The 114,080-nt window shown below is 53.4% G+C and overlaps 3 protein-coding genes across 17 annotated transcripts; 2 read left to right on the forward strand and 1 right to left on the reverse strand.

Moving 5' to 3' along the window:
* Positions 1-27,273: 27,273 nt before the first annotated feature.
* LOC133353781 (uncharacterized) lies at positions 27,274-57,210 on the reverse strand. 13 transcript variants are annotated; one of them, XM_061570169.1, is made up of 4 exons: positions 57,130-57,156; positions 47,470-47,654; positions 33,173-33,226; positions 27,274-32,501 (listed from the first exon to the last, which is right to left on the reverse strand). In XM_061570169.1, exon 4 carries the CDS (start codon positions 32,489-32,491, stop codon positions 28,790-28,792), a length of 3,702 nt encoding a protein of 1,233 aa, XP_061426153.1. In that variant the 5' UTR covers positions 32,492-32,501; positions 33,173-33,226; positions 47,470-47,654; positions 57,130-57,156; the 3' UTR covers positions 27,274-28,789. The 13 variants fall into 13 exon arrangements, with proteins under 13 accessions (XP_061426153.1, XP_061426149.1, XP_061426152.1 ...); XM_061570165.1 differs by having other exon boundaries at positions 27,274-33,226; positions 57,141-57,210; XM_061570168.1 differs by lacking the exon at positions 33,173-33,226.
* Positions 57,211-62,619: 5,409 nt separating this feature from the next.
* GAS6 (growth arrest specific 6) lies at positions 62,620-85,108 on the forward strand. The gene is made up of 15 exons (XM_061570218.1): positions 62,620-62,841; positions 68,503-68,660; positions 69,821-69,845; positions 70,536-70,628; positions 71,102-71,224; positions 71,803-71,925; positions 76,622-76,747; positions 77,564-77,688; positions 78,817-78,933; positions 79,354-79,554; positions 80,020-80,178; positions 81,428-81,596; positions 82,251-82,417; positions 82,971-83,205; positions 83,719-85,108. Exons 1-15 carry the CDS (start codon positions 62,748-62,750, stop codon positions 83,886-83,888), a joined length of 2,085 nt encoding a protein of 694 aa, XP_061426202.1. The 5' UTR covers positions 62,620-62,747; the 3' UTR covers positions 83,889-85,108.
* Positions 85,109-88,781: 3,673 nt separating this feature from the next.
* Positions 88,782-107,497, forward strand: LOC133353891 (uncharacterized). Of its 3 annotated transcripts, none has more exons than XR_009756488.1 (11): positions 88,782-88,927; positions 95,604-95,828; positions 95,918-96,064; positions 96,446-96,594; positions 101,201-101,341; positions 102,106-102,254; positions 103,280-103,408; positions 104,314-104,351; positions 104,456-104,686; positions 105,261-105,367; positions 106,195-106,307. XR_009756488.1 is itself a non-coding variant. In XM_061570385.1 (11 exons), exons 2-11 carry the CDS (start codon positions 95,625-95,627, stop codon positions 106,871-106,873), a joined length of 1,293 nt encoding a protein of 430 aa, XP_061426369.1. In that variant the 5' UTR covers positions 88,782-88,927; positions 95,604-95,624; the 3' UTR covers positions 106,874-107,497. The 3 variants fall into 3 exon arrangements, 2 of the variants coding, with proteins under 2 accessions (XP_061426369.1, XP_061426368.1); XM_061570385.1 differs by lacking the exon at positions 104,456-104,686 and adding an exon at positions 106,862-107,497 and having other exon boundaries at positions 104,314-104,455; XM_061570384.1 differs by lacking the exons at positions 104,456-104,686; positions 106,195-106,307 and having other exon boundaries at positions 104,314-104,455; positions 105,261-106,158.
* Positions 107,498-114,080: the final 6,583 nt, after the last annotated feature.

Below are 114,080 nucleotides of genomic sequence, written 5' to 3' on the forward strand. Positions count from 1 at the left end.
GAGGTAACCGCAGGGCGATGGTGAGATGACTTTTGTGGTAGCCGCGATGTAACCGCGGAGTAACCGCGGGGTAACCGCGGGGTAACCGCGGGGTAACCGCGGGGTAACCACGGGGTAACCACGGTGTAATTGCGGGGTAATTGCGGGGTCACCGCGGGGTAATTGCGGGGTCACTGACATCGGCGGTAAAGGCGAGTAAACAAACATGCCGGCGAGCGGCATATGGCGGGGAGATTACTTATGCAGATGCGGGCCCGCTTAATGTCTTCGCAGTGATAATTATGCACGGGAAGCGGCGCGATTTCTGATTAAAGCCTCTCAGAGATGACGATGCAGACACGCGGGGCGGGGGGGGGGCAAGGAGAGCGACAGAGGGGGGGAGAGCGCGGGGATAGAGAGCGGGGGAAAGAGCGGGAGTGGGAGAGCGCGGGAGAGAGAGAGAGTGAGGGAGAGAGCGAGAGGAGGTAGAGAGAGAAGGGGGGCAGATAGGGGGGGGGGGGGTTACATAAAGCAAAGATACAAAAATGAAATGATGAACGAAGCAAAGTGCCGACTACACCGAGCATCGTCTTGTTTCCTCTGATCGTAAAAAAGAGCGAGAGAGAGGCAGAGAAGGAGAGGGGAGAGAGGTCGGGGTGCGGGGTAGAGATGGAGAGAGATGTAGAGGGAGCGAGGCGAGGGAGAGAGTGCGGGAGAGAGCGAGGGCCCCCCACCACCCCCACCACAGTTGACGTGGTGGGAGTGGGGGGGGGGGTCTCGCCTCAGCTCTGGAGGGGGGGCGGGGTGTGGAGAGGGGGGCAGGTGGAGGAAGCTCCGTCAGTGATTGACGGGCCCTGCTCCTCCGTGTAATTGGGCGCTCGCGAGGCATTCGCATTTTGCCAGCGATGCGCGTTTTGTGCGGAGTGGGGGAGGTGGGGGGCGGTGAATTTACAGCGCGCCCCCCCCCACCTGCACCCCCCCCCCCCCCCACTGCACCCCCCCCCCCCACTGCACCCCCCCCCCCCCACCCTGATGGGGCTCTCCATGGCAACCCGATGGGAATCCTCCTGGTGGCGACGCGCCTCGCTCCATCATCCTCACCTCGGGGCGCCCGCGTCAACCACGGGGAGGAGGCGAGGGGGGGGGGTGACGCGGCCCTGGGGGGCCCCGCGGGACCCCCCGGGGAGCGGTAGCCGCGTTGAGGCCGCTGGTCTCGTGGAGCGGCAGGCACCTCCCGAGTCGCGAGACTCGGCGAGGACTTCCCCGGGCTACCACCACGCGCCCTGGTGACCATTACAAAGCGGCAAGCGGCCAGGCGGCGAGCCGGTCCGAGCTCTGCCGTCCCCTGCATATTAAGATGTGTTCAGGCAGCTCATGGGTGTGTTGTACGTGAGGGTGTAACCAGAGGGAAGCCAAGTGCGTGCGAGGGAGCTGCATAGAACACTCCACGCCGTGCAGATGGAACAGACTGAGATCAGTACACATTTTGACCATTTATACCATGGGCTCGCCAGGATGTGGATATCACGCGCGGTGTCGCATCCAAGATGAGAGAGTCACTCGGCCGTGGCGGACGAGATGCGTTCGATGTTTGGGGGGGGGGTGGGAGGGAATCACCCCGCCATCTACCGGGGCTCTCAGTAAGTCCACCGCCTGCCGCAGGTCCTTCCCGTGCGTCACTGCCGAGTGCGCCTTCGTGCTGATGCCGCTGATGTCAGCCGTGGCCACGAAGCGAACTCAGAGGCGCTCAGCTTCACGGCGCAGGTGCGGCTCCGAACCGCCGCGCTGCCTCGCCGCCCCGTGCTTATTGCCATCGGCTCTGCGTGGGTGACAGCGCTCCGCGTCTCCGGCTCGTGTCCCCCCCCCCCCTCTGCTCAGCGGCGTGATGGGTCATGGAGCCAGCAGGCCCCGTGCGTGCGCGTGCGGGGACGTCTTCATTGGGCACCCACGTGGGCGTCTCTCAGTAGCCACCACGCGGTTCAGCCTCGTTGCTCTAGAACTGCTCGTTGTTGTGTTTAGTTTGCCGTCCTTCCCCCGCGCCTCCGATTAGCACGGTTGGCTACGTACGGTGCGAAAGAGGTTCAACATACCAATAGCCGCCATTCGCCACTAAGTGACGGTGAGGTCACCACGGCGCCTGTGCCAGGCCAGGCGCACTTTGAGGCCACGTGAAGTGTCGAAGACTCGCTGACAGGAGGAGGTCACGGGACAGACCCAGCAGGTGCCATGGGTTGGCTGACTGGGATGGCCGGTAGATGCACACCAGCTGTGTACCCCCTACTGTGCCAGGCTAGGTGCAGGAGGAGGTCACGGGACAGACCCAGCAGGTGCCATGGTTTGGCTGACTAGATGGCCGGTAGATGCACACCAGCTGTGTGCCCCCTACTGTGCCAGGCTAGGTGCAGGAGGAGGTCACGGGACAGACCCAGGTAGTGCCATGGGTTTGCTGACTGAGATGACTGGTAGATGCACCACCAGCTGTACCCCCCGACTGTGCAAACTTGCTGCACTTTATCCGCTCCGCTCGTTTGTCGTGAGCGTCGCTCCTCTGCCCTCAGTCGTTGTTGGAGAGCGACTGCCTCCGGTCGCCCTCCAACAGGAACATAGTCGACAAATTCTTTGGTTCTTTCGTTAAAGTCAAGTAGATAGAAAAATAATAATAATAAAGTGAATAAAAAAATAAAATACAAATATTTTTTAATTCACTTTATTATTATTTTTCTATCTACGTGACTTTACCGAAATAACCAAAGAATATGAATCCCTGCAGTCAGTCGCGAACGTTTTAAGTCAAAATGTAGATTCGACAAACATACACGCATACAGCCAGCCGCCCTGGGCCAGACGCGAACTCAGGCTCGGCAGAGACGAACGCGGCAGGGGAGACGCCGCGGCGGCTGACAGCGAGCACCGAGTCCGATTTAGACTCATTACCGCTCTCGACAGGAGCCCGCCGGTGAGACGCGGGGGCCGAGACGCCGGCCGCGTGGCTGAGTGGCGTCTGCGTGGATTTACGGCGACGCTTGCGCCGAGGAGATTGATTCGTGAATCCTTTCGAGCAAGGCCGATGCTCTCTGCTCGCCTCTCGCTCGCACGGCCACCATTAGCGCCGCGCAGCGCAGGTGAAATGGCTTTGGGCACCACCACTTGAAATTCCAAGATGCAGGAGCAAGCAAGCAGCAGCAGGAGGAGGAGGAGGGTGGGGAGGGGGGGTGATGAGTCTAATCGTCTCGGTGGTGCCACGCTGCAGTCATGCCTGAGATCGCCCTCGTGTGTCACGTGTTCATGATTACAACAACAATGCGAATGAATTACCCGGAAAAAAAGAAAAAAAACGAATCTCAAGACTCGTCTTCAAAAGCTTCCTGCATTGCTTTGTTTGTACAATTCGGTTACCTAACGAGACATTGACTTCGTGTGTCGTGGGGGGAGGGTGAAGGAAACTGGAGAACCCTAAGAATCACATCTCGCAGCCTACAGCACCTGGCAAGCCATGCTCATCGCCCATTCGAGGCTCGACCCTGCCCCAGCTTCTGATGATGATGTCGCTCGCGCCACAGCGAGTTTTACCGTCGGCCAAATCGCGCCCCCGAACAGAGCGACGCGTCAATCCGACGCCAGTTTAATCAAGCGGCAGATAGAGACTGCGCAGAGTTACGGAGCCCTGGGAGGCGGGGGGAGGTCACGGAGACCTGGGAACGTCAAGCTGCCCACGGAACAGGAACTCGCTTCTTGGCGCTCACGACTCAGCCTTGAAGAGTCCACGCAATTCGTGCGCTATCCGCGCGTGCATCCCTGGTTCGGCTCGCACAATAGGGCGCTCCATTCTCAGAATCTCACAATTGTACCCTTCGTATTCTTCTTCTCGCACGCCTCGTAATCGTCAACGCGATTGCCCGACAGCATTAAATAATGAGCGTGAAGACAATTAGTGCTTTAGCCCGTGTGAGCACTCAGAGCGGGGGGCAGGTGTGTGGGGGGGGGGCACGGGAATCGAGGGCGTGAGAGGGCTGCGGTGTCCAGTAATTCAGGTCGTAGCGCAAGGCAAAGCCTTAATCCTTTGTTTCACATTTCAAATTATACCTTTTTAATTGCTTTTTTTTTTCCGTGAGACACACGGAGCGGGCGGCTCAATAAATCTATAGCCGCCTCCTGCTCGGCCGCGCGGGCTACGGGCCGCGCTCTCTCGCGCACACAGCCGGGCGCGGCGAGACCCAGGAGCCCACTCCAAACACTTTCATTTCAAGCCTCAGCATTTCGCGAGGAGGAGGCGGAGAAGGGAGGGAGGGAGGGGGACGGTTTTGTGTTGAGCAGAAGCAGAGGCGAGCGCAGATGACACGCGCGGTAGCACGCACAGGAAGCGGGCAGGCGGGGCACGTGGGCCCCGTCGACACTGGGGCCCCCTCGACAGCAACGGGGGAGTCGTGGTTGCGTGGGGCGTGGAGAAAACGCGAGTTGTTGTTTGTTGTTGAAATTCCAGCGCCGGTCAGGGTTTATCTGCCGACTTGAAGCCACGTGGTTGCATCGCTGAGAAGCCCCTCTCGACGCGCCGTCTGCTCGAAACATCCATTCCGCCGTTCCCATTTTGCAAAGTGGGCCACGCTGCCTTTACGAAATGACGCCGCTGCCGCTGCCGCTCCTGCCTTATTAAACAATAAGCTGTGGGAGAAACCGCGCTCTCGCCGAGTTTTATAATGAGCTCAGAGCAGCAGCATCGGCAGCAGCACGGCGGCTGTGTGCGTGGGCGGACAGCTCAACTCTGAAGCCACGCGTCACCGGCCTCTCATCTTCAACCCCGCGTGGCGCGGTATTCCGCGCTCTCCCTTCAGAGATAGGCGCGATCGGGGGGGGCGGGGGATCGGTGCCCGCCCGGCGATGAAAAGACGCGAGCCACAGCAAGAAGCCGAGATTCGCAGCGGGCGACTACCGCTCGCCCACATCGCGCGGGCTGACGGGCGCACGGAGCGACTGGCTGATGTGCCGAGTGGCTAACGGACGCGCGGAATGACTGGCAGGCATATGGAGTGACTGACAGAGGCACGGAGTGACTGACACACAGAGTGACTGACACACGGAGTGACTGACAGACACACGGAGTGACTGCCAGAGGCACGGAGTGACAGACACACAGAGTGACTGACACACTGAGTGACTGACAGAGGCACGGAGTGACTGACACACAGAGTGACTGACACACGGAGTGACTGACAGACACACGGAGTGACTGACAGAGGCACGGAGTGACAGACACACAGAGTGACTGACACACGGAGTGACTGACAGGCACGGAGTGACAGACACGCAAAGTGACTGACACACGGAGTGACTGACAGAGGCACGGAGTGACTGACACACAGAGTGACTGACACACGGAGTGACTGACAGACACACGGAGTGACTGCCAGAGGCACGGAGTGACAGACACACAGAGTGACTGACACACTGAGTGACTGACAGAGGCACGGAGTGACTGACACACAGAGTGACTGACACACGGAGTGACTGACAGACACACGGAGTGAGTGACTGACACACGGAGTGACTGACAGAGGCACGGAGTGACTGACACGCAGAGTGACAGACACGCAGAGTGACTGATAGACACACGGAGTGACTGACAGAGGCACGGAGTGACAGACACGCGCGCTGACAGATAGATGCTATGGCTGATAGCGGCGAATGCGTGCAATTATGACCCCAGCGGCTTTAGAAATGCCTTTGGCGCTGCATTCCTCTTCCTGCCACCTGTAAATGCACACGCGCACACACGCACACACCACGCACACACCACGCACACACGTACACACCACGCACACACGCACACACACGCTGACCACACACACACCACACACACACGCACGCGTTACAAACACACCCCAACCGCCCTGGCGGTTTGCAGCATTTTGCGGCTGTCGATTCTCTCGCCACAAATGCGTGAACGACGAGAGGCAGACAATCCCCGACCCTCTTTCACTCCCCTTGCACCCAGCACGCCCCGGGGGGGGGGGGGCGCGCGCGACCCTCCAACTTCTCCCCCCTCCCTCCCGCGCCTCGCGTGGAGGAGGCGCCCTCGACCCCCCCGCCCCCCCCCCCGCGAGGTGGACGGTGTCTGTGTAAAAGAGCTTCGTGGCTCATCGGATTTCCCGCCCCCCCCCCCCCTTCGTGTGTGGCCCTGCGCCCCCCCCCCGCCCCCAGCACTCCTGTGAGGGATCCCTGGCCACGTTTCGCGGAGTTCACAGACGGCGGCGGCCTGAACGTGCCCCGCTGCGGACGCACTCGCAGGCGTTCTTCACTCAAGGGCGAGGGGATATTTTCGACTCGCAGATGGCAGTAAAGCGGTGGCCGCTGAGAAGTTATCTGCATTTAGCGGTGTCTAATCCGCTCTCCACATGAGATCACGCTTCCTGGAAAAAAACATCAATAGCTTCCGTTTTGTCAAAGAGAATGTTGTTGATGTTGTTGTGACAATTGCCGGTAGATGTTCCTGCACATGTGGAGGTGAACAGGGACACGTCTCCGCCCGAATGGATGAACGAATAAAGACATCGATCGGTGAGCAGCGGAGAGAATCAGCCGCGCGGGGCTCCCAGCCCGAACTCTTCACCGAGGTGGCCTCGAGGCCACGGAAATGCCACGTGGGAGTCACGGGGGGATGGGGGTGGAGGCGGTGGGGGTGACGACCCCACAGATCGTCGAAGGATCCCCGCGTGTCAGGCGAGGCCACTGCGCAGGCGCGAGAGGACGAGCGAGCGAGCAGCCGAAGCGATTCACGATCCTGGGGCTCCCCCTGCCAAGCGCTTCATGCATAATGCACCCGGGGGGGGGGGGGGCGTCTGAACGATTGTCAGCGGGCGAGGAGAGAGAGAGAGAGGAGAGAGATGGGTGCCTTGTCCACGTTGACCGCAGCCGCCACGCAAAGGCGGAATCCCCCGGTCCAGACGCGCGGAGCCACGCGTGGGACACGCGTTCCGATTACTCAACGAGCAGGGCACGGGATGCAAAGTGTCACCCTGTAGCAGCAGCAGCAGCAGCAAAAATACGCGTGACAACCACGAAGTCAATCTCGATTCTTGGTGCTTTCGGTGAAGTCACGTAGAAGGGAAATAATAAAGTAATAAAAATAAAACAATACAATTATCACGACGTTTCGACTGCAACACAAGCAATCATCATCGGGCGTGAAAACCACAACAACATTTTTTTTGAAAATAGTGGCGTTTTTATTTATTATTTCCCTTCTACACGACTTTACCGAAAGAACCGAGAATATGAATCCCTGCAGTCACGAAAGCTTTAAATCGAAGTCAATCTCGATGTGAAGTCTAGAAGTCGCCTCTCTCACGGCGTGGGTTGTGAGTGTGCGCGTCACGCTGGCATGGAGCGAGACGGCTCGCCCAAGCAGGCGGAGGCAAGGGTTACTTTACACTAAAAACTATTCATTCTACGAGGTCAGGCCCACTGAGCTGTGTAGCTCCTTTTTTTCAACGGTTTTATTATTTCACTTCACTCGTGTTTGTCGTGGTCAAATCTTGTAATAAAAATGTAGTCGACTTCCCGTTGTCCAATCAATTCCACATTTTGCACACGTGCTCAGATCTGGTGACAATGCGTGCCTGTATCAAAATCGGCATCGATTCATCAATCAATTGGCTCCTTTCAATCAATTACATTTAGTATGTACGCCTTATTATTTATATATATATATTTGTGTGTAGGTCAAAAACGCCGCGGTCCCTAAACTCGCGAACCGCCTCGCCCAAGAAGCAGGCGCCACGTGACGTCTCGGGCGCCACGTGACGTCTCGGGCGCGCCTGTTCGAGTTACGGGCACCCTCACGCCACACAAACAAAAGTAGTACATTGAAGATTCACTTATAAAGTTATTAATTAATTCAAGTAAACGTTGATGTGGAAGCAGGCGCCGCATCATTGACGTACTTCTCGGGGGTGAGTTAAACGAAGTTGTGAATAAAACGGTTGTTTAAAAAAAAAACTTTTTTGAAGTTTATTTTCAGAAGCGACCTGGCGAGAAATAATAGCTCAACGAAGTGGCTTAGGACGTGAAAATTTACAGCAACTAAAATATTCTAAATGTGGATGGGAAAAACCGGACACGGAGAAAAATCCACGCGACCACGGAGAGAGAGAGAGACACGCAAACTCCAAATATACAGCAGCAAGCGTCAGTGTTGGGATCGAACCCACGCACCTACCGCATACCAGGCGAGGTAGTTAACATCTCGCCACCATCGGCACCGCCTACTTACAGGAGACCCAATCATTGTCACTCTCCCTCCTCGTGGCGTTCACGTTCCTCCCTCCTCCTCCTCGAAGACACCGGTGGTCCCATCAACCGCATCGGACCATCGACAGCAGCAGGCCGATGCTGCACCGCGGTTGTGGCCATGCAGCCAAAACTATTGGCACGATTTAGCTAAGTAGGGGGCGAAAGAAGTTCAACATACATAGTAAATCCATAGCTACACATAGAGGCCCATATAGACACATATATACATAGAGATGCATATAGACACGCAGAGATACATAGAGATACATAGAGACACATAGAGATACATGCAGTGAGGGAAAAAAGTATTTGATTCCCTGCTGATTTTGTACGTTTGCCCACTGACAAAGAAATGATCAGTCTATAATTTTAATTGTAGGTTTATTTGAACAGTGAGAGACAGAATAACAACAACAAAATCCAGAAAAACGCATGACAAAAATGTTAGAAATTTATTTGTATTTTAATGAGGGAAATAAGTATTTGACCCCTCTGCAAAACATGACTTAGTACTTGGTGGCAAAACCCTTGTTGGCAATCACAGAGGTCAGACGTTTCTTGTAGTTGGCCACCAGGTTTGCACATATCTCAGGAGGGATTTTGTCCCACTCCTCTTTGCAGATCTTCTCCAAGTCATTAAGGTTTCGAGGCTGACGTTTGGCAACTCGAACGTTCAGCTCCCTCCACAGATTTTCTCTGGGATTAAGGTCTGGAGACTGGCTAGGCCACTCCAGGACCTTAATGTGCTTCTTCTTGAGCCACTCCTTTGTTGCCTTGGCCGTGTGTTTTGGGTCATTGTCATGCTGGAATACCCATCCACGACCCATTTTCAATGCCCTGGCTGAGGGAAGGAGGTTCTCACCCAAGATTTGACGGTACATGGCCACGTCCATCGTCCCTTTGATGCGGTAAAGTTGTCCTGTCCCCTTAGCAGAAAAGCACCCCCAAAGCATAATGTTTCCACCTCCATGTTTGACGATGGTGTTCTTGGGGTCATAGGCAGCATTCCTCCTCCTCCAAACACGGAGAGTTGAGTTGATGCCAAAGAGCTCCATTTTGGTCTCATCTGACCACAACACTTTCACCCAGTTGTCCTCTGAATCATTCAGATGTTCATTGGCAAACTTCAGACGGGCATGTATATGTGCTTTCTTGAGCAGGGGGACCTTGCGGGTGCTGCAGGATTTCATTCCTTCACGGCGTAGTGTGTTACCAACTGTTTTCTTGGTGACTATGGTCCCAGCTGCCTTGAGATAATTGACAAGATCCTCCCGTGTAGTTCTGGGCTGATTCCTCACCGTTCTCATGATCATTGCAACTCCACGAGGTGAGATCTTGCATGGAGCCCCAGGCCGAGGGAGATTGACAGTTCTTTTGTGTTTCTTCCATTTGCGAATAATCGCACCAACTGTTGTCACTTTCTCACCAAGCTGCTTTGCGATGGTCTTGTAGCCCATTCCAGCCTTGTGTAGATCTAAAATATTGTCCCTGACATCCTTGGAAAGCTCTTTGTTCTTGGCTATGGTGGAGAGTTTGGAATCTGATTGATTGATTGTTTCTGTGAACAGGTGTCTTTTATACAGGTAACAAGCTGAGATTAGGAGCACTCCCTTTAAGAGTGTGCTCCTAATCTCAGCTCGTTACCTGTATAAAAGACACCTGGGAGCCAGAAATCTTTCTGATTGAGAGGGGGTCAAATACGTATTTCCCTCATTAAAATGCAAATCAATTTATAACATTTTTGACATGCGTTTTTCTGGATTTTTTTTGTTGTTATTCTGTCTCTCACTGTTAAAATAAACCTACCATTAAAATTAGAGACTGATCATTTCTTTGTCAGTGGGCAAACGTTCAAAATCAGCAGGGGATCAAATACTTTTTTCCCTCACTGTAGAGACACATAGAGATACATAGAGACACATAGAGATACATAGAGATACATAGCTACACATATACATATAGACACATAGAGACACAGCCACCCATAAAGGTCCATATAGACACATAGAGACACAGAGATATATAGAGATACATAGAGACCCATAGAGACGACACAGATACACATAGAGATACATAGAGATACATAGAGACCCATAGAGACATAGAGACCCATAGAGACACATAGAGACACATAGAGACACATAGCTACACATAGAGATACATTACATCAGCAGTGCGAGTGTGGCCATACGACCCAAACCATGGAGAGGATCGGGAGTCACTGTCGTCTGCGCTCTTGCATCAACGGAGGAGGAATTTCAAGCAGGCCTCGACATTGGCATTTAGCGACTAAATATATTGCAATGATACGCCAGAAGATCATTATTTGGAGAGAGAAAAAAATGGAAATGTACTCAATTATCCCGGAGTCCTACGACTCTTTTTCAGGAGGGTCCTGCCTTTGGGCTTTTTAAGATGTTTCCAGTCAAATCCTGATGGATGTGGTTGCCGTGCACGTGGAAGGAAACGGGAGCACGCTGAGGGACAACACTCGCATCCCCGTACGGATGGAAACAGACGGCGATTAATCCACTCGCCGCCACTGCCTTCTCCTGGCGAGCCACGCTCATGGCTCCTCGTCGGCGGCCACGGCTCAGCGGAGGAGTTTGACAAGACGGCGTTGTGTGCCCAACAGCGGCTTCATCATTCCGTCGTCTCGGCTCACGGTGCAACGAACGCGGGAGACAGAGTTGCACGCGACGCGCAACGGGGCGCGCTCATAATCTGTGGACGGTTTGTTAAAATTAATAACGGGATCTGTTCACCGCGAGACAAACACACGTCCGGGGGCCATCCATTTGGGGACGGCGTCTCGCGGCTACGCGCCGGGAGATTTATTCTGCCCGGGAGATGAATCGCGATGAGCGACCGCCACGGGGCATTTTATTTTATTCCAGGAGGCGACGGCCACGGAATGATGGAGCCCACGCCGTCGCCGGAGCGTGGCGACCATCACCCCCAGCGCCACTCAACCCCACTCTGTGTAAGTCTATGGGTCTCTGTGTAACTCTATGGATCTCTGTGTAAGTCTATGGATCCCTGTGTAACTCTATGGGTCTCTGTGTAGCTCTGTGGATCTCTGTGTAACTCTACGGGTCTCTGTGTAACTCTATGGATCTCTATGCAACTCTATGGATCTCCGTGTAACTCTATGGATCTCTGTGTAACTCTATGGATCTCTGTGTCACTATGGATCTCTGTGTAACTCTATGGATCTCTGTGTAACTCTATGGATCTCTGTGTAACTCTATGGATCTCTGTGTAACTCTATGGATCTCCGTGTTACTCTATGGATCTCTGTGTAACTCTATGGATCTCTATGTAACTCTATGGATCTCTGTGTAACTCTATGGATCTCTGTGTAAGTCTATGGATCTCTGTGTAACTCTATGGATCTCTGTGTAAGTCTATGGATCTCTGTGTAACTCTATGGATCTCTGTGTAACTCTATGGATCTCTGTGTAACTCTATGGATCTCTGTGTAACTCTATGGATCTCTGTGTAACTCTATGGATCTCTGTGTAACTCTATGGATCTCTGTCTAACTATGGATCTCTGTGCAACTCTATGGATCTCTGTGTAACTCTATGGATCTCTGTGTAACTATGGATATCTGTGTAACTCTATGGATCTCTGTGTAACTCTATGGATCTCTGTGTAACTCTATGGATCTCTAACTCTGCGGATCTCTGTGTAACTCTATGGATCTCTGTGTAACTCTATGGATCTCTGTGTAACTCTATGGATCTCTGTGTAACTCTGCGGATCTCTGTGTAACTCTATGGATATCTGTGTAACTCTATGGGTCTCTGTGTAACTCTATGGATCTCTGTGTAACTCTATGGATCTCTGTGTAACTCTATGTAACTCTAGGGATCTCTGTGTGACTCTACGGCGCTCTGTGTAACTCTATGGATCTCTGTGTAACTCTATGGATCTCTGTGTAACTCTATGGATCTCTGTGTAACTCTATGGATCTCTGTGTAACTCTATGGATCTCTGTGTAACTCTATGGGTCTCTATGTAACTCTATGGATCTCTGTGTAACTCTATGGGTCTCTGTGTAACTCTATGGGTCTCTGTGTAACTCTGTGGATCTCTGTGTAACTCTATGGCTCTCTGTGTAGCTCTATGGATCTCGATGTAACTCTATGGATCTCTGTGTTACTCTATGGATCTCTGTGTAATTCTATGGATCTCTGTGTAACTCTATAGATCTAACAATCAATCTGTTAAAGGCTTCATTAATCCGTATATGTGTCAGTGTGTCGTGTGTATATACAGTATGTTAAACTTCTTTCGCGCCGTACATAGCCAACCGTGCTAATCGGATGTGCGGGGGAAGGACAACAAACTAAACACAAAAATAAGTTCTAAAGAAATTAGTTATCAATCGAAATTATTTAAAAGTGCAAAGCTCCGGTGGCTTTCTAATATCGGAAGAGCGTTCCAGACGGCCGCAGTATCAGTGCGTGTAGCAGTGCGTGTGTGTATGAGTACCTGGTGCGATGTATAAACACTAGGGAGACAAAGGCGGCCGGGCGTGTGGCGTGCCGGCCTTTATAGGTGCTCGCTAACAGCACTTGCCCCGACAGTCTGTTAAGGCTACAAGGGGTATCTTTGCCTTTGGCAGTGTGTGCGTCAGCGTGTGCGTCAGCGTGTGCGTGTGTGGTCACCGCTTATTAGCGCGGGTAGGGCAGCGGCCACCGTCTCTCAGAGCCGCGGCGCCTCGCAGCCTCCCAATTACACGGCGCCTGCGGTGATGCCGCGAACACAAACACGCGTCGCCTTATCTCCCACACGCCAGCCGCCAGCATCTCCTTGGCTGGAACCCCCCTTATCATCATCATCATCATCCTGCCCCCCGCCCCGCTCCCTAATATGCATGTAATTACCTCTCGCGTGTGGACACTTCAATCCAGCTGGCTGGAGGTGGCCGCTGGGTGAGCCGAGGCCAAAAAACCATCAAACAGTTCCCGCGGCGGCTGCTTGCGTTGTGGCCGAAACGTCGTGAGAATTATTTTATTGTGTTTTATTTTTATTATTTTATTACTTCCCTTCTACGTGACTTTACCGAAAGAACCAAGAAGATGAATCCCTGCAGTCACGAAAGCTTTAAAATTATTTTATTATGTTTTATTTTTATTATTTTATTACTTCCCTTCTACGTGATGACTTTACCGAAAGAACCAAGAAGATGAATCCCTGCAGTCACGAAAGCTTTAACTCGAAAGTTCCCGCGCCGTTGTGCTCGTGGTGCCCTTTGGTTCCATCCACTGCTGGATGAAGGGGGCCTCTCCCCACGCCTCGCAACGGAGGCGATGCCAGGGGCAATGCCAGGGGCAATGCAGGGGCAATGCTATAATTGTTGTCATCGTTGCTGCTGTTACAATCATCGCAGCGCTTCGATTGCTCGGGAAAGCCTCGCCGAGCCTCGTGACGCATATTCCGTTGGGTGCTGCCGAGTTGTCGTGGGGGGCGGCCGCTGTGTGCGTGACGCCAGCCGAGTGATTGGCGGCGTCACATTTCGCGTTCGGCAATTCGTGGTCGTTTGCAGTGACGCCGGAGCACAGAGCGACCTCCGCTTGCGAGTGACGCCACGGGTGTCTTGATCTTCCCGACTGCGAGTGAAGCAGATGGCGCAGCAGGAGGAGGGGTGGTCGCGCGCTTGGGTTGAACAAACGCGGCCGCAGTGTTCATCCGCGCCTACAATTAAATCCGCAATCTTCGTTTATAATCGAGGGTTTTTTTGGGAGGTTAGATCGCGTAAATATATAAAAATGTGGCGTTAAAACCCGCCACCACGCGACACAGCCAACTAGTAAGAACGTGCCAATTCGTCACTAGTACAGCACTAGTGTATAGTGTAGTGTATAGTATAATGTTTACTAGTGCAGCACATTAGTACTGCACACCGGTGTGTTGGAGCCACCACATCTGAGTACGACGTTTCGCCAGTAATTACAACCAGCTTCATCAGGCGACAGCCAGATTTGTGGAGAAGTCCACCTGTTTCGTTCCTTATATCGTCGCGTAGACGTGGTGACCACGCTTCTGCGCTCTCACGCAAAGTTGGGGGCGGGGGGGGGGGGATTAATGAGTCAATAATGGATGATATTGGTCGCGAAAGCCTCCATGTTGAACTGACGAACCTTAATCTACACTGGAGGAATCCGACAGCCTTTGACGCTCTTGCATCCCTCCGCTTGGCACGGTCGGGCTTCGTGCGGTGCAAGAAAAGAAAAAGGTTCATCAACACGCGTAGAATCAGGGCGGCCGCCGGACAAATCGAACCGCGAACCTCCCGCAGCAGCAACGTCGGCACGCCGCGCCGAAGCGACGCCACGCGGCCCATCTCGAGGACACACGGCGGAGGGAGAGACGGCGGAGGGAGAGACGGAGGGGGGGGGGAGAAACGAGGGGGGGGAGAGACGGCGGAGGGAGAAACGGCAGAGGAAGAGACGGGGGGGGGAGAGACGGGGGGGGGGACGCAATCGGCGCAAACGGCGATGCGCCGACGGCTTCAGCCGGCCCCGTGAACTCCACCCCCCACCCACCTCCCCCGGTACCGGCCACCGCCACTCCGCCGCGGGAGATCTGCATAAATTCAGGTCGCGGGAACCCGACTGTATAATTAATTTCATTTTCCAATATTTCACCCGTGTCTCCGAGGCGTCCCATTAGCCGGCTGATCCTCGACGCGCGCGCGCCCCGTCAAGGTCACGTACCAAGGTAATTGCGCCACGGAGGCAAACAGAGAGCGCGCCGAGCGATGCTCCCGGCGATCTGATAACGGCGCAAATCCCGCGTGTAATTCCTTCATTCCGCGAAGGACCCCGGCGCACATTAAAGGGTAAATAGGTGCCGTAAATTCAAAATTGTCCGTGACCTATTCACCCGTAATGCGCCCGTCGGATCTCGAAAGTGAAGCTGCGTTCCTGGGTTCGGGTCCTGGCAACTGGCTGCGATTAGGACGGGCTCACTCGAGCGCGGCGAGTTGATGGTGGCCTGAGCCTGTTGGGAAATCAACAGCGGTGGCCCCGTGAAGAGACTCAGCCCCCGCCATTGTCTCTACGCTGTCAAGGACTGCATAGACACAACAACAACAGCAGCAGCAGCAACACATCCCCCGTCACATTCGATTTGGTGCTGCACTGAAGTTGGCTGAATTCCAGCGACGAGAATGAAAATACCGGGTCGACTTTGGTGCCACCAACATTACTCTCGCGTGGCGAGGGCGCCTGTGAAGGCGCTACCTTCTACCGTGGGGCCATTTGTGGCAGTGTCTAGATGATGAATAAAGAAAAGGTTGCGCCCTTTCTAGGAATAACGCAGGAGGTGTTAAGATATCCGTACACCAAATAGACACCCTTTTACAACGCACCGAGTCTGCACTCACCACACATACTTGCGGTAGAACGTATAAATAAATATGCTTCGATAATGTATGTGCATTGTTATTGGAAGTGATTGGCAGGCACCAGAGATAGCCTCTTCCGTGGCCTCTCTCACCAATGCGAGACCAAAGAACACCTCGAGGCGAGCGCTGGGAGGACGGTGCAAAATCCAAATAATGAAAATAAGAAAAAATAATGGCTCGGGTTACGCAGTGTCGGATTATCCTCGCAGCAAAGGTAGCTACACATGATGCTACGGGCGCCGCACTTTCAAGGGCCCCGCGCTAAACGCTTTCAAGCTGTCAATTCCGGTTGAGTGATTCTGCACTTGCTCTATTACTATAGTACTACACCGCCTTCAACTTTTATGAACGACCGGGTGTTTAAGGTTAGCGATTTGTCGTATTATCTGGCTGTATAGCAACATTTTTCAAATACAATTACTTTACTGTGCAAGTAAAAAATGTGTGTTTTAATATTTGTGTTTTTTTTATGTAGGACCCCTTAATAACATATGCTACAGGCCCCGCACTAGCTTAATCCGGCAATGGGGTTACGCAGTTATACCTATGGGGCCCTTTTCGTCAGTGTCAAGATGATGAAAAAATTTTAAGGTTTTACCCTTTCTGGTGAAGAGATTTTAAAACACCAAATTGGCACGTAATATAATCTATGCATCGTTGGCATGTTTTACCACAAGCGTGTGTGGTTAATGCATACTGCATGCCTTTTTAACATGTCTATTTTGTGTGTGAACATTTTTACTCCTCCTGCATTATTGCCAGCAAGGGTTAAACCTATACTCTTTGGTTCTTTCGGTAAAGTCACGTAGGTGAAAAAGAATAAAAATAAAAATAGAAAGAAAGAAGTAATAAAGCCTATATATTTTTTCTTTTTTCGACTTATAATTTTCACCTACGTGACTTTACCCAAAGAACCAAAGAGTATGGATCTTTGCAGTCACGGAAACTTCAAATCTCGAAGGTTAAAACCTATGACTTTGCTCCGTCACCTTCTACTGTGTTGACAAGAGGTCACTCGGAGGAACGTCCGAGGCTGCTCTGTGATGTCCACTTCCGCAGGGGGACGTTCTCCCACACGAAGTGCTCCGCCAATGGAGTGTTCGTCCCGTGACGCACGCGACGCCGATAGCCGAAAGACAAAACCAAAGACAAAGGTGCAAAGTAGCAATGTGTCAGTGGCCGGCGGCGGTGGGGGGAGGGGGAAAGTCCCATTACACTGAAGAAAGGGGAGTGGGGCTGGCGGGGCTGCTACTGTGCACGCAGCTCATCTCGCTCTCGCTGTGCTGCTGCTGCTGATGCCGAGTGTGACTGCGAGCTTCTCTGGGTGATCGTGGGCGCCACGGGGGGGGAGGGTGGAGGCGGAGTAATTGGTGTGAAAATCAAATTGCGTTCTGGGCACTCGCGATTTTCTCCAAAGCAGCTGATGGGACTCGAGACGCGATTCGCGCGCGTGGGAGGCGATGGCGTGCGGGAGAGAGCGAGAGGGCCCGTGACCGACATGGACGCGATCACAGCCGGCTTTGTTTTAATGACCGTTGGGTCTTGTTTGTTGTCTGGCAGGAGATGGGATATGGGTCCAGTGAGAAAACGTGGAACATTCATCTCCTCGGTTTCTTTTTTCTATCGGTGACCCCGGGGTTCGCTCCGAGAACAATTAAAATAACGCAACGGGCGCTTGTGTCATTCGGCACTGTGCTGTAGTTAAATGTAACTAACGTAGAAAAAGGTTTAACATCGCATCGATACAGCGCACTGTGAATACGGCTCAATGGCGATTGCACTCAACAATTAGAAATGTATAAAACACGAAAAATGCATTTTTTTGCCAAAGTGCCTTGATCACTCCGAGTCGAGGTACCTACGTGACTTTACCGAAAAAAACCTAAAAATATGAATCCTTGCAGTCACGAAAGCTTCAAATCTAGAAGTAGTGCTGCCAGTCACCGCCGCATCCACCGCGGGTCACTTCAGGGCCCGTCCAGAGGCAATCCGTCGACTTTCGCGACCAATGATGTCGATGTCATTGCCAGCAACAACGCCAACGATCAAGGTTTGTCACCTAAACAAAACAGGTCAACTCGTAGTAGTATTTCTCCACAACTCTGGCTGTCGCCTGGATGATGCTGGTTGTAATTACTGACGAAACGTCGCATTCTAATTGTGAATGTTGTGGGTTTACTCTCCAACACACCGGTGGGCTTGAAGGAGATGTCGCAAACCGTACGGGCTGTTTAAATTTCGATTTAAAGTTTTCGTGACTGCAGGGATTTATCTTCTTGGTTTTTTCGGTAAAGTCACGTAGAATGGAAATAATAAAATAATAAAAATAAAACAATAAAATAATTCTCAGGACGTTTCGGCCACAACGCAAGCAGCCGTCATCAGGTGAAGAACAGGTCTGTCAGAAAGACAGCGTCTGACAGACATGTTCTTCACCTGAGGACGGATGCTTGCGTTGTGGCCGAAACGTCGTGAGAATTATTTTATTGTGTTTTATTTTTATTATTTTATTATTTCCATTCTACGTGACTTTACCGATGGAACCAAGAAGACTTACGAGTTGCGTCGGGCGTTGGAGGGTTACGACACATCGACACTTACGCGATCGAACCCAGACCCCTTTATTGAGGTTCCTTGGAACCGTACAGCTCTGCTCGGGATTGAATTTAGACGGAACTGGGGGAGACCAGTTCCCTATCTCTTAACATGGAGCAATGTTAACAGATAGGGAACCGGTTCCCTATCTCTTAACATGGAGCAATGTTAACAGATAGGGAACCGGTTCCCTATCTCTTAACATGGAGCAATGTTAACAGATAGGGAACCGGTTCCTTATCTCTTAACATGGAGCAATGTTAACGGATAAAAACCGGTTCCCTATCGCTTAACATAGAGCAATGTTAACAGATAGGGAACCGGTTCCTTATCTCTTAACATGGAGCAATGTTAACAGATAGGGAACCGGTTCCCAATCTCTTAACATGGAGCAATGTTAACAGATAGGGAACCGGTTCCCTATCTCTTAACATGGAGCAATGTTAACAGATAGGGAACCGGTTCCCTATCTCTTAACATGGAGCAATGTTAACAGATAGGGAACCGGTTCCCTATCTCTTAACATGGAGCAATGTTAACAGATAGGGAACCGGTTCCCTATCTCTTAACATGGAGCAATGTTAACAGATAGGGAACCGGTTCCTTATCTCTTAACATGGAGCAATGTTAACAGATAGGGAACCGGTTCCCAATCTCTTAACATGGAGCAATGTTAACAGATAGGGAACCGGTTCCCTATCTCTTAACATGGAGCAATGTTAACAGATAGGGAACCGGTTCCCTATCTCTTAACATGGAGCAATGTTAACAGATAGGGAACCGGTTCCCTATCTCTTAACATGGAGCAATGTTAACAGATAGGGAACCGGTTCCCTATCTCTTAACATGGAGCAATGTTAACAGATAGGGAACCGGTTCCTTATCTCTTAACATGGAGCAATGTTAACGGATAAAAACCGGTTCCCTATCGCTTAACATAGAGCAATGTTAACAGATAGGGAACCGGTTCCCTATCTCTTAACATGGAGCAATGTTAACAGATAGGGAACCGGTTCCTTATCTCTTAACATGGAGCAATGTTAACAGATAGGGAACCGGTTCCCAATCTCTTAACATGGAGCAATGTTAACAGATAGGGAACCGGTTCCCTATCTCTTAACATGGAGCAATGTTAACAGATAGGGAACCGGTTCCCAATCTCTTAACATGGAGCAATGTTAACAGATAGGGAACCGGTTCCCTATCTCCTAACATGGAGCAATGTTAACAGATAAAGAACCGGTTCCCTATCTCTTAACATGGAGCAATGTTAACAGATAAAGAACCGGTTCCCTATCTCTTAACATGGAGCAATGTTAACAGATAGGGAAACGGTTCCCTATCTCTTAACATGGAGCAATGTTAACAGATAGGGAACCGGTTCCCTATCTCTTAACATGGAGCAATGTTAACAGATAGGGAACCGGTTCCCTATCTCTTAACATGGAGCAATGTTAACAGATAGGGAACCGGTTCCCATAGAAAGTCGATGGACGCATGTTTAGCCGCTTTGTAAATGCATTGGAGACAGATGTGGCGCGTGCAGTGCCGTTCCCTCCTGACGGCGGCACGGGCGTGGGGAGCGGCTAAACCCAGAGGCCGGGTCATCGTGGGGAAGGCCGAGAGGCCGGCGGTGGCCCTAAGACCCCAGGAGCGAGGCTGGATTGTGAGCCGGGCGAGTGGGGCCAGTGCCCCGGGGTCTCGGACTGCCAGGGGGCCTCCAAGCCTCGTGCCGCACACGGTGCGTGGAAGTTGAACGCCAGGAATCTCAGTGGGCACAGCGCAAGCTGACCACGAGGCCCCTGGGTGCTTAAAGCGTGAGCTCACCACTAGGGCCCCCCAAACCCCTCAGCGCTTACAATGTGAGGTCCCCCCAGACTCCTCGGTGTTTAAAGAGTGAGTTGACCAGGGGCGGTTTCTTCATTAGGGCGATTGGGTGACGCACCACCAATGTCATTCAACCACAGAGTCACGCTAGCCGTCACTGTGCCTCTGGATATAGTCCAATCAGCGTCATGTCACGTTCTGTGGAGTACCGCCTCTTTTTGGGCGATTTCACTCCGGCTGAGAATCGCTCCGAGTGGCCCCATAGACTTACATTCAAAGATGGTTTTTTTCGACCGGGGGGCGCTGCAATGCATTCTCTACGGCTTCCGGGAGGGCTCGCCCTAACGTGCTTACGACATCATACGTGCTTACGACATCATACGTAAGCACGTTTCATCCAACAATATAATTTGTCGCCACCTAGTGGAATCTTTAATAAAAGAAACTTGAGTGGATTGTATTAATAGTGAGTATAGAAACAAACAAGATGTATTGTAAGAGTCACTTTATTTTTCATTAATATTAAAGAAGTGAAGTTGCCTTTACATGCTTAAGCTGTTAATTTATCCATTGCATGGGTGGACCTTATCCTTATCAATCATCCAGACATTTGCCCCCCCCCTGAGAGATTTTGCAGGAGCCGCCACTGGAGTTGACCACTAGGGCCCCCGGGCCCCTGGGTGCACACATCGAGTGTAACACCTGGGGGCCCCTTGGTACATACAGAGTGCAGTGCTGCTGTACAACTGAGACACTGATCGGCACGCTACGACACGCTGTGACATGACACAATATTCACCAACAAGTCAGTTCATTCTGCATAACAGGAGAGTTTGAAGGGCGTCATATTATGGAAAGCCGTTCGTTATTTGACTTACCGTCAACCCGCCATCACTTTATTTTATCTAGCTGCCCATTTTCCCAAGCTAGCTGCCCATATGATTCAGCTTGTTAACACAAATTAGTTCGCTAGCTGCCATTTTTGCCAGCCATCTGCCCTTACAACTAAGATTAGCGGCACTAAAAAGCCAGCAAGCGAGACTGAGGGCTCGTCGTTTGTTGAGAGCTTAGTCGTTGACAAATCAATTATTAAAGATTCACCGCGGTTTTGTGAAACATTAAAAAAATATGCCAAAAGCTATATTTTTTCATACACTAAGAGACCCAATCCATACTTAAAGATTAACCATCTACTTTTTAGATCCACGGAAGTCGATCATGCTAACGTTGACATGCAAATTGTCGACAGCTCTTACGAAGTATTTTTTTCCCCGCTCCCCATCAATGGGGTGTGGTCTATGTGCATCGTCTCCACCAAGTCATTTCACTGACTTGTGAGAAACCTTTGTTGGTTGTTCAGCCAATGAAGACAAGTTATCTCTCTGTGCCAGGCAGGTATTAAAGACATTTCTTGGTAGGAAAAGCCACAGACAGATCCCTGTTTTCTTGCTTGGTAAACCACAGTATATATATTTAGAGACTTTTTCATCTTTTTCTAAAACAGCAGCCTTTTTAAAGGCTATTGCAACAATCCCTCCGAAGGGCTATTTTCTAACAGCCTCTTTAAAGGGTTATGGTTATTTTATTTTACGTGCTTTTCAATTTTTGTTTTATTTTATCTACTCAAAGCTGCCTTTAGGTACGAGTAGACTATAAAATACTACCACTTGATTGTATTTTCCAACAACAGTATTTGAAGGGTGTTGTCATTAATATACATTAATTCAATTATTATTTAATAAGTATTGAGATATGCTATAAATATATTCATATAAATAGCAAACTAGTTCTGAAATATGGACCACAAACGTTGGAGTAGTGGTGCTTTCAAAAGGAACGCCAAACAAGAAGAGGAGGCAAGAGAGGCAGTTTTGCTTCAAAGTGTTCCAATCATTGCCAACGTCTTTCAAAAACCCTCTGATAGTAATAATGATGACAGCAGCAATATTGTCAGCTGTGATGAATGAACTAGCACTAGTTCAGTTTCCAGTAATGTTGTCACTCCCCCAGAGCCATCCTTTGAAGGCGAACCCTCAACAGCTGATGGTATACAAGAACCATCATTTCCACCTCAGGAGCAGTTGGGCAGTTCACAAGAATCACAACAGCAACCAAACCATTCCTGGTGCTATGAGGTCACTGACCGCGCATTATGGCCAAGCACTTCCAGTGACATTGTTAAGTCAGTGCTGATTGAAAGAGGAGCAGTCCCCTTCCAAAACCGCAGTGAAACATACCCAGCTTCAGACCGAGGCAGAGCACTTGGTGGAAGGACTAGAAGTTTCAACAATCAACTCCTGAACTGTATATTGCCAAATGGGCAGAATGTTTCTAGACAGTGGCTACCTCAACAGGTTGTGTGCACTGTTTTGCATGCAAACTGTTCTCCAGCAAGCTCGGTGGCTTTAGTCAGGGGTTTAGTGACTGGAATCACTCTGAAAGAATAGGGGGGCACGAAGAGAGTGCAGAACACAGATCATGCATGCTTGCCTTGCACCAGCGGACAAAGGGCAGTGCTATAGATGCAGGTCTTATGCAGCAACTTGATGGGGAACGTAAATACTGGAAGGACATTTTAAAAAGAGTTGTAGCAGTGATCAAGTTCTTGGGTGAAAGAGGACTTTCGTTTAGGGGAGATGATGAATGGATTGGGTCAACCCATAACAGTAATTTCCTTGGCATCCTAGAATTGCTATCACAATTTGACCCATTCTTAGCTGAACATAGTTAAAAAGTTTGGCGGAAAAGGAAGAGGCACAGTGTCCTATTTGTCATCGACAATGTGAAGAACTCATTGAGCTAATGGGTCAGAAAACTTGCCAAACAATAGCAGATGCGATTCGGGATGCCAAATATTTTTCAATAGTTGTTGAATCCACCCCAGACCTGTCACATGGGGACCAATTGACGTTCATATTCCTGTGCTTTGAGCCAACTGAGAGCCACACTGGGAAAAGTTTTCGCAAACCGTGTGACTTTGATGGTTGGAGGGCCTTGGGTTGGACCTTTCAAACTGTAGAGGTCAGTCATGTGACAATGCAAGCAACATGTCAGGAAAATACCATGGGCTACAGGCCCACCTGAAAAAAACTCTGATAGAGTCTGTGCCTTGCGCAGCGCATTCACTTAACTGAGTTGGTGTTAACACCTTAGACGGCAGTAGCCCAGAGGCTGACGAGTTTTTGAACATGTTGCAGTCACTGTACACATTTTGCTCTTCATCCACACACTGATGGGGGAATGGCAGCCTTAAATGTGACAGGGTTTTCTCCGTCATATAACCACGATCTTCAGCGAAAGAGGAAACGCAAAACATTTGCAGATGAGAGCTCAGAGCCAGGTGTGACACTTGAGGGGAGGGAGAAGTTCACAACACATTCCTGCGGAGGGAGCTGGTAGGAACGTTGGGTTGCTCGGTCAGTGGCCAGGGTCAACGGCAGCGTGGTGTATTCCGGGCACAAGCCGGCGTGAGTAGGTTAAACGTTGATACAGGTAGGAACAGCAGGTTCCACACTGCCCACCGGGGATTATTTGTTTGTCGTGCATCGGAATGCAGCCCACCCATGCCCCCCCATCGACCGCCCAGCAGGGCCACGTGTGAGAGTGAGTGTGTGTGTGAGTCTGAGAGTGTGATAGGGAGTGTGTGTCTGAGAGTGAGCGTATGTGTGTGTGAGTGTGAGAGTGTGAGAGTGAGTGTGTGTGTGAGTGAGAGTGAGTGTGTGTGTGTGAGTCTGAGAGTGTGATAGGGAGTGTGTGTGTGAGATGTGAGTGTGTGTGTGTGTGAGTCTGAGAGTGAGTGTGTGAGTCTGAGACTGTGAGTGTGAGAGTGAGTGTGTGTGTGAGTCTGAGAGTGTGATAGGCAGTGTGTGTCTGAGAGTGAGCGTATGTGTGTGTGAGTGTGAGAGTGTGAGAGTGAGTGTGTGTGTGAGTCTGAGAGTGAGTGTGTGTGTGTGAGTCTGAGAGTGTGATAGGGAGTGTGTGTCTGAGAGTGAGCGTATGTGTGTGTGAGTGTGAGAGTGTGAGAGTGAGTGTGTGTGTGAGTCTGAGAGTGAGTGTGTGTGTGTGAGTCTGAGAGTGTGATAGGGAGTGTGTGTGTGAGATGTGAGTGTGTGTGTGAGTCTGAGAGTGTGAGAGTGAGTGTGTGAGTCTGAGACTGTGAGTGTGAGTGTGCGTGTGAGTCTGAGATGTGAGTGTGTGTGTGTGTCTGAGAGTGAGCGTATGTGTGTGTGTGAGAGTGTGAGAGTGTGTGTGTGAGTCTGAGAGTGAGTGTGTGTGTGTGAGTCTGAGAGTGTGATAGGGAGTGTGTGTGTGAGATGTGAGTGTGTGTGTGAGTCTGAAAGTGTGATAGGAAGTGTGTGTCTGAGAGTGAGCGTATGTGTGTGTGAGTGTGAGAGTGTGAGAGTGAGTGTGTGTGTGAGTCTGAGATGTGAGTGTGTGTGTGTCTGAGAGTGAGCGTATGTGTGTGTGAGTGTGAGAGTGAGTGTGTGTGTGAGTCTGAGAGTGTGATAGGGAGTGTGTGTGTGAGATGTGAGTGTGTGTGTGAGTCTGAGAGTGTGATAGGGAGTGTGTGTCTGAGAGTGAGCGTATGTGTGTGAGTGTGAGAGTGCGAGAGTGAGTGTGTGTGTGAGTCTGAGAGTGAGTGTGTGTGTGCGAGTCTGAGAGTGTGATAGGGAGTGTGTGTGTGAGAGATGTGAGTGTGTGTGTGAGTCTGAGAGTGTTAGAGTGAGTGTGTGAGTCTGAGACTGTGAGTGTGAGAGTGAGTGTGTGTGTGAGTCTGAGATGTGAGTGTGTGTGTGTGTCTGAGAGTGAGCGTATGTGTGTGTGAGTCTGAGAGTGTGAGAGTGAGTGTGTGTGTAAGTCTGAGAGTGAGTGTGTGTGTGTGAGTCTGAGAGTGTGAGCGTGAGTGTGAGTCTGAGAGATGTCGGGGAGGGTGGGGGGGTAAACATGCCCACTCATCCAACTCAGCCCCTCCCCACCCTACCCACCCTCCGCACCCAGCCCCTCCCTCCCCACCCAGCTCCTCCCTGCACGACGGACGGACACAATAATCCCCTGTGGGCTGGTGTAACCAGGAGGTTACTACCAGTAATAGAAACGTGTTATATGGTCATTGAAAAGCTAGTGGCATGCCTTGAACATCGTTTGGACGCTTGCAAGCGTTTGACCAGTCTCTTTGGAGTTCTGTTCATGTCAGATCAGGTGTCTAACAGTGATGTCATAGTGGAAAAGGTAAATGCACTCTCTGCTGCATATCCATCAGACCTGGACATGAACTTTTCCAACGATCTCATCCAATTCAAGTCTTTCATGTCTGACACTGAGGATGAGAAGTGCCCAACTAAATTGCTTGAGACGTTGCAGGCACTTAATCTGCAGTCAGCGTTCCCCAATGTTTTCGTGGCACTTCGGATTTTTTTAACTTTGCCAGTGACAAACTGCCAGGGTGAGCGGACATTTCCCCTTGTAGGCAGAATAAAAAATGAGCTGCATTCCCATGTCGGGAGACGATGTTCTACTTTCCATCAATATCCACATTAATTTTGATTTAAAGCTTTCGTGACTGCAGGGATTCATATTCTTGGTTCCTTCGGTAACTTTACATGACTTTACCGAAAGAACCAAGAATATAATATCCACATTGCCAAGATGGGAGACGATGAACTACTTTCCATCATGATGGGAGAGCTCCCCAAAGCACCCGTGGAAGGGCCTCCACTCCCTTCGAGTGGAGACCCTTCCACCAGCAGGGTCCGTGAGCGAGACGTTGCACTGCCGCGCCTTTGCCCAGTTACCCTGCAACACGGCCGGGCATCCATGCACAGCGCTCACATCCCCGGCAGAGGGCGAACCCCCACGGGGCGAGCCCCGCGGCCCCTGCAGGTGCCTCTGCCTGACCAGCAGAGGGCAGCAGAGGACCAGGCCACGACGACTCGGCGCCCTCACCAGTCACCACGGCGTGGACTGCGGCACGGTTCACCCACTGCAAGCTAAGCAGGGGGGTTAGAGCGCGGGCGAGTACCTGGGTGGGTGACCACAGAGCTGGCCAGGTGCTGTAGGTGTGGCGGGTTCGCGGTGTGGCACGGGGGGGTTAGCCCATCATCCCTCCGGGGTTGATAAAGACAAACAAAATGAGTAATGTGTGGTTGCTCTATGGGCTAACCCCCCGCCATTGGAATGTGGAATTTCCACCACTGGCTGTGTAGGGGATGTAAACTGCTCACCGAGCAGCAGGAAAGCACTGAACCGTTTAGAAGGGTGGCTGCGGATCAGAAGAGAGCGCATGGCGTTAAGGAGGGATGATTATGGAGGATGTTTCAGACACGAACCCCGTGACTCCCCGAGCCGCGGCCACCAGAGGGAGTGAGAGCTTCACGCTGGCCCCACGCCGATTTCTCCCGCGGTGACGAGGGGTGTTGGACCATGACAACGTTGGCCACCAATTCCAAATCTTCCCGTTGCTCCCAAGCCGATCTCGGTGCAATTGGGTCACCCAGGGGTCACCGTGATGACGAACCTCGAATTTGCAATTCCCCAATAGCCTCCCCGCAATTCGCAGAGGTTCAGTTGCCACGGTTCGTTTAATTTTTATCACGACAATCTTGAATTCACCCGCGTGGGTTTGTGTTGACATGATCTGCATGCGCGTGCGGCACCACACGTCGCTTGTGTTTGCGTGACCCTGGTTGGCCAGTCTTGAGAGCAGGCCACGTGAGACGGGCCACGTGGTCACGTCGGGCGGGCCCTATTCTGCACACGGCTGGGAGGCCCGCTCTTCAGCGCAAAGATAATGACACATATCCCCCGTACAGCCTTAACAAACTGCTGGGGCAAGTGCTGTTAGCGAGTAGCACCCAGGAAGGCCGGCACGGCACACGAGGGGGTGGACGGCCATCACCCGACCCGACCGCCTTTGTCTCCCCAGTGATGATGTTTACACATTTACGGCCGAACCGACTTTCGGGACGCCCAGGACCGGCTCAAATATGCCGCCGATGTTGGCCGTGATCAGGAATCGAACTGGAGTCACCGGGTTCGGAGCGCAGCACGCAAGCCACTGCACCACCGCTCCCCACTACACTCACTCAGACACGGCCCAACCCCAGCTCCTCCACGAGGCCACACCGCAGTCGGAAGATACACGGAGAACACGACGAGTGGAGTGCACGTTTTTGAGTTTTCATGTTCGTCTTTATTTCCCGTGTTTCTCCCTCAATTGTTCAACAACAGCAAATGACCACCGTGCGGGCGCGAAACGTGCGTCGTGATGGTCCCTACGATATGGGAAAAGGACATTTTGCAAACCTGTCCAAAAAAAACACGTTCTTTGTGTTTTTATTAAATATTTAATTCACGGTTAGATGTCAACAAATTAAATACCAACGGCAAGAAAACTGCCGTTGGACAAACAAAAAACTGATCCAATATTAAACGGACAGCAACCGGTGCGGAGAAACAAAAATAATTACAACCGAGGGCTTGCGCGTCTTCACCACGCGAACGACAACAACCGCCGTCAATCCGCCCATGTGTGTCCACGCGTCACCGAGGAGAGCGACAGCCGCCCCAGGGCAAGGCTCGACATTTGCGCGGCCTGCCGGAACGCCGAGCGCTCTCCGTCCGGCACCTGCGGCACCGCGCGGCATCGTCCGTCGTGCCGACGACACTCGCAGCCGAAGCAGATTCACAAAAAACGCGACCGTCGTCAAAATAGTTTTGCCCGGCCCCTCCGCCGACAGCCGAGCACTCGGCAGGGCGATTTGGGCCGCGAGGGTTTCCGCGCGATCCGACTGCGGGGCCTCACCAGTAAGGGGGGGAGCGCGAGGGGGCCCAGGCCGCACAAAATGCCTCCTCGCAGCGACGAGGACACTCTGTCCCACTGGAGAGGGCGGTGCCTGCTGGGGGTGGGGGGGGGGCTACCCTCTTCTCTCACGCCACACGCTGACCGGACCCAGCCTCGACAGACGGTTGTGGGGCAAGTGCTGTTAGCGAGTAGCAGCACCTGTGAAGGCCGGCACTGTGGCACACGAGGGGGTGGGCGTCCAGCACCCTGCCTTCGTCTCCCTCGTGGCGACGTTCACACACTGCCCCAGGTACTCATTTGAGGCCGAGTCGACCTAGGGGAGGCCCAGGAGCAGTTCGAATAATCGTTACCGGTGTTGGCCGTGAGCGGGAATAAAACCCTGGCCGCCGGGTTCATAGATCCGCGCGCTGACCGCTACGCTAGCGCCCTCCCCCACGATCGACACAAACGCACACACGCGCAGTACACGCAACACGCCACACACACGCGTGACGCGCACGCAGCAGGGAGCCTGCCGACCGGTGACTCGTCGAACAAAGTCATCTTAGAAGGCGAGGCGTTGAGACATCTCTTGCTTTAGTTGGAGCCTGTGTGTGTGCACATCAATAAACAAAGACCTCCGGTGCAGCCTTGCGGGCTGCTGGAGCAAGTGCTATTAGCGAGCGTCTGTGGTGTGTTCAGACCGTACAAAAATCTGGAGTCGTGCGACTCCTCTCGCGTGCGCAAGGAAACCGAATCGAGCAACGCGGAAACCCGTGGAAGCAGAGCAAGACACGCGGCCGTCCCAAAAAGGGGAATTCGCCAATGACACGAGCGCATGCATCCCTCCCGCGGGGGCCTGGACAACGGAGGAGAGGGGCCGCGGCCGGCGCCAAGTGCCGTCACAGCGCCTGTTCGTACGCCGGCGCCGCCGCGGCCACGTGCTGGACGCGGCTGGGGGGCGACGCCGTCATCCCGTGACTCTTCTGGTGCAGCGCCCTCGCCGCCGCCGTCTTGAGCACGCGGGGGCAGCAGCAGCAGCGGAACTTCGCCCCGCGCGGAGCGCCGCCCCACCCCCGCGAGGGCCCCGCCGGGTCCGCGGGCGACGCCGGCCGCCGCTCGCGCCGGCGGCGGCGTGCGGCTGGCGAGTCCGCCGCGTCGAACGCGTTGGAGCACGGCGGGTAGCGGTGGCGCCGGTCGGCCGGGTCGTCGGCGCGGGGCGGCGGGCAGAACTTGGCGCGCCGCTCCGCGGCCTTCAGCCACCGGCGGTGCCAGGTGTGGTGCGCCGAGCGCGACGCCAGCGTGCGCAGCACCCGCGGGCAGTAGAAGCACTTGAACTCGCCCCGCTCGTCGCCCGTCCGGCCGCCCCCGGGGCCGGCGCCGTCCGAGTCCGGCCTCGCGCCCGGCTCCCACGGCCGCTGCTCCGCCGCCCCTCCCCACCGCCCGCCTCCGCGTCGCCCGTCCGCGCCGTCGCCGGGAGCGTCGTCGCAGTTCTCCTTGGCGGCGGAGCTGGCGAGCATCTGCTGGTTCAACGTCTTGCCGTTGTGGTCGGCCAGCTGGTGCTTCATCCACCGGCAGCGGAAGGGGAACACCTTGTCGCAGTAGACGCAGGGGTACATCCCCTTGACCAGGCGCGACGACGGCGCGCGGTCGACGGCGGACGCCGGCGCGCAGTCCTCTTCGTCGCTGCTGCACGGGCTGGGGATGCCGTCCAGCCCGCAGCCGTCCACGTGCTCCTTGCTCGTGCTGAGGTCCAGGCCGCGGCACTCGTCCTCCCCGCGGCCGGAGGCGACGGCGCCGAAATAGCCGAGATTGTCGTTTGGCGTTTCGAAGGCGCGTTTGGCATTGCCCGCGTCTGCCCAGAACGGCCGGGCGGGGCCGGGGTCGCAGTGCGCGACGCGATGTTTGCCAAACGTCAAGTCCAGCAGGACGTCGTTCCCATCCTGCGGGTCCAGGTAGGCCGGCCTCGGCGCAGGAGGCGGCGGCGGCGGCGTGAGCGGCGTGAGCTCCCCCATCTGCAGCAGCTTTTCGGCGATGGCGATGTCTTCCGCGGACCTCCGCATTCCCCTCCCGTCCACGGTGTAAAAGCCGTGCGCAGCGTCAGCCTTCCCAGAGTCCGCCTCGTCGCGCGTGGCATTCTCGACCGGAAACCATCGACTGCCGGCGCCGCCGCCGTCGTCGCCGCGCGACAGGTGGACCGGCTGACGGGCGTCCGGCTCCGCGCCGGCCGCGAGACCCTCGCCCGCCCCTGCCCACGGCGTGGCCCGCGGCTCCGCGTCGCGGGCAGCGACAGCGGCGACGCCGAAGCCCCCCGCGGAATCCGCGGCGTCCGGCCGGCCCGCCGCGGCGGCGCCGGCCGCCTCCGCTTCCACCGACCGGCGCCGCGTGGCGTAGCTCGGCTCGGAGCCGCCGCCCGAACTCTCGGCCTCGCCGCCGAAGCCGAAGGCCCCCGAGGAGCGCGTCGTCCCCCGCCAGCCCCGCCTGCGCCGTCTCCCTCGCGGGCCCCGCGGGCCCTTGCGCTTGGGCTTGTAGGAGTAGTACGGCTTCCAGCTGCTGTCCTTCCACTCCTGGTCGCTGTCGCTGTCCTCGTCGCGCTCGCGACGCCCCGCGGCGCCGCCGTCCCGCGTCCACACCATCCGCTTGCGGCCCCTCTTCTTCGGCGGACGGAGGTCCGGCTCGGGACTGTAGGGCTCCTCGTCCGGCCGGTCGTCCGCGATGGACACGGTGATCTGCCCGTCCGCGGCGTCGTCCGCCTCGTCGCTGCCGGTGCCGCCCGCGTCCTCCTCGACCTTGAGGCCGGCGTTCTCGGGCGGCGCCGCGGGCGTCGGCGCCGCGGGAGGCGCGAAGCCGTCGGCGGCGGCCCGCGGGGCGCCGTAGTCGAAGCTCCTGTAGGTCCTGTAGAGACGCTTGTTCACCTGACGCGGCAGGAGCCGGTAGAAGCGCACGAGCGGGTCCTGTGCCACGGCCGCGGGGCCGCCGCCGTCCGCCGTCTTACAGGGGTTGACACCGTGCTGCGTGCGCTGGTGCGTCTTGAGGAAGTGGTACGTGAGGAAGGCCTCGCTGCAGAAGATGCACTGGTAGCGGCGCTCGCCCGTGTGCCAGATCTCGTGCTTGGTGCGGTACTCGGCCAGCGCGAACACGCGCTCGCAGTAGCGGCACGGGTACTGCTTGGTCCACGAGTGAACGTTCGAGTGGCGCTTGAGGCTGGTGAGCTGCACGTACGAGCGGTCGCACACGGAGCAGAAGTAGAGGACCTGCCCTTCGACGACGCGCGCGTAGTGGTCCGGCTCGAGCGACGGCCGCCTGCGCCGTAGCGTGCCGGAGAACACCGCCTTGCTCCCGCTCTTGTTGTAGACTCCCCGGGTCTCCGCCTCCGGCTCGCCGTAACCGCGCTCGGCGCCCGGCACCGGGGGCCGCACGCACGGAGGAGGCCCGTCGCCGCCGTCGTCGTCGCCGGCGACGGGGGCGGGGGCGGTGACGCGCGGCCGAGCGACGGGCAGGACGAGTTTGACGACGGCGCACGATGACGGCGTTTCGGCCGTGACGCTCACGGGCGGCGGCGACAGGGGCGGCAGGGGCGGCGGCGGGAGCCGCAGGAGGCACGTGTGGGCCCTGAGCAGCCGCTCGCTCATGAAGGGCCTCCTGCAGTGATCGCACTGCACCAGGAAGCTCCTGTGGCTCCTCTCGTGCACCCGCAGGCTGTCCGCGCCGTCAAACGTCCGGGGGCAGCGGCCGCAGCCGAAGAGCGGCCGCGGAGCGTCGGGGACGCGACACGGCCTCCCCGGGGGGGGGGCGGTGCCCCGGCGGCCCTGGCAGCGCGCGTTCAGCATCGCCCGCAGGGGCTCGGGCGGCATGGCGTACGAGTGCTCCAGCGCCATCAGGAAAGCATCCGCCAGCACCGAGTGCACGTCGTACAGCGAGCAGCTCGACACCGTAGCGGGCGGCGCGGGGACCGGCGCCGGGCAGTTCTCCCGCCGCGCCTCCCGCACCGCCGCCTTGGCCGCCGCGGCCGCCGCGGCCGCCTTCTCCATCTGGGGGATGGAGTAGGAGCTCAGGATTCGGGGTCCGTCGCTCGCCTCCGGTGCTTCTTTCTCCGAGAGCTCCTTCTTGACGGCGAGCGCCGGCCGTGGCGCCCGAGGCGTCTCGGCGGCAGGTGGGGCCGGCACCGGCACCGGCGTCTCGCGCCTCTCGGGGGAGCCCGGAGATTTCTCCAGGCCGGCCAGGAAGCGCATGCCGAGTTTCTCCCCGGAGCTGACGAGCTCCGACAGGGCGGCGTCGTCGCCGCCGCCGGCGCCGCCGCGCTCCGTGCTGAGCTTCGAGCTGTAGATGAAGTTCAGGATCTCGGCAAACACTTCGGCCCTCACGAAGGAGATCTCCAGCACCCGGTTGGCGCTGCCGGCGCCGCCGCTCTCCGCGCCCCTGGCGAAGAGCAGCTCGCTGAAGTAGGGGCTGGAGGCGGCCAGCACGTTGCGGTGCGCCCGGAACTTGTGGTCGCCGACGATGATGGTGACGTCGCAGAAGGTGCCGCGGCCGCGCTGCTCGTCCAGGCGGCGCAGCACGGCCCCCGGGTGCTCCGCGTCCATCACGGCGCCCGGCGGCGCCATCGGGGCCCTCCTGCCGTACACAGCACAGCGCCGCTATCAATGCCGACGAGACGATAAGCCACTTGTTGTTGAGCTATCATTTGTGGCCAGTTCACTTCTGTAAAATGCGTTCATACCTCAGTGGGCTTTCCCTGGCAAGACAAAACGTTGTTTAGTTTGAGATTTGTTTACCTTTCCGATACTTAAATGGGCTCCCTGCAGACATCTCAACAAACATTTACCAAAGTAAGATCGCTATAAAATAGGGGCGATCGACGCGCGTTGTATGATTTTTCCCACAAATATTATAATTCATGGATTCAAAATCCTGTAAATTCAAATTGACGTATATCGAATTTTTCATCGAATGTATAAATTCTGTCAACTAAGTTGCCGTATAATTGCGCTATCGGCATCACATGGCCACGAGATACCCATCCCCATCTCTCGCAAAGCAGTGCGACATCTCACGTTAGAGAAGGGCCCATTGCAAGCAGATATCAGAGCTAGCTTCGATGGCCCTTCATGTGACCCCTGCTCCACACAGTAGGAGGGGGCAGCACTTGTGCGAGCCAGTGCACGCACGTGCCCCGTGTCTTTGCGGGTGACACATACGAATTTGACCTGTGTGTGCAAGTACGTATGACCGCGTGTACGTGGACGGCTTAGTTTGACTTGTATGTGTTTGGGTGATTTGTTTACCTTTCTTGTACTTTGCACGACTATCGTGTTTTTGTACTGCTTGTTGCTGGACGTCTGTGAAAAAGAGCTTCATAGCTCATCGGATTCCTCCAGTCTAAATAAACATTCTGACTCTGCGAGCGCCGCGGCACGCGCCAACGCCATCCCTACGCGCGCCTGCCCTCTTCCCCACCCTCGAGTGGCGCTCGACTCTCCCCCCGTAGTTTGCACGCTTTGTTTGTTTGGCCAGGACTCAAGAGTGCCCCCCAACCGGCACCACCGCGATGACGGGGGGAGGTCTCACCTCACCACGGCGCCCGACCGCACAGCTCGGCACTCGTGGATTTTGCTCACCATGGATTCTCACCGTCGCCGGCACTCAATTCCCGTGTAATCACCGACACAGGACTGGCCTTTAAATCGTACCGAACAGATACTTTATTTTACTCGTAAAATCGATTTATTTTTTTCCCAGCGTGTGCAGTGGGTGTGCGTGCGCGTCTCCCAGGGGGTGTGGGAGTGCGGTGACCGAGCTCGCCGCATGACAACTCGGCGCGAACGCGACCCCCCCCACCCCGCGGCGGGCGTCGTGTTCCGACAAAACACCGGACACGTCCATCGTGCGCAGAACCCGGAGACGCGAGCCGCCCCGACCGCTCCCCGCCGGCCTGCATTAGCCCCGCGAGTGCAGTGCCCGTCAAGGCGATCGAGTGTCGGAAAGCGTCACGCAAGCCACGCGCACGTGCGTGCGTGCGTGGCACGTGATCATGTTTTCCGGGGTCAAGTTATTTTGGGTTGGGTCGCGTAAATGTAAATGCGCCGTACACCCACAGCCAATCAGTAAGGTCTGTGAGCAAGCCTTGCTAATTGGCAGGTGAACAAAGCGTGCCAATTAGCACACCGATGTGCAGGAGAGCAAAACCGACAGCTTTTACAATTCGAATTCACGAAAATTTTGAATTCACAATGCATGAGCGACGGCGTGGGGAGGCTATCACCTAGCAGTGAATAGACCATGGCTGATGATGGAAACCATGCTGTTTCACGAGGTAAGCACAATCAGGGCTGCAGATGCAAAACTCGATTGCCGATAAAGCTGCCGATACTGCCGATATCACGACGCCAAGTCAATTTCACCACAAACGAATGTAGTAGAACGCGTCACCACCTCACGCGCGAAAGGAAGCAGCTGGCGCACATCCTGCTCCGCTGCTCCCGAGGAGAACGCGGCGTCTATTTCACCGCGGCCGTTACCTTGCCGACGGCGTACAGTAGATCACACGGCGTACAGTAGATCACACGGCATGCCGCAATCGTACAGCTGCCACCACGGCCACGTCGGCACACCGCCCCCATGCACCGCCACGCAAAATGGCGGACGGCAATCGAGCGGGCGAGGGAGCAGTCCGAGCGGTCCGCAAGCCGAACAGCGACGTCCCGTTCCGGCGCGGTCGCGTTAACCCTTCCTGGGTGCCGAAGTCCGTGCTCGTGGACGACGCCGCCCGCCGGCCCCCGGCGCGTGCGCCAAGCCGGCGAACCGCCCGCGAGGGCCGCGGGTTAACGGCGCCGCCCGTCGACATTTCCCCCGACCGGGCTTACGAGAGGTGGCCGGCTCGGCGCTCGGGCGGAACACGCACGGCCGCGAGGCTTGCGCCGCTTCGCCCGCCGTGCGGCCGGCGCGGGACGGAGCAAAACACGGACGCGCGCGGGATCGACGTCGCGGTCATCAACGGCGTCCGACTCGGCGCGGCGCTCACCTGCGTGCGCCGCGAGGCGCCGGGCGAGCACCCCGCACGTTCACACGCGCCCCGTCCGTCACTCGCGCCCCGTCCGTCACTCGCCGTTGGGCACTTGTTGTTTAACGTTCATACCGATCGTCGGGCTCGTAATGTCGGCCGTTTGTTCACGTTAATTTACGTTCCTTCGTGTCGCAGATCTCCCTCGAGGGAGACTTTACGTTTTAATGGGCGCTCACGAGCCGACAGGTTAGAAGGTCACGAGCGCGGCACGTTGGCCACACAGAGTTCCCGACGGGGTTTGTGCAACGGAGGCCCCGGGACGGGTTCACGGCCGACGGCAACGATGCTCCCATCCTGCCTCCCCCGCCCCGCGATACCATAAAAAAAAATCGAATTCCACGCAACGCGCCGCCACAGCCACACCCTGGGAGGCCGCTGCACCTGCGACCAGCGACGGGGCCGAGAGAGACCAAGCCAACTCGCGAGGTCGGAGCTCGCCCACGGGTTCCAGCACCGCCGCTTCCTCCCTCGGCGAAGCCGCCGAGTGTTCCGGCGGAACGCAAACAGAGACGGTAGCGAGTGCCGCCGCAGGCACCGTCGATGACGAGAAGCGGGCGGAGGGGGTTCCCAGAACCCCCCGCATTTTTTTAGCCGTTGACCACTGTTGGGATTCCAAATAAATTGCCACATGGCGCCCCGATCGTCATCGTTGCGTGACACGCGTGCCACACGCGTGCACCGTCGCCCTTCGTGGCCGCAGTGGGGGGGGGGGGGGGGGTGCGATCGGAGGAGCTCCCACGGCGGCCCTCTGCCACGCACACCGAGAGGAAAAACCGTCGGGGCAGCGCTCTGGAGCCACGCGCTTCCTACAGCCCGCCACCATTTTGTCTCCGTGCGCTCGAGGCGAGCGGCTTCCCGAGCCCTGCAGACCTCCGCTCGCTCGCCGCAGGGTCCGCGGACAAAAGCTAATTTCCCCAGATGTGGCCTCCCCCCCCAAATGCCGTTCCACCACTTATAAATTATAAAGCACATTCTGCCAAATGGAGAGTTTGATATCATTAATTAGTTAAATGCGTTTCGCTTAATTACCCCTGCTCGGCGATCTGACCGACGGACCGCAAGCCAACAGCGGCGGCGGCGGCGGCAGCGGCGGCGGTGGCTGCGCACCACGGCATCAAAACAATTTTGCTGGGAAAATTCACGGAAAAAAATCGGCGGACGAGCGACGGGCAGAAAAACGAGCGCGGCGGAGCGAGCGGCGGAAATAATTCACGGCGTGCGATTCGGGCCAGCGGTCACCAGAGTACGGAGGGGAGGTTTCACCGACGGTGTCAACTTAGCCGCGCGGCACTGTACACGTGTGGGTGGAGGAAAAAGAAGATGATTGCGCATCAGGAAACGCGCGCACGTTCGGTTGGTTGGCGTGCGCCCGGAGAGCGCCCGCGACGTTCGCTCCACAACGGGTAATGGCCAAACGCCGCGTCTCAATCCAAACGCGGATTTTTTTAAACACTTAAAGTACTAATTTTACCGAGCGGAAATGAGCACACTCGTACGTTTGCGGCATTGTGATAAAACGCGGCCGCATCTGCCAAGCAGGCAGACGCCGGCCGACGAGCCACGAATAACAAAACGTTGGTCTAAAAAAAAAAAATTTGTACGAAAATATTTTTTTGGAAATTTTCTTTTTCATTGCAGACGAGAGTGGGGAAAATTTTTTAACCTGCGCAGATTAAAACACCGCAGCGGTGCGCTCGTCGATCGACGAGTGACGGGGGGGGGGGGAAGCATCAACGCGGCCCAGATCCGGGACGGCGCACGCACGCGTTGCGAGGAACGCGTCCGCACGGAGCACAAGCCCTCGGAGCCCCGCGCGGCGCTAACGACAACAACGCCGGTGGCGGTGCACGGACCGCGCGAGCGCGGCACCGGCGGCGTCCATATCATTATTATTAGAGCGCGATTTAAATAACACGGGAGCGCCTCCGCCGTCCGACCCCCCCTGTCCGCGCCATCCCACGATTAGCATCGCGGCGCTAGCGGGTACCACCACTCCTTCACCTGCAATCAAAGCACTACATTTTTACGCCGTTTGATATTTAAATCCGCTGTCCGGATACTAATTCGCACCCTCGTTCACAACGCGATTCCGCGCGCCGGCTTGCGCCCGCGGTGAAGGACGGTGCCGAAGCCGGGAGCCCGGTGGCGCCGCGGACAGAGGCACCACGGGTTTGGTTGCGCCGAGCGAGCGCACGCGCACGTACACGCTCTCACGCACGCACGTCTCTACCTGCGCGGCCACGCGGCGGGGCGAGCACGAGCAGACGGCCGCTCTCACGGGCCCACGTCAATTTCCGTGACCCTGCACAAACATGGCCTCCGTCCTGGCTCCTGCGTCACGGCCGAACCACAGCTGTCGGAGGACGGGGAGGGGGGGGGCCGCCGCCGCCGCTGCCGCCGCCACCACACACCCCTCCCTCCCGCCGGCACGCCCACCCTCCCTCGCCATTGGCTGGAGCCGCAGCCATCTTCCCCATTATTGGCCGAAGGGCGCGTCGCTCCATTTTCCCGAGCCCCCCCCCCCCCCCCCCCACCGCTTGCGACGACTTCACGCGCAAACGCGACCCACAGGGCGGCGGTCGGGGGCTTTCACCGCCACTGGCAGTGTCGACACGCTTGCTTTTTTCTTTATTCCTGTCATTCAAAGCTCCCACTCGCACTCGTGCTCCGCCGGACCTGTGTTGTAATTTTAGTAGCCGGGTTATTTCCACATTTTCAAAGCACACGGCGGTCGAACCCACCGGTCAGGGAATTGTGCGGCGAGCCACCACCATCACCACCACCGCCGCCGCCAATGACACGGCTCGCGGAGCCCCAACAGCAACGCAGCCATCTCAGGATCGTGGATTCAACACGATCGCGTGCAGGTCGAGTTTGCGGGTCGACGATTCAAACCAACGGCCGCTGCGAATTATTACGGGGACATTGCGGACATAGCCGACACTCGGCGACACCGTGTACAAAGATGACAAATAAATCGGTTTAAATCACTCAAAAAGCACGTGAACACGCGCCTTTGCCCAACCGCACTAAATAAATTCAGTTATCCGGTGGAAATGGGAAAAATCAGCTAAATCGCATTAATGCTACCATGGCAAACAACCCGCCATACAAATAAATGCAGACAACACCAGTAGGCTGCACGAATAGTTACCGACAGCAACACGACATGTCAACGACACGTCAACGACACGTCAACTATGCGCGGGCGCCGCCGCCGCCACCGCCGTCCGTCCCACTGCTGGGTCCAAGCGGCGAGACGGCGCCGCGGAGGATGATCTTTGGCGCCCATCGCGCTCCGCGCTGCGGCGCAAACTAAGAAACCGCGACGCGTCGTCGACCCTCATCGTCGACGGCGGCGAAGGCGGTGGGTGCGGTGCGCGAGGGAGCCCGATAGGCACGGCCACGGCGCGTCAGTGACCGTCGAGCTTTAAACAAAAACAAAAAAGAACTGGAAAATTAATCGATTCTAAAGCACGCGCGTGCGCGCACGGATACGAGGAAGTGCAACAGTGGGGGGCAGTGCGGTGGGGGGCAGTGGTGGGGGGCAGTGTGGTGGGGGGCAGTGGTGGGGGGCAGTGCGGTGGGGGGCAGTGCGGTGGGGGGCAGTGCGGTGGGGGGCGGTGCGGTGGGGGGCAGTGCGGTGGGGGGCGGTGTGGTGGGGGGCGGTGCGGTGGGGGGCAGTGCGGTGGGGGGCAGTGGTGGGGGACAGCGGTGGGGGGCAGTGCGGTGGGGGTGGCGAGGTGGTGGCGGAGGCGACAACTCGGGGGTCGCCGTTCCATTCCCGAACCCAAGCGGGGTGTGTGCGGACGTCTCGTCTGTCACTGCCCCACTTCGTTTCGGCCGACTCGCACCGGTCTGGTCTCACGCGATTAGTTCGCCTGAATGCCCCCGCGAGCACATCACATGCGTCAAATTGCAAGCAATCGATTCTTTAACAAACGCAGCATTCAAACCTGTCGGTCAATGACCGTTGCGTAGTTGAACGTGACGATATTGTTTGACCTCGCAGATTGATATTTCACCTCGGTGGGGCAGCCGTCTACGGCGTCGAGTTACGCATTTTCTATTGGCCATCGGTATTGCCCCATGCGTCAGCCGAATCGAGAGAGAGCAGTGCGGCTATTCAGAGCAGCCGACAGTCCGACCGAGGCTGAAAAACAATCTCCTTGCGACGGACAGCCAATTCAGGGGGCGTCAATTGACGTTGGCTGCCTCGTTTCTCAGCCGCCGCGGCATTTCATTTTTCCGGGGACGACGAAAATGACCGAGCGCATTGGGGGGCGCCACCCACTCTGGCGAGTCTGGCTGGTGCCCCATCGCCAACATAAAAATCGCCCACGCAACAGTGCCGGAGAGACGAGGCGAACGCCGCGAGCAACGACGCGGTCGGGCGGGCAGGCAGCTACACGGGCAACGCACGAAACGCGCTTACTTCGCGACACAAATACCAAAAATTGGCTCGCGAGCACTGCGGGGGGGAGGGGGGGGCGCTAACTCCGTGCTCACCGCCCCGCCCCCCCCTCCACCCGCGTTTCACACCACGCGCTGTTTTCACCGTCGCGACTGCGACTCGTGTGCAGGTAAAACCGATAGCTTGAAGTAGTCGTAGTCACGCTGACAGCAGAAGCCGCGCCCCGCCTCTGCACTCCCATGCTACGCCGGTCAGCAGTTAATTACTTACTCTGGGACGTCATTGCTCCCCCGTCACCCCAGGACAATCGGGTTTCCAGTGTATTTAGTCTTAACCAGGTGAGGAGTCAAGAGGTCAGGGATAGGGTTTCATCTGCAAGAGAGACCCAATCGGGGGCTGACCGTGCCACCCACACGGAAAAGGCCCGCGGCCTGACCCCGCGCACAATGATTCCCGTTGGGTTGGCCGCGTCAGGAGTGGGACGGGGGTGCACAGGAGGGGAGTGGTCCCGTGGCAACGCTTAACAACGACCGCGGCGTCCCGCCCGCGACCTGCAGGGTCACGGGCGCTGTCCGCTGTCGCCGGTCCTCTCGTCGGGCGAGCAGCAGTAGCCGGAGAGTGAACGTCTCCGTTGTGAGGGTGCCAGATGCGCGAACCCACCCACGTGTGCGGTCTCGGTCGGGAGATGACATCATCGCACGGCGAGCAGCCACGGGACAAATCAAACAATGATTTATCCGTGACCCAGAGCCCTTCGCTGGCATGCGTGGTGCTCACTTGCGTATGCGCACGTACGCAAATGCACACGCGCACATACGCAAATGCACACGCGCCTGCACGCGCAACGCACCGTCTACTCGGGACGCTCCCGCAGTCCTGGCTAAACGATATTCCGCCAACCTTTTCCAAAAATACATTGCCGGAGATAAAAAAAAACGATTAAAACGAATACAATTTTAGCATCGCGCCGCAATATTTCAACCGCGTTTAAAAATGTGCACATTCCATCCCGATGCATCTTTAGAGGCGCAAAGCTTATACCCGCCGCGACGTGGATGCACGTTCCTGCAGAACGCACGACGAGCGGCTCGCGAGCCTCGACCGAAAACGTGAAGCGTGCGCGCACGACAGACGCGTGGGAAAAAAACACGGCGTAGACACCAGCCGCTCGCCGCTGCACCGCTCGCACCGAGCGCTCCCTGCCGTATGCCGCGTTCGCCCGTTCACGTTTTTAAACGCCGCTCCTTTTGCGCGGGACTCGCCGTCGATGTCCAGTCACGGCGCCGACCGCCGGCCTCGACGGCCGACGGCGCGACGCGCATTTCCGGAGGGGACCTTGTTCGTTTCCGATAATGCACCAGCGTGTCCCCGACGCGAGCGCAACCGCCGACGCCGCACGACGACGTCAAACTCCGCTCCTCCCGCGACGCGGCACCGACGGCGCGTTTCAGCATCACCCTGCGGCGCACGACGGAGAGAACGGCCGCCCGGCGGCGAGGGGAGCGTCGTCACCGCGGCGAAAGCCGCATCGCCGGTGGCGGCAGTGGCACTTACAAGCGAGGCGGCTGCAAGCGGTCGGGCGGCACCGGGAGGGAGGCACTGTCATGGCCGCCCAGCCACCGTGCTTGTTGCACGCGGCTCCCTTCCCCCCCCGGCTTAGCGAGCGGAATGCGTGTGCCGTGACGTCACCGTCTGTCTCCATGGCACCCGCTTACAGTATAGCTTTATTGCCACCGCACAAATCATACGTCCGGCCGCACCATTTTGAGAAAGGGAAATGGTGGATTTAACAGAACCGGCGAGGTTGAGTATTATATATTTGTTAGCGCGGCCATTATAATGCGAAATCTAACGCTGGTCGCGAGAGCGAGCGTTGGGAGCTGGGTCCGAGCGTCGATTATGGTTTTTAGAAATATGACGTCGCGTATGTCGGACGTGCGATATAAAAATGAACCACGCGACAGCAGAGAATTAATTCCACCGTTACCCTGGATTTAAAGAACAAAACGGATGCGCCACTGCGCGCCACGCACTGGGCTAAGATGACAACAGCAAGAGCTGTGCTCCGGCTGGGTGTGGTGGTCGCTAACGAGCGTTTCGATATAGCAGTTGGACCCTTCCGAGTTTAACCTCTGAACAAGAGCAGAAACGCTCAAAAACAATCCCGCCACAGAGCCGTCGATTTTTTTACCACGGCGCCATTTCCAATTGTGTTGGACTCTCTTGTATCCTCATCCGTTGTACACAATCGTACAATCGTCACCGAAGATCTGTGCAGCATTTCCCGCAACTCGAATTGGAATCGTACCGTGACCAGAATAAAAAATAAACTGCGTGGGGGACTTGGGCTGAAGACGGAAGCTTGTGTTGCCTCCGAAACGTCGTGATTTTTATTTTATTTTACTTTTATTAAATTTTATGTTTTACCTACGTGACTTTACCGAAAAAACCTAAGAATATGAATCCTTGCAGTCACGAAAGCTTCAAATCTAGAAAGGGAAATTATTATTTAGCAATAAATTACATTCGTGCAATATTCTCAGACTTCTCATGTGACGTGGTTATTTTTGCCCGGGGCTTTTTATAAATCGACTTCATCGCTGCACTTTATTTTATTTGTTTTGCTCTTGTCATTTCAGTAACTCGGGGAGGTCATTATTCTGGTCCCTCGCCAGGTTAAGCTCTCGCCTGGCTAAGCGACTGAACAAATAAACGTGAAGGTGAGGACGTGCGTGGCATTCACACCGCACCGCCACGATCCGCACCCCGGACTTCTCTCGCTCCGACCCTCGGCCGTGCCAAATCGCCGACAATTGATCCCTACGCTCGCGATACTCGCCCCGAACCGCGTGGCGCAAGCCTGCGTTTCGATCGGCGCGCACCGTTGGTTGGCAACCGGTTTCGCATCAACGTCGCAGCCGGCGGAGGGGCTGGTATTCACCACAGCGTAAAAGACTTGTAGACGTCGAAAGCAACTCTGATTAAATAAATTTGCAACCCCCTTCTTTGGCGACACCTCTGCCCATTGTCCAGGGGAGGGGTTAATGTTTTCACCGCGGCAGCCATCGCTGCGGAAGCCCTCAACCACGGCGCTTCGCCATCGTCAGATCGTCCGGATTTCTCGTGCCGCCACCGCCGCCGCCGCCACCAAACGGCCGAGACAGACGGCGCTGCGCGCTCGCGGAGGGTTTACAATGACGCGCATCCGGTCAGATCGTTACGACGTGGGCCAACCAAAAATTAATGGCGAATCGTGATGAGGGCCGCGGCAAACCGCTCCGCGTCAAGACGGACGCCGCCGCGCACGGGCGACGGGAACTCCCAGCCCTCGCCACCAGAATTGTAAATTCCCCGAGCAAATGCCAGTTCACGGAGTTCCAGTCATTTCTAACGTTACGTCCCTTTGTCAATGCACTGCTGGATGAAGGCCTCGCCACACCCTGCCAGGTGTTTGGGTTGTTTGACCATACGGGTGATTGCCGGTCGGTGAATGGGGGGGGGGGGGGGTTACCCATTAAAACTGGTTCGGATATCGCTCGCCACCGATGTTGGCTGTGGCTAACCGCTGCGACGCTGCAGATGCAGTGCGCGCTGCGAGTGACGTGGCGCTCGTGGAAACAAAAACGATTCGCGAGCCGAGCGAGGACACTGTTCGCGTGTCGAGCCGCATCGACCCATGGATTCTCGGCTGATGCGACGATGGATGTTGAAACCAGTCCAGAGTTTGCAAGTGTTGAACCAACGCTGCTGAAATGACACATTCCCATACGGCCGTGTCGCTGATAGGAAGTATATTTTTTTTAAACACGTATTTTTTTACGTGAAGGAGACGATCGTCTGCCTACTTAGTTACTTACGAGCAGCCCGCATCGTCCTTTGCCTACATGACCGTCTATCCCTCCCTCCAGCCAGCAAAACTTTTCTGCTTTGCCGTGTTGAACATCGTGCCAAATGATGACCTCGCTCTGCGTCCTCACCCCCATCCTACGCGGATAAACAATAAATACATTTATTTGTTCTTACCGATTTACAACCGTTTTGCAATACCCGTGACGTTGGCTTATCCGGGCCACAAGCGCGGCTGACGGAGAGTTGACCGCACTCGACGGTTGAAGGAGCGCGACCGTCCCTGCTACCACGCCGGCCCCGTGGCCGGGCCCCCCCCCCCCCCCGGTGCGCTCGTGTTCCGCACCGGAGCTCCAGGGACAGGGAGGGAGCCGAGCGGTGCCGCGAAGAGGAGGAGGCGGCGATGACGTGACGGCTAACCGACGTAAAGCCCCCCCCCCAACCCCCGCTCGCGCCTCGTCAGCGGAAATCGACAGCCAAGCCCCCGCCGCCTCTCGATCAACGATCGCAGACGTCACTGCCGCCGTTCCCCCGGGCGTTGTTGAAAAGTTCAGTGGCGTTTCTAAAAAAAAAAAATCCATACCCACACCCCCCGCGGTGTTTACTAGCCGAGAGCGCGATTAGAAGCACAGTAAAAGGGCACGCGAGTGCGTGCGTGCGCGCGTCAACTCCCAACATCCTGTTCTCGGGGACTTGAGACTTCCTTGTTCACTGTACCAACAAGGTACGAACAAGGTGGTCCGCCAGGTCTCCAGATCACGACAGCACGTAGTACCCCCTAATTTCCGTGCAGTTTCTCTGGGTACTCTTAACTCAAGCTTGGCGTTGTACAGCACCGTTCATGCGAGGCTGCACAGCGCCCTACAGAAAGTACACAAGCCCTGAACAAATAAAAGCAAATGTATAGTGAAACTCTCATTCGTGGAATGAACCAAACATCCCAATCCAGCACCCTCCTGACCAAGAGTCTTGATACTCCGTGAGACATTACTATTATTCTCATTTTCACTTTTATAAATCTCCACAACCGCGGCGCTGCTCCCTGCCGGCCCCCTCACACAAAGACCAAGATAAAGACAAATAACCCCCGTGTAGCCTCAACAGACTGTTGGGGCAAGTGCTGTTACCGAGCACCTTATGAAGGCCGGCACGGCATGCAAAGTGGGTGGCCAGCACCACGCCCGACCGCCTTTGTCTCCCCAGTGACGATGATTACACCCCACACCTGGTACTCATTTGAAGCCGAGTCAACCTAGGGGAGGCCCAAGAAGGCTTTATATATTCGTCACCGGTGTTGGCCACGAGCAGGAATTTAACTCGGGTCGCTGGGTTCGTAGCGCAGCGCACTAACCACCGCTACACTACCGCTCCCCACGCACACACGCACACGCACGCACACCGCGACCGACAGCGTGGAGGAGCTGAGACAGTGCGCACCGCACGGGCTGGCGTCGGGGAGACGGCACTCCCCTCCGTGGCTGGCAGCGCCACGCCGCTCTCTCTTCCGCCAGCAGCAGCAGCGGCAGGGTTCAAGTGAGGCCAAGGCTCTGAAAGCAGTGCTTTCAGCGGCCCGCTTCATTATTTATTTACGCACTCCGAACATTCCGTTACGGCGCCGCACGGATTTTTTTTTGGTTCTCGCTCTTTCGTGCCGATGGCGCGGGCACATCAGCGACGGCGCGGGAGAACGCGGACGGCCGTTTCCTAGTCAGCACCACTCGCCGGTTGTCGGTTGTCGGGTGTCGGCCGAACGACACCGGGGGGGGGGGTGGGTAAAGCAGAGGAGAGCTGCTTCCGCCGCGCCGCCCACTCAAGTGCAGCCCCTTTGTCAATCCACTGCCAGATGAGGGCCCCCCCACACGCCATGCGAAGTTGTGGGGGCGATTTGGCCACACTTTTCCCCGTCTGGTCGGTACGGGTTGGCGATGGCTGGGGAGCACAGAGGTGCAGCACCACGGAGCTTGCTGCACCGACCTATGCCGCACACAAAGTGGCCCCAAACGCCCACGGTACGGAATCCTCCTCGTGTCCCGACGTAGCCGGGGGGGGGGGGGAGGGGGACCCTCCCGGGGGGGGCCCTCCCTGAAAGCAAAGTCTCGAAGCTCGCCGAGGCTTCCCCCAACAAACAAAGGGCATCGCGGACGAGCGGTGCGATCGCGCGACCGACAAAAGCGCACGCCGAGACGCGACGCCACGGGGGGACGCCAACGACACGCGTGGGGGGCAACCGCGCTGCCACACGCGGCCCGACCGCCCCGCGGGAGCGCGCGTGGCGGGGGGGTGGGAGGGTCGAGGGTTCGTTACCGAGAGCGCCGCTGCCCGTCCCGCAGCAGCCGCTGCGGCGTCGCTAACAAGGTGGGCGGCGGCAGCAGCAGCAGCACCCGGCCGGCCACCGTGTCACCTCCACATGCCGAACGTCCTCACCGCACCGCCAGCTACCTGACAGCGCCACGGTCGATCTCACTGCGGGTCTTCCGGCAGCAGCGAGATTAGTGGCGGGGCGGTGGTGGTTGCGTGGTGAGCGGGGAGTGGGCGGGGCAGCACCCGAGATGCCAACGCCATGGGGGGAGGTGGGGGCGGGGAGGAGTGGGGGGAGGTGGGGGCGGGGAGGAGTGGGGGGAGGAGTGGGGGGAGGCGCTTGCACAGCAACTCTCCCGCCAACACTCCAGCCCACGGTGTCAGCTCAGAGGTATTCCCTCCACCAAGGAAGCGCATTGTTTACACGGAGATGTAGAGATGGAACGCTCCCGGGGAGTTTCCGGACAGGTAAATTAATCGCTTGGGAATGGCTCTCAGGCGTTTTTTCTACTCGTACAGCTGCAGCAGCAGAGACGTGGCGTGTGACAGTGAAACTGCTGGTCACGTTGGTTTAAAATGAAAACAAAGAGCAGTTTGTTGCTATTTGTTTTTTTCTACAAAATATTAATTTATTGTTGCTCGCCCGTCTCGAGGTTTTTACTCTCCCCCCACCACCTCCCCCGCCCCCACCCCCTGCCCCCCCCCTACGTCTGGCACCACCACCGACCCCGCCCACGAAGTGGGGGAGCAGCAGCGGTCTCTTGGCCGCCATCTCTCCGTGTGGCCCAGCGAAACGAGATGCCCGAGCTCATTTAACCCACTCTTAACCGGCGCTTAACCCAAGCACGCCAAACACCGGCCGACTTCGCGTGCATTAAACACCGGACGATACGCCACCGTCACCCGCCTGCTGCCCCCTCCCCCCTCACGCTTCCAACGCGCGTTTCCATGTCGTTACTTCGGTGTCGCGTGCGGAACAAAATCAGGTGTCGGGAATCACAGCGTCACCCACCGTCAGCACCGTGTCCGCACGCATGGGTGCGCCGGCTCCTCCCGCCGTGCCGTGCGCCGCGCATAATGTCAACAAAAAATCCGAACTGTCAGCTTACAACATCACGCGCGACAACCGTAATCATAAGCCGGATTTAAACGGCATCGTGGAATTACCACTTGTCAAGATGCTGTTTTACAGTAGCCTGCGTTGCGCGAGCATGTGAGATCGTCTGATATCCGAACCAGACCTCCATCCCCCTGCACTGACCAATGTGGTGAAGTAGGGTCATATAATCCACATGGTCGACAAGGGGTGGGAAGGCCTTGATCTAGCAGCGGCTGTATAATTATTTAATTTGAATTTCAATTATTAGATTTCATTATTAATCTGCGGCACCATGCAGAGCGCTGTGTACATTACGCATTAGACCCCTGCCCATCAGCGAAGGAATGACAACGAGAACCCAGCGCGGTTAAATAAATCATTCTGGGCGCTCCTCATCCCCGAACCCAGGTTCCACCAATATCCCTACGCGCGCCACATTCGTAATTCCATTTGCTAAAAATTCAAAAGAATATTTCCTGCGATTCATTTTGAGGTTGTAAAATTTTTTTTTGCAAATATTGGCGATGTTTAAAAAATAAAATTCACCCGAGCAGGCGTTAAATTGTGCACATTAAAATGCACGCGCCCGTGCGTTCAGAATTCAAAATTCTTCTATTTGGCCGCGGAGTGATAGCGCTGCGCAGGCTGCGTGCATGAACACGCCGCGCGTGAACACGCCGCGCGTGAACACGCCGCACGTGAACACGCCACACGTGAACCCGCCGCACGTGAACACGCCACACGTGAACACGCCACACGTGAACACGCCGCACGTGAACACGCCGCACGTGAACCCGCGCGCAGCTCCGCAACGTGTACAGTCGCGCGCACGGCCAGGGTGAGCATGCGTGGGCGACCGTACCTGGAGCTCCACCGACCGCTGGCGGTGGCCTCACAGCGTCGGAGGGCGCAGCAGCACTGCGATGGCGCCCCCTCGCTCTCTCTCTCTCACACGCACGTGCCACTGCCACTGCCGCTGCTGCCCGGCGCCCCCTCCACCGCCGTCCTCACAAAATGGCCGTCGGCTCTGCTGGCAGGAACGTGGAGCTGCAGGGAGAGCAGAGAGTGCGCTGTCAGCGTCGATATTTAAATTCTCTCTTGGCGCGACACGCTACAGCAACGCCGCCGTGCACGCGTGGCGGACGAGGCTAGCGCGACGGACGAGAGTCTTCTTCGCCGCGCCGTCCCAGCGCACCGACGCACGTCGTCCGCGAAGCGACGTGGCTCCTCCTGCTGTGGGGGGTGGGGGGGGGACGGCACCGCCACCGCCGCTGCTTCCAACATCCGCCGATCTAAACGCTTCGAGCTGCAGTTGCAACGGGGACCAAAAAATAAGTCCCGACGTCCATCGTCACGTGCGCTTTCCCCGTCGCATCGATTCGGCGAACTTGACAAGCAAAGTTTTCACGGCCGCTCGCAATCCACGAGTGCGGTGCTCCGGGTCGGGCCGCGCGTCCAGCAGTCGCTCTCTCAAAGCGTTCGCCGCGCACGACTACTGCGGGCAGATTCACAAGTTCAAAATTCAAACTACAATTGCACTACTACTGCGGGCAGATTCACGAGTTCAAAATTCAAACTACAATGGGATTGTTTTGACAGACGAGAGCCCAAGTGGCAGGGTGACCCTGGTCAACAAGTCGCGCTATTGCGCTGCAAACAAAGGCGAGAAATTCCCCGAGAGAGGCTCTGCAACACGGAGCAACAGTTAAGAGGCCCGTCACCACTCGCACGCAGAGAAACAAGCCGCACAGGAACAAGCCACCGCCAACCAACGCGCCAATCACGTTCTCCCAGCGGCGGCGAAACAATCACAAACAACGCACGAGACTCCCGAGCGTCGTCCTGAAGAGTTCCCGGTGCATGCGGCGAAACGCCGGACATTGTGCCGAACGGCACGACCCAAAAACGCATCCGAGACCTGAATCCAGGCTGACCTCGCCGAACACTGGGGCTACGTTCCTGGAAAATGCCGTGTTGGCCAAAACCGCCTTGGACAAATAATAGACCTGATGGGAAAAATAGGGTTGTGTTCCTGGGTCCAAAATAATCACTCCCTCCACGTGCTTAACTATTGTACTGAACCAAGGGTCGGCAACCTGCAGCACTCGAGTCAAATTGCGGCTCTTTAAGAACTACTTGGTGATGTTCACCACAAGCATTGCGGCTCTTGAAAGACTGAGTGTTTCTACCGAATTTGAAAAAAAGAACGATTCTTCTTGTTATTTTGATTGCCGATCCCTGGACCAAAGAGGACGCAGAGTCGCACTCCATTGCTTGTGTGTACACTCCGCATTTGTCAATTCCACCTCAACACAAACCCCCAAGTCTCCATTCCTCTTCCCATACAGCGATTCTCAATCCCAACGCTTGCCCTCCCTGACACTGAATTCCCAGTCCGGCGCCCTCCCCCCCTATAAGACTCGTCACTTGAACGTTAACGATGATTCGCCATCTCAGCGTCCATCCGAGCAACTTCCTCGTCGACTGGACGGCTAAATGCATGCGGCAATGCGCAAACGTTATCACGCAAAAAGCCACGCGCACAGCACAAAGACGTACACGGTAAATACTCCGAATCGTTCTCGCAGTCGATTCATGGAGATCGAGAACTCGTTCTGTTAGAACCGTTCGTTGTCCCTTCCCCTGCACCTCCCATTAGCACGGCTGGCTACGGTGCGGTGTGAAAAAAGGCCAACATACATTCACACCTTTCAAATGGATGATGCAAAGACAAAGACCCCCCCGTGTAGCCTTTAACAGACTGTAGGGGCAAGTGCTGTTAGCGAGCACCTATAAAGGCCGGCACGGCACATGAGGGGGTGGGTGGCCAACACCACGCCCAGCCGCCTTTGTCTCCCTAGTGGCGATGTTTACACATCTTTATACATCGCACCGGGTACTAATTCGAGGCTGAGTGGACCTAGGAGAGGCCCAGGACCGGTTCGTAGCGCAGCGCGCGAACCGCTACACTACCGCTGGTACCCTCACACGGGGCACTACGATCTGACACGGAGATGAGAATGTTAAGCAGCGTCAAAGCACGGAAACATCACCCACCCCCCCCTGCGTTCCGGTAAACAGCCCTCGTTCGGTAAGCCGTGTATACCAGGGCCCGATTAAGGTTCTTGTCGGCCCCTAGGCACTTCTGTTTCGTAGGCCTTGAGAGAAAACTCTACAGTTGGCACTGCTGCTGCCCCATGCGACGACTACCGCCGGTGTCACTCGCTTGTTTCTCGCTGACCTTGTCCAGCCGCTGGACAGATGTCGATACTGATACGTTCATTATTTATTCGTGTGCCCCAATCCGATGGGAGCGCGCTGCGTGCCGCCGAGAAGCAGCTTTAATATAAAATTATTGGAGGGGAAACAAGGGAAGCCTAAAAAAATTATTACGGGCGAAATTTCCTTCAACTATTTTTTTTAGTCACGATTTTCATATCGGATTACGCAGCTTTAAAAGGGTGCCGTTCATTTCCATCGATAAAAAATTCAATTTCGATGTAAAGCTTTCGTGACTGCAGGGATTCATATTCTTGGTTCTTTCGGTAAATTCACGTAGAAGTATAATAATAATACAAATAAAACAATTAAATTCTCACGACGTTTCGATTGCAACACAAGCAATCATCATCATGTGTGAAAACCACAGCAAGAACATTTTTCAAAATCAATGTTCTGACAGGACGACCACGTGGCGAGCGCCACGTCGCTTTACTTTCTTTTAAGCTTAAAGATGTGTTGGTTATTTGTTTCTGTAATATGCCTCAATTACAACGAGTCGACGACTGCAAATAAATTGCAGCCAACAAATTAAGTGGCGAAAAATACAGAATTGTCAAAATTATTGCTAGAAAAACAAGTTGCCACCTTCCCCCAGTTTACCTTATGCAGTAGAACCTCGGAGATCGAACGCACCAGAACTCGAACAAATCGGTGTTCGAACGATGTTGCCGAAAAAATGTTTTGCACCGGAAACCGAACGAAATTCGGAGGTCGAACGGGGCAATCGCGACTTGAAAGGAGCTGTACGGCTGAGACGCGTATGGCCAGCGTGCATGCCGCTTGCCCAGACAAAGGTTTTACCACCTCCTCCTCCACCTCCTCACGACCTTCCACTCAAGCCATCAACTCTCCTTACTGCAGGTAAAGTGAAGTTCAATGTTCATTTATTGCATTTATTCCATTTATTTATTGTGTTTCTTGTTTTTTTTTATGATTTTATGCGTGTAATTACTGTAAACTTCACGTAAACATGCTTTTATGAGAGATTTCTTGTGTCTAGAACCAATTAATGTCATTTACATTAATTCTTATGGGGAAAATTAATTCGGTGTTCGAACAAATCGGTGTTCGAATGCCCTTCTGGAACGAATTCAGTTCGATGTCCGGGGTACCGCTGCAAAGTCATTTCAGAAGTGGCAGGAACTAGGGCTACTTTGCTATTTTAAGCTGAATTAGAAGCTAAAACTTATTTTTTTAAACTGTCTCCGATCACACATGGGACAACATTGCTGCCTTGTCGTCCCTTGCACTTCTCTCTATTGAGAATGAGATTGTGCGAAAAGCACCATTTGAAGATGTTATTTGCTAATTTTGAAATTAAAAAAATCTCGACAAGTTAATCACTGGTGTTCATTTCTCTCACCTTATTGGAAAATAAACTATTGACATTGACTCTGCCTCTGAAAATACTGTGCCTATCCTTGCTATGTAAATATATATTTAAGAATATACATCTTGGTTATTTTTACATGCTTTTATTTAACTCACTGTCTGTTGTTGTCGTATCCTCAAATCTTGTAACTCAATTTTTACCCACTTCCCAATGTGGTATCGACTGCAAACTTGGTCTATCTTCTTGGTTCTTTCGGTAAAGTCATGTGGCCGAAACGTCGTGAGAATTATTTTATTATATTTTATTTTTTTATTATTTTCCTTCTACGTGATGACGAAGATGAATCCCTGCAGTCACGAAAGCTTTAAATCGAAAATTAAACTGGGTCTACTTATGTCATACTGATGACAATACTATATTCTATCAAACAAATATTTTTAAACACAATTTTTTAAATGTTATGTTTCGGCTTGGGTCTAATTGTCCACGCTCAACTGACGTTGGCTGTAAATCACCACGGTCCCTTACGTTATGGCAAGCTTCGGGGCCACTTCCTTGAGTCGTGGAGTTCTGCCATTACTCGTACGGTACATTTCATTAAAGCGTGTTTTTTTTATTTATTTTTAGATATTACTTATTTTTAATCATACAAAACACATTCAACATCCATAATAGAGGTGTGTATGGGTTAGATCGCGTGAATATGAATGTGTCGTTAAACCCGCCACCCAATAATTTTGATTTCAAGTTCTGCATTTTTATGTGACGTCACATTTCTAAAACACTCCCGTCACAAATGTCTGACCCCCCCCTAGGTGCGTGACGTCATTTAGGACGGACCCCTAACATCATTCAGGCGACAGCCAGAGTTGTGGAGGACCCTGCGGGGTGGGCTGGTAGGAATAATACTTAGTACCGGTACAGGGATATCGACCAGGTATAGAGAAGTTAAAGAAAAAATTACTGTATTCTAGTGTAACGTTAATTAAAAGTGTTTGTTTTGACAAGAAACGCTGTGAGATTTAAAGACTCGTAGTCTTTCATTTCCAACACCACCCTCAACACCGCCCCTCCCACCAGCCCTCACCACCCCCCCCCACCACCCCCCACCCAACCCCATCACCACCACCCCACCACCCCCCACCACCACCTTCTGCACTAGGCCTCGCGAAGCCTGCCGCACTAGGCCTCGCGAAGCCTTCTGCACTAGGCCTCGCGAAGCCTTCTCTGCAGTAGGCCTCGCGAAGCCTTTTCTGCAGTAGGCCTCGCGATGCCTTCTCTGCAGTAGGCCTCGCGAAGCCTGCCGCACTAGGCCTCGCGAAGCCTGCTGCACTAGGCCTCGCGAAGCCTTCTGCACGAGGCCTCGCGAAGCCTTCTCTGCAGTAGGCCTCGCGATGCCTTCTCTGCAGTAGGCCTCGCGAAGCCTGCCGCACTAGGCCTCGCGAAGCCTGCTGCACTAGGCCTCGCGAAGCCTTCTGCACGAGGCCTCGCGAAGCCTTCTCTGCACTAGGCCTCGAAGCCTTCTCTGCAGTAGGCCTCGCGAAGCCTTCTCTGCAGTAGGCCTCGCGAAGCCTTCTCTGCAGTAGGCCTCGCGAAGCCTTCTCTGCAGTAGGACTCGCGAAGCCTTCTCTGCAGTAGGCCTCGCGAAGCCTTTTCTGCAGTAGGCCTCGCGAAGCCTTCTCTGCAGTAGGCCTCGCGAAGCCTTCTCTGCAGTAGGCCTCGCGAAGCCTTCTCTGCAGTAGGACTCGCGATGCCTTCTCTGCAGTAGGACTCGCGATGCCTTTTCTGCAGTAGGACTCGCGATGCCTTCTCTGCAGTAGGACTCGCGATGCCTTCTCTGCAGTAGGACTCGCGATGCCTTCTCTGCAGTAGGACTCGCGATGCCTTCTCTGCAGTAGGACTCGCGAAGCCTTCTCTGCAGTAGACCTAGCGAAGCCTTCTGCACTAGGCCTCGCGAAGCCTTCTCTGCAGTAGGCCTCGCGAAGCCTTCCCTGCAGTAGGCCTCGCGAAGCCTTCTCTGCAGTAGGCCTCGCGATGCCTTTTCTGCAGTAGGCCTCGCAAATAAGGCGATTAAATGTATCTCGTGTCTGTGTTAATATAAATGTATCTTGTCTCTGTGTTAAAAAAACGTGCTGCGTTTCAGTAAAGTAAATTTGATGCTAAGTTTAAAGTTTCGCCGTGAGGCGCCGGAAGCGACGGCCATCTTGTTTAGTTCACAGATCGCAGGGGGAGCGGGCGGCCATCTTGTCAGACAGACGGACGGACGGACACATTAATCTATTGGTGGTCTGGTCCACTTCGTTCCTACCAGTATAAGGTTTGTCACCGAAACAAAACATCCGATTTCTCCACAACTCTGGCTGTCGCCTGAATGATGCTAGGGGGCCGTCCTAAATGACGTCACGCACCTAGGGGGGGGGGGTCAGACATTTGTGACGGGAGTGTTTTAGAAATGTGACGTCACATAAAAATGCGGAACTTGAAATAAAAATTAACTAATAAAAATTGTGATAACACTAATTTTGATTAATTTTCATTATTAACTATTTGATTATTTACATTACTAAGGTCACTTGTATTTATTCCATTAAGGAGCATTTTGCTTCTCCATGGGAGAATGGAGAAGCATAAATGATTGTTATTAAACATTTTGATTCTAAGTATTCTACCAGGGCTTTTCATTCTGTGAAATGAATATGTGATTGTTATAATTGTACTCTCAATTTTGCTACGTTCTACTACGAAGTTTCAAGTATTTATTTATAGTTATAATTACTTTTTTATTTTACAATTAAGAGAATTTCAATATAATATTCTGAACATCTGCAGTTTTAGTTAGACGTTGAATATTTTCAAGTGAATTTTATGCCAAATTTCAGCTTTCCAACACCTTTTAATAAATGTTTTCTCCTACAACGTCAGAGTGCAGCGCCACATTAAATACGCACTACAATGACAATAGTTAAAGCGATTTGAAGCATGTTTTATTTTCAAAATGGAAATATGGTTTTGGGGGAGCTTTGTGACGTCATATTTGAGGGGGGGGGTCTGACTTTTTGTGACGCCGTGTGACGAGGGGGGGGGTCAAAAATCGGCCAAAATCGCGTGATGTCATTTATGGACGGCCCCTAGTTGTAATTGCTGGCGAAACGTCGTACTCGAGTTGGGTTTTACTCCCCAACACACCGGCTTGTACTGAACTCGTCACGAATGTGGCATGCTTTCTCTACGTGACAAACCTTAACTAATTGGCTGTGTCGGGCGGTGGCGGGTTTCACGACACATTTATTTGTATTTACGCGATCGAACCCAAAACACCTCTGATCATGGAAAACAAATCACGGTCCAATTTGTGTTTCGATGGCCCTAAAGCACCATTGCCCACTGTTGGACAGCGAGCCCGTAGAGTCGTGGTTGTTGTTGTTGTTGTTGTGCCGATTGCACAACAGGCCCCCCAACCCACCAAAGGCCGCCACAATCGATGAATCTGCTCCCCTGGGCCTCGGGGGGAGCGTCCGGGCAGCCGTGACCCTCCAACCCCCCGTCACGACATTCAATGAGCAGCAGCAGCAGCACAACAGCAGCACACAGCACCAGGGTCGGTAACCACCGCCACCATCGCAGCTCGAGCTGAGTGGTTGACGATGTGACCGGGGCTGTTGTACCAGGCTGAGGGCCACGTGGAGGCCACGTGAAGTGTCGGAAGGTCGCCGCTGCTGTTACTGCTGCTGCTGCTTCTAGAGAGTTCACGGGACAGGCCCAAGGTGCCATGGGTCGGCTAAGATGGCGGGCAGGTGCCATCACCTGCGCTCGCCATCCAACGCCTTCTTCACCACCACCACCACCACCATCGCTCAACATCACCTAGCACCACCATCGCTCAACATCACCTAGCACCACCATCGCTCAACATCACCTAGCACCACACAACACCACCACCACCTAGCACCACACAACACCACCACCACCTAGTACCACCATCGCTCACCACCACCTAGCACCACACAACACCACCACCACCTAGCACCACCATCGCTCAACATCACCTAGCCCCACACAACACCACCACCACCTAGCCCCACACAACACCACCACCACCTAGTACCACCATCGCTCAACACCACCTAGCACCACACAACACCACCACCACCTAGCACCACACAACACCACCACCACCTAGCACCACACAACACCACCACCACCTAGCACCACCATCGCTCAACATCACCTAGCCCCACACAACACCACCACCACCTAGCCCCACACAACACCACCACCACCTAGTACCACCATCGCTCAACACCACCTAGCACCACACAACACCACCACCACCTAGCACCACACAACACCACCACCACCTAGCACCACACAACACCACCACCACCTAGCACCACCATCGCTCAACATCACCTAGCCCCACACAACACCACCACCACCTAGCCCCACACAACACCACCACCTAGCACCACCATCGCTCAACACCACCTAGCACCACCATCGGTCAACATCACCTAGCATACTATTTCGGTAAAGTTACGTAGGTAAAAAATGAAATAAAAATTAATAAAAATAAAACAATAAAAATCACGACGTTTCGAAGGCAACACAAGTCTCCGTCAGCAGCAAATCTGGCTGTGACGGTCCCGCCTGATGACGGAGACGTGTGTTGCCTCAGAAACATCGTGATTTTTATTGTTTTATTTTTATAAATTTTTATTTCATTTTTACCTCCGTGACTTTACCGAAAGAACTAAGAGTATGAATCCTTGCAGTCACGAAAGCTTCAAATCTAGAATCACCTCGCACCACCACCGCTCAACATCAAGGCCTAGCACCATCACCACCTTATCACCACCTAGTACCACCATCGCTCAACATCAAGGCCTAGCACCACCACCGCCACCACCTTATCACAACCATCACCACCACCGCTCACCACCGACACGACGGGCTGATTCACTCCTCCCGGGCGCTCCTCCCAACCTCGAGGCGCGTGCCCGTAGCCGACGGTTCGGGACAGCAGCAGCAGCGACGACGACGATTTGGGGCCGAGGGCGCGGGGTGTGTGGGGAGGGGCAATCAGCGGGGCACTTGAGCAGCAGCCAACCACGTGATCGACACCACGTGGTCGAGCAAGGGGGCAGCCAACCACGTGATCGACACCACGTGATCGAGCAGGGGGCAGCCAACCACGTGGTCGAGCAGGGGGGCAGCCAACCACGTGATCGACACCACGTGGTCGAGCAAGGGGGCAGCCAACCACGTGATCGACACCACGTGATCGAGCAGGGGGCAGCCAACCACGTGGTCGAGCAGGGGGGCAGCCAACCACGTGATCGACACCACGTGATCGAGCAAGGGGGCAGCCAACCACGTGATCGACACCACGTGATCGAGCAGGGGGGCAGCCAACCACGTGATCGACACCACGTGATCGAGCAGGGGGCAGCCAACCACGTGGTCGAGCAGGGGGGCAGCCAACCACGTGATCGACACCACGTGATCGAGCAAGGGGGCAGCCAACCATGTGATCGACACCACGTGATCGAGCAGGGGGGCAGCCAACCACGTGATCGACACCACGTGATCGAGCAGGGGGGCAGCCAACCACGTGATCGACACCACGTGGTCGAGCAGGGGGGCAGCCAACCACGTGATCGAGTAGGGGGGCAGCCGTGCCCACCACCCCCACACCACCACGTGGGTGGTTATCGTCATTTGAGAATGACACATCTCTCACTTCCACCCGAACTGCAAACGATCGTCATCGATGGGTGGCGGCGAGTGGAGCGACGACGACTCGTCTGCGATTGTTGATGGTTGTGGCAACGATGGTGGTGATGGTGGTGATGATGGTGGTGATGGTGGTGATCAGTGAACACCTCCTCGCTCGTCCCACCCGCTCACCTCGTCCTCACCTCGTTCAATCACGAAGCGAGCGCTCGTCCGGTCGCTCGCCAGTCATCAATCACTCGGCGCCCACTCACACACGCCGCGGGCTGACGGCGTGGGTGGGTGGGGGGGGGGAAGTGGATATCGATTCATTCGTGTGCAGGATCGATTCTCCGGAAATACGCGCAGCGAGTCGCGAGTGGTAAAACAACCCCAACTGACCCACGTTTATAATCAATGGGTTCCCCTCTCACCCTCGCGGCCACTAGAGGCGCTCTCATTCACCCCGCCCCCCCCCCCCCCGCTTGAGGTAAACAAAACAACAAAAATCGATTATCGAATCGGCACCGCGCGCAAGGTGAGAATCGTGAAGCTCGTTGCCTTCGTCGCGGCACGCGTCGATTACGGATCGAATCGAGCGAGCGGAGGAATCGAAGGTTAACGATTCCTGTGGTGGGGTGGTTTTTAAATCGTGACCGCGTGGCTTGTGTTGTTGTTGTTGTTTGACGACCCTGCAGACAGGCGGCGATGATGCTACTGCTGCCTCCTGCTGCCTCCTGCTGCCTCCTGCTGCTGCTGCTGTGTGATCCCAATTGTTGTTGTTTGACTTGCATCCCACTGGGATTTTTGCACAGAGCGTCGGTGGACGATGCTTTTTCTGCAATGTTTTGCTGATTTTTCCTGGATTTTTCTGTTTGCGCGCAGTCACTTTAAGATGTTTCTTGTTCATGTGTTTGCAGTTGCGCCCGATTCAAGAGCCGAATGGCTCACAGGGCTCTACCTAATAAATTAAACTGAAATGAAACTGAAAACCGAATAACTCATCAGCATCGGGATGTGGTTTTGGTCTTTAGCAGTTCGCAAAGCTGTCAACCCACACGGCTTAGCCCGTCATGGTGCATTGCGGCGTACAGCCGGTAGAATAATAATGTGTCTATTTGTTTGTGTTTCTCTCCTTGTGATGGGACTTTGTGGGAGGAACGTTGAAGTTTAACAGGGCACGGGGTGACCGATAATGTCTGAATTGGTCTGTAAGAAGGTCGGCGTTGATGAGGGGTTGACAGGGATGCAGTTCCACTGTGTGTGTGGGTTTAGCTGTGGGAGAGATTCGAGAGAAGGCGGAGAGCAGGAGGGGACCGTGCAGACCCCAACTCGGACAGTCCGGCACTCCAAACCCTGGCTGTCGTTACCACTACGTATCACTCCCCTCCACACCATCACACCATCACTCACCACCACACCATCACTCAACACCATCACTCCCCACTACACCATCACTCCCCTCCACACCATCACTCACCACCATCACTCCCCTCCACACCATCACTCCCCTCCACACCATCACTCCCCTTCACACCATCACTCCACACCATCACTCCCCTCGACACCATCACACCACACCATCACCCCACTCCACACCATCACTCCCCTCCCACTCCCCTCCACACCATCACTCCACACCATCACTCCCCTCCGCACCATCACTCTACACCATCACTCCACACCATCACTCCCCTCCACACCATCACTCCACACCATCACTCCCCTCCGCACCATCACTCTACACCATCACTCCACACCATCACTCCCCTCCACACCATCACTCCACACCATCACTCCACACCATCACTCCACACCATCACTCCACACCATCACTCACCACCATCACTCCACAACACACCATCACTCTCCTCCACACCATCACTCCACACCATCACTCCACACCATCACTCCACAACACACCATCACTCCCCTCCACACCATCACTCCACCCCATCACTCCACACCATCACTGCCCTCTGCGCTAGGAGCGGAGTGGCTGTGGCTGCGCTGCCCTCTGCCGCCCAGAGGAGGCGATGCGCGACGCGTGGCGGTGTCGTGGCGGGTGGCGCGATGCATCGGCGGAGTCATCTCAGTCAGTGAACCCCACGGCACCTGGGGCTCTCCGCTCCGTGACCTCCTGCCAGAGGGCCTTCGACACTTCACGTGGCCTTCCAAGTGCACCGAGCATGGGCACACGCGCCATGGTGATGTAGCCCCTGCCACTTGTAACTTCGCCAACCCGCCAATACTGGACGTCTCTAAAATAAGTAATACTTTAAAAAAAAATTTAAACACGCTTTAATGAAATGTACCCTACTAGTAATGGAAGAACTCCACGACTTCAGGAAGTGGCCCCGAAGCTTGCCATAACATAAGGGACCGTGGTGATTTACAGCCAACAGTCAGTTGAACGTGGACAATTAGACCCATGCAGAAACATAAAATATAAAAAAGACTGTTAAAAAATATTTTTTTTAATGATAGAATATAGTATTGTCATCAGTATGACATAAGTATACCAAGTTTGCAGTCGATACCACATTAGGAAGTGGGTTAAAATTGAGTTCCAAGATTTGAGGATACGACAGACAGAGTGAGTGAATAAAAGAGCTTCATAGCTCATCGGATTCCTCTCCAAGTCACAAAATTCTGATTCTGAACGGCGGTTGTGGTTTGTTGTTGTCGGCCTGTGCGTAGGAGCGCAGTGCCCGCTGGTGTCGCAGACCCGCAGTGACATCGACAGGAATCGTGCCGTGCGCTCACTCGGCTTTGGATTTTATTGTATTTTAGTTTCTTTATGGCGCGAGTAAAAAAAACCTATTGGGCAATAAGTGCTCGTGTTGGATGGAGACCTGGTTAAGCCATAGAGCCAGGGCCCGATTTTGATATTGCTGGGGCCCTAAAGCTTCGTCAAGCTTAAGAGGGCCCCCCTCACCCAAAGAGGAATGCCTGTACGGAATATTTTTGTCATTTTAACGCATAGTCGGCTTTCGCGATCAATATCATCCATAATAGAGGTGTTTGGGTTAGATCGCGTGAATATAAATGAGTCGTTATACCAGCCACCACCCGGCACAGCCAATTGGTAAGGTTTGTTACCTAAACAAAACATGCCAATTCGTTCCTAGTGTAGTGTCCTCCTTCCTCGAGGCATGTGTGTGGTGTGCGGTGCACACACACACAGAGACGAGGTAGTTGCAGGAGGCACCGTCTATCTCTTTATGATCTCTCTCGTTCACACCACCAACTCCAGGCCTCCTCTCCAGTCGACCACGCTGCCGTACGGCCCGGCCCAGACACGACCCCGTCCGCGTCGCACCGACGGCGACGACCGAGACAGCCAACTCCTGCTCGGCCGTGCAATGGTCGGGCGAAGGCGGCGGCGACGAGGGCGACGATGAGACGAGTCCACTCCCAGTACCAGCAGCCTGGAGCTCTCGATCTCCACTGCTTTTATTCCCCTCGGCGCGGCTTGGCTCCACCCTGTCCGCGCCTCCCTTCTCGAACCCACCAGACGGTTCCAGGGGCCTCCCTATAAGGTTTACCGTGACCCTTGCCCCAGTTCCTCTGCCCTGCCGGCACACACACCGTGTACATGCTCAACGAGGTGAAGTGTCCACCGCAGTTGCTGCTGCTGTACAGCAGTCGGCGCTGTGTCACTACACTAGTACAGCACACCAGCGTGTTGGAGAGTAAATCCACAACATTTTCCATCTGAGTACGACTCACTCACCTAACCCAGCAACCTCTATTATGGATATTTCTGTCATCAAAATTAAAATAACCAATCTCCGTTATTTTTCAACCGATTATGTAAAACTTTAAACTTCGTATTTTATTGCCTTATTTAGAAGCCCCTGATAATGTAGTTTAGCTTATGCCCAACCCCAGCCATGATTAGACCCTGGTTATAGCAAAAACGCATGAACAAAGACAATAAACAATTGTGTCCGGTGTATCCCGTTGCGAATGTGCATCAACATCAGGGTACAAGCAGCACAAAGAATGCAACAAGCGTGGTAGAACGCAACCCACGCTAAGCGTAGCGGCTACAAAACAGTACCGAGGTCGGTAAGATAGTCAAAAAAATTACCCGCCACACAAACACGTGGACAAAATCACTCAGGCCTTGAGCCTTTTGCATAAAAAACACAACAACTATATAACCTGGCCCTGAAGAACTGCATTGTGGTCATTTTGTCTGAGAACGGCATCAAATCCGACTTGAGTAGACGTCACCGACTAGCACGCTGCAGTGACACACACACACAGAGACAGACAACTGTGGGCCGCTTTGTCCTCATGAGTACTCATCAGAGCCAGTGTGGCCACCGATGCTCACGACTGTGGCCCGCGTGGTTTTTGCCGAATGCACAAGGGCTGAGTGACTCGCGTGCACATTCATGTGTGTCGCGTAGTCAATTAGTCCACGGGCTCAAAGCAGAGTTCTGATAGCACGGGTGGTGGTGGCTCACTCGATAACGATGGTGTGTAATGGTCAACCGCATCAAGGCATCAACGGGCCGTTGCTCACATCTGAACCTTATCACACATTCTCATCTTATCATCCGTTTATATAAGCGCCTTAACTAAGGCGCTGTACAGTGAACTAACTAGGGTACACAGTGATTGGCGGGATGAAACGAGATGAGTGGATGGGATATATATACAAGATGAGGTGGTGGTGGTGACGATGCGTGGAGCAAACGAAGATGGATCCGAGTGGATTGATGATGGGTGACCAATCTCGATTTGAGTGACCATTGGGATCCATACTCTTTGATTATTTCGGTAAAGTCACGTAGGTGAAAATAAGAATAAAAATAGATTACAGTAATTTTGTTCTTCTTGGTTCTTTCACGTGACTTTACCGAAAGAACCAAGAAGATGAATCCCTGCAGTCACGAAAGCTTTAAATCGAAAAGTAATTGTTTATTGCTGTGGTTGTCCCCCTGATGACGGAAGCTTGTGTTGCTTCCGAAACGTCGTGATTTAATTTGATTATTTTTATTCTTATTTTTTATTTTTCATCTACGTGACTTTACCGACAGAACCAAAGGTGTTTGGATCCTTGCAGTCACGAAAACTTCAAATCTAGAATGACCATTGGGAGTTGGGGACAGGGAAGGCGTCAGTGCGAGTGGGGAGAACAACACGGGGAGATGGGAGGGTGGGCAAGAGAGAATTCGTGGGCTTTTAGAGACGAGCGGAAGGTCATTTGAAGGCCAGCCACAGTGGTGCCATTGTGGACATGCAACCCGTACAGTATCGTGTTCCCCTGCGGTCCGAGGAAACCCCGACACGATCTCACTCTGCAGAGCCACTCTCCTCGTGGCCAGCAGACCTCGACAGCGGCATTCATCCCCTGAACGTATTGCCGGCATCTCACAGCGCGCGATAAGCATGCTGGTGAAGTATGACGATTGCGTTATTCGCTTTCCTCGACGATTCGGAACACGTCGCTGCAGGCTCCAGTTTGACATCCCAGGTGGCGCTTACCAACGAGTCAAATCATCGCTCTTGGCACCGTGGACTGAGCGTGGGGCGGGGGGGGTGGGACAGGGTACGCGCACGCTGGGTGAGGCTCATCCGGAGTGGGCGTGCGAGGCATGGAGCTGGGGGGGGGGGCGCCGGTGTTGGGCGGAGCCGCCTCGGCCCCCTACTAAACAACGGCGCAGCCCTCCCGAGGCACAACCGGCGAGCGACATCGACATCCACACGGCAGCGTTCGCTCTCTCCTATCAGCAGCAGCAGCATCATCAGCAGCATCATCATCAGGAGCAGCGGCAGCAGCTGCAGCGGTGCGGGCGATGATGATGGCCCAGCGCCGTTGCTGCGTCTGCGTGCTGACCGCGCTCGCTCTGCTCCTCGTGGCGGCGGTGGCCCCGTCCCAGGGCGACCCGTGTGAGTAGCCGACCGGTCGGCAGGGGAGAGGGGGTGGAGGGGGTGGAGGGGGGTCTGGTGGAGGGCGAGTGGTGGTGAGTGGTGGGTGGTGGGTGGTAGGCGAGTGCTGGGTGGTGAGTGGGTGGTGAGTGGAGGGCGAGTGGTGGGTGGGTGGTGGTGGGTGGTGAGTGGTGGAGGGCGAGTGGGTGGTGAGTGGTGGGCGAGTGGTGGTGGTGGTGGTGGAGGGCGAGTGGTGAGTGGGTGGTGAGTGGAGGGCGAGTGGTGAGTGGGTGGTGAGTGGAGGGCGAGTGGTGGGTGGTGGTGGTGGTGGTGGTGGAGGGCGAGTGGTGGGTGGTGGTGGAGGGCGAGTGGTAGGTGGTGGGTGGTGGTGGAGGGCGAGTGGTAGGTGATGGGTGGTGAGTGGAGGGCGAGTGGTGAGTGGGTGGTGGTGGGTGGTGAGTGGTGGAGGGCGAGTGGGTGGTGAGTGGTGGAGGGCGAGTGGGTGGTGAGTGGTGGAGGGCGAGTGAGTGGTGAGTGGTGGAGGGCGAGTGAGTGGTGAGTGGTGGAGGGCGAGTGAGTGGTGAGTGGTGGAGGGCGAGTGAGTGGTGAGTGGTGGAGGGCGAGTGAGTGGTGAGTGGTGGAGGGCGAGTGGTGGGTGGTGGTGGAGGGCGAGTGGTGGGTGGTGGTGGAGGGCGAGTGGTGGGTGGTGGTGGAGGGCGAGTGGTGGGTGGTGGTGGAGGGCGAGTGGTGGGGGGCGAGTGGTGGAGGGCGAGTGGTGGGTGGTGAGTGGGTGGTGAGTGGAGGGCGAGTGGTGGGTGGTGAGTGGAGTGGTGGTGGGTGGTGAGTGGAGGGCGAGTGGTGAGTGGAGGTCGAGTGGTGGGTGGTGAGTGGTGGGCGGTGAGTGGAGGGCGAGTGATGGGCGAGTGGTGGGTGGAGGGCGAGTGGTGGGTGGAGGGCGAGTGGTGAGTGGGTGATGGTGAGTGAGTGGTGAGTGGTGGGTGGTGAGTGGTGAGTGGGTGCCGGGAGATGGCTGAGAGCGGCGGCGGCTCTCGCCGAGATTCATAGTCGAGGCTTCGCCGGGACTTGTGAACGAAGGACCCGTCCGCCCGGCCCGGCGTGTCGCGAGACTTGCGCGTACAAGAACGATCACAAATGGGTATTTGTTTTAGGACGTTTGCGGCCCAATCCCTAACGAAGTTGTGTTCACTGAACAAGTGGGAAGAAACCGGAGCACCCGGAGAAAGCCCCCACCCCCTCCCCCTCCCCCACCACCACGCACTGCGCGAGGGCACAACGCTCGATCCCCGTAGAGAGGTAAATCTATGGCGATGTTCGGCCACTCGCATTCTCCTGTGGAGCCGGGGGGGGGGGGTAACGGCTCTTCATCACAACAACATCTGTGCGGTGACCCCCCCCCCCTCGCTTGCTGGCTCCGCAGCATAACAGAGACGGAACGGCTCCCAACAACAAGGTACCAGGTTGTCGTGCTCGTGGTGGTGGTCGTGGTGCCTGCGTAGTCGCTCTCCCCTCCCTCTCCCGTGCGTTGCTTCGGGGTTGTTGCCGAGTTTCTGTGGGGCGCGCGGTGCCCGACGTTCCGCCCCACGTGCCGTGCGGGAGAGCGGGAACTTTAGTCCTCGAATCGCGAAACTCCCGAAACCGGCACGTGCAGCGGAACGTCGGACATCGCGCCCGACAACGCGCGGTACACGCGGGCTGAGCGACGCGGGCAGCAGCAGCAGCACGACGCGAAACCCGAAGCCGTTGCTCGCGCACGGACGTTGCGGAACTGCTGCGTGTGTGTGTGCTGCCTGCTGCGTGTGTGCTGCCTGTGTGTGTGCTGCCTGCTGCGTGTGTGCTGCGTGTGTGTGTGCTGCCTGCGTGTGTGCTGCGTGCGTGTGTGCTGCCTGCGTGTGTGCTGCGTGTGTGCTGCCTGGGTGTGTGCTGCGTGTGTGCTGCCTGGGTGTGTGCTGCGTGTGTGCTGCCGGGGTGTGCTGCGTGTGATGCTGGGTGTGTGAGCTGCGTGTGCTGCTGGGTGTGTGCTGCCTGGGGTGTGCTGCGTGTGTGTGTGTGCCTGGGTGTGCTGCTGGTGTGTGCTGTGCGTGTGTGCTGCCTGGGTGTGTGCTGCGTGTGCTGGGCCTGTGTGCTGCATGTGTGCTGCGTGTGGTGTGTGCTGAGGGTGTGTGCTGCGTGTGTGCTGCCTGCGTGTGTGCTGCGTGTGTGCTGCCTGGGTGTGTGCTGCGTGTGTGCTGCTGCGTGTGTGCTGCTGGGTGTGTGCTGCGTGTGTGCTGCCTGGGTGTGTGCTGCATGTGTGCTGCGTGTGTGTGTGCTGCCTGGGTGTGTGCTGCGTGTGTGCTGCCTGCGTGTGTGCTGCGTGTGTGCTGCCTGGGTGTGGTGTGTGCTGCTGGGTGTGTGCTGCATGTGTGCTGCAGTGTGTGCTGCACTGTGGTTGTGTGCTACTGGGTGTTTGCTGCATGTGGTGTGCTGCATCTGTGTGCTGCATGTGGCTAGCCTGGTGCTGAGTGTGTGTGTGTGCTGCCTGTGTGTGCTGCGTGCGTGCTGCGTGTGCTGCGTGCTGCCTGCGTGTGTGCTGCGTGTGTGTGTGCTGCGTGTGCTGCGTGCGTGTGTGCTGTGTGTGCTGCGTGTGCTGCGTGCTGTGCTGCCTGTGTGTGTGCTGCCTGTGTGTGTGCTGCGTGTGTGTGTGCTGCCTGTGTGTGTGCTGCGTGTGTGCCGCCTGTGTGTGTGTGTGTGCTGCGTGTGTGTGTGCTGCACGGTGCGTGGCCTTGGGGTATATTTGTTTGGTTTGGGGCTTTCAATGTTTTACAGAGAATCTCCTCCCTCCCTCCCGCACGCAGCGAGCAGCAGCAGCTTCACGAGGCGCGCGTGTTTACCCTGCGGGGGGGGGGGGTGTGAATGTGGCCCAGGCTGCACCGCTATCCCAGCGTGCCGCGTGAATGCCGCAGCGCGTGGCGACGTGCACGAGGGGGGGGGGGGGGGTGAGGGGCCCGGCTGGTACCACCCGGCAGGTCACGTCTGCCCTGACCAGCCACTCTCCCCGCCTACCAACAGCAGGGAGCGATGCTCTTCGTGAGTTACGGGAATTGCTACTTCGACCTGACTCGGGGAATTGGGCACCAACGCAGCGTACAATATTTGTTATGTTAGTTTGACGTTTCTTCACGGCAGAGCGGATGCGCGGATTGATCGGCGAAGAACAATAAAGTCGCTCGATCTCCCTGCCCTCTCCATGCTCCGTGGAAGGCTCGTCGCCTGAAACGTCGGGCTACTGTTGACCAATGTTGTTGTGGGCCATTAGGCCGAGCGGAAGACCGTGAGCCGTGGGAGGAGGGTGTAGGGGGGAGGGGGTAGGGTAGGGGTGGGGGGGTAGGGGAGGGGTGGGGGGAGGGAGACCCCCCCCCCTGCATTGTTTGCTTTGTGCAGACTCTGCCGGGGCTTTCCGCAGCGTGCAGAACAATGACCCCACGCGCCCACCCTCCCCCTCGCAGCGCTAAACAGCTGGATACAAAACAACACTTTCCTGCTGAAAGGGGGGAAGCGCATGGAAATAGGGGTGGGTGGGGGGACAGGGGGGTGTAGGGGAGAGAGTTAAGCAACTTCCACCATTGTTTCAGCTGCCGCGCCGGGAGGTCGACCCGAGCCCCGCTGTGCGGTCCACACAGTGCGCTGGCCGCTACGTCGGCGTCCAACACGCGCCGGCTGGCAGCGTCGGTGTGCGGGGCTTTTACTGGAAGACTTTGCTGTCCTTTCATGGCTTTTTCTGTTTGCGCGTAGTCACTTTAAGATGTTTCTTGTTCATGTTTGTTGCGGTTGCACCCGATTCAAGAGCCGAATGGCTCGCACAGGGTTATACCAAATAAATGAACTGAAATACATGAACTGAACTGAGCTGACGAGCAGAAGCTAATTTTGTTCGCGGTCAAACGCCGCCTTGGGGGGGGTGGTAGGCGGGTGAAAGTCAATCGGTGGCCCTGTTGGCTGCATAACGCGTCCCAACATCGTGGCCTGCAAGCGGTCACCACCACCACGCGCGTGAGAGCCCTGGGGAGCCGTGGGCAGCGTGAGGCACGTGGACGTCCTCGCGCGGAATATTCGTCGCACAAAATACGTTGGCGGGGAATACGCATCCCACCCGTACTTGTCTCGCCACGTTAAAACATTTCGAGCGTTTTTACTCCTCGGTTTCAACATGCTGATGAGACACTACTGAACCAAATGCTGTTGTGTGTGTATCTGCTGTGTGTGTGTGTGTATCTGCTGTGTGTGTGTATCGGCTGTCTGTGTGTGTGTGTCTGTGTGTGTGTGTGTGTGTCTGCCAGTGGTGGTTAATTTGGGGTGCACGCCCCCCTGGGGGTGCGAAATGCCCTTTCTGGGGGTGCGGGACATGGCCAGATGATTTTCGAAGGTTAAATCATCAAAACGCATATTAAGCACGGGCATGTAAGTAACAACTACTTTGTTTCATAGCAAAGGTTAAGAACCACTGATATGTCAACAACAACAACCGCCATTCGCCACGGCTCTTGTGCCAGGCCATGTGCACCTTGAGGCTACGTGAAGTGTCGAACGCCCGCTGGCAGGAGGTCACGGGGCAGACCCACGCGCTCCACAAAGACCGTGGGGGTTGATGGGATGCGTACAGAAAGACTTTTATGTGGCGAGACAAATATGGGGACGGAGGCCCCCGTTCCCCCCGAGGTTCTCCGACCCGGAACGGTCGAACAGCGAGACCGCCCTGGCGCCACGCTGCCCACACAGGCATGGGGCGGGGGGGGGGCTGCCCCTTTTGTTTCCACACAAAGCTCTGTCGGCGCTTGACTCCGGGTGGCCCTGGCGAGCGACGGCGGCGGCCGCGTTCTCATCGGATCGGTTTCACCCCGTGCCGCCCTCCCGTGCCGCCCGGCACTGCTTGTTTAGCGGGCCGGCTCGTGTTTTGTCTTTGCCCGGTTGGCTTTTTTTGTGTGCTCTGGAGCGGGCATTTGCTTTGTTTATCCTGTGACTGGTATCTGCCATGCACGACTGTTGCGTCTCTCGCAGGAACGCGCGGGCGATTTTATGTACACGCATGCGGTCGTCGTGTGTTTTGTGATCTGCTGCTGTTTGTTTGAAAGTTATTTACCGGATGCGGACGGGTGGCCTCGGAGATCAGAGTGGTGAGCCGGTACCGTCGAGATATCCAGGGTTTGAACCCAGGTTTCGGGCATCGTGTAACGAGTCGATGGTCTCAACCCATTTCACCGATGATCGCGCGCACAGAAAAAAAACATCTCGTGAAATTTTGGCTCTGCGATTTTCATTTGGCTAAATTCCAGCTCCTGAGAATTACAAACATGGGTATTTGAATATATGTATGTTGAACTTCTTTCACACAGTACGTAGCCAACCGTGCTAATCGGAGGTGCGAGGAAGAACCACAAACTAAACGCAAACAGCAGTGCACGCGACGGGCGTTCCTCTCGGCGGCGGAGCAGGTGGGAAAGTGCTGCCCTCGGCGGGCCGTTCTCTCGCGCAAAAAAATGGCTGCGCTGATCTCCTGAACCTCCTGATGTAATCGCTCGCCTCGTGACCACGTGATGCCGATAGTGCAATCCGAGATGATAAAATAGTTTACGAAAAATATTTCTACAAGTCCCTTAAACCTCTGGCCGTCCTTCCCTTTGTCGTCAGTCCTGACCGCACAACAGGCCGAGCGGTTCCTGAGCCGACAGAGGCGCGCGTACAACGTGTTCGAAGAGGCGAAGCAGGGCAACCTGGAGCGTGAGTGTGTCGAGGAGTTCTGCAACAAGGAGGAGGCGCGGGAGGTCTTTGAAAACGACCCCGAAACGGTAACGGGGCCCGCAGTGGGGCCCAACGCCACCGCCTCCCCACGGGGGTCGGCTGACTGCCTGCCTGCCTCGCACTGTGGCTGACTGCCTGCCTGCCTCGCCCTGTAACTGACTGCCTGCCTGCCTTGCTCTAACTGCCTGCTTCCCGCGCCCTTTGATTGCCTGCCCTGCCTGCCCTGCCTGCCTGCCTGCTGCGTTGACGAAGCAGCAATTCTGATCCTGACCAATGTTGCTACTCAGCCACACACATGGCCAAGAATTGCAAAGAACCAGCAGCATGAATTATTATATTATATAAGTAATAATAACGATAGCAGCCATTCACCCAGACATGCCTAGCCGAGTCTCAGGAGGGTCACCTGCAACTGCAGTTTTACATTGAGGCGGTGGAGCCAGATGGTGGAGTGGCGCTTCGCTGCGATGATGATGCCTCCCTCCTCCGTATTTGTGCATCGGGCATTGAGTCGTGATGTCCTCCGCACGTTGAAGGGTGCTTTGACTTGGGGAGGGAGAGAACCCGAAAAAAACCCCAGCACCACCACCGCCTGGGTACCTCGCGGTCCGTCTTGACCCGTTGAGTCCTACCCCGGCTGAACGTCCTCCTCGGCCTCTGCGACTGAGCCGCGGGTGCGGTGCGAGCACGGAGGGGGCGGTCCGGTCGATGTCTGGCGAACGCACAGCGTCGGTTCCTCCACCCGTGTCCGGCTCCAGTGCGTGCGGATCGCGCATGAGAGAATATTCCTCGTGTGCGGACGTTTGATTGTACTTTTACACGCTTTTATTTAACTCGCTCTGTCTGTTGTTGTTATCGTATTCTCAAATCTTGTAACTAAATTATAACCCACTTCCCAATGTGGTATCGACTGCAAACTTGGTATACTTATGTCATACTGATGACAATACTATATTCTATCATTAAAATATATATATTTTTTTAAACCATCTTTTTTTATGTTATGTTTCGGCTTGGGTCTAATTGTCCACGCTCAACTGACGTTGGCTGTAATTGGCCACGGTTCCCCTTACGTTATGACAAGCTTCGGGGCCACTTCCTGGAGTCGTGGAGTTTTGCCATTACAAGTACGGTACATTTCATTAAAGCGTGTTTTTAAAAAAAGTATTTATAAACATTACTTATTTGTGTTTTTTTTCTATTCCAGAACTACTTCTACCCCAAGTATTTAGGTACGCACGCATACGCTGCGCTGCATGTAACACTACGCGTGGCTCTTGCTGCAACCCAAACACACGGGAGTAGTACTGTCACGTCCACATTACAAACAACCTATGGTGCTCTTTAAACGCACTAGTACGTTTCCTTTTATGATTTTACTTGGGCATCAACGACTGCAGCCGGTTAGATTGTACTGCTTTAGTGATGCACTAAATGATCTATTAAATTCCTTCGCTGTATTTCGGTCAGTCAGCCACTCTCCTTTAATAAACCAGGAGAGGAGTCCATTAAATACACAGCAGCATTGCCGCACTAGCAAGGGCGACTTGGCTGTGTAAGCCCCGGTAATGGACCGTTGAGACCATAAGCCTCTCTTTGTAGGGAGACGTGGGCCAATTCATACGTTGCAACGGTTACCAGTGCAAAATGTAAACGTTACAGAGTTGAACACATTAAGTGCACGTGTATACGATTCCTCCACCACTGGCACGTGATGATGACTGTGGTGACGCTGCTGACGCTGGCGACTGTGGTGACGATGGTGGGGCTGGTGACCGTGGTGACGATGGTGACGCTGGTGACCGTGGTGGGGCTGGTGTGACGCTGCTGACGCTGCTGACGCTGGCGACTGTGGTGACGATGATGACGCTGGTGACCGTGGTGGGGCTGGTGTGACGCCGGTGTTGCGCTGCCGCCCCCAGACTGCCTGTCGGAGCACCACATCACTGAGGACGACCCGCACGACAACTGGAGAGCCAGCAGCGTCAGCAGCGTGCTGCGCACCTGCGTCACCGGTGAGCAGAGCGCCGTCTTTTTCACCCCAGTGGCGATGTTTACACACCACACCACCAGGTACTCATTTGAGGCTGAGCAGACCTAGGGGAGGCCCAGGACCGGTTCAGATCATTGTCACTGGTGTTGTTGGCCCTGAGCGGGAATCAAACTCGGGTCGCCGGGGTTCGATAGCGGAGCGCGCTAACCGCTGCGCCAGCACTCGTTACCGAACACCGTGGATGTGGAGCCATGATGTGTGTGTGCGTGTGTGTGCGTGTGTGTGTGCGTGTGTGTGCGTGTGTGCCCGCGTGTGTCTGTGTGTGTGTGCCCGCGTGTGTGCGTGTGTGCCCGCGTGTGTCTGTGTGTGTGTGCCCGCGTGTGTGTGTGCCCGCGTGTGTGTGTGTGTGCCCGCGTGTGTGTGTGTGTGTGCCCGTGTGTGTGTGTGTGCCCGCGTGTGTGCCCGCGTGTGTGTGCCCGTTCTCCGCTCGCGCAGCGCTGCCCAACCAGTGCATGCCCTCGCCGTGCTTGCGCGCCAGCTCCCTGACCTGCATCGACCAGCAGGGCGACTACGCCTGCATCTGCCACGTCGGCTGGACCGGCAAGAACTGCACACAGGGTGAGTGGCGTGGCACAGGGTGGGGGGGGAGGGAAGGGGGGAGGGGGGGATGGAAGGGGGGAGGGGAAGTGGCGACGACGAGCCGTGGGCTTGGGGAACACGTGGTGGTAACGCCTGCGCCTCGCAGGAGCAAGGGCCCAGCTTCGATCCCCGACTGGGGTGCCCCGTGCTGCCCGCCGCATAGCGGGGCCCCCGCAGAGGCCTGCTGCAATCCGGCGTGAGCGGCGCTCGCCCATCCAGGTGCAAATCCCTGCTGAGCTCCCTCGGTCCGACGAGATGACTTTGACAACGATTTGCTTTTGACAGAGAGCACCTTCCTTCATGCCGTGGTGCCTCATCTCGACGCGTTTGAAAGGACACCCCCCTCCCCCCCCCCAGCGGCAGCTGTACCTGCTTGGCACGAGGAGACCCCGACACTCTGGCGTCAGTCCAGCCGGTGCGAGGAGACAATCGGTGCTGCGCGAGGTCCCGGTTGAGTGACGTTGATCGGACGCACCCCGTGCGATTCGGTCGGAGGCCCCCAAGATTGCGGCGTTCGTAGAACTGGGGGCCGGCTGTTCTCTGTGTCCGGTGTTCAGACATCAACGAGTGCGACAAGAACAACGGGAGATGCGCCCACGAGTGCATGAACCTGCCCGGCACTCGCCGCTGCCGCTGCCAAAGAGGCTACTTGCTGCAGAGCGACCACATGTCCTGCCAAGGTGCGCCCCCACCCCCTCGCCCCCTCCCCCACCCTGCCGGCGCCGCGCACACACGCACCGTCACCCAGATACACACAACAACAACCGCCATTCGCCACTAAGTGGCGGTGACGTCACTACGACGCTTGTGCCAGACTATGTGCACCTTGAGGCCACGTGAAGTGTCGAACGCCCTGCTGTCAGGAGGTCACGGGGCAGACCCAGATGCCACGGGTCGACTGAGACGACTGGTTGATGCACCACCTGTGCCCCCTACTGTGACAACTTGCTGTGCTTTAGCCACCGGCGCTCGTTGTTGTGAGTGTCGCTCCTCCCCCCTCTGTTGTTGTTGGAGGGCGACTGCCTCCAAATGCCCAGTAGGGTCCTTCACGAGCCTCCTCCACAGAGGCCGATCTTGACACCGCTGGTACCAGTCATCGGCAAGTCCACTCGGCTTCACATCCTCCTGTACCACATCACTCCATCTCTTCTCTAGCCCGTGCCGTGCCCGTTTTTCCCCCTCGATCCGGCAGAACAAAAGCTGTTTAGGCATGCAGTGGCTGGACACGCGGACTACATGACTGAGCCAACGCAGCCTTACCTGTCGGAGGAGCTCACCGATGGGACTTTGTCCAGATCTTTCAAGGATTTGTGAGCTCCTCACACAATCCAGCCTGGTTAAACCCAGGATGGATCGTAGGCAGGCCAGCCTAAATGTTTCTAACCGGCGAAGATGTTCCATTAGGGGGGGTCCACGTTTCGCAAGCGTAGAGAAGGGAGGGAATGACTGTGGTCGAGAAAACCTGAAGCTTCGTGTGGAGCGAGAGACCAGGTAGCTTCCACACAGCGTTACGCAACCGATGAAAAGATAATAGCCGCTCGACTTATTCGGAGTGAGACCTCTGCTGTTAAACCAGAGCCGGTCATGAGCACACTGCCAAGGTATGGGAAACTCTCCACTCTCTGTGCAACTGCCCTATCACCAATTGGGAGTTGTGGGGGTGTAGTGTCCGATGGTACAAAATACCCAGGGAGGTGCTAAGTTTTGGTGGGGCTGATGTTAAGTCCCCACCTCTTAGTGGCAAGCTCCAGGTTCAGCAGCAGCGCCTCCAACTCCTCCTCTGAGTGAGTAGCAATTACCAGATCATCGGCATACATAACATGGTTGAGCAATAGGGAGCCATCCCTTGACCGCACCCGGACATTGTTCAGCCTCCCATTGTATCTGTAACAGATGGAAATTCCTCCGGTACAGCTATTGAAAGCTTCACGAACTACGTTGTCGAAAAGGATGTTAAATAATGTGGGAGCCAGATGACATCCCTGTCGCACCCCAAGGTGTAGAGAGAATGGCTCTGACTCCCGGCCACGTAGTTTTACCCGGGCCCACTCCCCATCATGAAGGTCCTTAATGATCGTGAGCAAGAGGGTCAAGGACTCCGAAAGCATGAAGAACAACCCAGAGCCCAGGTCTACTGATGGTATCATAGGCTTTGAACAGGTCAATAAAGCACAGATGTAGGTCTTGTTGGAATTCCCTACACCTCTGCTGTAGTAGACGGACAGAAAATATGGTATCTGTGCAGGACCGCCCTTTCCTGAAACCGCATTGGGGCTCTGCAAGCCTCTCCTCAGCATGCCTAGCAAGGCGATGTTGAATAATCCTTGCTAGGACCTTTCCCGGCACACTGAGAAGTGAGATGCCCCTGTAGTTGTTACAGTCTGTGCGGTCCCCCTTCTTAAAGAGGGGGACCACCAGTTGCCGGATACACACACACACACAGCATAACACACATACATAGCGTCGCACACACTCGCACAGCGTCATCCACACACACAGTATCGTCCAGACACACACCCACAGTGTCGCACACAGACAGCATCACACACGCAACATCACACACAGCATCACCCAGACACATACCCACAGTATTGCACACACACACCCAAAGCGCCACACACACACGGGCATCAATGCCCGCAGCATAATCTCACAGAGAGCCTAATAACGGCAGTTTGTTGTTTATGGTGGTCATCCTTGTGTAGCGAGTTCAACTGAGTCGCAACACATTTATTAACAACAACACCAGGGGTAACTGCCCCTTAACAGGATAACAACCTATGGTTGTGGACCACCAGGCTAACTGCACTAACTACACCTTAACTAGCTACAACGGACCGGACCACAGCTTGGGTCCAGGTCCACAGTGTTGGAGACTCTGTAGGACGTATAACGTAGATCTTCAAGATGACAACAGCAGCCGGTCCCTCTCGGGGACCCGGCTTATATCCTCTGTGATGTGGCTAGCCCCGCCCTTAGCCACGCCCACCTTCTAGAATCCTCGAGCAGGATCTTGACCCTGACACGTGACCTCCCCTAGCCCCCACCTGGGGCCCCTGTGTAGACTTAACCCGGTCACGTGTCCTCTGGGGCCAACCAGAGTGCCACGGCCTATAGTAACCCCATTCCCATGGCCAGCACTCTCACATCCTATCCTGTAGGGGTCGGCACTGCACGCTACGTGTGGTGCCATCCAACGCTATCGATCAGCGCTCACCGAGCCCCTCTAGGGCCGGTACTGCACCCACGTGTGAGTGGTACAATACATCGCACGCCGTGCCTCTCTAGGGCCGCCCTACACAGCGACATCACGCGATGTCACTACACATGGAAGCACTATCCATGTTTAACACGATGAGCTTCTGATAAGGCCGAGTGCATTCTGGGTGAATTTGGTAATTATCTCGCAGAGTTCCCTGCTGTCGCTGCCGCGACTGCTGCTGCTGCTGCGGGGCAGGCAGCAGTAAACAGGATGCTGTTGAGGCAGCGACGATGATGATGACGAGGGAGCGTCCCGGGGTACGGACCGCGCGCGTGCCTTCCCTTGTGGCGTAGCGGCCGCGTCCCTCTCTGTCGCTCCAGGGTGGAGCCGATGGGCAATGGATTCGGCACAGTTGCCGAGCACGAGCCTCAGAACGCCAAGCGGCCAGCCACAAACGGCACTATATAGATAAGAGTGGAACGCGTTTGTTGACTTGAAAAAAGGTTGCTATCATTATTATAAGACCTTGGGGAGAGAGAGACAAAGGGGGGAGGGGAATTCCACAGTGGAGCAGTGCGAGGGGAGGAAGCGGGAAGAGAAGTGTTGTGATATGGTGGGTGGGTGAGTGGGTGAGGTGAGTGCGCACAGCAGTGCGTATCGGATGTCTGTCTGTCGCTTTTTCTTTATCGTTGTAAATTCCCTGCGGTGTTAAAATATTTATTCACGAATGTCTGGTCCTCTGCCTTGGGAGATAACCACGAACCGCAAGGTGGCTAAGCAGTCACAATGGTAATAATCTTGTGCAGTCGTTTGCCAATCCAGGTGAAAGCCTCCCCACATCGTGTTGGACGTGGGGTTGTTTTGAACATACTTCGCCACGCTCGCCAGTGTGTGTGTGTGTATGTACGTTGCGCTTCTTTCGCACCGTACGTAGCCAACCGTGCTAACCGAAGGTCTGGGAAACGACAACAAACGAAACGCAAAAGGCAGTTACAAAGAAATTCGTTTTCTATCTAGATTTTTTTTAAAGTGTGGAATGGTGAAGAGGGTACCCAGGGCTGGTTCAGATATCACTTGCCACTGGCGTTGGCCATGACTGGGAGTCGAACTCAGGTGGCCAGCTGTAGCGGTAGTGCAGTAACCCCTAACGACTGCGCCGTACCACTCGTTAGAGTACGAAAACTCCCACGCGCGGTACGGTGGCTCCTATGAACGTGGAGGTAGTTACCGGTCTCGTAGAACACGCAGTGCCCGTGCTGGGGGGGGCTGCGTGACCATTTGTTTACGTTCCAGAACGTCCGCAGCTTGGTCTCTGTTTATATTTGTGTCCGGTTTTTAATGTCGGAAAGGGGAAGAGTGAAAACACGATCTGTAAATATAAACCTGGGAGCCGTTCTCTGTCCCGCCGAGGGATTTCAAGGGAAACCAATTCTCAGAATGCGGGGGCGGCTCGCAGAGCGTTTTCGGTAAACGCCGTCGTGTTGATGCCGGCGGCTTCCTCCGGGGGATGTTCTGCGGACGTGAAGCGTTCCTCTCAGCCGAACCCACCCCCCCCCCCCGAGCAAAATACACTCGCCGAGGCAGCGGTAAACAGCTGCCGGAGGGAGTGCCCCGTCGGCGAATCTGCTTCCAGCCGCCAACGGTCACGGCAGACGACGCGGCTCGAGTTGAGACGGCCGAGCGAGGGTGCCCGCGCCCGCCCGCGCCCTGTGACCCCCAAGTGGGCGGGGGGCCGGGTGGGGGCTGGGCAAGCGGCGTGGGGGGTGTTCCACGCGGCGGCCCGCACCGAGTGCCGTCTTCGTGAACCCGTACTCGGCGTGGTGACCGTGTGCTACGAGGAGGCCCACGTCCAGCAGTGGATTGGCCGTAGGGTTATGCGCGTACAACTTATACGGGTGGATCGTCGATGTGCTTTGTCGATGCTGTGCTGCAAATGCGATGCGAAAGTTTGCCAATACAGACAGCTCGCGAGGACTTTGAAACCGAGAGATCAAAGTGGAGCCATAGGCGTGTCAACTAACATGGAAAATGTCAGTGTACGCATGTTGAACTTCTTGCGCACTGTACGTAGCCAACCGTGCTCGTCGGAGGTGCGGATGATGGTGATGCACGAGTGCTGCTAACCCGGCGGCGGGTCACTCCTGCTGCTGCGTGTCGCTGTGGTCGCTTCGCAGATGAGGACGAGTGCTCGCTCGGCCAGGGCATCTGCGGCCAGGCCACGTGCATCAACACGGAGGGCTCCTTCCACTGCAGCTGCCCCCGTGGCTTCGTCTTCAACGAGATGAACCAAACGTGCGACGGTGAGGAGGGCTCTCAATGTCGCAGCGCCGAGCCGCTGAGGGTCCTGGGTTCTCGTGTGCGGCTAGCCGATGGCCTCAACCGAGAAAAAAGTTGGTCCACCACTTAATTTGGCCAAATACCACCTCGAAGATTTAAAACGCCGGCTTAACTGCGGTTCGACAAAACTTACTCCGAGTGACAGAGCGGCCGGGGAGAGTGCCCGCCACCTACAGTGTGACATAGGCCACTTGCAGGGGTCTCGGAGGTAGCGCGGCAGTATCCGCTTCCGTGGGCCGTTCCCTAATCCAGAGAGTTGCGCTGCTTCGCTAGTTCCAAACAGATTCGCCCTGTGAAACTGCTCCCGGATAGCTCAACGGGGATAAAGTTGTGGGAACATCACCCCTTGAGGGTTGGGGGGGTCGTATTCTTGAGATCACCCTCCGAGCAAACGGCGATCTCGAGACAGGAACAGGTGCTCCCGTGACCATCGGCTCGATCCTCCCAGCATGTCTTGCATGCCACATCACCTCGCCAAACCTGCGCGTGCGAAGCACGGCAGCGGCATTTTGTTTTGAACCGCCGAGCAGAAGGGCAATCGGACCACCGCGTCCGCGTGTCCGGAATCATCGGCACAGCTCAGGTGCTCGTCCACCTCGCGAGTTTTCTCATCGTTGTACGGAAAGTCGGAGAATTGTTTATTTGATTTGTCCCTTTTGATTGCTACGGGGATCCGGGCACGACCTCGCGGGCCACTGTATGCAAGGGGGCCGGTGAGGGGAGGGGGGGGCGGGTGTCGAGAGAGCGCCGATGAAGCGGCCGTTGCGTCCCCGCGGCAGATGTGAACGAGTGCCTGGACAACTCTGTCTGCGCCCAGCTGTGCGTCAACACCCAGGGGAGCTACACCTGCCACTGCGACGGCCGCAGCGGCTTGCAGCTCGGCAACGACCTCCACCAGTGCAAGGTGCCCGCAGCACGCCACCCCGTCCCTCGGGCGCAGCGTCGGCGGGAACCACGGCGGGAACCACGGCGGGAACCACGGCGGGAACCACGGCGGGAACCACGGGGGGAACCACGGGGGGAACCACGGCGGGAACCACGGCAGGCCGGACCCCACAGATGAGCAAAATCAGCAAGATGCGCTCACATTGCAAATTTGTACCGCAGAGTTCACAGTTGGTTTTATTTTGGGGTGAGATCACCGTGAAGGTTCCATGCCAATTGTATTAAACCGTGATTCTCCACCACCCAATCAAACAAAGTTGTCACGTCGGCAAATAAATGCAAATTTCAATCGGGAAGTGCTTTCACGTGAGATCTGAGCCCTCGTTTAATAACCTGTTGACGTGTTGGAGGAAAAGTGTCAACATTTTGCTTGCCTTTTTTAACATTCCGGTCTCTCTAATCATCTGAATCAATTGGCATATCTGCCCATGTAACAACTTGATTGGCTACATCAGATGATGGAGGGTTATGGGTAATAAATGAGCATTGTACCTACACAGGTGACCTCGCCCAAAAGAAACCAATTATGAATCGTAACATTGGCCGTGAAGCCTACGTGTACAATGTACTACTTCAGTGTTGGGTTTTTATTGTTTCACCGGCCGAGAACTCGGGAGATCAGGATGGGGGCGGTGTCCCTATGGCAGCCACGTCTGGCATCTCCTTAGCAGCAGTGTCTCCATGGCGACCGTGTCTCTATTGTGGTACATTTCTCCACAGAGAGCCCAGAGACGACACCACACACACGCGCGCTGGGCACATTTATTGATTTATTTTCAGTACTTTACAATTAAGAAAATACTAACTAATTATACGCACCCGCTGTTCCTAATTTGAGGGACAAAGCGAACCCCTGCCCCCCTGCCCCCCTGCCCTTCCCCTGCCGAACCCCCAAATCTAGAAGTCAAACTCCACCCATGCGGCACCAGCGCAATTGGATTTAACGCAAATAAAAAGGTTGCGCTGCTCACAAACGACAGCACGGCAAAGACGCCTGACACCGTACGCCATGCGCAGCGCTCTCCCAGCCTTGCCCAATCCACCAGCGTGTCAATCCCCCCCCCCCCTGTGCCCTCCCACCCCACAGCCAATCATCCAGCTGTTCGATGAGAGGGTGCAGAAGAACGCAGAGTGGATGTGCACCAACCCCCACTTCATCACAAAGCCCACCTTCCTGCTGCGCTTCAAGCTACGGCAGATCAAGCTGGTAAGCTCGCAGTTGGGGGACCGTATGGTCACGGACGGGAGGTCGCCATTTCCCAGAGGTTCGGGCAGCCGGGTGACTGAGCGGTTGAGCCGGCACCCCTGAGCTCGTGGGTTTGAATCCCGCTTGTCAGCCGCCTGGGATTGTTAAACCAGGTTCTCGGGCGGGTTGGCGATCTCGGCCCAGTCACCATTGACGGCACAAAAAACACCCGGCGCGTAAAATTTGGTTCTACATTAAACTTGCCGAAATTCCATCTCCGAGAATTAAAATCTCGGTTTTACTGGAAAAACAACCCGGCTAAGCCTGAGCGGCGCCGGGCTGTCTTGGCACGGCCCCGGCAGGACCCCGGCACGGCTCGGTCGTGCGGTGGGAAAAAAACGCCGACTGGCTGAGACGGACCTGGCTGGTTGACGGCACAGGGAGGTGATGGAGTTTGGGCTGCGCACGTTCGACGCGGAGGGGCTGGTGCTGTACGTGGAGCGCGGGCGGAGCCGCGAGCCCAACGAGCGCATGGTGCTGGCGCTGAGGAACGGCTCCCTGGAGGTGCAGCTGCAGATGAGCGAGAGCATGATCGTTACGACCGGCGGCAAGCCTATCAACGACGGCGCTTGGCACACGGTACAGCACACACCACGCTCCCAGCTCGCCGTGCCGTGAGGATATTTTTTGCCATAATTCGCCACGCCGGTCAGTGTGGCTTGGTGAAGCCAGGGGGCATGCAGTCACAAAGTTGGAGTGATTTGCTGCTCAAATGAGCGCTAAGGAGGTGCTCATCTCCTGTTTACGACCCTGAGACGGTGGTGGATGATCCACATTCCTTTTAAGATACATACTGTGGAATTCCCCATGCCGAGGTATTCATTTTATCATCCCTAGAAGGATGATGATGATGGGCTCGGTCAAAGCCCAACCAGCATTTGACCTCGAAACATTCCGATTGCTAGCTCAACCGCCAAGCCAATCGGCTGGATCGCAGCGCAACAACGGATGTTGCCGCCGTGTCCTGTGCTGGCCGGCACGTCGCCACCGCAGCAGCCTTTAGCAACCTGCCGTGTGTGGTGTTGTGCCCATTCCGGGAGCCAGGTCTCGGTGGAGCGGCCGACAGGGAAGATCATCGTGAAGCTGTCGGGGGAGGAGGTCATCAACATCAACACCCACTCGGCCGACGCGGGCTCCATCAGCTCCGACATCCTCATCTCCATCGCAGGCCTCCCCACCGACGAGCACACGCTGATGAAACCTGTACGGCACGTGCACACGCGCACACACGTGTGCATACACAAAATCAAACTTTCTTTATACTGGAGGAATCCGATGAGCTATAAAGCTCTTTTTCACAGATGTCCAGTCGGGGCGGGTAGGAATGTTACAACAACAAAGTACACAAACATGATAGGAGTGCAAAGTACAAGAAAGGTAAACAAATCACCCAAACACACATAAATCAAACTAAAGCATACCCACGCACTTGCACGTACACGCGGTCATACGTAATCATACATACAGGCCAAATTCGTATATCACACGCAAAGACACGGGGCACACGCACACGCGTGCACTGGCTCGCACACAAACGCACTTCCGTGCTCATGAAACCCGTACGGCCTCGCACAAGGTACTGCCCCCTGCTGTGCGCACTACATTGCGAGAGATGGGAATGTGATGCCGATAGCGCAATTACACGGCAATTTGGTTGACAGAATTTTGTACAACAAAAAACTGAACTTATATATTCAATGACAAATTCGATATACGGCATCTTAAATTGGCATTTACGGGATTTTTCATCCGTAGATTATATTTGTGGGAAAAATCAAACAACGCGGGGGTGGGTGTGTGTCGTCTGACCTCGCGAGCATTCCGCGCAGCTCCGGGCGGCTTGAGCAGCGTGCTGCTCGCACTCTACTACGGGGGTCCCACGCTCCCCGGGCCGTCGCCCCAACTCGGCTCCTGTCAACTCGGTCCTTTGCGTTGATCCCGCCTGGCACCGCACTCGGCAGGATTTTGCATTTTTATAATGATCTTGTTTTGATGTTAGTTGAGATGTCTGCAGGGAGGCCATTTAAGGTGCAAGTGGTAGTAGAAGTGCAAAAAGAGACTGAAGCCATTACCTTGGATGTGAAGTACTGTATAGTATTTCCGACAGACCTGTTCTTCACCTGAGGACGGCTGCTTGTGTTGTGGCCGAAACGTCGTGAGAATTATTTTATTATGTTTTATTTTTATTATTTCCCTTCTACGTGACTTTACCGAAAGAACCAAGAAGAGGAGTATTAAAGTATTAAAATATTATAAAATAATGGAAATCAAATGGTTCGAGGTACGGAATTTCGCTTTGCATACACATTTTCAGGAACGTATCTGTTCCGAATATCAAGGGATGCCCGTATTGTGTGTATATATTATTTTGTAATTAAAAGACGCCGCTCCTAACGATCTGGCCGTGCTGTCGCTGACTCCACTCCCCTCCCACGTGGGTGCGCGTGGGCAGCTGAACGTGCACCTGGACGCGTGCATGCGCGACTGGAGCTGGCTGGACCAGGACACGAGCTGGATCAAGGAGGAGACGTCGGGCGACAAGATGCGCCAGTGCTTCTCCAGCGTGGAAAGAGGGGCCTACTTCCCAGGGACCGGCATGGCGTACTTCAACCGCAGCTTCTGTACGCGCCAACTTGCCGGCCGCATTTAACGCTTCCGCACGAAGGTTGAACGCGTCCGTAACTGGGGAGCGGGGGAGAGATGTGGGGGGGAATAACGCTCGTAACGACGATCCGGTCTGAATGGATCTGGAGTATAATTCGCGTCGCCCTTTGCGATTTATCCTCTCGAAGACCGGGCTCTCTGAGCAAATGACCGCTCCTAAACACGGACACTCAAGCAAGCACATAAAGGGCCGCTCGGTAAACGTACAATACGCATTGAGCCCCGACGGTGTCGCACGCTCCACGCATACGCACGCTTCTTGCTAACATTGAGAACGAGTGGACGATGCAAACATTCTGGCACGTGCCTACATTTGTGGAGAACGTAAATACACAAGTCACTGAGCCAGGGCGATGCGTGGCTGGCTCAAGCTTCTGATGTATGCGTCCCGACGGCGCGTGTGCCGGTGGCGTAGCTATTGAGTGCGCAGGCAGTGCAACTGCACTGTGGCCCACGGTGCCAGACGGGCCAAGGCACCGGGCTGCGAAAGAGGAAGACGGACGGGCGGCCACATTTCATTCCTAGAACCGGGGCTCGCGCCAACCGCGCTACACCAGCGGCGAATGCGCAGCGGCCGCTACGCGTGTCGTGACGATAGCGGTTTGTGTCAGTGTCTCCGGAGGGCGGTGACGGCTGGGAGTTGACCGTGGAGCTGTCCATCCGCCCCGCGGGAGACACGGGCATCATCTTCGCGCTTGCCAGCCCTCAAAACGACGAGGTTCCACTGTCCGTGTCGCTGGAGCACACGGCAAGGAACGAGTACATGCAGCCGACACAGGTAGCAGAGCGTCGCTCGCACGTGCTGCTGCCGCTGCTGCTGCGCAACAGCATCGCCCACCGCTGTATGGCTGATCACACTCTTGCTGCGTTCCCATGGCCACTGGGCAGCCTGTTTAATTACCCCAAACTTCAAGAGCCGAGCAGCTTCGTGAGCTTGGCCACTTCCTTCCGCCGGCTCCTACTCTGGCCAGAGGGGGAAGTGATTGTAAGTTTTCAGCGGTGTGATTTTATAAACTAAATATATGGGCCCGAAGTTGACTTGAGTTGGAGACGACATCGACCGTGATGTCATGATTGGTTCCGGGGATGGCCTAAATGGAAGGTGTGCAGCTCCGTTCGCAATGCAGAACACACTGCCCAGTAAAAGTGAGCTACGCGGGCTGGCCGGTGACCTCGGGAACGTGTTGGCATACTACCTGAAACCCCGAGCCTCTCGCAGGACTCTACCCAGCTTTTGGCCAAATTTCCACACCAACCATACGAACTGCACAAACGCTTAAAAACAAGCAGTCCGCAGACCCGGAGCCTCACTGGCGCGAGCCCCTCCCCAGTACGTGCAGGTGGCGCTGGGCGACGTGGTGGCGGCACGCTTGGAGGTGGCGGAGCTGACGTCGATGCAGAGCCCCACGTGGCAGAGCGTGGCGGTGCGCGTCTCCGCGACGGCGCTGACGCTCTCCGTGGACGGCGCCGAGGCGACGGGCACGGAGCAGTTCCTGCTGCCGCGCCTCGCCGCCCTGCAGGAGCAGCTGAGCCGACCCGTGGCCAAGTTCTTCGGCGGCCTCCCCGGTACACGTGGGCCGAGTGGGCTGGTGCACGCAAGGCACTCTCATTTGCCTGGTATACAAGTGCCCTGTCGTGCCCAGAAACTGGGTAGGGCCCAGAGACTCCAAAAGAGGCTGTAGACTCGGGCAGGGTCCGTGGACTAAGGGAGGTTTTTAAAAAGCACCCCGAAGTTGGTTTTGCTGTCCAAGTAAACAAAAGTTCAGAATGTTTTAGTTACGTTAGTATTGCATCTATGTGATTTATATAAGACCGATGTATGAAAGGTTAAATATATAATTTCAAAAAAACTAAGTCAAAAAGTATTTGGTCTTGAGTGAGCTTGCACGAGATGCACGTATAGGAAACGGCAGTATACCATAGCAGGTGAATTGCTGAATTGCTCAATGGTAATTCGTGACGATGGATCCAACCGTGGTGGGTACGAATCGCAACGCACGCGTACCAATTGGCGGCCGCTCGGTCTGTTGCGACCCATCCCTTAACGGAGACCCGCGTCTGCATTTTCCCCACCCGTAGACTCGGTGCCGCTGCAGGTGACGCCCGTCACGGCCTTCTTCCAGGGCTGCATCAGGGACGTGCGCCTCAACGGCGTCCGCGTGGAGCTGGACACGGCCGACTCTCTCTCCCCGGGCGTCACGTCTCACTCTTGCCCCCTGCTCCACTCCGAGATGCCCATCTACTTTTAGTAAATGCGTCCGTGCACAACTTGGACCCTTGCTTCGCCAAACGTTCCCCAAACATTCACGGCGCCCGACTGCAGGCTTTAACAATCCACTTTGCTATTCAAGGCGTACTTGCCGACGGTGCGGATTTAAGCGAAAGGCTGCCGATTTTTAAGCTCTGACAATCGATATGCCTTAGAAGGGTTTAAAACTTGACATCCTACCGTTCACATGGGCATAGGTGGCAAGTACGCAGCTTACTGCAGGCTTTAAAAATCCACTTTGCTATTTAATGTTACCAATAACCGTACAATCTGATGTAAAGGTGTGTGTGTGTGCGCGCGTGCACATGTGATTTTTTAAAAACATTTTATCTTAAATCTCTTCCTACGAGTACTTTGTGACTGAGTTAATCCGATTCGTGTGGTTCGCGTTCAGATGGCTACCGCAATAGAAAAGGCATCCCGATATTTACTCTTCCTCGCCCACGTGCACCCCAGCATGTCAAAGGCAGTTTGCACAATGCACCACTTCTCGATTTGCAAATGAGATTACACAGGAAATGTATTTCAGTGCAAGGTGATGGCCACTGAGACGACAGCGCAGCCAATTCCAAGGTTAGACTGTACTTCTATGCTTCTGTGGCATCGCTCCCCAGGTTCACCAACCAGTACTGACCAGTTCTTAATCTACCGTTGGTGTGCGTGTCATGGGGGTTACTTGACCGCACTGATTGTGTTCGTTGTCCTTCCCCCGCACCTCCGATTAGCACGGTTGGCGACGTACGGTGCGATAGAAGTTCAACTTGGTGAAAGTGGAGAGCATAAAAGTACATGGCAGCAGAGTGTTTGCTCCACTGCCCTCTGCTGCCCGCCACTAGTACCGCAGCAGCCTGTAGCAACCTGTTGTGCACGATGGTGTGGCGTGTTTCTCCGTCGTCAGAGAACACGTGGTGGTTTTAAGGGAACCAGTAGAGCAACAACCCCGGCTGCAATGACCACAACCTTAAGAGTTTTTAATTTGCTACTTGTACTGTATTTGTACAATGTCCAATGGGTGCCATTTCATAAGGGAACAAAAATGTTTTAAGCTTCAAGAGTTTTCATTAAAAGATATATATACCTTTTTCACCCTATGAACTATTAGCACCGATTAAGACACTGAATTTTTTATGTTACTGCTGTTAGATATGAGCACAGAACGGTGTGTTTTTTTTCACATGAATAAATGTATTGGAAATGTTACCACTGATGTATGTGTCGGTTTCACCTGCTCGTGGCAGATGGTGCGGTGCCAAGCGGCCCCAGGGATATCTGTGCCGCCCAGACTTACTGAGGTTACCCTCGCTGACATGAACCAAATCGTCAATTAGTTCGTACATCTTAAAGGCGGCAGGGTGGCGCTTGGGTAACACTCACGCCTCAGCCAAGAAGTTCCCGAGTTCACTTCCCACTCGGGTGCCTCCCGTGTGGGGTTTGAATGTCTCCTCGTGTTCTGCGTGGGTTCCCTCTGGGTTATCCGATTTCCTCCCATAGACAAAAAAAACCCACAATGTAATAGGTATTTCTTGATTTGAAACTTTCGTGACTGCGCCTCCCCCTTTTCTTACCTAAAAACCTCTTGCCACGGCAGCTCTCTCGCCTACTTCAGCATTTTTTCTTGCTGTGGTTATTCCACCTGATGAAGATTGCTTGTGTTGCGATCGAAACATCGTGATTCGTTTTATTTCTACCTACGTGACTTTACCGAAAGAACCAAAGAGTATGTAATTGGTATTGTTGACCAAACAGTCTCATGCTAAAAAAATTACTCATTTGGGATTAAACACCGAAAGAGCGACAGATGGCAGCGGTAAACACTGCTGACTACTAGGGGTCGGCACGGTTTGAACCGACTCAAACTGGTGTCAAATTGAGCAAACCAAACCAAACCAGCGACGATTGAACCAAACTAAACCAAAACCAAACCAAACTAAGCTAAACCAAACCTCTTGAGTTGGCTTGAACCGAAAAGATGCGCGGCAAACAATATTCGCATTCAATACAAATATCAAGTGTATTAATCGCTAATTTCTACGCAGGCTTTCTTCATATTGAGATTCACTAGCAAGTACTGGACGACGATGTCGTCCACAGCCATCTCCTCAAGCTTGGCACGCCCAATGTCCTTGAACGCAGTGTGGTAGTTCAATGGCAGTGAAACCCCAACACTAGGCAACATCCGCGCCCACGAGCGCACACACATCTCGGCCTTGAACGTGCACTTGTGCAGGTTTGGTCGGTCGAGAAAGGAGCGCTTGGCGGCCGAGTTTGCTCTCTCGGAGGGCACGGACGACGCCGGGATAGGCAAATAGTCGAGGGCCACGCGTCGTAGGCGCGGGTACTTGCCGCCGTACAGCTTCCACCACTCGACGACGTCCATGCTCAGGTCCTGAGTCGGCTCAAGCAGGAAGCGGTCGACCTCGGAGGCGGCGCCGTCGTGAGCGTTGGGCGCGTAGACCATGTCAAAGAGGATGTTAATGCCGCCACGCGGCGCCGCCTTCGGCGCCGCGTCCGTCGTCAACGCTGGGTAGCGCTGGTTGAGAATGTCCGTCATCATGTCCTTGATATTGCTGTACTCGGCCTTTACAACCAACCAAACTAGTTTGAGCCGGTTCCACCCTGTCCGAGCCAAACCGAGTCGGTTTTCGTAGCCCCAAACCAAACCGAACCGATTTGGTTCGGTTCAAACCGCGGTTTGGTGGTTTGAGCCAAACCGTGCCGACCCCTACTGACTACTGATGAGTCGTAATGAGGACGAAACCGGTCTCCGACTCTGTCTTTGTCTCACTGTTGCCGGTCGGTTTGGCCACATTTTCTCAACTTGTGAACGGCAGTCCCCGAAACAAAATGAGCACAATGCAGTTTTTTTTCTGAATTGGTGGTTTTCCCGTTCGTGCACAAGGCTAAATAAGAGCTTTTGATCCACAGGCCTCGTGTGATGTGCGGTACAGAGTGGGTACTCCAACCTCTTCCCAGACGGTCTGCTCAACATTGAATAGATCAAAAACACATTCCTGCGGAGGGAGCTGGTAGGAACGTTGGGTTGCTCGGTCAATGGCCTGCAGGGTCAACGGCGGCGTGGTGTATTCCGCAAATATGGCCGACTGTGAGGGCGGGCACAAGCCGGCGTGAGTAGGTTAAACGTTGAGTTTTATAAGGGCACCACGGGGTGACCAGCCCCTCCCCACCCAGCCCCTCCCTGCACGACGGACGGACACAATAATCCCCTGTGGGCTGGTGGAACCAGGAGGTTCTCTACTCTGACACTGGTGAGACTGGGCCCTAAAGAAGGCTGCTGTCTCTGGTGAAGACCAATCGGTTTCAAAGACAATGTTTCTCTAATTATATCAGAGCATGTTTGTTTGCATGCTCGCCACAAGTACTGTACGTGGTTAATGCGGACATGATTCCTTGCAAATTTTTCTATTTTGTGTTTGAACATATCAACACGTGTTGTATTGCCAGAAAGGGTAACATCTACTCTTATTTTTTTCGTAATCAAGAAGAATGCCACGTAGAATGGAAATAATAAAATAATAAAATACAACATTATAATTATACGTGACTTTACCGAAAGAACCAAGAAGATGAATCCCTGCAGTCATGAAAGCTTTAAATCGAAATTTAAGAAGAATGTCCTTCCCCTGCTGCAAATACGGATTCTATTTCGAGAACATGTCTTCTGATTCCAGCGAAACACCCCCCCCCCCCCTCTGTGTTGTAGACTTTCTCATCTAAACTCTACAACTTAAAACTTTTATATTACCAGGTAAAGCCCACCTGAGCTATTGTAGTTCAGAAGCGACCCGGCCACAAATGATGGCTCAACTAAGTGGCTTGTCGTGAGGACATGTTGTGGCGACCGTAAGATCGCAACGCGTGTTTCTGATGAGAAGAGCAACTGGCACGATTTGGACACACGTGGAGGATGGACAACAGGGACATTAAAAGTGTGGCGTTCGGAAAGACGGAAGAGACCGGAGAGAGAGGAGAGGAAGACCTAACAAAGAATGTCTTGACATGACGCTTTCGTGGCTGCAAGAATCCATACTATTTGGTTATTTCGGTAAAATGGAAATAATAAAATAAAAAAAATAAAACATAATAAAATAATTCTCACGACGTTTCGGCCACGTGTTCTGTCGAGAAGACAGAATCTGAGATTGGGAGAAATCCGGTTTAATTGGTTCTAATTGCAGAACCGCACTTTGCCAACTTCTCAACGACGGGCTTCATCCATTCCAAGCCAAGGAACTCACTGGCAGTGCCCACGATTGTGGAGGAGCTCCTCGTGTTCATCACGACCAACCTGCCCGCCGCATTCTACGACTACCCCGTGCAGCCCGACGGCCCCCCAGAGTACGATAGCAGCACCGACGAGGAAGCAGCCTAAGCCTAGGATCAGAGTTTCGTATTCATTAAACCAGGTTTTAATTCCCCGAAATAGGGTGTAATTGTATTAAAGAAAAATCCCGATGCCTGCCTGCGGTTTACAGCTTTGCACTCTAACAGCAGGCGGCGCTTTGGAGTCTTGAACTTCACGAAAGCTCCCGGCATGCACGGCGAGGGCGGAAACATCGCCCAGCCACGGCGGGACGAAGCCACGGCCGCCATCTTACCTCGGGGTAACTGCTGAGCCGCGACGAGGGACCCCGCGTCGCTGCTCGATGACGTCGCCCCCCGCGCCGGGGCGACACGGAAGCGGACGGCGCATTCAACCCGCCCCCTCCCTGACCAAGATGGCCGCCTAAGTGGGAGGGATGGAGAGGGTCACGCTCCCTGCCGCCACCGTTGCCGTAGCAACGGTGTATGCGCTGGTGTCGTTCCTCGGTCGTGGCCGTCGCCACGGACGGGGAGGAAGGAGGAGGAGGAGGTGGAGGAGGAGGTGGACAAGGAGGTGGAGGAGGAGGAGGTTGAGGAGGAGGTGGAGGAGGAGGTGGAGGAGGAGGAGGGGGTGGAGGGGGAGGCTGCCGGGGAGCTTCACCTGGAGTCGAAGCCGACCGGCTGTGAAGGCGCTCAAGGGTACCACTACTCCACGGGGGAGCCAGCAACACACTCACTCACTCACCACTCACCCACTCACTCACTCACTAACTCACTCACTTACCACTCACCCCTCACTCACTCACCCCTCACTCACTTACCACTCACTCACTTACCACTCACTCACCACTCACTCACTAACTCACTCACCCACTCACTCATTCACTCACTCACCCCTCACTCACCCACCCCTCACTCACCCCTCACTCACAGACCCCTCACTCACTCACCCCTCACTCACTCACCCACCCCTCACTCACTCACCCCTCACTCACTTACCACTCACTCACTTACCACTCACTCACCACTCACTCACTAACTCACTCACCCACTCACTCATTCACTCACCCCTCACTCACTCACCCACCCCTCACTCACCCCTCACTCACAGACCCCTCACTCACTCACCCCTCACTCACTCACCCACCCCTCACTCACTCACCCACCCCTCACTCACAGACCCCTCACTCACTCACCCCTCACTCACCCACCCCTCACTCACTCACCCCTCACTCACCCACCCCTCACTCACCCACCCCTCACTCACCCACCCCTCACTCACTCACCCACCCCTCACTCACCCACCACTCACTCACCCACCACTCACTCACTCACTCACCCCTCACTCACCCACCCCTCACTCACTCACCCCTCACTCACTCACCCACCCCTCACTCACTCACCCACCCCTCACTCACCCACCCCTCACTCACCCACCCCTCACTCACCCACCCCTCACTCACTCACCCCTCACTCACCCACCAACCACTCACTCACCCCTCGCTCACTAACTCACTCACTCCTCACTCACCACTCACTCACCACTCACTCACCCACCCCTCACTCCTCACTCACTCACCCACCTCTCCTCACTCACCCACCACTCACTCACCCACCCCTCACTCACCCCTCACTCACCACTCACTCACCCACCCCTCACTCACCCACCCCTCACTCACTCACTCACTCACCCACCACTCACTCACTAACTCACCCACCCACCCACTCACTCCTCACTCACCACTCACCCACCCCTCACTCACCCACCCCTCACTCACTCACTCACCCACCACTCACTCACTAACTCACCCACCCACCCACTCACTCCTCACTCACCACTCACCCACCCCTCACTCACCCACCCCTCACTCACCCCCCCACACCCCTTACTGAATACGCGCGGGGCCATCTTGCTCGGGGTTTGGCACGATCATTAAGAGATACAAAAATTATATTGAAATAATATTTACCACGATATTAACCGCGACGAGAGAGAGAGACACGTCGCAAAAGTGGCGGCATAACAGATGCAGGCTTACACAACGAGGACCACTTTGTATGAAATTCGACATTGGCTATTCTTTGGAAACGCTCGCCATATGAACGTGGAATTTCCACCTGGTTCAGGGCTATAAACGGGAGATTACCATTGCCACGATGCTCATTTGAGCAATCGCTTTGACATTTGAACTAATGTATTAATACTGATATAACTAAACTGCCAACTAGGATATGCATGTTACCTGCCTTTACATGTTACTATGTTTTCAACTGTTACTGTCAATGTGTAAGATCTCATCAGATCTCGAAAGCTCGGCAAATTTGAGTGTGGTAGTGCTTTCAACCGTACATAACAGGTTTTCACAGGCACTCGCAAAAATAAAATCTTACGATGTTGGCATTTCGCTGGGCATCTGTGGACAAACAGCTTTATAGCTCATAGGATTATCTTGCGGTATAAATAAATAATCAGATTCTGAGCTCCTGAACGTAGACGCAGGAAATTAATTCCAAATGTATTTATTATAATGTGGCCGATGAGTGTGGTGATGAAAATGGATGACGCAAAATCAATGAGACTCCTTTGGCCAGGAGAGGTAGACCGAGGACAGCGACGTTGAGCTGTTACTGCTCAACTCGTGGGCTCGAATCCAGGACATTGCTTGAGATTAAACAACGGGAAAATGTCAAAACTGGGTGGTTTTTAACTTTTGCCGACAAAACTGGATCCCAAATGTCAAAACTGGGTGCACCCTGGGTGGCCAAAAACTTGAGTTTTGGACACTCAGGGTGCACCCAGTTTTGACATTTGTCAAATACACTTGATAATTGTATACTAGCACAGTGTGCCAGCACCCCATTCATCCAAACACTTGGTATTTGTATACTGGCACACTGTGCCAGCACCCCATTCATCTAAACACTTGGTATTAGTATGCTGGCACAGTGTGCCAGCACCATATAACTACACACACTTGATATTTGTACGCTGGCACAGTGTGCCAGCACCCCAACGACCAACATTTCAAGCTACGGCTCGGACTCGGAAGTGAGCTCGGGGCGGGCTTGCGACCAGGCGGGCGCACTGCCACCTTGCGTGATGACCTAGACTAGTGACTCGCGTCAATACCAAACTTTTGGATTGTTGGTTGATGCTACGCGCTACTGTACACCCTTAAATTTGCCATGCATTCGACCATAGCCCGCCAAACGACCAAGCACAGAGACAAAGGCGACGTCCTTGGGAGATGGACCAGCCTGCTTGACGCTCCTGACCATGGTCCCAATGGTGCGGAACAAACCAACGAATGCGCATCTCGTTGATTGGTCAATCCTTTGGCCCACCGTTACGGTGATTGGCGGAAATATTGTGTGAAAAATCAAATTGCTGGCAATGAAAATAGACATTGTCTCGTGAAAAATTGAAAGTAGACGTAGAAACGTGATTTTTCACAAGCATTTTTCACGAAACAGGTGGAGGAGCGGCTCACATTCGAATGGCAACCCTCCACCCCAAGAAGACTTTTACCACGCGCCGCGAGGCCATCCACGGCATCCAAGACTTTGCTTTGCAACAAGGCAAGCGCGCGGTCCTTGACCTCAAGCGAAGCGGCGGACGGCACGTTGCCATCGTCTGCTCTAGTTCAACACCTTGTTCCTTCAAGGTGAAGCTGACGAAGCTCACGGGGGAACGACGCGGCTTCCGCGTCTCGGCGCTGTGCACGGATCACCACGGCTACACGGGCACTACCAAGATCACGCAGCGCCAAGTGGAGGCGAACACGACAGCCCGTTCGGCCTTTCGCGCTAACCCCCGTACCTCCGCACCGACTGTCATTGCCCAGGTCGCCGACGTTGCTCGCGTCATTGTCCCGACCCGGATGATGTACCGCGCCAAGGACACGTGCATCGCGGCGAACGAGAGTGCGGCCCGTGCAGGCTTCGAGTTCATCAACTCGCTGGTGGAGACGTTCGGCAAGCTCAACGCGACGACCTGCAGTGTGCGAGAAGACGCGGGCATCTTCTGGGGTGCGTTCATCTGCAACCCGATCGCACGCTCGTTGCAGCCAAGTCTTCAACGCGTCGTCGGCATCGACGGGTCGCACATGAAGGCGCGCGCCTACAACGGAACCATGCTCGTCCTCGTTGGGCGCGACGGCAACAACCGCAACGTCCTTCTCGCCGTGGCGCTGGTGCCGTCCGAGACGGCAGCGGCCTACGACTGGTTTCTCAACTGCTGCACGACCAACGACATCGAGCTCGACGGCACGCCGGTCTTCTGCGATCGTGGCACGGGCATCCTAGCCTCCGACTGGAAGGACCTCATGCTCATCCACTACACGCGGCATTTGATCTGCAACGGCGTGGACAACATCGGCTCCGCGTTCACGCCCGACCTCCAAGGCATCATCTACGATGCCCAAGGGTGCGCCTCCGAGGCCGCGTTCCGCAGCTCCTTGGGCTGCTTGGGCGTAGCTCTGCCTGCGGCGGCCACGTACTACAACAAGATCGACCCCCACACGTGGGCGCTCTATCCGCACCTGCACACGACGTCATTGTACGGCTGGCGCACGACGAACTTTGTGGAGTCCACGAACAGCGAGGCCCTGCCGGCTCGCGAGATGGACCCCTTCCACTTCCTCATGCACCACATGGAAGACATGATGACGACGGCCTTTGCCCACCGCAGCGACGCCGAGAAGTGGGCCGTTCAAGGGCGTGTCATTACGCCGTACGCTCAAGGACTCATCGACGCTCAGCAGGCGTTGGCCCCGAGGTACAAGGTCTACGAGAGTACCTCGACGCGTGCATACGTCAAGGATCCAGACGCCTACGCCTCTGCCAAGCGCCGAGTCGATCTCAGCTCTCGGTCGTGCACGTGCGGGTACATGAAGCAGATGGGCTTGCCGTGTCGGCACTACATTCGTGCCCTCATGGCGTTTGGGCGGATGCCCGAGCTCTACGACGCATGTGCGGTGTGTTACCAAGTCTCTGCCATCAACACGACATGGACCTCGGTTGCCGGTATCGAGCTGCCCATTGCCGAGGAGCTGCAACGCGACAACACCATGATGCCACCTCCTCGCCAGAAGAAGGCTGGCCGCCCGAAGAAGCGTCGGATTCGCAACCGTGGCGAAGGTGGCCCATTGGGCCTCACGCGGTGCTCCTTCTGTCGCGCCAAGGGCCACAACAAGCGTTCTTGCCCGTCGAAGTAGTTATATATATGTAACAAACATGTTTTGTTCTAAGTGTGCAGCACCATACTTCTCGACGCAAACACTATCTACCGTTGTTCTACTGTAGTAGGTGTAGCATGCAAGCTGGCACACTGTACCAGTATACAAATGGCAAGTTCGTGTATGTTCGCGAGCTGAAAGTGTTACTGTAGTTGCAAGCTGGCACACTGTGCCAGTATACATATGGCAAGTAAGTGTTACTGTAGTAGCGAGCTGGCACACTGTGCCAGTATACAAACGGCAAGTAAGCGAGCTGGCACACTGTGCCAGTATGCAAACGGGAAGTTTGTGGTGCAAGGTATGGAACATGAGCCACGAGAAACATCATTTGGAACGCTCTAAATCTGTGGTGACATATGGATGAATAACGCAAGGACCTAAACGTGTACAAAATGATACATTAAATCGTACACCTTCACCCAGTTTTGACATTTGTCCACATTGAACATCACCCAGTTTTGTCATATCAAAAAGCACCACCCTGTTTTGCCTGTCGTTTTCCAAGACCACCCAGTTTTGACATTTGGGATCCAGTTTTGTCGGCAAAAGTTAAAAACCACCCAGTTTTGACATTTTCCCATTAAACAACTAACTGTTTAACACGTAAACTTTCGCGACCAATATCATCCAGAGTTTTTTGGGTTAGATCGCGTAAATATATAAATGTGTCGTTAAAACCCGCCACCACCCGACACAGCCAACTAGTAAGGGTTGTCACGTAAACAGAACGTGGCCAATTTGTCACTAGTACAGCACTAGTGTGTAGTGTATAGTGTAGTATACTAGTACAACACTAGTGTATAGTGTAGTGTATAGTGTAGTGTATAGTGTAGTATACTAGTACAGCACTAGTGTATAGTGTAGTGTATAGTGTAGTAGATAGTGTAGTATACTAGTACAGCACTAGTGTATAGTGTAGTGTATAGTGTAGTGTATAGTGTAGTGTATAGTAGTGTATAGTGTAGTGTATAGTGTAGTATACTAGTACAGCACTAGTGTATAGTGTAGTGTATAGTGTAGTATACTAGTACAGCACTAGTGTATAGTGTAGTGTATAGTGTAGTATACTAGTACAGCACTAGTGTATAGTGTAGTGTATAGTGTAGTATACTAGTACAGCACTAGTGTGTAGTGTATAGTGTAGTATACTAGTACAGCACTAGTGTGTAGTGTAGTGTATAGTGTAGTATATAGTGTAGTATACTAGTACAGCACTAGTGTATAGTGTAGTGTAGTATACTAGTACAGCACTAGTGTAGTGTATAGTGTAGTATACTAGTACAGCACTAGTGTGTAGTGTAGTATACTAGTACAGCACTAGTGTAGTGTATAGTGTAGTATACTAGTACAGCACTAGTGTATAGTGTAGTGTATAGTGTAGTATACTAGTACAACACTAGTGTAGTGTGTAGTGTATAGTGTAGTATACTAGTACAGCACACCGGTGTGTTGGAGAGCCAAGCCACAACATTTACAATCTGAGTACGACGTTTCGCCAGTAATTACAACTAGCTTCATCAGGCGACAGCCAGTCTTACTGTTTCGTTCCTTCTATAGAGGCGTAGATGTGTTGACCACGCAACTGCGCTCTTGCACAATGTGGGGGGGGGGGGGGGATTACTGAGGCAACGTCCATTATGCATGTGCATTATGCGAGCCCTTTGAACTTGTCCTTCCTGTCTATTGTGTTTATTAAAATATCCGTACCAACGGTAATCCCTATTGAAGTACGCTGCCCTTTGTAGGCATGCACTTAAACAATGTATTATTTGATGATTTGCTTCCACGCAGCACTAAGGCGGCAGCTATCCGAACGGTTAAAGTAATTTTTATTTCTTTCAATTTCGATAGACTGTCAGAAAGTCGTGTTCTGGTACTGTTGACAGAACTGTCAGCAGTAGCAGAACACGCGTGCCAACAAGGACACTAAAATTATTTTGATAATGTTGAAGTTTTGTGCAAAATTAGCTACTACTGGCCAATACTAATTATAGAATCGATCCGAGTGGATACTTCATCACATGACATGACGCCGAGAGCACATTTGGGATAATATTGTGTAACTTGCCACACAAAAGATTCTTGTGAGCAGGCACACCTGACTGCACTGACTGGAGTGTCCTGCTCCCGCTGTGAAGGCTTGGCTGCCCTGCCCGACTATGGTGGGGAAGATCAAGAAGAGCGGTGCAAATGCGAGGCGAGGAAAAGGAGGCAGGGCGGCAGGAGCGGCAGACGCTGGCGTCGTGCTGAAGAGATTCCTGCGCACGTACGACAAGCACTGCGCCGCCACGGAGAGCACGCCCAGCGCGCCACTGCGTCTCGTCCTGAAGACGCACGCTGACGCGGGTACGCTCGTTAACAAGGTGAGTGGCCGGTGGCCTCGATGTGAACGTGAACGCGGTCTCGTGCGTGTGCCGCCCGGCAGTCTCGTTGACCGCCGGCGATGTGTCAGTTTGTTGTAGCACAAGCAGAGGGGAGTGTCGGACCCTCAGTCCTGCTCCAGCCTTTGCTTTTGGCCATCCGAGATGAGCGCTACATGCAAGGGAAGGAGCTCTGCGTCTTGGACGTTCCGCTCAGCAACCAGGACGTCGCTGAACTGGTATCGTTACAAAGTGCGCTTGTACCAACGCGTTGTTTCACATTCGTGTGGGGGTTATGTTGGAAGTGGATTTAGAATGGTGTCCTATTATTCTTTTCTTTTTTAAACAACCTGGATTTTACGAATAACTGTATCCACAAGCCATTCATTTCAGCCTAGTCTCTCCGGAACTGCAACCCAAAAAATATTTCCGCACCTGGCACACCACATCCAGCATACCTCTCACTATAGTTTCGGTTACAAATCAGATACCTACTGCAGTCTACCCGTGACCCAGAACATATTCATACTCTGTGGGTCTTTCGGTAAAGTATTCAGTGATACATTAGGCCCCACGTACACATGTGCAGCCTCTGTGTGCGTGTGAACTTTTCCTATCAGTCCTTGCTCCTGGAGATGCGGGGCAAGACGTGGTACCCGTTTGCGCGTCTCGTGCTGTCCGACTGCGCGCTGGACGTGTGGTCGATGGGGCGGCTGGCCCGGGCCCTCAGGACCAGCATTCTAACTCACCTGCATCTCGACTACAACAAGTACGCTGTGTGTTCTCCACTCTGCCGTTGCCCGCAGGCACACATCAAACACGTTGTAAATGAGATTCATACCAGCCTTCTTCCCGGCTTGTTTCCCACTCATATAGGCTCTGCTTTTCTAGTCCTCTTTCTCCACTCATTCCTGTACTGGGCCATCATCTCCACATCTATTACACAGTCCTTCATATCCTGGCTCACCACTTAAAACCACCCATTTCTAGGCCTGCCCTGGTGCTTCCATGTTCATCACCTTTCTTCCAAAGTGGTTTTCCTCTCTTATTCTTTGGGTCTTTCTGTAAAGTCACGTAGATAGGTTAAAAGAAAATAAGAAAAAACTACGACGTTTCGATCGCAACACAAGCGTTCGTCATCAGGAAGAGGGGGTTAGCTTCTAAAGGCAAACTGTTTATAAAGGTTTGAAATGGGCGTAGCCCAAATGTCAGCAGCCAATGTTAATGTAAGTGGTGGGTAGTGACCGCGACGGTGGTGGGTTTTCCCACCAATCAAAGGGCTGCCCAGTAAAAATTTGCATGTTAATGTAAAATCGTTGAGCTGCCTCCACGGCCAGCGCCCTGAGGTGGCTATGTTAATGTGAGAGATTAGCATGTTGATGTAAGAGATGAGCATGTTAATGTGAGAGATTAGCATGTTGATGTGAGAGATTAGCATGTTAATGTGAGAGATTAGCGTGTTAATGTGAGAGATTAGCATGTTAATGTGAGAGATTAGCATGTTGATGTGAGAGATTAGCATGTTAATGTGAGAGATTAGCATGTTAATGTGAGAGATTATCATGTTAATGTGAGAGATTAGCATGTTAATGTGAGAGATTAGCGTGTTAATGTGAGAGATTAGCATGTTAATGTGAGAGATTAGCATGTTAATGTGAGAGATTAGCATGTTAATGTGAGAGATTAGCATGTTAATGTGAGAGATTAGCATGTTAATGTGAGAGATTAGCATGTTAATGTGAGAGATTATCATGTTAATGTGAGAGATTAGCGTGTTAATGTGAGAGATTAGCATGTTAATGTGAGAGATTAGCATGTTGATGTGAGAGATTAGCATGTTAATGTGAGAGATTAGCGTGTTAATGTGAGAGATTAGCGTGTTAATGTGAGAGATTAGCATGTTAATGTGAGAGATTAGCATGTTAATGTGAGAGATTAGCATGTTAATGTGAGAGATTAGCATGTTAATGTGAGAGATTAGCATGTTAATGTGAGAGATTAGCATGTTAATGTGAGAGATTAGCATGTTAATGTGAGAGATTAGCGTGTTAATGTGAGAGATTAGCATGTTAATGTGAGAGATTAGCATGTTAATGTGAGAGATTAGCATGTTAATGTGAGAGATTAGCATGTTAATGTGAGAGATTAGCATGTTAATGTGAGAGATTAGCGTGTTAATGTGAGAGATTAGCATGTTAATGTGAGAGATTAGCATGTTAATGTGAGAGATTAGCATGTTAATGTGAGAGATTAGCATGTTAATGTGAGAGATTAGCATGTTAATGTGAGAGATTAGCATGTTAATGTGAGAGATTAGCATGTTAATGTGAGAGATTAGCATGTTAATGTGAGAGATTAGCATGTTAATGTGAGAGATTAGCATGTTAATGTGAGAGATTAGCATGTTAATGTGAGAGATTAGCATGTTAATGTGAGAGATTAGCATGTTAATGTGAGAGATTAGCATGTTAATGTGAGAGATTAGCATGTTAATGTGAGAGATTAGCATGTTAATGTGAGAGATTAGCATGTTAATGTGAGAGATTAGCAGTTAATGTGAGAGATTAGCATGTTAATGTGAGAGATTAGCATGTTAATGTGAGAGATTAGCATGTTAATGTGAGAGATTAGCATGTTAATGTGAGAGATTAGCATGTTAATGTGAGAGATTAGCATGTTAATGTGAGAGATTAGCATGTTAATGTGAGAGATTAGCATGTTAATGTGAGAGATTAGCATGTTAATGTGAGAGATTAGCATGTTAATGTGAGAGATTAGCATGTTAATGTGAGAGATTAGCATGTTAATGTGAGAGATTAGCATGTTAATGTGAGAGATTAGCATGTTAATGTGAGAGATTAGCATGTTAATGTGAGAGATTAGCATGTTAATGTGAGAGATTAGCATGTTAATGTGAGAGATTAGCATGTTAATGTGAGAGATTAGCATGTTAATGTGAGAGATTAGCATGTTAATGTGAGAGATTAGCATGTTAATGTGAGAGATTAGCATGTTAATGTGAGAGATTAGCATGTTAATGTGAGAGATTAGCATGTTAATGTGAGAGATTAGCATGTTAATGTGAGAGATTAGCATGTTAATGTGAGAGATTAGCATGTTAATGTGAGAGATTAGCATGTTAATGTGAGAGATTAGCGTGTTAATGTGAGAGATTAGCATGTTAATGTGAGAGATTAGCATGTTAATGTGAGAGATTAGCATGTTAATGTGAGAGATTAGCATGTTAATGTGAGAGATTAGCATGTTAATGTGAGAGATTAGCATGTTAATGTGAGAGATTAGCATGTTAATGTGAGAGATTAGCATGTTAATGTGAGAGATTAGCATGTTAATGTGAGAGATTAGCATGTTAATGTGAGAGATTAGCATGTTAATGTGAGAGATTAGCATGTTAATGTGAGAGATTAGCATGTTAATGTGAGAGATTAGCATGTTAATGTGAGAGATTAGCATGTTAATGTGAGAGATTAGCATGTTAATGTGAGAGATTAGCATGTTAATGTGAGAGATTAGCATGTTAATGTGAGAGATTAGCATGTTAATGTGAGAGATTAGCATGTTAATGTGAGAGATTAGCATGTTAATGTGAGAGATTAGCATGTTAATGTGAGAGATTAGCATGTTAATGTGAGAGATTAGCATGTTAATGTGAGAGATTAGCATGTTAATGTGAGAGATTAGCATGTTAATGTGAGAGATTAGCGTGTTAATGTGAGAGATTAGCATGTTAATGTGAGAGATTAGCATGTTAATGTGAGAGATTAGCATGTTAATGTGAGAGATTAGCATGTTAATGTGAGAGATTAGCATGTTAATGTGAGAGATTAGCATGTTAATGTGAGAGATTAGCGTGTTAATGTGAGAGATTAGCATGTTAATGTGAGAGATTAGCATGTTAATGTGAGAGATTAGCATGTTAATGTGAGAGATTAGCATGTTAATGTGAGAGATTAGCATGTTAATGTGAGAGATTAGCATGTTAATGTGAGAGATTAGCATGTTAATGTGAGAGATTAGCATGTTAATGTGAGAGATTAGCATGTTAATGTGAGAGATTAGCATGTTAATGTGAGAGATTAGCATGTTAATGTGAGAGATTAGCATGTTAATGTGAGAGATTAGCATGTTAATGTGAGAGATTAGCATGTTAATGTGAGAGATTAGCATGTTAATGTGAGAGATTAGCATGTTAATGTGAGAGATTAGCATGTTAATGTGAGAGATTAGCATGTTAATGTGAGAGATTAGCATGTTAATGTGAGAGATTAGCATGTTAATGTGAGAGATTAGCATGTTAATGTGAGAGATTAGCATGTTAATGTGAGAGATTAGCATGTTAATGTGAGAGATTAGCATGTTAATGTGAGAGATTAGCATGTTAATGTGAGAGATTAGCATGTTAATGTGAGAGATTAGCATGTTAATGTGAGAGATTAGCATGTTAATGTGAGAGATTAGCATGTTAATGTGAGAGATTAGCGTGTTAATGTGAGAGATTAGCATGTTAATGTGAGAGATTAGCATGTTAATGTGAGAGATTATCATGTTAATGTGAGAGATTAGCATGTTAATGTGAGAGATTAGCATGTTAATGTGAGAGATTAGCATGTTAATGTGAGAGATTAGCATGTTAATGTGAGAGATTAGCATGTTAATGTGAGAGATTAGCGTGTTAATGTGAGAGATTAGCATGTTAATGTGAGAGATTAGCATGTTAATGTGAGAGATTAGCATGTTAATGTGAGAGATTAGCGTGTTAATGTGAGAGATTAGCATGTTAATGTGAGAGATTAGCATGTTAATGTGAGAGATTAGCGTGTTAATGTGAGAGATTAGCATGTTAATGTGAGAGATTAGCATGTTAATGTGAGAGATTAGCATGTTAATGTGAGAGATTAGCGTGTTAATGTGAGAGATTAGCATGTTAATGTGAGAGATTAGCATGTTAATGTGAGAGATTAGCATGTTAATGTGAGAGATTAGCATGTTGATAGAAGACCACAGTAAAACCTTGGATAGCGAGTAACTTTGTCTGCGAGTGTTTTGCAAGACGAGCAAATTTTTTAAATAAATATTAATTTGATAAACGAGCGAGGTCTTGCAATACGAGCAGTACGTGTATACGCTTTGTCTGCCGAGCGTCACGTGATCACAACTGATATATACGAGTGCTTTGGATTACAAGCACGTTTCCGAAACGAATTATGCTCGCAATCCAAGGTTTTACTGTATATAATTTCTCTATGTTTTATCCGTGCCTTTTTTAAAATGCATGCCAGTCTGTCAAAGCAAACTCACTGCATGTCCTCTCACTGCCCTGCTCACTGCCTGTTCCCCTTGTGCCGTCGCCGTAGGATCGGAGACACCGGTGCCCTTGCGTTGGTCCAGGGCTTAGCCGGAAATGCCCAGATGCTGTCCCTGAGCCTGTGCTACTGTGGGCTGGGCCCGCCCAGCGGCGCACCCCTGGCCTCCCTCGTCACCAGCACCGCCATCGTGTGAGTGGGTGTAGGGCCATCGTGTTCATCTGTCGACGATGAGACGGCAGGGTGTGGCTGACGAGGCTAGGTGGCGGTCCAACGCACAGCCTGGCAATGTATGTATGTATTCTAGATTTGAAGCTTTCGTGACTGCAAGGATTCATATTCTTAGGTGTTTTCGGTAAAGTCACGTAGGTAAAAAATTTAAATTTAAATTAATAAAAGTAAAATTATTTTATTTTACTTTTATTAATTTTAATTTTTTACCTACGTGACTTTACCAAAAAAACCTAAGAGTATGTATGTATGTTGAATTTCTTTCGCATCGTACGTAGCCAGCCGTGCTAATCTGAGGTTCTGCTGCAAGGCTGCCACTGCGTCACGGGCCTGCAGGTGTCACGTACTCTTCGTGTGTGTGACGAGGCCCTCGTGATTGTCACTGCACTCGGCCAGCAGAGGGAAGCGCTGCACAGGCAGTGGCCTAGAAGATGGCCTACATCATAACACTTACAAAAAATCCTAGCTTGCAAAAAATATCTTCATTTCTCAACCATGTGTAGGGCGAAGTCGCTGTGTTACTCAGCAAGGGAAGTCAAGAGTGGTTTTCCTGTAGGTCGACTTGTCCCCGTCATAGGAATGTGCAATTTCCACCACTGGCTGAGGACTGCAAACGTGCTGAGCTACGCCTCTGTGCTCATTTGACCAGGAAATCTCTTTGACTTCTTGACTCGATTGTAAGGGCTGGTGGTAAGTGGCGTGCAATGTTGGCTCGTGCGTCTCAGCGAGGTGTATCTGGATGGCAATGACCTGCGGTGCGAAGGGGCGACGGAGCTCGTCCGGCCACTCGTGGAGCACGCGGAGCGTGTAGCTGCCACTCGTCCACGCCTGGATGTAGGGGACGGTGAAGACCTGGCCAAGCAGCTGCTTGATGGTGAGAAACCCTCACCGCTAAGCAGTGATCACACATGATGACTGCAAATCTATTAGGGGAGCATTTGTAGGTGAACCTGATCTCGACGTTACGTGTTGATTTTAGATGTGGCAACTCGGATAAGGAAACGCACGCTTTCAACAAAGTGATTCACAGTGACAGAACACTTTTAGCGAAAATTTAATTGGATAAATAAATGCATAAATATGAATGGATAGATCGTGGCTGCTGATCATACGTACATACAGGACGTACTTGAGTGTCATTGCATGTTATGGTTTTTAGGTAGCATTTGTCATTTACAAGCCCTTGTTTGTAATAGGAGTGCAGGCAGTGCCAATGCTAGATGACACTGTCACTAGCCAGGCCCAGCCCTTCCTCAGCAACCAGTTAACTGCCCAGGCATTGCTTCACTGCGTCTGCCCCTTGGGAAGCGGGTGGCAAAGTCATAACACTTAGTAAAAAGGTTCTAGGTTCGATTCCTGACTGGTGCCTGTTTGTGTGGCCTCTGTATGGTCTCCCCCTGTTCTGCATGGGTGTCCTCTCGGTTCATGCGGAAGTAAAAAATGCACAAAGTCACTGGCGTTAGATAACCATCCCAATGCAAAGCCCTCCGGAAAAAAAAGAGTCTTCAGACTCAGTGAATATATCAATATAAATGTGTCATTAAACCCGCCATCACCCAACACAGCCAATTCGTAAGATTTGTCACGTAAATAAAACATTCCAATTCGTGACTATTACAGCACATCGGTGTGTTGGAGAGTAAAATCCACAAAATTTACAATCCCCGAGTTCACGACGTTTGGCCGGTAATTGCAACTAGCATCATCAGGCGACAACCAGATTTGTGGAGAAATCCTCCTGTTTCATTCTTAACGAAACAGGAGGATGTATGCGATCTAACCCAAAAGACCTCTATTATGGATAATATTGGTCGTGAAAGCCTACATGTTAAATTGACTAACCTATATGGGGAGGATACTTATCTTCAAATTATGATTCCTGTCTGTTGCATTCCCTAGCACCGGACAAATCGGGCGTGCGGTCAGCTGTGTCGCTACTGGACGAGGGTGAGCAGCCGCCGCAGGTCCCGGTCGACCCCAGCGGCAGCTCCATCGCGAAGCCGAAGCGGAAGAAGAAGTCTAGGAGAGGTAGCGTGACGCCCCCATCTCCGACAACACAGGAACCTCCAAATTGCGTCGCATTTAGACACCGTGTAAATAGACGTTATATAAATTAGAATTGTGTATGGAGCCAAAGCAGTGTTCACAGTGTGTGTATTCATACCGCACCATGAAAAACACAGGGCTCGGGTTACCAGCTAAAAAAAGAGCCGATGTTGAAATCATGCTGATGCGATAGGAACTTTGATTAAAGCAATGTGTGGGCTAACTGTTACGCATGCGTAGCGAAGCATTGTTTCATTGGTTACTAAAGTTTTACGCACGCAATACTTGCAACCAATGGTGTGTGTAGGAATCGGTCATATTTTTTATTTGTGCGTAATAGGGTCACATGACCCCTACGGTCACGAGCGGCTCTCCACCACGATTGGAAACATGAATGTGGAATATCCTCCGTAATCAAATCGCGGCAAACGATTTATGGCAATTGAACTGCAAAGTGGGCAAATGATTGGATTTCTGGTTACGAGTGATTTTAATTTACAGGCCTCTGAGCAATTCACCCAGAATGCACCCTACACCGTGAGATCTTGGAAGATAAGCAGGTTTGAGCTTGGCTAGTGCTTGGATGGGTTGTTTATAGGCCGCCGTGGGACTCTGTGATGGACAGCAGAGGGCAGTGCAGCAAAATCCATTGTTGTGTTCCACTGCTGTGCTTCCACATCTACGCTCTCTACCTTCACCAACGCACACTGCCTGGCATGGTGAAGTACGGTGAAATAAACCCTTCGACCCGCACTCCGTTGGGAGGCCCTCGCCCACCACCACCGGATTGACATTGGTGTGTTGTACGCGTGCATGCGCATGATAGTGACCATGTGCCGCACGCGTGTTAGCTGAAGTCTGCGACGGTGACGTCCGTGAACGTGCAGGGGCTCGGAGGAAGAAGAAGGGCCCTGAGAAGGCTGAGGTGGGGCCCTGGCTGCGCAAGCTGCACCTGTCAGACAACGGGATTGACGGGCTGGGCGCAGGCAGGCAGACGGCACCGCTCGACTTCTCGATGTTGCTCGCCAGGTGAGGAGGCCACTGCCAACGACGGCGGCACGGCTATCGAGCGTGCACGCATGGCGGGCGGCAACGGCACCGGGGCCCGCGGCTCACGGAGGCCCCGGCGGCAGGCTACGGAGAGGAAGGGAATTGGACAGGTGGTCCACGTTTCATGAATTGTTCCAAGACCTATGGCAAATACGCTACGTCACCGCCACCACCCGCTCAACCATGCGCACCCCTCCTTGGGCACAGCAGGTACTGGGCATGGAATGATTCATCGATTACAAACGATTCCATGCTGATGCATCGTGCATGTGAGAATGGATTGTTTGATTATTTTTAGGTGTACGTGATTGGTACTATAATGTTCCATAAACCACTATTAAAATATAATTGCTTCTGGAATTGAATCGTGACCCTGAGTAATAGCAATCCATCCGATTGCGGGGAGGTGAATTTTTACATACCGAGTGGCTGTACAAGGCCGCGGAGAATAAATGTTTTTATTAATTTATCCAAGATAACAACAATGAGTCTCAAGACTCTTCGCCAGGAGGTTCCTGCATTGGGAGGTTTGTCCCAATCCTCTTGGAGGCGTATTCTGCTGCATACCGGAATCCATGTCACAGCCTGTGCCTGAAAGAGTTCCGGCCCGCTGTGGTAAAGCAGGCAGTGGCTTTGCGAGTGACGGCAATGTGTGGGTTCCCTGTGTCTCACAACACGATCGCTTACCTGCTCCAGCAGCAATCGGGGGGGTGCGATTGCAGTGGTCCACGTTGCCTGGTGTCAAGCGTTGGCCCCTGAGGCACCACCTTTGTCAACTCGACAGGTTGATCCGCCTGTCCGACGCCCTGCAGGAGCTTGACCTGGACGACAACGACGTGGGGGAGCTCGGAGGACGGCAGATCCTGGAGGCGCTAAAGCAGCGGAAGGAAGGTGCCGAGCGACAACATGCGGGGTCGTGTGTAGCCGTCGTTATTAATATCGTTGTGAAAGATGCTTTTTTCAGGAGGGTCCTGCCGCGTCTTCGCAGGAGGGAGGCGATATTGTTGTTACGCGCAATTCCAACTGAGTACTTTGTAGGTGAATTTTCACATTTTGTGTGGATGTTAATTCGCTATGAGAAGAAACCGGAGAGAGCCTGGTGGAAACCCATGCAGATCAGGGGGGAAACATACAAACACCACACGTAAATGTGCCTCCTGTCGGTAATCGAACCCAGGCCCTCGCCGCGATGCACGAGCGTCACCACTGTGCCACCCTTGTGGCCGGTGGAAGAGTTTCTCCTGCAGTCCTGAAGGCATTGTGTGAGCGACCACTTTTGACCTCATCAGGTTTAGCCAATGAATGTAAACTACATTCCATATGAGTGATATGAAGCCTTCTGAGGCTTTGACTTCCACCACCCGGTCACTTTGGCCACTTAAAATATGTTCCCATTTGGTGTAAACGGGGTGGGCACTTGTGAGGTTGTACATAGTTCATCAATAGCATCGGTCCCTGGTTCCTTCTGGTGAGAATGAGCCCTGACTGGTCTTTCAGTCCAGTGAGGTTTCCTCTGTGTGAGGCTTGTTGTACACTGCAGATGTTGATCCACACGGCTACATTGTTGCATGTTATTACTACGCTTGTTTACCAGGAAAGCCTCACTGGGTCTCATGATTTTCTTTCAGGAGGCTTCTGCCAAGTTGTTCAGAGTAATGGGGGGGGGGGGGGGTGATGATCACCGCGTTTGTTTTCAAGGAGTCACTTTGTCCCTTCAGCAAAGCGGCTGCCCATCAAAATGAGGGTGACGGCACGGATGAGCCCAGACACATTCAGCGCCATCCTCAAGTCCAGTGGGAAGGTGAAGAAAGCCAGGAGAGGCAAAAAGAAGGTGAGCTGCGACCAATGGTTCCGTTGACCCTCAACCAGTCAGTGTTGGGGAACATCTGACCCACAAGCCAGATGCGACCCACAACTTAATTTCACACGGCCCACAGTCACGTGAGGCCGACCACTTTGAAAGAGCCTGCAAGTGATGTTTCTCTGTCGCTGCAAGCATCTTAGTCGGGTACTCGAGAAGGAATATTTTTAACCTGGCAACAACACTCTGATTAGAATTGTCGTACTCTCAGTCACTCTGTCACTGCAAGGGCCTCTTTATACTCGGTCGGCGCTGGCGTTATTTTTGGCATTATTGGACAACGCTAATCTGTGGCAGTTGGCGACTAAAGGTATTTGTAAGTCCTATTTAGCCCTCAGTATGGAAAGGTTCCTCACCCCTGACTTAAACCCTGACCCCTTTTAAGCTTTGTATATATGCATACAGCACACCACAAAGCCCAAGCACATTAAGTTGTGGGTCATGATTTAAGTGTGATTAAAAGTCTCACGTCAATAAACGTGAATTAACTTTCGTCATTAACTTCACTTACACTGTCTTTTTAGAAAAAGAAGTGAACGCCGTTTCTACCGTCGCAGAAACCTGCACAGGAAGCGCTGCTACACATGTTTGTGGTGGTCACGCTCGTAGTAGGTTTGACCGGTCGGTGTCCCTTTTTAGAGTTGTACATTTCTATTTTTATACACGTGTACGAGCATTGCAGTCTGAAAATGTGAATCCAAGCACCTTTACCAGTCCCTAAATTCTTCATGTACCTACACGGCCTCTGTCGAGGAGCCAACAACATGCGGTGTCTCAATGGTGTCAAACAGTGCGCCACCCGAATTACGCCACGGAATGCTGGCAATAAGATAACTCCGACTGTCCGTAGCCGTGTGACTGCGTAACTCAAGACTGTCTTTAAAAATACTACCAGCTCTCGATGTGCCTTCCAAGTAACACCAATGCTTATTGGCGTCACGCACTGCAATCTGCGGTTGTTGTGAGCGGGACACGCGCAGTAATCCCGAGTGTATGTCTCAGGCTGTACCACAATTACGGTGATGTTTACATGTTTTTTGTAGTTTTCATGGGAAATAAAAATGGGGTTATTTTTTTAATAATCGCCGGTTAAGAGTGTACAGAACGCAGTGTAGCTTGTGGACTTTGATAAAAAGCAATAAAATGTCGTTGAAATGAAAGGTGAAGGATTTACACAGCACAAAGTTCAGGTTGTCTTATAGCGTAGTGAATATAATTGGTTTTGCATATTTACAAACGTATGATCGCACATATCAACACAATGCATTGATGGTGAATCGCAATTGTGTACTGTAGGGATGTGTTTCATATTTATCTGAAAAATCTGAATGTCAGCCTGCAAGCCAAGTTTGAGCACCCTGGTGTCTCACCAGGGCTGAAAATAGAAATGAATTGCTGGCGAATCATTGCCCCTCTCTGCACCTGAACCCGACCCCCTCTGTGCATCCCCAACTGAGCCTGATCGAAAGGGATGTGGTGGGCGAATGTGAATAATACGTATAAGAGATATCTTGTACAGTGGTACCCCAGAGATCGAACTTAATTCGTTCCAGAAGTCCATTAGAACACCAATTTGTTCGAACACAAAATTAATGTAAATTACATTAATTGGTTCCAGACACAAGACGTCTCTAATTATAAAGCATTTAAACACGAAGTTTACAGTAATTACACGCATGAAATCATACAAAAAAACAAGAAACACAATAAATACATGGAATAAATGCAATAAATGAACATTGAACTTCACTTTACCTGCAGTAAGGAGAGTTGATGGCTTGAGTGGAAGGTGGTGAGGAGGAGGAGGAGGTGGTAAAACCTTTGTCTGGGCAAGCGTCATGCACGCTGGCCATACGCGGCTCAGCCGTACAGCTCCTTTCAAGTCGCGATTCGCCGTTCGACCTCCGAATTTCGTTCGGTTTCCGGGGCAAAAAAAATATTCGGCAATATCGTTCGAACACCGATTTGTTCGAGTTTTGGTGCGTTCGATCTCCGAGGTTCTACTGTAGATGGATTTGTATACATCGACTATCCTCCACGACACGCGTCGCTGGTTCCGTCTGGTACGACGCTGCCGGGTTCAACATTTCATTCGCCACAGCGTCCCGGCTCATTTCGGCCCATTTCCGCCCAGGGGTGGTTATGTTGGTAAACTGCAATGTTCGCCAAGGAAACTCAGCCACCTCAAAGGGACTGAAGACGGGGAGAGTTTCCTTGAGCAAGAAGCAGTGCTGGCTTCATTGTTTGTGGAGCAGTGGCATCGTTAAACGGCATACTGCGCTGTAAACCAAGTGACCTGAATTCGATTCCCGTTCAGGCATGACATCAGTGAGTAGTTATAGGTGTTAGGGGTCGTCCATAAATGACGTCACGCACCTAGGGGGGGGGTCAGACATTTGTGACGATGTGTGACGAGGGAGGGGGGGGGTTTTAGAAATGTGACGTCACATCAAAATGCGCAACTTTAAATAAATATGGACAACACGTTCTACTTAGTTAAATAGACTTGTTAATAAATGTTTTCTCCTACAACATCAGAGTGCAGCGCCACATTAAATACGCACTACAATGACAACAGTTTAAAGCGATTTGAAGCATGGTTTTTTTTTGGGGGGGGGGGGCAGAGCTTTTTGACGTCATATTTGAGGGGGGGGTCTGACTTTTTGTGACGCCGTGTGACTAGGGGGGGGGGGTCAAAAATCGTCCAAAATCGCGTGACGTCATTTATGGACGGCCCCTTACCGGTCTCGTCTGCCCCCCCCCTTCCCTCCCGGTGCGGTGAAGTATGGTCGAACAACCCTCGTGATGAGACAGCCGGTGGGGGGGGTGGATGGGAGACCTTCATCCACCATTGGACTGACCACGGACTGCGTTTAATTTATATTTCACTTTGATTTGATAGCGATGGGCAGGGGGGAGGCATGAATGAGTGGGGTTTTAAGAGAGATTTCAGATCTCGGTGGAGACCCTGCTAAGCCCTGCGGCAGAGAGAGAGTGAGTTGTGTGGACGTGCCTGCTTGTGGAGCCGTGTGAGCGCGCTGGGAACGCGTGCTGTTTGGACGCACCTGGGCAGAGACTGCGAAAAGTTTCACATCACAGAGTAGTACAGCATTGCCACTATTAATACATTTTTAAAATACCAGTTTTTCCAGTGCTGTAGCAATTAATCACACAATACAGTATATTTTATTTAGACTTAAATGTTTCGTGACTGTAGGAATTCATATTCTTGGTTCTTTCGGTAAAGTCACCTAGGTAGAAAACAAATTAAAAGTAAAAACCCCACGACGTTTCGATGGTAACACAAGCAGTCTTCTTCAGGTGGAAGCCCGCTTGTGTTGCGATCGAAACGTCGTGGGGTTTTTGGTTTTTAATTTAGATTTTGTTTTCTATCTACGTGACTTTACCGAAAAAAACAAGGACAGTATATATTTTTTATTATTTCGCTGCTATAAATATCCGCATGATAAGCCACTTCGTTGAACTATCATTTGTGGCCAGATTGCTTCTGAAAAATAAACTAATAGCTCAGTGGGCTTTACTTGGTAAGATAACAAAAATAGATATTTATATTTGTATATTTCAGTGATTTGTTCACCTTTCCTATACAGTGCACTCCGATCGGTGTTTTTGTATCGTTATGACGTTCTTCTGACCCCGTGCCCCTACTGGGCAGCTGTGAAAAAAAGAGATTCGTAGCTCATCGGATTTCTCCTGCAGTACAAATAAAGACTCTGATTAATAAAAATTCTGATTAATAGAGACTCTGATTCCATAATACGAGTATTTTTTTGGGGGGCGTTAGATCGCGCATGAAATGTGTCGTTGAACCCGCCACCACCCGACACAGCCAGCCTGCAGCAGGGGGGCGGGGCTGGGGTTGTGATGCCCCGCCCCTGCGGGGGAAGAGAGAGGGGGGGGAAGAGAGAGTGGGGGGGGGAAGAGAGAGGGGGGGGAAGAGAGAGGGGGGGGAAGAGAGAGGGGGGGGGGAAGAGAGAGGGGGGGGGAAGAGAGAGGGGGGGGGGGGAGAGAGAGGGGGGGGAAGAGAGAGGGGGGGGGAAGAGAGAGGGGGGGGGAAGAGAGAGGGGGGGGGGAAGAGAGAGGGGGGGGGAAGAGAGAGGGGGGGAAGAGAGAGGGGGGGGGGAAGAGAGAGGGGGGGGGGGGAAGTGAGAGGGGGGGGGGAAGAGAGAGGGGGGGGGAAGAGAGAGGGGGGGGGAAGAGAGAGGGGGGGGAAGAGAGGAGGGGGGAAGAGAGAGGGGGGGGGGAAGAGAGAGGGGGGGGGGAAGAGAGAGGGGGGGGAAGAGAGAGGGGGGGGGGAAGAGAGAGGGGGGGGGAAGAGAGAGGGGGGGAAGTGAGAGGGGGGGGGGAAGAGAGAGGGGGGGGGAAGAGAGAGGGGGGGGGAAGAGAGAGGGGGGGGGAAGAGAGAGGGGGGGGGAAGAGAGAGGGGGGGAAGAGAGAGGGGGGGGGGAAGAGAGAGGGGGGGGAAGTGAGAGGGGGGGGGGAAGAGAGAGGGGGGGGGAAGAGAGAGGGGGGGAAGAGAGAGGGGGGGGGAAGAGAGAGGGGGGGGGGAAGAGAGAGGGGGGGGAAGAGAGGAGGGGGGAAGAGAGAGGGGGGGGGAAGAGAGAGGGGGGGGAAGAGAGAGGGGGGGGGGAAGAGAGAGGGGGGGGGAAGAGAGAGGGGGGGAAGAGAGAGGGGGGGATGAGAGGGAGGGGGATGAGAGGGGGGGGAGAAACATGGGGGGGAGGGGAGAACCGAGGGGGGGGATGAGAGAGAGGAGGGGGGGGGGGCTTAGCGCATGCGCAGTGCGAGGCAGCACGTGACCAGGCCGAGGCGACGCAGGAGTGAGAAAGCGACGAGCGTGGGGGCGGCTGTCGACAATTTGCGGCTGTCATCGTCGTTGTTGGCATCGTTGTTGTTGTTGTCGGCGTCATTGTTGTTGGCGTAAACGAACGACCGCGCCGTAGCGAGCAGACGTTGGTGTCGTGGAGGGGACGAGCTCGTTTGCTTTAGACGACAAAGGCGGCGCGCAGATCCACGGAGGGAGATGAAGGCGGCGGAGCTGTGCGCGGTGGCGGTGGCGCTGATGACGACAGGCGAGGCAGAGCGCCGTGCCAACACCATGGCACCAACACCAACACCACAACTACCACAGCTACCACCACAACCACAACTACCACTACCACCAGGACACCCAACACAACTACCACCACAACCACCACAACTACCACAACCACTACGACCACCACAACCACTACCACAACCACTACCACAACTACCACAGCTACCACAACCACCACCACAACTACCACCACCACTACCACAACTACCACAGCTACCAATACCACCAGGACACCAACACAACTACCACGATAACATCACGATACTAGCACTGCGCCATCACGACCATCAATAGAACAGCAATCACGATACCGTCATGACCACCACGATGATACCACCACAACTACCACCACAACCACCACAACAACTACCACCACGATACCACCACTACGCCACCACAATCACGCTACCACAACTACCATCACTACCACCACCACAACTACCACCACAGCTACCACCATTACCACCACAATCACCACCACTACCACAGCTACCACCACTGCCACTGCGCCACCATCACAATCACGCTACCACAACTACCACCATTACCACCACTACTACCACCACCACAACTACCACCACAACCACCACCACCACTCCACCCCTAACTATATCATTCAACACGCGTACATTCTCCAAAGCATGTTTCTCTTTTTGTTCTCTCAAGTGTAAGAATTGCATTGTGATATAATACTTTATAGTTTAAACACAACATAACGTGGTGCAATACTGTACCTACAGCGTACCGTACAACACGCACCCTCCCCCATTGACACGGTTGGCTACGTACGGTGCGAGATAATTTAAACCAAACTAATATTACTCTGTAACCCTTTGTCATAGGAACTACATTGTAGCCTTGCATTGTACACGATAACAAAACAATGGGGCATGTCACGAATTGACAAAAGCCATTGTTGTACTGCACTACTATGCGTCCACGCGCGTGTGCTGCCCAGTGTGGTGCAGTATGGTCAAGCAAAGCTTCACGGCTGCCGAGGGCGTGGGGCTTAGGCCCCATCCAGCAGTAGATTACAGGGCGGGTACACAATACTGCAGTGCAATGCAGCATCGTGTAGCAATGCACTTAGCTATAACGACTTGGTCATGATGATGACGGGGTTTGGTTGGGTTAGATCGCTGTAAGTATAAATGTGTCGTAACCCGCCACCACCCGACACGGCCAGTCAGCTTTGTCAAGTGAACAAGACGTGTCAATTGGTTTACCAGTGTAGTGTATGGTGTAGTGTACAGTGGCGGCTGGTGATATTTATTTTTGGGGGGGCGCATTTTTTAAATTTTATTGAGGGGGGCAAATAAATATAAAGCAGTACCAAAAGCCATTTTGACTACTTGAATATAAATTTTGATGATCTTTATTTACATTTCAGACCAAAAGAAGTACCAAAAAGCATGTTTCCTACTTGAACATAAATGTTTCTCTTTTATATACATTTCAGACCAAAGTACCAAAAAGCATGTTTCCTACTTGAACATAAATGTTTCTCTTTTATATACATTTCAGACCAAAGTACCAAAAGCATGTTTCCTACTTGAACATAAAAACGTTAGTTTCATGCTATTATCAATATGGCTGCGGCTACTTTCATGACGTTTGCATTTGTCAGAGAGATATTTGAGGTCTCTTACCCCCGTCGTTGTCCACAAAACTTCAGTGCCGACACTTTGAAATAAAAGACAGGGAAAACAAAAAAGAGAATTGCTAACATCACATCCAGCCAGCCACCTCCGTTTCTCATAACAAGCGCGGGTGAAGCTTCGTGTGTAGCTTCGTCCTCTGTCACTGGCCTGCTGCTGGATTTGTAAATCGGGTTGGTCCGGTCCGAGATCCTTTATCTTTTTTATTTCTTCCAGCGAAAGCCTTGTGAAAGGGTTTTTTTGTAAATAAATTACAGAATTTGGATGAACTGCTGCCATTGTTTACACAAAAAATTTGATCAGCCTAGCAAGTGTCAAAGTGGTGTCGCCTTCGCACTCGCAGTAGTGGCCTACAGCGTAAATTTGAATGACAGGTGACGAGAACCAATCAGATTGGATAAAATAACATGTATCCAATTCTGATTGGCCAGGGACGCAACGACTTGCGCCCCGAGGAGAATCTTTAAGAAACCAATTAGAGACCAGCTTCAGGTCACATGCTGTCCGAAAATGTAAAGTCTCACATAGACATCCATTTGTCCGGCGCCCCGCATAAAACACATTGAAAAACATAGAAAATAGTTGACCGATTAAAGCCAGTTTTTATTAAATGCTGATGCTTTTCTTACTACCAGCCGGCACATCGTATGAAAAAAATATTTTATTTATGTATTTTTATATAAATTTTGTATATGTATATTTCTGGAATATTGATGGGGGCGGCGCCCCTGCGCCCTCTATTGACGAGCCGCCACTGGTAGTGTATTGTGTAGTGTATGGTGTAGTGTATAGTGTAGTGTGTAGTGTAGTGAGTAGTGTAGTGAGTAGTGTATGGTGTAGTGTATAGTGTAGTGTATAGTGTAGTGTATGGTGTAGTGTATGGTGTAGTGTATAGTGTAGTGTATAGTGTAGTGTATTGTATAGTGTAGTTTGTAGTGTATAGTGTAGTGTGTAGTGTAGTGTGTA

Source organism: Lethenteron reissneri, chromosome 45 (assembly GCF_015708825.2).
Source record: "Lethenteron reissneri isolate LAM-NWPU_2019-01 chromosome 45, ASM1570882v1, whole genome shotgun sequence".
NCBI lineage: Eukaryota > Metazoa > Chordata > Hyperoartia > Petromyzontiformes > Petromyzontidae > Lethenteron > Lethenteron reissneri.

What these genes read in the sequence shown, in the direction of transcription:
- LOC133353781 (XM_061570165.1), bottom strand. Translation starts at nt 32,491, where the DNA reads ATGGCGCCGCCGGGCGCCGTGATGGACGCGGAGCACCCGGGGGCCGTG.
- GAS6 (XM_061570218.1), top strand. Translation starts at nt 62,748, where the DNA reads ATGATGATGGCCCAGCGCCGTTGCTGCGTCTGCGTGCTGACCGCGCTC. An exon ending in CCCGTCCCAGGGCGACCCGT is followed by an intron (nt 62,842 to 68,502) that starts GTGAGTAGCCGA and finishes CTTTGTCGTCAG; the next exon opens with TCCTGACCGCACAACAGGCC. An exon ending in CGACCACATGTCCTGCCAAG is followed by an intron (nt 71,926 to 76,621) that starts GTGCGCCCCCAC and finishes GTCGCTTCGCAG; the next exon opens with ATGAGGACGAGTGCTCGCTC.
- LOC133353891 (XM_061570384.1), top strand. Translation starts at nt 95,625, where the DNA reads ATGGTGGGGAAGATCAAGAAGAGCGGTGCAAATGCGAGGCGAGGAAAA. An exon ending in CGGGTACGCTCGTTAACAAG is followed by an intron (nt 95,829 to 95,917) that starts GTGAGTGGCCGG and finishes GCGATGTGTCAG; the next exon opens with TTTGTTGTAGCACAAGCAGA. An exon ending in GTCACCAGCACCGCCATCGT is followed by an intron (nt 101,342 to 102,105) that starts GTGAGTGGGTGT and finishes CGTGCGTCTCAG; the next exon opens with CGAGGTGTATCTGGATGGCA.